The sequence below is a fragment of the Lacerta agilis genome, chromosome 3 (genome assembly GCF_009819535.1).
Source record: "Lacerta agilis isolate rLacAgi1 chromosome 3, rLacAgi1.pri, whole genome shotgun sequence".
Taxonomy (NCBI): Eukaryota; Metazoa; Chordata; class Lepidosauria; order Squamata; family Lacertidae; genus Lacerta; species Lacerta agilis.
In genome coordinates, this window is record NC_046314.1 from 85,793,417 (window position 1) to 85,909,713 (window position 116,297).

At 43.9% G+C, this 116,297-nt stretch overlaps 1 protein-coding gene across 1 annotated transcript; it reads left to right on the top strand.

Moving 5' to 3' along the window:
- Positions 1-4,284: 4,284 nt before the first annotated feature.
- Positions 4,285-80,379, top strand: PLB1 (phospholipase B1). The gene is given in 46 exon segments (XM_033145448.1): positions 4,285-4,434; positions 6,545-6,603; positions 7,480-7,553; positions 9,988-10,031; positions 11,367-11,475; positions 15,458-15,509; positions 17,890-17,904; positions 17,906-17,954; positions 17,957-17,970; positions 19,747-19,776; positions 19,778-19,813; positions 20,487-20,586; positions 22,462-22,568; positions 25,712-25,816; positions 30,628-30,723; positions 32,805-32,876; positions 33,429-33,552; positions 36,083-36,141; positions 37,785-37,858; positions 38,408-38,451; positions 39,052-39,160; positions 41,130-41,181; positions 41,332-41,412; positions 42,658-42,723; positions 44,550-44,650; positions 45,763-45,844; positions 46,831-46,935; positions 48,113-48,142; positions 48,144-48,208; positions 48,259-48,310; positions 49,093-49,164; positions 50,757-50,834; positions 51,850-51,910; positions 52,766-52,824; positions 53,591-53,658; positions 55,372-55,415; positions 56,878-56,977; positions 58,810-58,861; positions 62,691-62,771; positions 63,817-63,882; positions 66,895-66,989; positions 68,295-68,376; positions 70,339-70,443; positions 72,479-72,574; positions 77,327-77,401; positions 79,517-80,379. Coding segments are annotated over 46 exon segments (3,456 nt in total). The 5' UTR covers positions 4,285-4,340; the 3' UTR covers positions 79,739-80,379.
- The last annotated feature ends 35,918 nt before the right edge of the window (positions 80,380-116,297 follow it).

Sequence of the window (116,297 nt, forward strand, 5' to 3'; positions counted from 1 at the left end):
TTCATGAAATTTTCATTTGCCCATGAGGTCTTATTTCTCAATTTTCATTTTTTCTTCATTATATCCCTGTTCTATTCTCAATCATTATTTTGTGTGCCAGCCAAGCGTGTCCTTTTCACTTTGTTAACCAATCGGTTCCCTAAATCTAAAACGCTCCTCACAACTCCGTGACGTTAGCTTCCTTGAATCAAAGACAAAAAGTTGAGAAAAGTTGGAAAGCAAAACTCTTAGGGACACTTCGAATGGCCATCACTTGCTGGAAGTGATCTGTTCTTTGTCTGGTTTGCCTTCTGACTGACATGCTAGTTTCCTAAATGCAGGGATGTGGCTGGTTTTTCGTTTTAAATTTTTTTAGTGGAGGAGGGACATTTTGTTGCCTGGATGAGCCGTCGTCTGCAGTCTCAAGGGTTTTAGTCAATAAATAAGTTTACCTCCTCATCAGATGTAGTGCTAATTGCCTTGAATTAGAACTGGTAGGGCTAGCCTACAAGAGGCTAAAATGCACCCTTTGAACTGAGTCTCACACTGCTCACATCTTGTCTTCCAGCTGTTACCTGATGGACAGAAGCAGCCCTATTATCTTGTAGAGATGCCCGAGGTGCAATGTCCTTCTCAGGTAGGAGCAGTTTTCTTTTATACATGCAGTTTTGCATTTTATCTCTCTCTCCCCGATTCCCAAGGGACCTTTTTCTCTAAGCAAATGCAATCCCCTTCTCAAGTCTTCTCAACCATTCCTAAATATTGCAAAATCACAGACTTCCTACCTCCAAAATGCCCATTTGACCGACATATTTTAATATCACAGCAGTAAAGGCACACAGCTAATAAACTGTGGCCATTAGTCATTATGGCTGCATGATGACACTCCACTTTCAGAGGCAGTATAATACGGAATGCCAATCACTGGACAGCAACAGCCGGAGAGCGCTATTCCCTTAATCCCCTGGTTGTAGGTTGGTGGGTTCTTGAAGCAGTTGGTTGTCCACTGTGAGAGCAGGATGGACCTTTAATCAGCAGACCTTTGTGTCAGTTTGCATTTTTTAGTGCAGAAAGTATTGATCTGATGTGTAGAGGTATCTCCTATTCTACTAAATTCAAGAGGGTTCTGGAAGCTTCTCTATGTGAAAGGAACAAGCAGAAGGTTCATGATGTTTGGGTTATTCCTTCAGAGAAGTTGAGTACAGCTGACTTAAACTGCTTCTCTTATCTCTTTCTGTCAAGGTCATGCTGACTATAAAAATAGGCCAGAAGGAGCCTGGGTTTCACTCTCTCTTCCTATCTCTTTTCCTTCTGGTGTGGTGTTCTGTATATAGTGTTAAGGTCTAGTCTTATTATAAGTTACTGTAAGTTTAAGTTAAGTCTGCTGCAACTGGATTTCTTATGGACCGTGCCAATCCTGAATGTATTGGATTTGTGACCATGATGCTCATTTGCCTTCAGTAGCAGTAAAGCTCTGCTGGATGAAATACAATTGCCTCTGGTCTATTTTTTTTTTTACTCTGCTAACTGTATGTTGGAATCTGCTCTGGATCAATATTGAGTAGAATTTCATGACACTTTGATCTGATCCAGCAAAGTTCTTCTGATGTTTTTCTGAACCTGGCGAGAAGACTATACCACAGTAAATGCTTTGAGGTTTGAAGTTCTCTGTGTTGTGGAACTGAATGACCGAGGAGAGGGACAGGGAACTTAGTTCTGCGAGATGACAGGATTGAACCTTGGACAAATGGTTAGTATTGCAAGGGCAGAAACTTTAAGTGCCTAGCTGGTGACGAATTTAGTTCATTAAAAAAATAATCTTCCTTTATGAGCACCTTTGCAGGAGATGAACAGGGCTGTTAAAGGCATTCCTCAAGAGTAGCCCGAATGCCTTCACATTAGTAGTACTCAAGACATTTTGCTTGTCTGCACTGCATCAATCCTGAATGATGTTCATGCTGAACTAGTAATGAGAGGAGAGAGACATTTCGAAATCAAATGTACTTTTCAGCCAATGTAAATTTTTCATTTAATGTTGTTCAGAAAGGGGAAATGAAAAAAGAGATTCAAAGGTCATTTGTGAAAATGGCTTTAGAGATGCCATTTCTCCCAGAAAAGAAAAATGCCATCATTGCTCATTTGCATTTATAATTATTGCGCTTTATGATTTATTTCTAGAATGCCTGCTCTAACTAGGTGCTATACATAAATCAAGATGCAAGACATAGAAGGAAAGGCACGAGCTAGCAAGAGGCCTTCCCACTCAGAGAATTTCCAGACATCATGGCAATTTATCAGTGACCACCCATTCACACATAGTGTTGTATTCAAAGCAGTGTTAACTAAATAATTATTCCATCAGTGCAAGGATTTCTCCCTGTGCATGGAATATTCTCTCCCCACCAACTCCATCCCTACATCCTTTAACTCTGTTCTGGGTTTCCCCCCTCAACTCTTCAGAGCAAATTTGGAGATACGGTTATTTACCGTATATACTCGAGTATAAGTCGACCCAAACATAAGCCGAGGCACCTAATTTCCCTACAAAAATGTGGGAAAGCTTATTGACTCAAGTATAAGCCGGTTCACCTTTGCCACTGTGGTAGAGGAGGAACGAGCAGCCCAAAGCAGCCCTTCGGGCTGCTCCTTCCTCTTCCTCCTTTGCTGCTGTGGAGCTCACCCCATCACAGGGTTTCGAACAGCCATTCTTCTGATCAGCAAGCCCTAGGGCTCTGTGGTTTAACTCACAGCACAATGTTCCCTTGTGTTATACAGAGAAGGCTGGGATCCTGTCCTGTTTAAGCAGGAGCCAGGGAAAGTGAGCACCTGTGGGGTTTTAATACTTCCTTAACTGATAGGCTTTCTGCCTTCTGGGGTCTAAAGTTTGCATTTATGTGAGCAGTTCAGGAATGGAACAAACTGCCTGGGGAAAGTAAAGAACCGCCATTCTTGCACACTTCTTAAGGAATGGTTGACTTGAGTATAAGCCGAGGGCAGCTTTTAAAGCACAAAAAGTGTGCTGAAAAACTAGGCTTATACTCAAGTATATATGGTAGTTGAAAATTGCCCTTGATATCTGCCTTTATCATTGTGCGTGTACTCAAGAGAATTCTGACTGAACTTGTCTGGACTGGGTGAAGTTGGAGAAGACAAAGGGAATGTTGCAGGATATCAAACCGGCACAATGATCATTAACAAACAAACAAACCCCTGTTGTTTAGATCTTCTGGCAGCACACAAAGCAATGTGATATTTCTTAAAAATTAGTGCTGACCCTTCTGAATTTTAACCAAGTTATGGCAAAGAGAAGTTATCCAGTTTCACTCATAAGGGGTGGGTGGGGAATTTATTGTGTGGGTAAGATGGCTTTACCTGAGTTTTATCTGCTAAAATAATTTCTTTTTCATAGATAGATAGACACACACACACACACACAGAGAGAGAGAGAGAGAGAGAGAGAGAGAGAGAGAGAGAGAGAGCTGTGTTTTGGCTAATTAATGTTTTATGGCCTTTTAAATGTCTTTTTGAGGGGGCTGTTTTTGTTTTTGTTTTAACTATTTATTTTGTGATTCTATCTTGTGAATTGCCACGAGATCTTCAGATGAAGGTCAATATATAAAACAAGCAAAGAAAATAAAATATTACACTAGCCTTTACCAACCAGGTGCTCTCCAGATGTTTTGTACAGTAACTATCAGCCCCAGCCAGCTGTAGTCCAAAGCATCTGGAACACACCAGGTTGGTGAAAGTTTCTATCTGTCTTGGCCATGCTAAAGCACATGTGCCCTTCTTCATAGGGCAGGTGTGGGGAACTTTTGGTTCTCTAGATGTTGCTGAACTACATCAGTCGCAATGGCCAGGAATCATGGGAGCTGAGGTTCAGCAACAGCTGGAGGGCCAAAGGTTCACCCTACCTGTCTTAGAGTCTGGAAGTCCATAAGCAGGCCATGGCCTCTGGAGATTAGAATGGTCCCTTTAAAGCCAGAATTTGAAATGATTAACTTTGGTTGCTGAATATGCCCTTCTGACTTCAACCATGGTGCAACATGATGATTCCCCTCCCCGCCCTAATTGCTTTCATTATCTTGTCTCTGCAGGAGAACCCATACTTCTTCACATTCAAGAATAGCAACTACTCATCTTTTCCTGTGGAGTCACAAACCAAAACAGTGTATCAAGTAGGGAAAGCTCCAACTGCATAATATTTTATTATTGCTTGCCTTTTGGTGGAGAAGAATGGGTATTTGACATAAGAACATTGTATATCCCTTGCAGTTATTTTCAAGGGGGTGATGCTCTTCCTCTAGTCTGTTGAAGAAGTATGAATTTCTTTCTACTGGAACTGCTAAAGGCCATTTGTAATGCATTGTTCTCTGTCCTTTTGTCAGCAAAGGAGCTATGGGACGGACATTCCATGTACTGACCGCAACCCCTCAGACACAATTCCTGCCTCAGGTACAGATTTTTATCTCTGGATTTACTCAGTCATCATAGGTTCTGTCTTACACACCGGTAGCTAATAGCTGGTTCATTGCCAATGTTGAAATAAGATTCAGCTAGTAGTTTGGTTCGATTCTGCTGTCTTGTCTTTTGCCTCAGGCAGCAAAATATATTGGGCCCTCCTAGCTACTTCAGAGAACTGTTGCAAGGAGATAATATGATAACACCCCTCCAATGCCTGGCTTACGCTCATTGGGGAAAGTGGAAGATGACTGTGTTTTTTTTAAAATTAGTCAAGGTTGTTAATTTCATTTACAAGTGGGAACATCTCTGGGATGAGTGGGAGAAAATAGTAAGCCTTGGGAGGTATATTCTGCAAGATTCCAGGCAGAAGCTACCTTAGATATCAGGGATTAAACCCACTGGACCTTCTACATGAAAACCTGGTGGTCTGTCACTGAAGAATGGCTCCTCCATCATGGCTAGGGACTGGGAACACGTGGGCATGTGAATTTAGGAAGCTGTGGTACTCTAGTTCAGTATTATCTAAACTGCTTGGCTGTGGCTCTCTGGGATTTCAAGCAGGTGCCTTTCCCAACCTTACCTGGAGATGGTGGAAATCAAACCAGGAACCTTCTGCGTGCAACCACTGAACTATAGCCCTTCCTCAAAGAACCTTGGTTACAGTCCTGTTTGGAGATAATCCACAGCTAGTATAGAATCTGCAATCTAATTTCTGAATAGTCTAAAAGCTGTACAATTTGTGATTCCAGGGACACTGGAATATGGTCCTCCATTCATTCTCCAGTTGACTTATGTGCTTTTCATAGTGTGAATTATCGGCTTGGTATTAAGAGTTTCCTCCCTGCCCACATACAAACCCAATTTACCCAAAGCCCAGTTTTTCAAAACTACGCAGTGTGCATCTTTGGGGTAATAAAAGTTTCCTTCTTATAACATCAAAGCACTAGTATAGCTGATTTAAAAACAACAACACATTCTTTGGCAATGCTTCAGAAGAGTATTGCTAACCAAAGAAAGGATGACGAGCACATAGGGATGCAGGTGCTCATGGCATTCTGCAAACAATATTGTGGAAACTTGGTTACAGAGCAGCATGTAACACCTGAAATAAATATTGTGGCTATCAACACAATAGTTTGGTTTAAGGGACTTGCACATTTTGAAGAAGAAGAAGAAGAAGAGTTTGGATTTGATATCCCGCTTTTCACTACCTGAAGGAGTCTCAAAGCGGCTAACATTCTCCTTTCCCTTCCTCCCCCACAACAAACACTCTGTGAGGTGAGTGGGGCTGAGAGACTTCAGAGAAGTGTGAGTAGCCCAAGGTCACCCAGCAGCTGCATGTGGAGGAGTGGAGACGCGAACCCGGTTCACCAGATTACGAGTCTACCGCTCTTAACCACTACACCACACAGAGCAAGGCCAGTCTTTGAGGGGCATCCTGGCCTTTATCGAAAATGACCCTACAACACTTGAGATTCATTGGACCACAGCTGGGAACCCTCAGGCCTGTGGGTCAAATGTGGGCCTCCAGACTTCTCTATCTGGCCTTTGAAATTCTCTTCAGGCCAGGCTGCTTACTGGCCCTGCATTGCACCCCAAACATTTTTGCCTGGCTGAAATGTGGCCTTGAATTCTTCTAAAGCTTGTCTGGATGGAGAACGGAGAAGGCTGTGTGAGTGTATGTAGAAACAGCACACTGTACAAAGAAAAAGAAAAACCCCACATAAATGTCTCTGGCTGCTGTTGCCTCTCGCTCCACCCACCACCGGCATGTGGCCATCTCTGGGTGAAAATGATTCCCCACCGCCGACTGAAGATTTGTCAGATACCAGCTCCTCGGATTTTATTTCAGCATAATAATTTTGTGGGAGAAAAATCCTAGCTTCTAGGGAGGAACAGTTGCAGGAGAATTAGGTATTCTGGTAAGTATCACATATTTGCCTCCAGGGACTAACAAGAGTTGCGGCAATTTGGCAGAATATGAGTTTTAAATAAGATCTCAAGTTCTTTCAACTTCTTCTGAAGAAATATGTTCTGAATGTCAAAGATCTTCTTAAGAGTCCCATCACTCTCTCTCTCTTTCTCTCTTTCTTTTTTATAGTTCATAACTTGAGGCCAGCAGACATTAAAGTTATAGGCGCCCTTGGGGACTCAATAACTGTAAGTGCAGATCACCAAAATGTGCTCTATTAAAATGAGTGGTGTCAAAGCTGTTTCTGAACTCTGATCTGAAAAAAGGAGGGATCTTCATGGCAAACTGAATTTCCGATGCTTTCTTCTGCTTTGTTCCCATAATGCTGCAGTCTTAATCTGCTTCAGGCTGGGAATGCCACCTCCTTGGGCCATTGCGTATTTGCAAATGCTAATCGATACAAATGTATATATATATATATATATATTTCAAACATTTTCCTACCACATGTGGACATTTCATTGCAGAGGAGAACTTGATTAAAGGCCAGTTTGAAATTGCCACTTCTAACCTGAAAATCCCTTACTTGTGGAAGCTCCATGAAGGTGCTATAATATTTTTTTTGGGGGGGGGATCTTACCACATTTGCAGTACCTATGTGCTAGCAATGTATAACTCAGTCAACAGCAATAACAATTAATGTTATTTTCTACCCCCCCCCTTCATAACCCTAAGTTGCTTTGTTGCAATATGCTTTGTTATTTATCGCTTCTGTACCCATCGGTATTCTTGAAACAAGTATTAATGGAAGGGCAATTATTGGTTTATTATTCTTTGATCAGCAACCATCAGTTTATGGATTTTATTCCAAGTAGGCTTGTAAATTTAGCCCTGGCCAATGACAGTCCTCCGCTGCTTGCTTATCCCCATGATAATGTAGACAGGATGCCAGTGCTATTTTTAGGCAGAACTAAAATACTCTCAAGGTTCCTCAGAGCGAGAGTGGGGGATATTTACAGGGGGTGTCATCTAAAGTGGCCTCTTTCCAACCATCCCATTCCGAATCAGTGAGCAACTTATTCTAAAAGGACTTTCCCAAACCCCTTTGTCCTCTTTGATATCAGGCAGGAAATGGAGCGGGTTCTTCACCAAACAATGTCCTAGATGTTCTGACACAGTATCGAGGCCTTTCATGGAGGTGAGTGCCACAAATCAAATCTTTAGATATTCTGCAGTCTGTTCTTATTCTTTTCTTCTTGCTGGCTTTCGAAACCAACCAACTGCAGTCTCCTCCTTGCTGACCTCAATTGCTACTTCAGAGCCATCTTGAGTTTGGCACTCTTAAAACTTGCACAAGCTGTAACTAGAGTCATGGCTCTGGCAGATGTGGCCTCAGGCTTCTCTGATGATATAGGAGCCATCCTCTTGTTTACGCATGGCTTCGTCCTTTTTCAAGTTCCTGTAGATTGACTTATCTATTTCTTCAAATTAACGAAAGTACCATTTTCTACAAATGTTCTGACTTTTCATATTCTCACCTCATTCATTTTTCACTTTGATGAGGGCAAGTACTTGAAAGCAGCATTCAAATGGAGTGTGATGAAGGGACTGGAAATGAGATATAAGCGCGAGAAAGCTTGTGTCTCTAGATAATTTATTTTCTGTCTTCTTACACGATATCAGTCAAGCAGATAGCAGTTCCTTTCTTCCCTGTACAAAACCGGTGCATTTCAGTGAATGGTGAGAGTAACAATCCATTTACTGGTTCTATTAAACATGCTAGCTCAATTTGCCTGTAGCATACATTGCCTACTACCAAAGAGTATTTGACTGGCAAGCACAAGAAACAGGGCCTTTTCAGTGGTGGCCACATGCCTATAGAACTCTTTTCCTAGATCAGTGCATAAGGTTCCTCCACTGATGATTTTTAAATGAGTACAGTGGTACCTCGCAAGACGAATGCCTCGCTAGATGAAAAACTACCGATAGCTAGGCGAAAGGCATTTGCTAACGAAAGGGTGACTCGCAAGACGAATTTTCCTATGGCTGTGACTCGCAAAACGAAAATGTTTTGCGATTCCCCCCCCCCCGTAAAACCGCGCTTCCTCCGACCGTGCTTCGCAAGACAAAATTTCCGCTATACGACAACACTCGCGGAACGAATTAATTGTGTCTTGCGAGGCACCACTGTAGTGAAGAGTTATTATTTTTCTCTTTTTCTGATGTTTTACTTTGCTATTTTTGCTGCATATATAATTTTAGTCTCCTAGTGTTGCTTTTAACTGCTGCTAAATCAGTAGGCGCCAACATTTGTAACAGATACTAATATAGGTTTGCTATATGTCTGGATTTTCCCGGACATTACTGGGATTTCAAAGGCGGAACTGACGTCTGGTGGGAATTTCTGAAAGGCGGCACTTTGTCTTTTATCTTTCGGGGTGTCCCGGATTTTACTTTTTGAAATATGGCAATCCTATACTAATATATACCATACAGTCAAAAATCAGAAATGACAGACTAAGGTCAGTCCTGCTCATTTGTCACTATTACAGTGAAAGCTTCTGACTTCAAATGCATCCAGACTCAGCATATATGGATATATTTGATTATTGCTTACTGGTGCATGTACATAAATGAAACTAATGCATAGAGTCTTCAAGAGGAATATTCATAGGCCAAATTATAACTCACTCTAGGGAAACTACCCCCTCCCCATTTATTAAATTGCAAGTTTATAACAGAAATCGAAACACAGCACATCAACCATGCATTGTTGTTTTTGAGCTGCTTGATCCCCCTGTTGGCATTTGCAGTTCTGGGCTGGCCGCCAAACCCAGGACATTTACTATCTTAGGGACTCTGCTCATTCTATAGTTAACACAAGTTTCACAGGCATGTGGAGCTGTTATAAAACCCCACAATACCTATGAACAAAGACAACAGTGCAGTGTGTGGGCATATCATTAGCAACGAAGCCTCTGCCATATCATAGTCTCTGCAACCTGAATGATTAACCATAGTCTTGAGAAGGATCCTGTGAATGGCCATGGATAGATAGATAGATAAATAAAGGTAAAGGGACCCCTGACCATTAGGTCCAGTCATGTCCGACTCTGTGGTTGCAGCACTCATCTCGCGTTACTGGCCGAGGGAGCCGGTGTACAGCTTCCGGGTCATGTGGCCAGCATGACAAAGCCGCTTCTGGCAAACCAGAGCAGTGCACAGAAATGCCGTTTACCTTCCCACCGGAGTGGCACCTATTTATCTACTTGCACTTTGATGTGCTTTCAAACTGCTAGGTGGGCAGGAGCTGGGACCGAGCAATGGGCCAACCTTCTGATCAGCAAGCCCTAGGCTCTGTGGTTTAACCCACAGCGCCACCCGCACCCCTCTATAGATAGATAGATAGATAGATAGATAGCCCTATAGAATACCATTGGAAGCCCCATTTCAATGCATGATACAAGTAAAATAAATAAAACAAGCATTCAAACCAGCAGTTCAAGTAAGGGATAACTGAGGATTGGAAACATCACCAGGGGGCACTCTGTGACTTGTTCCAAGCAAATATTCTCTAACTTATGTTTGCTTTCTCCTCCCTCCCCTCCCTGCCCCCCCTCCAAATTCTGCAGTGTTGGTGGAAATGAAAACATAAGCACAGTCACAACATTAGCAAGTAAGTGCCCATTTCCCTAAGGTTAGTGCATTTGTGAAGCTCTTTCATAATTTATGGAGCAAACTTGAGGAAAGGTTCGGCAGGCTTGACAGACTTAAACCTCTTTGTATTCAGCACCCCAGACTGATGGGGGTGGAGGAGGGGAGGGGAAAGCCTTCTCACAGCCAACACTGCAATTTGCTGTGCATGACTTAACAGTGTGTGTTTTATGATTTCCCAGGGCCTTAGTTGCTTCGAATTCTCAGTGGCTTTTTAAATATATATATATATGGCATAATTATTATTCAGCTCCATACGATCTTGGAATGCATTAAGCAAATAAGCAAGGCAGGCTCCTTGTGCAAGTTTTTATGGGGAAAAGAAAGGTGTCTTGGAACTCTTTTACAGACAGCCAACGGACACCAAACTACAGGCAGCTCATGGAACCAAGCAGCTACTTTAGTTGGGGGGGGGCACTTAGAGAACAGGATGAAAGGCAGGGGGCACCCATCCTCCCCCTCCCTCCACAGTGGCATTTTGCCGAATCTCATCGATACTTTTGACAGTGGAGATCCAGGTGCCTCTGGAAGCTAAAACAGAGTGCTGTGATGACAGCCATCTCCCATTGTTTACCCCAGCACATGACATTCATATTGCTTTTAAGCATATGCTTTTTTATGTTAAGAGAATGAGAGGAGACATAAAATGTAAAAGAACATAAAAGGCCCCTCTAGTCCAGCGTCCTGTTCTCACACCAGGTGCCTCTGGGAAACCTGCAATGGGGCTTCAAACCATGCCCAGCTGAATGTAGTTAGAAGCCTCCACAAGATCATTAGTCTACATTAACTATTACTACTACTACCATTTACTAATACCCCTTCCCATCTGATTTAGTATTAAAGTTTTGGATGGTGTAGAGACTTACAGCAGTGTTCATCCAAACATGCTTAGAAGGGAAGTTCAGGGCAGTGCAAAAGTGACACTGAGGGTGAGGTTTGTAGTAGTAGTAGTTGTTGTTGTTACATCCATCCATCCATGAAACCTCATTCCTCCAACATGTTCCCTTCCCAACACGTTGCTTGGATGTCTAAATTCACCCACAGAGCCACAGGTGTTCCATTTTGCTGCCATGACTAATGCCTATGCTATGTATTTGTCTCATCCCTTCTATGACCATCTAAGGCCTCCCTAAATTAATGCTGTCAGGTGAAAATGTGTTGCCTTTTGTTTGTCTTGAAATCCATTTCATTGCCAACTCTTAGTACTAGAAGGCGACCATTATTAGAAAACAGAAAGATCTATGCTATCCATTCATTGTTTGGTACACCTCTATGATATCCCACCTTTATTTTTCAGATATTCTTCGTGAGTTCAACCCTTCTCTGTTAGGCTATTCCAGTGGCAAAGGAAGCCAGAGCACATCTAATGCCTATCTGAACCAGGCTGTGGCAGGAGCCCGTGCAGAGTAAGAACAGATGTTGGGCATGTTTGTTTGTCTGTGCAGACCTGTCTGCTGCAGATGTGTTAAGCCTTTTCGGAATTTCTCTGTAATGGTACTGTTGCGGGATTATCAAATCCAAACTCTTCTTCTTCTTCTGTTGTGCAAACGGAAACCCTTGCACTAGTGCATCTACTTTGCTGGATACCACTTATTTCCTCCTGCAGGACAACTGCAGTAACACATGTGTGCATCATCAAAAAAACAAGGGATGCATGCTTTCCCCACTTTCGAACAATGATGTTTTCCTCATCTGCAGATTTAATAGATCAATATTAATGGGTTAAAAAACGTTGGGAGTGTGTGATTTCTGGTGCAGCGGCAGCTCTGACTCATCCCCATATCAATTATCCTTTTGGGGGGGGGGAGCCCCTGCTTGTAGATTTGCACATCCCCTGTGTGAATGTAGCCCTTCATGTCAGAAGCGGACCTCCCCACTTCTGCTAATCCCCCCCCACCCCCGCAGCCACTTGAACCTTCTACACAGAGGTGCTCTTTTTTCTGCACAGTTAAATATTATCCAGGGGTGGCAGCATTTGAACTAGCCCTAGGTTGATTTGTCTCGAGTGTTTCTAAATGTATGTACTCATGCACAGTTTGGCTTTTTTTTCTGACAAGGTGCTTGGCTCTTCTCTAGTACTTCCATGCACAGAAAAAAGAGCCCCCTCTCACCTTGGAGAAACAGTGAATCCTTGTGTGTCAGTCACAGTTTGTACCATATGCATTGATGCCACATAATAACAGTAATTTCACTGAGGTGATAGCACACAATAACAGAGTGCAGAGCTGATCACTCCAGCAGTTATCACCACCACCGTTGCGTTTTGAAACTCATTATCTCTGCCGGCAGAATCCTTGCAGTTATCTGTTCCACTGGCACACAATATCATTCGCGCATCAAGGGTTCAGCTCCCTCCCTCCATCCCTGTGAAGGGAGATTATTAAGTAACAAAGCTGTCCATGCTGAACAGGCTGCACACTCCCTTCCCTTGACCTGCTTCGTTGCAACCCTTCAGGATAGAATCGTAGAGTCGGAAGGCACTCCAAAGGCCATCTAATCCAACCACCTGCAATGCAGGAATCTCAGCTAAAGCATCCAGTGCAACTTTGCACTGTGGCAAACATAGCAAAAACCGACAACTCGCTGATGGGTTATCCATTACAAGGGCCAGCTCCAGGTTTGGGGGAGAGCCCTTGGTAAGATGGTGCCCAAAGAAACCCACAAACCGATACTGCTGCAACTGGCCCAGTGCTGCAGAAAGGACCCAATCCTCCTGTGAGTGGTTAAGCTTGATGCCCCATGAGAGGGCAGGTGGATGGGGCTGCCAATTTTCCTCACTAGCAGCAGCAGGTCAGCAGGGGCTCCTTTCAAGGAGCTGCAGCCTTGGCAGCTGTCCTGATGCATAGATATACTGGACCGACGGCCTCGGTCCAGTATATCTGAAGGAGCGTCTCCACCCCCATCGTTCTACCCAGACACTGAGGTCCAGCGCTGAGGGCCTTCTGGCGCTTCCCTCACTGCGAGAAGCCAAGTTACAGGGAACCAGGACCAGGCAGAGGGCCTTCTCGGTAGTGGCACCCGCCCTGTGGAATGCCCTCCCACCAGATGTCAAAGAGAACAACAACTACCAGTCTTTTAGAAGACATCTGAAGGCAGCCCTGTTTAGGGAAGCTTTTAATGTTTGATGAATTATTGTGTTTTAATATTTTGTTGGAAGCCGCCCAGAAACACATCAAAGCGGTTTACAGAAAGAATTAAACCATAGAATTATTGGTGAAAACAGTTAAAAGTATTTGAAACATTCAAAAATAAAATCAAATCAGTGATAAACTAAAAGCAGATTAAAAACACACACCACCAATCTGCATATCTGGGTGGACTTGTCTAAACAAAAAGGTTTAGATGTTTAACCCCCACAACATGCTGAGTATGCCACATGTTCAAAGATGAGCAAACAGGATGCTAGTTTGAGAACCAGGCAAACTGACTTGTACCACAGAGTTAGTGACCTGCATGCCTTCTTGAAACTCAGCAAGAAGAAGCATTCCCTGTGTGCTGCTGCTACCACAGAAACTGTTATTAAAAGAGGCATAGTATCTCAGGATGCTACAAGCTTAGCTTAGCTGCTGCTCCCTCTAACAACCTGGAGGAAGGAGTTGGTATAATGCTCATTAGATTTGCACATTACAGAAAACTAGGACTCCAAATACCACAGGGACGGGATGAAAATTCAAAATGTCCTTGATAAATTGGAGCTCTGGTTGTTTGCAAAATTATACATAAGATTTAACCTGCTTCTTTTTCCAAAAGTGTGATGTATTACGAATTAGGGGGAAATAACCAAATGCATAATTTAAAATAGGCATGGTCAAAGTGGGATGGCTAAGACAGGGATCATTAAACATGATGTCTTCTAAGTATTGTTGATCTCCAGCTCCCATCAGCCTCAGCCAGCATGGCCAATGGTGAGGATGATGGGAACTGTAGCCCAACAACAGCGGGAAGGTCAAGGTTAGCTAACCCTGGGTTGGCCTATAATGCTGCTGAGAAGCATTGTGAGGCTATGCTGAATCATGAGGGCAGATTCCCACGTCTGAGCCAGTAACACAATGCGTAGGCTCACATTTACTTTTTGCATGCTCAGAACAGCTTGACATGGAGTGATATGCAAAAAGGCATGCAAAGCTCTGTGGGTTATGTCAGCCCATCCAGGACTGCCTCTGCATATAGCAATGGCTATCTCAGCTGGAGGTCAGCAGCAGGAGCGGCTCATGCCAGTGGTGGCTGCAAAAATCAGCTCTGAGTCATCAGTGCAGCACTGCTGTAAGTTAGGCAAAGGCCATTTCTGGCAGCACGAACGGAAGTGTTGCATGCAAAGCGACTGGATTTAATTGTGCCGTTAGATTAGCGTTATCATCTCTCCTAGCTCAGTTAGATGACAATAGCTGGGGATAATATTTCATGCCCACAGCTGATATCATGCAACCCTGAATTTATCCGATAGAAGCTGATGCTTGGGTGAGAGACGTCTGTTTTCTGTTCCTGGCCCCAGGCCAGCGATCCACTTTTGCAAATGGCAGGGAATTGCATGCCCGGATAGAGCTGCTATTCCACGGGCACATCCCATTGTGGGAATCCCACTGTACACAGAAAGCAGAGCAGTTCCACGGCTCGGCATCCTTGTGTGCCAACACATGTGGGATCATTAAACATGGCCTTGGTCCTGTATACCTGAAGGAGCGTCTCCACCTCCATCATTCAGCCCGGACACTGAGAGCCAGCGCCGAAGGCCTTCTGGCGGTTCCCTCATGCGAGACGTGAGGTTACAGGGAACCAGACAGGGAACCAGAACGCCCTTCCATCAGATGTCAAGGAAATAAGCAGCTGTCCTATTTTTAAAAGACATCTGAAGGCAGCCCTGTTAGGAAGTTTTTAATATTTAATGCTGTATTGTTTTAACACTCGATTGGGAGGCGCCCAGAGTGGCTGGGGAAACTCAGCCAGATGGGTGGGGTTACAAATAAATAAATAAATAAATTATTATTATTATATATTATATATTATTATTATTATTATCATCATCATCCTCTCATCCTCATCATAAAGATTAGCATTGCACAATCGGCAGGCCAGAGCTGTTGATGCGATCCTGCCTGTGCAAGGAGTTCCATATGCAGAAATGGGCACAGTAATCTGACCTGTCTGCCCTCTGAGACTGGCTATTTGAACATTAAAGCAAATTTAAAGATGTTTCCATATCAGAGTTTCTTTGTGCACTGTCTGTTGAATTAAGTGGCTTTTTTGCCGGGGGGGGGGGGGATTTATGGACACAGGCCAGTACCATTTGAATTACTTTTCCTGTTACCATATTCCTTGAACAACACTCTCAATGGCCTGTTACTGATCACAAAATTCTAATCACTTGCCTTATTTTTTTTATATATTTAGAGGCCTCCCATCTCAAGCTAGAAGGCTAATAGACTTGATGAAGACTGATTCTGTGAGTTTCTGTTAATGCGAGCCTTTCTTTTCTTTTCTTAATGGGTTGCATTATCTTACGCGATTTCGGAAGGGGAGGTTAAGGTCTTAAGGATAGAATGAAGGGTTCACTTTTTAATCAAATAGAAATGAACAACACATAGAATGGCTCACAAGGGATCATTGACTAATTGTGTAATACATTTCTTTTCTTTTTTAAATTTGATTTGAATATAAATACCCAGAAAAACTGCAGATAAAAGCCATATTTGTAGAAGATGCACCCCCTCCTACTCTCACACAAGAGGGAATGCTTTTTATTTATATATTTAAAAAAAACTGTGGTGCCTGCTGTGATATATGCAGCCATCATCTAAAACTGGGGTGGCAAAGCTATGGTCTTCCAGACATGATTGAACTCAAAACTCCCATCATCTCCATCGGTGTGGCTGATGGTCAAGAATGATGGGAATTCTGGAGGGCCACAGAATCTCTATCCCTGATTTAAAAACATAGAAAAGATGCTTCCCCACCCCTTTAAAATTATTGCCTTTAATTTTTCCATAAAATTTCCATAAGTAATAAAACTGTATTTTAGTCATGAAGATATGATGTATGAAGATATATCCAGGAAGGGTTGCTATTTCTCGTGCCTGCCTACCATGCATTGCTGCAGCAACACAACATCTTCCAAACAGAGTAGACTTAAAAAAAAAGTATGCAGATGCTGATGCAGTTCATAATAGTGCTAGTAGTTCAAAATGCCAGAAGCTGCAGTGGCCAAAGGTTGTGGGCCGGCAGGCAGGAGTGAGAGAAGAGCTCTGATGGGTACAACTGACAGGAGTGGTGGTGGTCAGATTTCTGAACCCTTTTTGAATATGGATTTTAGGATTTACATATCTGAATTAGCATGCTTTGGGCTGCTATGGTACTGCTTCAAGAGGGTGCCCAGAATGTCACTATTTTGTGGGAGAAATTCAGGAGCATACCAGAACTATAGTTTATTGCAGTGACCTAAGCACTTACCCAAGCACGACAAATTAGTTATAAAAACAAAGGACTTTTTGCAGTTAGGAAGTGACCAGGGAAATGCCCTGAAGCATGTGGGATGAACAAATGCTTAACAGGAAGGACATGCAAACTCCCTGCAAGCAGTTCAGGCTGAATGCTCATTGTTGTATAACTGCCCACAAAGAAATCAGAATGATTGCTAAATAAAAGAAGACAGGACATAAGCTAACTACCACCTAAGTGTTGTGTATGCAAATCAGGATAAATGTTCGGTAAACAGGCTGGGCCTGGTGGAGTCCCTAGTGGCTCAGCAGTACACATCAGGAAAAACAGTAAACCAACTATTAAACAGATGGGATGCCAGATGCTTCAACATGTAACTATTTAACAAGACATATAAACTTAGATTAGTTATATACCAGTTTAATCATTCTACTATCCTGCAAAGAACCCTGGGAATTAAGCTTGGTTCTGAAGCTTAGAATTCATGCATCTCCCAGGAGAAAGGGGAGTGCTGCTAAACCAGTTATGTAAATATGTACTATATAGAACCCCTGGATGGTTAAGTCCAGTCAAAGGTCACTATGGGGTGCGGTGCTCATCTCACTACATGTGTTAAGTAACTCACATAGTTGCCAGTTTGGGCTGCTCAAGAAGGACCAAGCATCACTGCAGTCCAGCGTTGCATCTGCCAGGTGTGTGCCTGCAAATCATTTGTGTATTTAATAAGATACACAAAAAACAACCCATCAAACTCCTCTGAACCTTCTGAGGTTGCATTAAATCACTGCAGAGAAACTGGGCTGATAGATTTCTGTTTTCGTTGCAATGTTCTGTTTCTACAGTACAAGGTGCTGAAGCGTAACCAATGATGTTGTTGCCACAGGAGGTCAGCCTGGCGACTAGGAGCTCTCCAAAGGCCTTGCAACCTGTGATCCTTTAGCTTGGCAGCCCTGGAGATTGATCCTAAAACTGTATACATGCAGACAATATCCCTTGTTACTGAGCTGCAGCTCTTTGGCAGTGGTGTGCCTAGCATGCATCTGCCCTAAGAGCAATTGTGCTCCTTAAAAATGGAGATCTGGAGCCCAGTTCCTAATGTAACAGTATACAACTAGGCATGTAGGTGACACTATAGTAGCATAGTGATTTGAAATAGGCCACTGCAAGTAAACCTGTGATTTTTTTTTGTTTTGTTTTATATAACCATGTGGCGCATAAAGACCTAATTTAGATTGCTGCCCTGGTTTCCTAGGTTCTGTAAAAGTCCAAAGGAATAAGCTGACTATGCCCCTAAAAGAGCAATTTAATTAATCCTTTCTAGGCTGTTGACGCAAGTATTTTTCCTTCTTGCTTTTCATTATGTTTCATCTTCTTTGTCTTTAATGCAGAAAATAAATTTCCAAGGAAGACTGGAAACTTGTAACACTTTTCATAGGAGGGAATGACTTGTGTGACCTTGCAAAGATCCTGTAAGTTTCCAAGACATTATTTTAAAAGTGTTTTTCTCTGTTCAACCCATACAACACCCAGCAAGAAAATCTTACTTGTGTATCTGAGTGCTCATACCATAAATATTCCTAAGTGGTAATGGTGCAGATGCCCTGGGGATACATCTACACAGGACCTGTCCTTCACATTATTTAATATGATATTGGAATGACTCCATGTTATCTCTGTCCTGCTGAGTAATGTTCAGGTTTAGGTCCAGTCCTACCATTGGGCAGAGTGAGGCTATCCACCTCAGGCGGCAGATGTTGCGGGGCAAGTGGTGGGCAGCTCCTTCTGAGCTCCCAGGCCTTTCTTCCTGTTGGAGGACAGAGCTGTGTTATGCCACATGGCTTGTGTTGTGCCTCTATTGTGTCGGTTTGTGGCGGACTCTGTTCAGTACTAGTAATGAAATAAGATTGCCACTTGCTAGTCATTCAGTTCTGCCCAAACATTCCTGGTTTGCTTTCTCCGTGGCGCAGGTGAGAGCAACAAGCCATCTGAACTGGGATTGTTGTCCTCCTGAACAAATCATGAATCACTAGCCAATGTGAAATCATATTTTGTTGCTGACTTGCTGATCACGATTGCTAGGGAGAACAAGACACGATCAAGGTTTGGACGCCATGACAAACCAAAGCTTCATGGCTAACTGAAGAGGAGCAATTGGACACCGTGAGCTGGCGTGGCTTATCATGTGTGTGATAGTGGAGTTAATGTCAGATGGGTTTTTAAGCATCTAGTCATGTCACCTTCTCCTGTGATGGGACCTAGAGGTCATTCAACCTGAAGACAATATCACACAAAAGCATATCTTTGAGAACTTTATTGTGGTGACTTCATCTTAAAGATAACTTTCTCTTGATAAAGTCAAACGTTTAGATAACGGATATATAGATATTTAATAATTAGAACACTTATCATGCCATGGATCTTGCAAATCTGAAAATCTGCCACTTCCTCTAAGCCCTGCTGTAACCTTTCAGAGCGGCAGGTTAGCATATCAGGTTAGCACAGGGGAAGGGGAAAAAGGGTGGCTGTTCCACAGCTGTGAAACTGTCATCCCTTTATGGACACCAAAACCTTTAGAAATATTGTCAAAATATTGAAGGCGGCTTGGGCTGAAACTGTGGATGGCACCTCAAGAACAATCAGTGCAAGCAGGTTATTTGCAACCTTATCAGGCTATTTACATGTGAAAGAGCTTCTATGTGGACCTTGGGGCTCCCAGACTCTACATGTGCAGCGCGACTTCCTCATTCACTTCTGTGGCCAAGGCAGCTCCATCATACACATGTTCCATGTTCATACAGTTGTTCATGCAATGTAAGTGGCAGAGTTAGCAAATGGAGCTCTGCGTGACTGTTTGCCATTACCAGTCATTATCCACCTTTAGGGACTGAGTGGATTGAAGTTTAGTTCTAAATGCCTACCTGGAACCCTTATCCTAAATGTTTGCAATGCAACACAAGTGTTGTGCTGATGCATTGATAGCTTTGCCCCCAACAGCCCCATGCTCAGTTTGCCGGCGCCCAGCAAATCTTACACTGCTTCCTCACATGATGCTTTTTTCTCAAGTTTCTAATCTCAAAATTTCTTACTTATTATGTCAGTTTTAAAAGGTGTGCACTCTCGTATAAATTTCCCCTTAAAATATGAATGCATAATGAAGTTACTGGGAAAGAACTTGAAGCAGACTATGAGCAGGTCATTGTGCACACAACTCACCTCTACTCCCCCCCTTTTCTTTCATACTATAGGTACTTTATTCCCCTGAAAATTTTTGTAAGCAATATACAGGCTGCTTTGGACATACTCCATAAAGAGGTATGTATGAAAGGACGCTTTGCCAGTGGGGGGGAAGTTAATGAGATGTTTGATTTATAGTAGTGAATAGGTTACTCTCTAGAACATGAAATATTTTATTTATTTACTATGGGAATTCAAAAATGGAGGATTTTCAAGACCCCAGGAGGCTGCCAAATTTGACTATTGGGCTATATTGGCTTTGCGGGGTGGGTGTGTCACACATCTTTAGAGAACCTCACTTAAAGCAACTGCATTTTTGCCACAGGACCGAATGATACAAGGTGATTGTGCATTGTGAACACACAATTTAAAGGATGTTTCTCCATTGCAGGGTGTGGTGTATCACACCTACAGTTTTTATGCATCCAGGCGCCCATCTAATTCTTGGTAATCCACAATAAATCAAACCACTGAAATGAAGCTCTTCTCATTTTTTGGCTCTGGAAACTGCTCTCGGCAGGACTGTAGTCTATGAATTGCATAGCACAGCCCCTTCCGTTACAGATAAGGAGTAGGGATCTCTGAATGATTGGGGGCAGGGGGTGGCAGCTGTCCTGCCAATAATTTCATCAGTTCAGTGTGTACTGTGCAGACTGGGTCAGTGGACGATGAATGTGTTATATTGATCACAAGGCCAAATGTACTAAGAAGCTGGTACTACCTATTGCATTTTGCACCTACCTTTTGGCAGGTTCCTCGTACATTTGTGAACCTGGTCTCCATCCTTCACATAGCAACTTTGAGGAAATTGTATCAAGACAAGAGAGTTTACTGCCCAAGACTCTCATGAGGTAGGGAATTGACTTCTCATTTTCCTACAGTTCGGGAAACCCTGCAATATATCTGATTGAGGCACCTAGTTTCCACGTTCCACCTGTGGGCGAACTGCATTACACATGTGTAAAAGAAAGTGCACCTGTTATCAACACTATTATTTTACTCTTTGAGGCACTTCCAATTATTTTACTTCAAGTTTGGTTGGATGGTCATTGTCAACGTACTGTTGCTTAATATTTTATCTTATTTTAATATTGTATTATAGATTTTAAATTTTTTATGTATGCCACACTGAAATCCATCTATCTGTCTATCTATAAGTGTGTTCTATATTCTAGAGTTACTGGCAGTCATGGAATTACTACTATAGATATATAGACACACACACACACACACACACATGCAGATATAAATATTATCTTGACTTCCAGATATAAAGAAGCGTGCCCATCAGTTTACATCCTAGATTACTGTTCATAATGAATAGCAACCACTGTACAGAGAAAGTAGTTAGTGCCAAATGCAGTTCTGCAGCTCAGAGTGTTTGAGAAACATGTGAAATTTCATTGCCTTGCAAATTGAAATGCATTGCAATGGCAGTGAAGCTAGTATCCACCGAGAAGGAGTCTACATAAATCACGGTGTGCTTGGCTAGAAGCCAGCCTGATTACTCTTCTTGCCTTCCTAACCCTGGCATTCTTGCACATAATGAATCAGGGCATTCGGGAAGGATAGAAAAGGTCACAGATATCTTCAGATAATCGTTTTTCTAAGGGATCAGGGGAACTCATCTTTAATCTCTTAGGCTCTCGTCCCAGTCCTTGTCTAGTTATTAGAATCTTGCGATAAGCCTGTGCTTGCAGCAAATGACATTTGTTAAAGAGAAGCTGTAAAGGAAACACACAAAGGCAGTGCACACAGATTGCATCCAGCCTTTCTGAAACAAGGAAATGCCCTGCATTCATCAAAAGGGAATGCTGATTACACATTCCAGTGCGGAAGTTGCAGAAGAAGAGACAGGAGAGATAAGTGTTCGTGGAAAGACAAATAAATGCCCAGGTTGACTTAAACTATAATTCCCTTTTACATGATCAGAAGCCCAGGTAGGCTGAAGTGGTGGAAAGTGAATGGGTTCACTGCCTCCCATGGGTGTAGCTGGGATTTTTGTGTGGGGTGTGTGTGGCCTTTTGGGGGGGCAGAACCTCAGTTAGCTTGTATTTGTATTGATTTTTATTGATTTAGGGGGAGCAGCTGCCCCTCCCTGCCCCCCTGGCTATGCCCATGCCTCCAACCCTACGCTCAGCCTCCATGTGTTGATCAGCACTGTGTCCACATACAAGGCATATGTGTGCACAGAGCCAACACATGGAGATCAGGAGTAGCAACAAGCAACACAATCCTGTTCCCACTCTATGTGTTCAGGCTTTGTGGACCTTACCGTATGGAAAGGACTATAGTTGTTTGGAAATCTGCAAGCCTGAAGCAAGTTCAGGGATTAAATTTCTAAAATGAGAGGTTCTGCTGCTCGAGTTTTCATGGACATAACGCCTTCTGACTTAGAATCACAGCACTGTGGAGTTGGAAGGGACCCCAAGGGTCATGTAGTCCAACCCCCTGCAATGCAGGAATCTCAGCTAAAGCATCCATGATAGATGGCCATCCAACCTCTGCTTGAAAACCCCCAAGGAAGGAGAGTCCACAGCTTCCCCAGACACACCGTTTCACTGCTGAACTGCTCTTACTGTCAAAAAGATTTTCCTGATGTTTAGTCGGAATCTCCTTTCTTGTAACTTGAGGACATTGGTTCGATTCCTACTCTCCAAAGCAGGGGGAAACAAGCTTGCTCCATCTTCCCTTAAGATATTTAGGGGGTGCGTTACTGTTTGAAGAGCCATGTACCATTTTTCTCCTTTCCTAGCTGTGTACCTGTGTTTTGAACCCCAATGATAACTCAACTGAAATTGAGATGTTGGAGTTGTTTAACAAAAGATATCAGGTAAGGAAACTTAATAATCTCCCCTTTCATCACATTTAGAAACAGATTGCCAGACCCAACTCCTCAAGTAATAGTTGCAAGCAAGCATCAAATAGATGAAACTTTCGTAATGGGTTGCCTCTTATGCACACTTCATTCTTACCTCATGGCCACAGCATTTTCCTCCCCCCCCCCCCGTCCAGGCAATTGGTAGCGACATCAGTGAAAGTATGGAAGACAGGGGCGGGTAACACCAACTGCTCCTGCCCCAATAGGCAATGGTAGTGCAAATATTCAAACTTGGGCCAATCGTTGTTGTTTTGCGTGTTTAGACCTTTTAACCACCCCCTAGAAATAAATTCAGTCAAGACTCAAATTTTGGTTTGGTTTTTGGCAGAATTTAGGCCACAACTTTATTGATTACAGTCAAGTGAGTGGTTGCATGGGCTCTGGTTTGACTAGCTCCCTGAACCCTTGCAGGCAGCGCTGACCCAGAGCTCTATTGTAGGTCAGCCAAGGGTGAACACCAGGGACAATGGAAAGCGGGACCCCACCAGTCTGCCACCCGGATGTCCCCTTGGACTCTGGCACAGGCACAACCCCTCCCTGGGTTTACCAAACCATTGAGTCCCTGGATTCCTTTACTGGAATATCCTTCACATAGGGATGGGGAGACCGTTCTCCCATCCCTATCACCTGAACCAGAGCCTATCCGCAACCTTACAAGTTGTGACGATTTGCTACGCAACAGGCGAAACCCAAGTGGCAACAGCCAATCAGCCAAGTGGGGGAAATTCCTGCCGTGCCCCTGTCCCAACAACAGACAACACACGATGGCATAGCAAGGTCAAGCGCAATCCCTAAATATAGGGAGAGGTGGGCGGGTGTTTCGATGCACTGGCCCAAAGAGGAAGCTCAGGTCCCTCGATGTCCTTTACTTGTGTCCCATTGGTCAGATTGCTCTCAGAATCGAGGGACCTACCAATAGGGTGTTGTGGCTATCCAAACGATCCCACCCACAACACAGGGTTTGGTTGCCAGGTCGCACCGCATCACATGCCCTCTTTGAGGGAGGACCTGATTCACCTCCTCTGTATAAACTTTTGACAGCAGGTTATATAGAAAAATCTAAGGGAGGTAGAAGAGCAGCAGCAGGTAAATGACCTTCATAAAGTTCTGCTAGGTAGAAGTTTCTGAGTTCTGAATTATTTATCCATGCAGTGACATTTGCTGAATAAATTTATACCTGAATTTTATGTCACATTCTCTCTCTCTCCCCCCCCCTTTTCCAGTGGAAACTAGATGAGGCATGCTTGCCTGGCCAATTTTAATATTTTAAAAATGTCACTTTTTCTTTCCTCACCCTCACTTTAGTGTTTCCCTGAAGCTTTGGGCATGCATTCACAGAGGTCTGTGGCAGCAACTGAGGGAAGTTGGCTACTTGGCAATGAATAAGACTTATCAGTTGCCCTACAACAGAAAACAACAGCAGCAGCAGCAGCAAGACATAAGAAAGGATCCAGCATTTAATGTCTTGCATCAGTTTCCACCGAACGTGTGGAATCGTAACTAAGGCCTATAGAATATTGACCCCGTTGGTATATTTCAGCAGGATCCTTCTCAATTTTTGATTTGTAAGCTTTTCTGGGTTGACACTTTCCTCAGTTACTGACCCCATAGTCTCTGCTGAGCATCCGTCCCTGATGTGTAACACGTTCCTTCCAATCAACCTCTGCTGGAGAAAGGAAGTCTACTGCCTCTTTATCAGGTGTGATCAGATCTTTCACGACACAACAGAACTAACTTTAAAAGGTTAATCCCAATATTTAGTCACAAGCCATGTTCTAACGCCATCTTATTGCCATATTTTGCCATGTTGTCTTGGTGCTCACCGCAGTATTCCTAAGCCTTAAGCTTAGGATGCCCAGAATACAAAATCTATGGTATAATATTGAAAAGAATTAAATGTCACCTTCTCTACTGAATACTGTGGAAAGGACAAAAAGACTTGAAAAGACAGAGGAGCTGCTGTGTGCTCAAATAAGTATTAGGTGACCTGGTTAGAGGCAAATGAAGATTAAGCAAAGGATTCAGGAAGGACATGTGTTTTGGGGCTTTGAAATGTGGTTTAGTAGGACAGTGAACAAAGGCAGCATGGAGGGAGGGAGGGTCGCTGCAGGAGAATAGAAAATGGATTGGAACAGCCTGCAATTAAGAAAAAGGAATCTCTTTTTACTAGGGATTTCAATGGGAGAACTCTGATACCATATGAGAGAGCTGCTATAGTGCAGCAGCTGAGAGTGTGAACTGTGAGCCTGACGAAATCTGTATAGGAAATCTGTAATTAGATCTTCCACCTTGGTTATTAGCTAAAAGTCACCTATGGTGGGCTGGCTCCCGCCCCCCAGAGCATCCACATCCCTTCTCTCTGTCTGTCTCTCTGTCTGCCTGTCTGTCTGTCTTCCTGCTGCTTGGAAGGGGGACTATTGTAATATGCTGTACATAGGATTGCCCTTGAAGATGGTCCAGAAGCCACAACTAGTGTAGAATGCCACCCTGGTTTTCCATTCCCCACCCTGCAACAGTCAGCCAACATTCTTTGGCCACTGAATGCATTCCTTGACCACTGCCTAGAGATTTTTCTTTGGGGTGGGGGTATCTTTCTGCAAACACTGGCATCTCCGTAAATCTGAAAAACTGAGTTCACTAGCAAAGTATATATACACTAAGAGTTCTCCATCCCCATGCAATGTCCTAGACAATGTGCTTGCACCCTGCATTGGCATATCTCATTTTTAAAGCCGTGTCTTTGTCACACACTAGTCTGTGTACTAGGCTTACATCTCAATAAGGCCCTGAGTGATGGTAGGAGCTAGTCCTACTGCCTGCTGTGATGTTCTTCCCTGTTGCTCTGCATCTAAAAAGAAGCCAGGCACTGCTTCGTGGGGGAATAAACAAGTAAGCACTGCTCAGAGAGGCTCGGAAGGAAACTCTCTCCAATGGTGGCTTTAGCAGCTGCCAGAATGTTGGCTGCTGTAGCCACCCAGAGCTTTCTCGCCACATGGAGGTTCTCTGCCCAGTATTTCTTCATTGAGGTGTCTGGCTTCCATTTCTGGTTTAGCAGCCCTACTGTGATGCAATGACTGTGGGTTTTGCTTTGCTAGGAGGGAATTCATGGCTTAGTCAAGAGTGGAAGGTATGACACGAGGGAAGATTTCACAGTGGTTGTGCAACCGTTTTTTGAAGAAGCGAGAATGCCTGAGACTCCGGTAAAGTACAAAATTGCATGCATGCATGTGTTTTGCTTTAAACTGTTAATTTACTGTCCACGTTCCCAACATTTATAGCTCATTTAAATAGGAATAAGTTGTCAGGGAGGGCACATATTTCCACATGACTACGTGTCATAGGACCCTTTAGCCACGTAACATTGGTCTGTGAACAGCTTGTATTCACACTAACTTGGTGAATTCTCTCTCTCTCTCTCCTGTGTGAAATGGGGAGGGGTTTGGACAAGACCAAGTTGATGGTCCCAGGATGCCTACAAATGTTTCCTAACAGAGGCACATCCTTTGTTGATGAAAGTACTGGATGGCCCAAAAACTGTTTTGGAGGAAATGATTCATTCTGATTTCCCACTCTAGTCAGGGCAATGGAGCCAGCTAGCTAGGTGTGAGTAAAGAACAGTGAACTGCCATTTGAGTAAAAGACTAAGAAAGGATCAGAGACAAAACAGAGACAGAAAGCTGACTTCAGAGCCATAAGCTAATAGCATTTTCAGGTACCTGCTGCCTTTCTCTGCACATTGGATGTGGAAACTTTGGCTTTCCATTGCAGTGTTTAAGCTGCTTTCTTCCAAAGGGGGGGGAAAAACCTGGATAAGTGCTGCACCCCTAGAACTTATCTGGAAAATGGAGTGAGGGTACAATATAATATATTCCTTGGTATGGGCAGTCATTGTTCTTGTCCCACATATTGCCTCCATTCTCAGATGCTGCAATGGAATAATAATAATAATAATAATAAAATAATAATAATAATAATAATAATTTATTTATACCCCGCCCATCTGGCTGGATTTTCCCAGCTACTCTGGGCGGCTTCCAACAATATTAAAATACAATGATTCATCAAATATTAAAAACTATAGTATATAGAGAACAGCAACGGGATGGTGCAGATATTATTCAAACTATAATCCGTGTGAATGGTGACTGGGCTTCTCTAAGCTTTACACAAAATTATGTCACAGACCGTGTCACTTGCATATCTTTGCCATTTGCTCCCACTGTTTATAATTTTCTTCATACATCAGATGAAGTGGGCTCTGGTCACCGAAAGCTTAACCCACCACTGTCGCGGGCCCTTCGCCCTGTACAGCCCACCCCCGGACGTTTTACGGTCTATGAGTGCTGCACCAACGACAAACAGTCCCCCAGCTGCAGCCCTTCAGACTACTAGCTGGATCCTGCTTACTTCATTCACCACAGACGAGGATATTGTGAACTAAAAAGATGTTTATTGCGTACAAAGCTTGTGGTTGCTGATAAAATAAAAGTTGTTCAATAAGCTTATAACAGTTGTCCTATACCGGCCTAATACCTCTAAAATGTTACCGGCCTAATACCTCTAAATGTTAACTAAATAGCAATAACAATGCGTTTCACAATCTCTTTATCCTCTCTGCTAACATCCACCTAAGACTCTAAACTCCCAGCTCTATCTCTTGACTCACACTTCAACTCCCCGCACTTAACTCTCTCCTCCTGCCCACACTTCACACAACAACTTCAACTGCCTTACTGCCCACTGGGAGGGGTGTTTTATACCCAGGCTAAGCCCGCCCCTGAGGGTTCTAACTGTCAGAAAAGTTAACCCCTACCTGGCATTGGGCTAGTTCTCCACATACCTCCCTCCTTTTTAGGTTTGTATCAGAGGAGTTACTAGCCAAAGTATCCCTTCAGTAGGTACTATCAGTTGCCTGTGGATCTCATTACCCCCTCTATTAGGCTTTAAAAGAATCTCCCTGTATAGCAACCCATTGTTGACTATAAACCGCTCCGGGCTTTCAGGGGTTAATACTGTATTCACGGCTGTGGCTTGAAAATATTTCTGTAAATCTGTATCTAGTTTCTGCTTGGCTGCAAAACTAGCTGCTTGACTATTTGTAACTGGCATTATACTTGTATCTTGTGTCAGTTCAGCAATTGTATCAGGCCTTTCCTCCTGAGGTAACTGTCGCAGTTTTTGTGCCCTAGTTATTACAAATGCACTCTGTACATGGTCAAGGAGATCCCACCCGATTAACATTGGAGCTGGGATTTCTGGTGAAACTGCTACTTGCCATTTTCCAGACCATTGTTTATATGCCAGATTAACTAATGCGACTGGCAAGATTTCTGGCTGTTTTGATATTCCTTTTAAACTGATTGTTTTGCCTTTAATAAAGTCTTCTGGCTTTAACAAATCAGGATGTACAATACTAATCTGAGACCCTGTGTCTTTTAAGCCTTTAATTGTTTACCATTCACCCAAATTTCTTCTCCTGTTTTGTGTAATAGCATGTCATCTTGTTGAATTATATAGCACCTCACAACTTGGGCCACTGGTAACTCATCAGCCTCTGACTGGGCCTCGGTTGTCGTGGCAACCATGTTGGCAGTTGGCTCTGTCTCCACAGTTTGGACACAATATGTCTGCTTCTGAGGGATAGTATTTGCACTCCTAGTTCTGATTTCAGTTCTACAGTCCAGTTGTCTATGGCCTTTTTTCCCACATTGCCAACAGATTAATTCAGGCCTTTTACCCTCATATTTATTTACTTTTCCCTCAGTCCCCCCCGTTGTCATAGGCGTGTTATGGGGAACATTTGCATTGGCGGGAAAAATTTTCTTGGCAGTTTCTGTGGTAAACTTTGTGGGCTGTTGCATTCTCTTAAACTTATTTGTTTCCCACTGTTTGTCCTTATATTTTGGGGCATCATAAGCGTGTTCTCGGATCATTTATTTCATCTGCCAGATTAGCAGCTTCCAGGATGGTTTTAGGTCGTCTTTCTTTAATTAAATACTTCAGATGACTATTAATCGTGTCATAAAATTGTTCCAATGCGATCACCTCTTTTATTTTTGCCACAGAATCAGCACCCTCCTGTTCTAGCCACTTGTTTAAATAATTTGTTGTTTTAGCTCCTAATTGAGCGAATGTTTCCTCACGCACCTTTTTTATTGTTCTAAACTTTTGTCTCAGTTGTTCTGCAGTAATTCCGAATCTAACATAAACCAACTGTTTAAATGCTTCAAAATCTTTAGATTGATCAGATGGCATTTGAGAATAAATCTCTGTTAATGTTCCACTAATACGCGCTCTCAGTATTTGCATTTTCTCCTCATCTTTTACTTCAAAATCTTCGCAAGCCCTCTCAAAAGAAATGATAAACGCTTCAGGATCGTCTTTATCTCTGAAGTCAGGGAATCTTTTTAAATCCACCCTGCTAGGATTTTGTGTGGAACTATTGTTGTTGTTTCTATTATCTACAGCTGATAATTCAAGTCTTTTCATTTCTAATAAATATTCTCTTTCCTCCCGTTCTCTTTCTCTCTCAATAGTTAAGGTCATTTCTTTCTCTTTTAACTTCATTTCTTTCTCTTTTAGTTCTCTCTCTTTTGCCTCAGCTTGTAACTTTAATTCTCTCTCTTTTGCCTCAGCTTGCAATTTTTTCTCTCTTTCCTCAGCTTGCAATCTCATTTCTAATTCCTTCAGTTTATATTCTTGTTCTAGTTTCCATTTCTCAAATTCCTCTGAGGCTTTAAAACTAGTCCCCTCAGCAGGATTTTTGTTAACTGTTTCAGTACTGGTTTCCTCAATCTGGGAAACCCCATTTTCTTCTTCAGAGCTTTCTACTTGTGAGTCCCTAAGAGCTGTTTTAGTCTTTCTAGGTGGCATTTTCTATTTATTTGGTGGTATTATTTCTGTACTTAAATCAAGGATGTTTCAGTTAAACTATTTCTCCAGGCTCAGTTTCCACAGTTTAGGTCCAAAGTCACGCCTAAAGTTACCTCAGTGCACTTTGTCCAGCGTACTTTTTCGACCTCTCACTATAAACCTTTCTGCCTGAAATAGTTTCAAACGCAAAGTATCTTTGTAACTCTCTCACAATCTCACAGTCTTAGGCGCTATCACACCACACCTAGGGCCAGGTAATTCCTCTCTGAATTCCCCTTCTCCCTTTCCAGGTGTATGCGATCCCCTTCCTGACTAGATTGTAGAGTCTCACTGAAGTTTGCTTAAATCCTCTTTAAGCCTCACACTTCACACAATGCGTCACCCTTAAATCCTTCTTGTACCTTGGCACTTCTTGCCAACACTTTAGATCTTTGATCTCAATGTGACCACCACTTTATGACAATCTTTCGTCCCGACGCTGCCACCACTTTAATGTCGCGGGCCCTTCGCCCTGTACAGCCCACCCCGGACGTTTTACGGTCTATGAGTGCTGCACCAACGACAAACAGTCCCCAGCTGCAGCCCTTCAGACTACTAGCTGGATCCTGCTTACTTCATTCACCACAGACGAGGATATTGTGAACTAAAAAGATGTTTATTGCGTACAAAGCTTGTGGTTGCTGATAAAATAAAAGTTGTTCAATAAGCTTATAACAGTTGTCCTATACCGGCCTAATACCTCTAAAATGTTACCGGCCTAATACCTCTAAATGTTAACTAAATAGCAATAACAATGCGTTTCACAATCTCTTTATCCTCTCTGCTAACATCCACCTAAGACTCTAAACTCCCAGCTCTATCTCTTGACTCACACTTCAACTCCCCGCACTTAACTCTCTCCTGCCCACACTTCACACAACTTCAACTGCCTTACTGCCCACTGGGAGGGGTGTTTTATACCCAGGCTAAGCCCGCCCCTGAGGGTTCTAACTGTCAGAAAAGTTAACCCCTACCTGGCATTGGGCTAGTTCTCCACAACCACAAATGTTAGTCTTTAAGGTACTGCAAGGCTCTTCATTCCCCACCTTCGTGCCACGTTTTGAAAGCCCCATCATAAAGTGGTTGTCTCTGTCCTTAGGAAGGGTTGCCCGATTCCTCCTATTTTGCCCCGGACTGCTTCCACTTCAGCCAGAAGGGTCATTCCCAAGGTGCTCGGGCTCTGTGGAATAACATGGTAAGAAAAATCTCTCTCAATGCAATAATCAGACCTCTAAAATCTTCCAGTGAATGTGACTTGCCCCAAAAGAACACCCCAAGAATTGCATCAGCTTGGCTGAACTTCAATGATTTTTAAAAAAATATTCATTAAGTTTCCATTTTATCACATTTAAACAAAGCCTTATTATACTCATTACATATTTGTCTCATGGTTTCCATAATTCATTATTCTTCATAGAATTTATACATTTTCCCATTTATGTTTCACTGCTTCCGTTAATCAATTTTTTAAAAAATAAATATAAAAAGGTACAAATCCTTAACATTGCAAGTTTTCTTACAACAACCCTGCTGGTGTTGTTAATTGTTTACAATTATCTTTCAAATTTTGTGCTGAACTTCAATGATGCTCCTGGCAGATTAGGGCTAATTGAATTGTTCTCTGTGGTAGATGTTTTTACATTACTCATGGGAACTAGCTCTGTAAACTCCTGAAATGTGCTCAAAGAAGCTGATTAGATTGGGGCTAGAGCAGCGGTTCTCAAACTTTTTTTTCTGAGCCACACTTTCAGAATAATTTTTTTTTATCGTGCAACACCACTTTTTTATTGCTAAGAAATACATTGGAAAACACAGCTAGGGTTGTCCTCCATATCACTTGAGGCTCTTGCTCTCATTTTGAAAGGATATTTATCCATATTCTGCAAAATAAAAAATAAAAAATATTTCTATACTATACTATACTACACTGCACTGAAATGTTTAAATTTTCTTTGGTTGTCCTGGAATCTTCTTGCCACACTTGGTATCCTCTCCTGCCATGCCAGTGTGACACTCCACACCATTTGAGCATCACTGGGCTAGAATATCTACAGGCAAAAATCTTGCAAATATGGCATTGGTTCTACCACTTGATTCACTCCATTACTTCTAAACCAAAAGATCAGGTTTGCCTGAGTTTTTATTTCCTCATTCTCGACTGTAGTCCAGTTACACATTCCCAAAGAGAACCAAGTTACTTCATAATAATCCAAATGCATGGGGGGAAAGGTGCTATACTCACCTGGCAGAGAAGCAGACACCTAGGCCTCATCCGTACTAAGAAGAAGAAGAAGAAAGTTTGGATTTGATATCCCGCTTTATCACAACCCAAAGGAGTCTCAAAGCGGCTAACATTCTCCTTTCCCTTCCTCCCCTACAACAAACACTCTGTGAGGTGAGTGGGGCTGAGAGACTTCAAAGAAGTGTGAGTAGCCCAAGGTCACCCAGCAGCTGCATGTGGAGGAGCGGAGACGCGAACCCGTTTCACCAGATTACGAGACTATCGCTCTTAACCACTACACCACACTGGCTCTCTATACTTTTAGAGCAGTATATACCACTTTAAACAGCCATGGTTTTCCCCCAAAGAAACCTGGGAACTTTAGTTTTGTTAAGGCTGCCTAGAGTTGTTTGCCCTCACAGAGCAATAATTCTCAGGATGGTTTAACAGGCAATCAGTCTTCCCTCCTTCCTTCATCATTTTATTTGTATGCTGTCTTTCCATAGTTAAAACCATGCTCACAACTTGGAGGGGGGAAATGACATAATTGCAAGGAACTCTGAAAATTGTAACTCTGCGAAGGGTAGGGGGTCTTCCTAATATCTCTCAGCACCTGTAACAAACTACATTTCTGAGGATTCTGGGGGGCGGGTGGGCAGTAAGCTGCAGGTGTTTAACGTGGTATAATACTGCTTGAAATATATGGTGCAGGTGGGGCCTTGTAAAGAAATCTGCTCTATGACTATAAATGTGATGAATTTGATGAACGAGCAGATTGACCTGCAGGAGACATGGCCTGTGTTGACTCTTTGCCAAAGTCCTGTCTACTGAATTCTTCTCTCCCTTGTACTTTGCACCTTTTGCATCCCAAAGTGAAAGATCCAGCAGGATCAAATGGTGTTTTAGTTCAGAAGGCAATGTAACAATGAATCTGCAATTATGCACCGGCTTCTTCCTCCCCTGAAGGTTATGCAGCTTATGGTGACTGACTCCCCCCTCCCTGCATGTTTTATTCCTCACCGTGTGCTGCCGCCTCTTCTTCTTCTTTGATACAGCTGGAACCCCTTGGGGAGAAGTCAAAACTGCAAGCGCTTGAAATGGTGATAACCCTCAAATGTCCAGATCAGGTAAAGCAAATCTTCTCAGGAATATTTAACAGCGTTGTTCTTATTAACTAGCTGGTGCCCAGCATGATTTGATAGGTGTGTTTTCCTTCCTTGCTTGCTCTGTCTGTTGAAGAGAGAAACTAGCATCGCTACAATCTTGAACTGCATATCACCTATGAACTGCAGAACTGCAAAAACTCACCAAGTGGGAAGGAAGCGCACCAGGCAGCTAGTTCTCTGGTGGAACACATGCAGCTGTGGCTTAATTCACACAAACAGCAGGATGCTGTCACGAACTGATGGCGTTGGGAAGGGGACACACTAGTTTTGATGGCGGAAGAACATTTGCTGTTCTCCAGACAGGCCTGAGCAGTGGAGATTGGTTCATTTTGGAGGATGCACTGCCCCGCCAACCTCAGCCTAGCCTCAGCCAATCCCCACCTTCCTGCCTTCTTATGTACATTGGTTTATTTATATAAAAATATTTATATGCTGCTGTATATACACATAGCTATCTCTGCTCTCTAGGGCAATGTCTTTATTTATTTTGACTTGTGTATCCCGGTTTCATAGGCCCAGCCATACTTAATGACATACCGGAACAGCAACTATACCTACACCAGTGAGACCACTGCAGATTATGGAAGCCAGATGCTGTGTGAGGATAGAGCTCCATCCATCAACTTCCCTACTTCAGGTAATGCTTGACATCACAGCCAGCCAAGGGAAAGTCCATCACTGTACTGAGTTCAGTGGGATGGCATTCTTTAAGGCAAGGAGAAATACTTGGTTTGCACATAAGACAGAAGCAAGCATTTACACCAGGAGTAGGACTGTGCTTCTACTCTGTGTTGCATCTCTCTTGCCCTGCAGCTCTCAAGCTTTGCGAGTTGAGCACATGGATCTGAAAAGGGTTTCCTCCGTGCAAGCAGCTGCTCACAGAAAAGGGGCTCTTCATTAGCAGGACACCCAAATGTGTGGGTGTCTTGCTTGAATGGGGCTACTTTTCCAGGTCTGTGTTCAACACATAGCGATGAAGCTGCAATGTCATGGCCAGGGCTAGAAGCCCAGGCCCTGCTTCTCCAGTTACGAGTGAGTGCCCTTCATATAAATAGTGCATAGGGATAAAGTTGTGCCTTAAAACTAAGCAGCCTCTGATCCTTTGTGTGTGCTTAGGTGGAAGTAACTTTCACTAAGTTCCATAGGACTTGCTCCCAGAGAAGTGCATATAGGATTACAGTTTAATTTATTTACTTTTGAAAGCAAAATGATTAGCAATAGCTCAGCAATGGAAGAGCCAGACTGAAATACCCCTGAACATATGGGAAAGTAATATACAGCAATGACTGAGCATCTCACCAGACACAGGAGGGCAATTAAAGGCATAATGAATAGAGACACCTTCCAAGAAACGCGGGCCCCATTTCTTAATTATGTTAATGGCCCAAATCAAGACCAGGCAGTGGTGGAGGAAGCCTCTTCACCGCCCGGAGCGGCGGAGCGGAGCCACCCCCCTGGGGCGGTGCGTCACGAATTTCCAGGCATGCGTAGTGCATCCAGGCTGGTGCTGCTGCTCCCGCGGCGAGCCAGCGAGCAGCGGCTTGTGGGGCTGCCCCATCCGTCCATAAAGAAGCACGGATGGGGTGCTGGGCAGAGGGGCCGGGGAGTGTCACCCCCTCCCCTGGAACACGGGGTGGCCTGCCCCGTACGCCCCGCCCTTCCTACGCCACTGAGACCAGGTCATACCAACCACTCAATATTCTTAGTTGATAGGTTACATCAAGTACCGTAATATGGTTGAATGTTGAATGTGTATGTCTAGAGACAGCGGATAAAACAAACATCATTAGCTGTACTGCTGGATAAGTGTTTCATGGTTACTGTATTTGTATTGGTTTAAAAAATCAATAAACATTTGTTTTTTAAAAATCCTACTTCATGCATTTGCACAGCTGCTGAAGTAGGTTCTTATCTACAAAAGCATTTGTCGCAATGAGGGTATTTGCTGCACAGGGGTAGCCAATGTTGTACCTTCCAGATGTTTTGGACTACAATTCCTACCACCCCTGACTAGAGCTGATGGGACTTACAGTCCACAAGAGCCCTATGGTGGTCTTTAAGGTGCCACAGGTCTCTTTGTCTTTCTGACCCTGCGGTGTGTTAGAACAGCTCCTCTCTTTCTGCAATTTGTTTGCATAACTTGCCGAAATATGATGATGTGACGCTTGCTCAGCTAGTTCATCAGCATGCTTGCTCAGCTAGTTAGAAGGAATCATCCTTTCAGGTAATTTGCAGGCTGACTTGCTGTAAATAACTCGTTGCAACTTCAAGGCCTCAGAACTTGGCTATACTTTTATAATGCTGCTGGTAGTAAATGAAGCTTGGCATCCCCTTAAATGCTATTAGAAGTTGCATCCTCTCCAACTCACAGTGAGGTTGATGTTGGGAAGAGGTAGTGGGTTTCACAACTGATGTTTCATCCTACATGAAGCTTGGCTTGCTTTGTGTTGGAATACAGGTCTCCTGTGATGTAAACTTCCAGTCCTGTGTTTTGACCACCAGATGCAAAATAAACACAACCCATTTTCACTCTTTCCTAGAAATCTGTGTACCTTCAGATGTTAAATGGGCATAAAATAAGAGCAGGATGAGGAGTGTGGTACCACTTCAGACTTCTCTCCCCAATCTAAATTATTATTAAGAATTAGTGCAGTTCAGGGTTAGCCAACATGGCACCCTTAAGGTGTTAACTTCCATCATCCCTGACCATGGGGCAAGCTCGCTGGCTCTGGTGGGAGTTGTACTCCACGACATCTGGAGGGCACCATGTTGCCTATCTTATACCAGAGTAGGATAGAGCTGGTATCTAATAATGCATAGGTGTGCCATATATATGGAGTACCAACTCCTTGTGTTGTGCAAAGATTCAGTGTCAAACAGAATTAAACAGCCTGATCCTATTGTTTGGATTTTTTGATAATCAAAATCCTTAATGGGAGCTTAGGCATTCAGCCGCTTCACTGATAGATTGATCAGTATGCTTCTATCTTGCCATACACGGCCGTTGTTTTATTTTATATAAAACTGCTAAATTTTGTGAATCGGAGCACGTTTGATGTCTCTCAGCACTGGAGTATAAACATTCACTAATTCACATCCTATGATTAACATAATTCTCCTTCCTGCTGCAAATTTAACTACATCCCCCCCCCTTTTTTTCTTTTTAGTGCATAGCTTGAAACCAGCTGACGTGCAAGTAATTGCTGCCCTGGGGGATTCCTTGACTGTAGAAACATTGCTCCTTTTGCCATCCCCCAAAGCGAGCTGCATCACAGTTTGCTTGCTTACTGTAGATGGAGGAGAGTATTTGGCTTACATACTGGCTTTTAGCATGCAGAATACTTCAGCATGCCAAGCAGATGGAACATTTGCTCAGTGCTGTCAAGTATCCCGTTTTCCCCGGGAATCTCCCTTATTTCAAGCTGTTTCCTGCTGCTATCCCTTATTTTTTATATCCCTTTAATTTCCCGTTTTTTCAAAGGAAGCAGCTCCTCTCCCTCCCCCTGCTGGCCAGGGACTGTGAAGACCTCGCCTCCTTGCAGCCTCTAAGCAAGCGGGAGCCATTTCCCGCGCTTACAGGCGTCGTAGTCCACGGGCAGCATTTCCAAAATACAGTAAGCCTACTGTGCGCGTTCACACCAGTGCCGCCCACTTTTGCTTCTGGCTCCGCCCACCACTGCCATGTGACTGTCCCTGGGATAGGTGAGGCTGCTGATCCCTTATTTTCAAATCCAAAACTTGACAGCTATGCATTTGCTACAGCTGGGGTGTGTGTCATCACTGATGGGAGATAGTGGCCACCACATGTATATGTAAGATGGGTTGCATGCACCGCTCCACATGTAGATTTCCTTATTCCCAATCATCCATGTAGCTAGCCAGAGTTCTTGGTGATGGTTCCAAGGCTCTAGAACTCCTTGCCAGTTGAGGTCCAGCTTCAAATACCTTTTTCTGGCAGACCAATCAAGTTTTATTTTGATATGCCATTCCCCTATAATGACCAACTACCTCGTCAGAAGATGGGCAGCGGCTGCAACCCAGTGTGGAAACCCCTCACACCCCAGAGGGCAAAATGACTTCACCATGGTGGCCAGCCATTGGAACGCCTCCTTGGCCAGCCGCCATCACGAAGTTTGAAATTGCCCTATCAGGCGCAAGCTGAGGGGTGGAGCCAGGATGGGGGATGAAGGCTGACTGCGCCAAGTTGGCCCCATCTTCAAAGACCTTTCACTGTCCGGCCAATAAAGTTTTCTTTAAATAGGCCATTCCCCTATGTTGTAAATGTGTTGAAATAAGTTTTAGCTGGTGTTTTTATTGATCTTACTGAAGTTTTTCCTACCTGGTATTTTCTGGGGGTTCTTTGATATCATTGCTGTTTTATTGCATTTTATTATGTGATTTATAATATTCTGATTATCATTAGGCAGGACAAAAAAAACCCAACTAAAAATAGCCAAAACTCTTCCCCATATGCCACTTTATGTAAAGTGCCAAATTATCATCTAATCCAGCCAGTCATTTGTACACACGCACCAACCCCATTTCACATTCTCTGTATTATCCTGTACAGAGTGAATATGGGACAGGGTGTTGTAAAAGTTCATTGGCCTGATTGGGTGCCACTTCTCGATTAATTGCCCCATTTATTGTCCAGTTATCTCGAGTCATGCTGATAATGTTTCTAAACCCTGCTTCATGCAGCCATAAATCCTGTTGATGGAACACAGTGTACATAGCAACTGAAATGCCACGGAGGATCTGACAAAAAAAAAGGGTCGGCTGCCCTTGTTCTAGGAGCCCAAAGCCTTAAAAGTACACTTTTCACGTGAGTTGCCAACTTCATCTATCTCTTTGGTCTCTCTGAGGCAGGCTGGTAATGGCATTGGATCAAAACCAAATGACCTGATGGATATGAATACGCAGTATTGGGGGCTGGCTTGGAGGTAGGTAACTATCCTTGTGATTTTGCTCCACAAATAGCCACTGACTTGCATTTGTGGATATTCCTCCCACATAGGTGGCTTTAGGGCATCGTGTCTGGGTTCACCACACTGGGCACTGAGCCTAGGGGACACTGCAGGGCGTCACATCTATGATGTAGTGAATTGAGCAGAACGGAAGGCGAGAGGTGGGTGGGTGTCGAATTTGGGCCTCACACCGGGCGCCACTGAGATTTGAAAGACTGAAGTCTGCCTCCCACCTAAATAAAAGGGGTAGGAAGTAACAAAAGGAAACTCTACAGTTATTCTAATAGGGAGACTAGCTTGTGAATGTTGAATTTTGAAAATCTTCTGTGTCAAGGTATTTTGGCCCCCGAAGCAGAAAATCCCACAGGCACCTCTCCACATTATCTCCCTTGCAAAAGCATGAAATGTACCTTTTGGTGTTTGTCATTGTTCCTCTTACTGGCTAAAACTTGACTTTCTTTCTTTCTTTCTTTCTTCTTTCTTTCTTCTTTCTTTCTTTCTTTCTCCGTCTGACTCTTATTGCAGCATTGGAGGAGATGCTTCATTAAGGAATGTAACAACTTTGCCCAGTAAGTAAAAGTCAAGGAAGGGGTTGGATCCAGATTTACAAAGCAATCCTAAGAACAGGAAGCTGGTGGAATTTATGGTAGCTTAAATTAAACACGCACAAATTACCCCTATTCCAAACTCCTTTCAGGAGTGGGACTACTGCAGCTGACCTGGCCTAAGCCTGGCAGAGGGAAAGCAAGCCTTTAAAATGCAGTTTACTTACATCTCCCTTTTTGCTGGCATAAGTTCCACCAGGTTGCCAGGTCACATGACTAAGCTGAATGGAGTTAGGCTCCAGCCTAAATCCATTCTGCCTGGTGCCATCCTGCCACTCCCCCAGGGCTTGACATCCTCCAACATTTCCCCTACTTTGTCATCCTGTTGTCTTCTCCAGCCACCCAGCCAAGGTCTTCTCAGGTTCCTGACTCCCCATCAATTATTTCACCTATGTACTTCCAAGTTACTCGCTCATTTACTAGAATAATACGTGTCCTGTTTTCTGCTTATGAGAGTAGTGTTCAAAGTGGTAACAACAATAAAACGATAACCAGTAAACAATTTGAACAACAAGAAAACAAGGTTTTTTTAAACCACCAAAGTTATTATTTTCTTTCTTTCAGATATCCTCCGTGAGTTCAATGCTAACCTCACGGGATATTCGACTGGCACAGGAGACCTAAGAAAGCCAACTGCCTTTCTCAACCAAGCAGTTCCAAGAGCACCAGCTGAGTATGTCGATCCACGGCATAGTGTCATGCAGAAATTGTTCAGTTCGCAGAGGCGGTGTGGGGCATGCCCGTCGTGTATCCTCACACAGCCCCTGCAGCATCGCAAAGTGGCACTGGTCTAGCAGGGCATGCGGGGGCAGCAGCACAGCAGCACAGGGCTGGCAGAGCAGCAAGGAGCAGAATGCATCCCTCCAAAATGCGCCTGGGGCCACCGCCCCTCTGCCCCCCCCCAGGTCACATCCACACCCCATGTTTAACTCACTTAGATCACTTTGACAGCCACGGCTTCCTCTGAAGAATCCTGGGTACTGTAATTTGCTAAGGGAACTGTAAAGGTAAAAAAGTAAAGGACCCCCTGGATGGTTAAGTCCAGTCTAAGCGACTGTGGGGTTGCGGCGTTCATCTCACTTTCAGGTCAATGGGGCCAGTGTTTGTCCACAGACAGCTTTCCGGGTCATGTGGCCAGCATGAATAAACTGCTTCTGGTGCAACGGGACACCATGACAGGAGCCAGAGCACACGGAAACATCATTTACTTTCCCACCGCAGCGGTACCTATTTAACTTGCACTGGCATGCTTTCAAACTGTAGCTCCGTGAGGACTCTCAAGGGAAACCATGCCTGTTAAAGTGGTACCAATTAAAGTGGCTTTAAATATGTAGTGTGGATGTGACCCCAGCCTAACTAGGCCTTGATAGAAAGGAGGTGGGTCCTAAGTATTACCCAGCTTCTTTGACTTGAGGTCATTCTGTGAAAACATGAAGGAAGTTGCTTGCATAGATATTTATCCATATGGTTCATATTTAGTACAGTGAGAGAAGGCAGGTGCTCCCCTTTCCCATGGTCTCATTTGTTGTCTTTCTTTATGTGCTCAGATACTATGGTGATGTCCCTGAACTCTCAAAGACACACATATTAGAAGTCATTTCTACCACATAGTATTTACAGCCTTATCTGGCAGAGATAAAGTAAACTTGATATGGTTCCTGGATTTCCATACAGCAACCAAAGGAAGAAAGGAATTACCTTACCTAATCCGACTATTCCTCTCTGCTGATATGAAGCCATTTTTCTATTTTCATTTTCATTGTCGAAGAATGTAAATCAAAACCAAGAACCCAAAGTAGCATTTGAAATGTCACACAGTCCTAATCATGGGAAAGAAATGAAATGTGTTTCGGCTCATTCCGAGCCCTGGAGCTTCCTTAAAAGCCTAACGTTACCATTAGTCTTCTGGGTTGTTGTTTTTTGCAAACTACTTTTTCATGCACTTGCTTCAGTCAGAAACTATGGAGCAAAACTAGGAGTTGAAAAAAAGTAACTCAAAGAAGGAGCAGTTTTCGCTTGGAGGCCGCCATCGCTAGTTCATTCCAGGTTTCGATTAGGGTTTCAAAAGGAAATTTCAAATGTTCTTTTCGCTTTTGTGTGTTCTCACTAAAGTACCCCAGCAGAAGTCAAGATCTCTGCTTATGGGGACTGAAAGGGTGGAAACATAGCACAAAGAAGAGGGCAAAGAAAGAGGACACATTTGCATAAACCGTCCAGATGCTGTCCACATGCTAACTTTTGAGGAGCACCTTCAAGACTCCTGCTCTCCCTTCTTGTGGCCCAGGATTGCCAGAGGACAAATTTAGGACTGGGGCTCCCTTGCAGTTAGAAATGAGTCATTGGACACTTTCATAGATGACTTATTTTTCCTTGGTCCTGTTTTCCCAATCCAGTTGTGAACAAAGACAATATAGTCTTAAAGTGCCCCCTGGGTCTCAGGAAATCCAAATTCCATTTTAGCCAATGATTTACTAGGTTAGATTGGGCAAGTCGTGTCCATTTCTGGGACTGCAGTTCTCTCTTGGTAAAATGGGAATAGCCACTTCCCACTGTACATACCTGTTTTCAAGGATGAGTCTGCAGATACATTCAGGCATCAAATATATGCCCCGTGTCATTTTACCGTGTCCCCTCTTTCCTAGGAAATTACCAGACCAAGTAAAGCACCTTGTGAAATTAATGAAAAACGACTCGGTAGGTTGACAACATTCAAGAAACTTGCTTACTTGTCACATTATATGAAGGGTCGCCGATAATTGCTTCATGTCGGTTGGCAACTGTGCATTATATACCTGTGTGAATAAGCCAGCAATGGTAATACGTGCATTCTTTTTCTTTGCTTAGAGAATCAATTTTGACACAGACTGGAAGGTCATAACTGTATTCATTGGAGTCCATGATCTGTGCAACTATTGCAAAGATATGGTGAGTTATGGGGATGTTCTCAAAGCTCTGAGATGCTGGATGAAAGCCAAAACCGTGGTTTGCAGGGAATCAGTAAAGGCTTTCCTTTGTGATAGTAAAAGACAAAAACCCATGGCTTGGAGACCCTAATGCAGCCTAGATGGCTTCAGTGGAGGCTTTAGCTATTATTAGCACCAGAGCAAAGGTAGTTGTGCTGCCTAAAGGATCATTCTGGGTTTTTTAAAAAAATGGCTTTATGTGGAAGCTGGAAGGAGATTGACTCTCTTACCTGCTCTGGCCACAGTTTGCAGGTTTTCTAAGGACACAAGTTGATAAACTCCACACTTTTGTGTGGTTCATTTTGGCTGCTTAATATTACAAAAGGCCTAGACTAGCCACACAGGAAAAAAATCTGAACAGCCGTAGCAGCCTAATACTGCCCACAACCTGAGTGCCAGAACTATTAGACCAGCGAAGTTCAAATTTTAGGGAGTCCCCGTAGCTTTTTTGAAGTTGAAGATGTAGCTTCAGGTATCAAATCAACTCTTGAGATGCTGGTTTTGGTTAAAGATGGTTATGAAAAGAGGTAGTCTGCCTCACATCCCCAGCCACAAGATGTTCCAAATGTGACCTTCCTGTAGGGTTTGTTTCTTTGAGATGAAAGAAAGGTGGATACTTAATAGTGCATTTGCTATACAAACAGATCATGTTGGAAATTTGTAGACCACTGAACATCCATTTCATTCTCTACTTTCTGACTCCTTCACTGTCTTAAGAATATTCAGTATGCTATTTCTGTCCCTCTCCCAAGAGCTGAAGGATGTGATATACCACAGGCAGGGAAGCATCTAGTCAGGGGGTCCAAGATTGTGCAGATGTCAGATTATGCAAAAACACTATAATTATTGTCCTGTCCACAATGACAAGACAGCCAGGTTAAGAGCATCTTGTATTTTGTTTTTTATCTTGTATTTTTATGTTGTAAACCACCCTGAGATTTATGGATGGAGAGTGGTATACACATTTAATTAGTTAATTAATTAATTAATTATTGAAAGGTTTTATTTGTTCATTGTAACTCTTAATTGGGATGGACAAATTCACTAGAATCTTTTTTTTTTTAAGCTACATCATGAATTCCGTGTTATGTTTCCTAGTAAGGAGTGCCTTACATTATTAATCTTGTGTCTTTATAAGATTTGCAAAGGTCACTTTTACCTTTTTTAGGACTAGTAACTCTCTCTCTCTGTCCTCTACTTGTATCAGGATCACTATTCAGCTGTAAACTTTTCAAGCCGTGTTCAAAAAGCACTTGACCTTCTTCATGCAGAGGTAGGTGGCTGCTGCTTGGAGAGCATCTTTTCATTTTATTTAGGATGTTGCTCCATAATCACACAGTTGTTGTTTTTAAGGAGATTTTCAGAGCAATCACTTGAAATGGTCTGAGGCTGACTACAATTTCATACTACCCACCCAACCTCAAGTGAGGTCACATTCCACCACATCCATACAATTTCTCAGTAAAGGTAAAGGTAAAGGGACCCCTGACCGTTAGGTCCAGTCGCGGTCGACTCTAGCATTGCGGTGCTCATCTCACTTTACTGGCCGAGGGAGCCAGCATGACTAAGCCACTTCTGGCGAACCAGAGCAGTGCACGGAAACGCCATTTACCTTCCCGCCGGAGCGGTACTCATTTATCTACTTGCACTTTGATGTTCTTTCGAACTGCTAGGTTGGCAGGAGCAGGGACTGAACAACGGGAGCTCACCCCGTTGCGGGGGTTCGAACCGCCGACCTTATGATCGGCTAGCCCTAGGCTCTGTGGTTTAGACCACAGCACCACCCGCATCTCAGTACTGAAGTGGTATTACTTGGTTGCTGGAGAAATGCAATTCTCCCCTTCCTACACATGGACTCAAATAATGCACATACAAATCTACTATTGCTATGGAGGATTCAGTTAAATAGGTGTCATGGGATCCCTTCAAATAGCACATAGAATATGTCTAGTAATATGTGGCAAATTCCACCCTCTTCTCTCTGCCTATTCCATGTTATCCCATTTTTTCCATATGAACCTACCAGCAGGGGCAGAGCAAGGTGGGTGTGGTAGGCGCGGTCCACCCCGGGTGTCACCTCCGAGATGCCAAAAAAAGCTCATGAACTCTGGCTCCTCCCAAAAATATGAAATAAAGTCAAACCATTTTTGCAGGCAAAAAAAAACAAATTAAATGGGGGGGGGTTGACAAGAAATTTTCCGCACCACGTATCACCTGACCTTGCTATGCCACTGCCTACCAGGACCCTGAGATAATCTTCTGAGGCCCTTCTTCATGTGCCCCCTCCTCGAGAGGTTCGGAGGGTGGCAACACGAGAACGGGCCTTCTCTGCAGTGGCTCCCCATCTGTGGAATGCTCTCCCCAGGAAAGTTTGCCTGGCGCCTTCATTATACACCTTTAGGTGCCAGGCTATACATCCCTTTTAACCAGGCTTTTGGTTGATATGATTTACATCCTATCCCCTTTTAAAATGTGCTATTTTGTGTGTGTGGGGGGGCGCTATTGGGTTCTTGTTTTTATTGTTATTCTGTGATTTTATATATTGATTTTATTCTGTGAACTGCCCTGAGACCCCGGGTATAGGGCGGTATATAAATTAAAATAATAATAATAATAATAATAATAATAATAATATAATAATATAATAATAATAATGTCATAGGTCTTCATATGATTTATTTAGAAATGTGTGAATATCCTGGAAAGGATAATATGCACTTGGAGTGTTCTGTGCTTGATTGTGCAGGGAAGCCTTTAGCTTTATGGTATGAAACTCTCCAAAAGGACTTTGGAATGACACGTGCCTGAATGAGTAATATAATGTGATTGGGTAGGGGTGGTGGACTTGTGCCACTATATTGCTAATTATTGTCACCAACTATATTCTGTAGGTGACCGTGACACACTCACATTAACATTAATCTCCATTGTCTAATCTTCCTGGAAAGCTTCCACATGGAGGAGGGGTAGGGATGTGGGGGGAGTGGGTCAAACAATGAGCAATGTATCAGGCTGCTTTGGCATAGAGTTAGAAACAACGCAAGCCCTGTGTTTCACACGCTGTTGTCTCTTATAACTTAGCGCTTCCTTTCCCACCAGGTGCCAAAAGCTTTGGTGAATCTGGTGAATGCAATGGACCTTCTTCCTCTGAGACAACTGTTTCTGGATAGCAGATTGCCCTGCCCTGCCCATCTAGCAGTGTAAGCCAGCTTTGGTCTCTTCTTGTACCCATGCCATCCAAGTATATTAGGGCCATTCTGCATGGCACACACACCACCAGGTGCTTAAAGCACATGGCTTCCCCCAGTGAATCCTAGGATCTGTAGTTTACCTCTCACAGAACCACAACTCCCAGCGTTCTCTGGGAGAAGCCATGTGTTTTAAATGTACAGTGGCGAATGGTGAGCAAGTGATCTGCTCACTGGATGTTAGGTGAGATCCCATTATAATGGTATGTCTAGGGATGGCTATACTCTAGCACAGGGCTTGAAATGGAAGCATCTCTCGGACTGCAAATTCTTAATCGGCTAAAATGAGACAAAAGCCCAAGATGGAACAGATATAGGAAAACTTTCTGAAATGCCTTTGTGTTAGACATTTTGAGAGAGCTAATTACAAGCCAGCAGGATCTGTCATAACAAGCCATGTGTGGTAGCCTCAATATGTCATATTGTGCAGGTTGTGTTTTCCCTACCAAGTCACGATTTAGCAGATTTCCTTGGGAAACAAAACACAGATGTAGAATAAATATATTTAGTCTGTCTTCGTTCCTTAGCATCCGATGAAGTGGACTGCAGTCCTCAAAAACCTTATTCTATGGTAAATTAGTCTTTAAGGTCCTATAAATTTCTCGGTTGCTTTTTTTTTTTTTTTTTTTTGCCAAATAAGATTACAGTAGTAGTAACCGGTCTGAAAATCCTTGGTTTCTTGCGATGGCAAAAGTGAAACATTAAAATTGTATTTGAGTCCTTGGATCCAGTATAATCCCGTACCATTACTTCTATAATTCTGATTTCTTCTATCTACAGTATCTATCTATCTATCTATCTCGGGTAATTATAAATCTTCTTATTTCAAATACAATCTCTAAGCAGTTTACAACATCCTAAAAATATAAAAAAAAAAGGGAAACCCAAAAATACAGAAAAATTGTGTACTTTATAGCACAGATAACAATGAGATAATCTATCCTCTTAAACATCAGTATAACCTGAAACAGCCAACAGATAGTGACCATGATAACTACTCGTAGTTCCAAAATATGGCAGTCCTGCTTTATCTATATATGCACTCCCTTTAATTTCCTACGCAGAGAGAATTGTGAGTGTGTTCTCACCGTTCAAGAAGGCTCACCAGAGCTGGTGAGGATGAAGGAAGCAGTCCAAGCCTATCAGGTATATCTGCAAAGAATCAATATTGGCATTTTGCATGTTACCTGCTGTCTTTGTATGAATGTTGTTGCATTATACCCAAAAGCAACCATATATTGTTCTTCTGGAACATCCTGCGACATGATTAAAAACTACCACACTCTACAGACAAAAACTGGATAACTGTCTCAAGAGAACCCCACCAACATTTCATGATTTGTTATAATCTGGACCATGTACCGTATATACTTGAGTATAAGCCTAGTTTTTCAGCACACTTTTTGTGCTTTAAAAGCTGCCCTCGGCTTATACTCAAGTCAACCATTCCTTAAGAAGTGTACAAGAACGGCGGTTCTTTACTCTCCCCAGGCAGCTTGTTCCATTCCTGAACTGCTCACATAAATGCAAACTTTAGACCCCAGAAGGCAGAAAGCCTATCAGTTAAGGAAGTATTAAAACCCCACAGGTGCTCACTTTCCCTGGCTCCGCTTGAACAGGACAGGATCCCAGCCTTCTCTGTATAACACAAGGGAACATTGCGCTGTGGGTTAAACCACAGAGCCCTAGGGCTTGCCGATCAGAAGAATGGCGGTTCGAAACCTTGCGACGGGGTGAGCTCCACAGCAGCAAAGGAGGAAGAGGAAGGAGCAGCCCAAAGGGCTGCTTTGGGCTGCTCGTTCCTCCTCTACCACAGTGGCAAAGGTGAACCGGCTTATACTTGAGTCAATAAGCTTTCCCACATTTTTGTAGGGAAATTAGGTGCCTCGGCTTATATTTGGGTCGACTTATACTCGAGTATATACGGTATATATCTGTGTTGTTTCTGTGCTGTTTTTGGCACAGAAATTTAGTTTCCCAACAGTACCCTGGCCCACACTTTCTGCTAAATCATGGTTCAACAGTATACCATAGTTTAGTGTGCCTTGAACTGTGGTTTGTTTACATCTTGCAAATCATAATATGAAACCATGGTTTGTTCTTGAGGAACTCCTTTTATTTTTATGCCACAGAGCGGTCTGCAAAGCCTAGTGGAGACTGGCAAGTATGACACACAAGAAGATTTTACAGTAGTACTGCAGCCTTTCCTCCAAAGCATCGTACTTCCGCTTCTACAGGTGCGTCTTGGCTGGATTGTACGTGGATGTGTACCCGTATGTTGCTTACCTTATAAGAAAACCTGCAGAACTTTCAGGACATTCTTTGGGATCTTGAAATCTAGACGTAAGGGTGTTATGATGCAATTTGGATTGAGTCTTGGACTCTGGGGGTGGCTTGATTATTCAGCATTCATCCTGCCTTGCTCATGCAGTGGTTAGACTGTGCCTGATCCTTACTGAGCATAGCGTGTAGTCTGTGAACACTGACCTACAGTATATTGAGGTGATGAGAAGGACTTCCTGCACAGCAGCCAGCACTACCATGTGAGTTCACAGAACACTCAAACCAGTGGTCTAGTATTCCATATTACACTGCGCACAGAAGTTAAAATATGTAATGAGTTCCATTCCTGCTCCTATGAAGACCCAGTACCCTTTGGTTTAGACCAGCACCAGCTATTCTTAATTTTCTCTGGGATTGGGAACGTATATACCAAAATACAAAGCACAATACAAAGCAAAAATAAGAAGAAGCTTTGTTGGCAAGGACAAAACCTGTCCTGCCATACAAGAACGTTTTAGACTGAGATCCTGTGCAACTGTTTTAGAAAGTGGAACTGAAATGACATGGGCTTGTTAAAACTATAGATGAAGGCTGAGTATTCACTGTGACTGACAGTTGCTTTATTTGTCACTCTTAAAGAAACACCAACAAGGTTACATCAGCTTTGAAAATGTTGACTGATTTCAACGTTTTACATTTTTTTTTTTGCAGCAAGTTGTAATTTGTCAGTTACATAAATTGCTCTTTTGCAATTTATAAATGTGACCTATCATTTTTGCATTCTGTTGTTCATCCTTTTATTCATGTTTCATAGTTCTTTCAGGCTTGAATTAACTTTTTAAAAAGCAGTTTTATGCTGCAAGAGAAGTTAAGAAAACGTGTTCTGGCAAAGCAATAACTTTATTGACCTGAAAGAGCTCACATTAAATCTTACAAAATTGACACATACAGTGTAATGCCTCCACCCCCTGCTATTGACTTGGAATGGAATATTAGCTACTAGAGAATTCAGGCAGTCTCTGATAGTTCAGACTAGACACTAAAGACCTCAAACATTTTCACTGGATTGAATTAGGGATTGTCTCTTTAATCCCCCACCCCCTCAAAATCTAATGTGTTCAACCTTTTCAGGATGGGCGTCCAGACATCTCCTTCTTTGCAACCTGATTGTTTTCATCTCAGTCAAAAGTCGCATTCCCAGCTTTCTCGGGCCCTCTGGAACATATGGTAGGGCAATGGGATTTGATAATTATGCTAATGTACTCTTATTTGGGCAGTGTAAATCTCCTGGGTAACGAAGACCTTATGCCATTAAAGTATATTTTGCATGTTCAGATTTTCTCCTGTTGTGTTCAGATTATGTATTTATTTGTTTTACTAGCAGGCCTCATACCTGGCATTGCTCGGGAATTCTAAGAGACTAAAAAAAAATATTTGCTGCTTTGAACAAAAGTGCTTAAAACTAGCACACTTTGAAAGGTTTAGCCCACCATTTTGATTCAAGATGCTGTCCAATCTTACCCAGACATAGACAAAGTTCATTGAACCATCATACAAAAATTGGTTGCGATTATTTAAGGGATGTTCAATTCATAGTGAACGCACAACTTCTAAGATATATATAGTAGGTATAGTAACACTATGTACATGAGGGCCTTCCAAGGAGGCAGGCATAACAATTATTCCCAAGGGGCTTACAGACTTAAGAGACACAAGGAAACAACAGGAAGGTGAATATGGAAACAACGGTAGGCAGGAGAAGAATATATGATTATTTCTATTACATGTATTTTGATAAGTTACCATAAGAGCATAGGGACTGGGGGGTGGGGTGATCCAAAGGCTTTCAGGAAAGGGTGAGATAATCCTTGCTCTCACTGCTCTGAAATTATTGTCCTGTAGACAGTTGCAGCATCACTCACTTAGAATTTTAGTTAAATTTCAGTAGCAATGAAACCAAGAACCCTTGAGAAAATGAGTTTGCAAAGTGCCTTGGGGATCAAATTATGGAACAATGCCTCATAGTATTTATTAGTTTTTATTTTAAAAGACAATTATTAGGGGGGGAAAAGAAGACACACTGTTACATAACCATTTGTTTTGTTTTGCAGCTTCAACCTTTAGGGAAGAAATCCATTTCCTTCAACTTTACAGATAATGTAACCCTGAGCTGCCCAACTCTGGTAAATATAACATCATCTTTCAGGGCAAAAGGTGTTAAATGTGGGTGTCAGCAATCGTAACACTCAAAGGATAAGCCACTGTCTTATGTTATCAATTATTTCTCCAACTAAGCCCTCTTTTTAGAATACCTACCTACGCACAACCGACTCACACGCAATTCTGTGTGCGCGGTGCTGGGAAATAATTGAATTCAAGCCAAGAAATGGCAGGAGAGAGCTGGAGAGTCTTCGTGGCTCATGAGGAAGCCCTCCCCAGAGGCCAAGAGGACATCAGTGGGGGTGGAGGAAACCCCAAAGAGACCGGAGGTGTAGCAGGGCTTTGTTTATGCTGCTAAGCCTCCCTGCCTAACAGCTGGTGTGTGAGGTAGCACAGCAGCAGCAGCGGCCGTTTTCCCTGCACCTCCTCCAGCCTCCTGCTGGCCCAGAGCTTCAATTCTAGTTGTTGGATATTTTTGGATGCAGTATTTTTAGTCTAGATAGGTGAGAGAGCAGCAGAGAGGGTGTTTAAAGGGTGGTTTAGGGATGCTCCCCACTTTATGTGATATATATATACTTTTTTTATTGAGTTACATTATTTTTACCATAATCACAATCCATTAATATCATAATATCACTATAGCCTTGCTCAAACTGGTAGCGTACATAAATAAATTTATATCTTTTTTGGGGAATTCTTCTCCAATTATACCCAACAAAAATGCCTCTGGTTTTTTGATAAAGGTATTTTTAAAAACCTTTTTCACTTCATTGTATATCATATCCCAGTAGGCTTTAACCTTAGTACAAGTTCGCCACATATGGTACGTGGTTTCACTTATGTGTGCAGGGCCCCAGAATGCAACCCCTGCCTAAGGGGGGTACATGTACTGAGTTTCATCAAAACTATCCCCTTCTCCTGTACACACATAAGCTTTCTCTGTCATAGATGGAAGCTTTCTGTCCCAGTCTACAACACTGAGTTCATCTATGTATCTATATAGGGTTACTAAGCCAAATAGAGAAAACAAATAGAAAGCTTCAGCTTTCCACAATACACCTCTACTTTTCTTATTGGCGTTGCCAGTTCCTTGTGCTTCTCATTTCTCCAAGCAGAACTAGTACATTTCACTTGGCTCACTTCCATAAATTTACATGGACTAGGAGTGCAAGCATATGCACATTTACTCAGAAGTCCATCCCACTTATGTGCAAAAGTTAATTTTCAAATTTTATTATATTCTAGTATTTATTTGAAAAATGTACAGATTGCTACATAGCAGAATGCAACAATACAATTTCAATTAATAGGAGAGATAGAAACAGTTTTCCAAAGTAACTGTGATACTGCCCTGATTTGATGTCCTTGTTTACCTTCAGGGTAAAGGTTTTCCATCCTTAAATTCTGGGCTAGGTCCACTTCCTGGTCTACTCTTCTCTCTCTAATAGGTTCCCGAAGCCAAACTCTTCTTTCTTTTTGAGAATCATGACTGCAGAACTAAATTGAATTCATACTGGCAAGCCTCACAGACCTCATCTCTAATAAATGCGTCCTTCTGGTGCTGGCATAAATTCTGCAGTATTTGGAGATTGAAATGTACTTCCTTTCTTTTTAGCACCAACCATTTATGGGAACCTACAAGAACAGCAATGGTACGCATTCGCCTCTGGAGCCCACACAGAAACCAAGCCAGGTGATTCCTTTCTCATTTACTGTGCCTTATACATGTGAGCATAGTACTGAACTTCTATTGTCTACAGGATCTTTTCACACTTCACATAAGCACCCTACAGTGACTGTTAAGGGAGGTGAGCTCTCTTTAGAGAAACTTGACTTTTGCAAGAGATAAACTTGACTTTTGAATCCTGCCTATGGATTTGATTGTGCAAATGTAGCCAGCGCCTCCTGCAATGAGCTGTTTGAAGACCAAACAAAATGAAGATTGTAAATCTATGTGCAAATGCTAAAGGTGTGGTAACATTATAAGTAACAGTGCACTAGTGGCCAAAATTGTGGAAACCTTTTGGGGAAAGTGTATTTCCAAGGTTTGATGGCTCATAACACCACTTTTATTTGGAGTAATACCATAAAATTATATATCAATGGAATTATATTTAATAAAGAATGTAAAGCAACAAAGTTTGTTCAATTATCTGTATTCTATCAAAAATTATAGCTAACTAACCAGAAAAAAAGGAAGCACCACTTACTTAGGTTGATATGCAGTAGCTTTCCTTCATTTGAATGTAGCCAATGAGCACGAATGTTTAGAGAGCCAATTAGGTGTCATCTTGTTTTGGCAATGATCCAATCAGGTCACAGTAGGATTCAGCTATTGATGTTATGTATTGGAGCTGAGAGAACATCTGTCAGTGTGTTATGTGATTGCTATCAAGTTGGTTGTTGTTTTTTGTGTTCTTTCATTTAGTGAGCTTGTAAAACGTAATAAAATTAAAGAAATGGGGCAAAGAGTTGACTGGTCACCCAGAAAGCGATGTAAAACTAGGACTACATGATAGCATGCTATCTCTAGTATGAAGCCTGGGGATGAGGGGAATAAATGGAGGCTGATTAGTATAGACCCCCAAACGCTGGAAATGGGGATTTCTTGGGCTTCTGAACCATGACTTGAAATTCTTGCATGTTCAATATATTTTCATTTCATTTGAAAAGCTTCTAATGATGTGGTGTTTGCATTTGTCTTTAAGAGCTGGGGTAGCGATCTGTCATGCCTTGCACAGGCTCCATCCCAAAAAGTCCCAACATCAGGTGAGGAATAAGGAGATACAGAAAGACCACATAATACAGAGTTTTGCTATCTCTTTCTTTTGCATTTTAAAAAGTCTTGGAGGGGGGGGTGTTACTGCGACATTACCTGGGAGGAGGGGAGGGAAACTGGTAGATAAACGTGGCCTTCTTTATCATTTTTTGATTTATTTCTAAGATTCTAGCATTTTTGTCCATCACATTTTTCTGCGCTTGCAAATTCTGCATCTGTGAAGGCTATAGACTTGTTTTGAAATTAAAACCAGTATTCTCAGAGCTCTGAAAAGACTCTCTTATCACAACCGTAAGTACCTTTAGGGCTGCTGCGGGTATAGATAAGGGTGGAAATGCTGTACGCAATGAATATTCTGTTCACTTCAGTGGAATTTAAGCTTCCTCACTGCTTGCAGGATTGCCCCCCAAAGAGAGAATTAAACTCAGAATATGGCAACCAAGATAATTCAGGATTTAGAAAATGTGTCTCATAAGGAATATTTGTGCCGTTGCTTAGTGAGAATTTTTTTAATATTTAGCATTGTTGATCTGTTTGTTACAATCCTATGCATGTTTACTTAGAAGAAAGCCCCAAATGGGTTTAATAAAAGCTTGTTCCCAGGTACGCGTACATAGGATTGCAACTTAAAAGTAGCTTCCATCTCTTTAGTTTCCAAGTTCAGCCCATTCAGCATATAATTTCTGGTCCGTGTAGAATTTTAAGTATCCTTACTGGTTGCTTGATTGGACTTTGTTTAATTGTATTTGTGTCAAGCAGTTCATGAATATCTTAACAAACAAACAAAACCATTCCAGTGACACCCTTCCCCTATGATGTCCTCCTTCCACCACCCCCTTATCTAGTCCACAGGCTACAACCTTCTGACATCAAAGTGATAGCTGCCCTCGGCGATTCTTTGACGGTAGGTCTACGGGATGCAGCACATGGGGAAATTCTGCTCTCCACAAGGATGCTGTGGTATCAATCGACACCCAGCAATAAGGTTAAACTTAGCAAAGGAGAATTCATGCCCAGCACACTTGGTCCAATAAAAGGTATCACCTAAACGCTTTGGAATATTGTATGCTTAGCCTGACATTTGAGTTTGAAAAGAACCCTGGGAGTGGTTTTAGCCATCATGGAAGTCTGATGCAAGTCATAAAGATCACATCTGTACCATACATTTAAAGCACATTGGGTACATTCAACCGAACACCATGACAGTTGTTCCATCAGCTTGCCAGACAGAACTATTCCCTCTCTCCTCTCCTGCACATTGTTCTGGGGGTTATCCCCACCCACAGAGCCAATTTTTTGGGCGGGGGGAGCTGCAGAGGGTGGGAGAAAGGGGAAGCCCCAATGTGCTAGCCGAAGTCCTTCCACGGGCTTTCGCTAGTGGGACTCATTAATTGAATCCCAGCCACGGCTTCCCCCAAAGAAACATGGGAACTGTAGTTTCCCCCAGAGAGCTACAATTTCCAGAGAGAGAGAGAGATTCACATTTCAGATTGCATGAACCCCTTGGCTAATTCTGCTTAACATTATTCATGGCCTCATAAACCAGCAGCGATCTTTAAAACGTTTAACTTTTGCCTTTTCGGAGAGACAACAGAGATTTTCCTACTCCACTCCTTTCTCGTCTTATCATCCCTTGCAATGTGTATAATTTATATGTATTTCATTTACAGGCTGCTGTAGGAGCCAAATCAACTGGTTTGGATGATCTAACCACAGCTTGGTGGGGGCTTTCCTGGAGGTAGAATATTTCCTAGAATTTATCCCAGATTCTGCACCTTTTTGAAGAGCGCCATTATATAGCTGAAAATGAGAACAGAAAGTGTATGTGGCAGCTACATGTCTGAGCACATCCTCATGCCCAGACATGCAAGCTGTTCTTTTCCCAATAACTAGAAGCCTTATTAGTACCCTTATAACAATACACTGCCATCAAGCAATCTTGCGGGCTACATATTGCACTTCTTCCCAAGCTGTACTTCAGCAAATAATTTCTGAACTGATCAAGGTTTGAGATTACTCCCAAGTGAACAAGCTTCCACTAGGAGTGGCACAGTGGAGTGGCAGGTTAAGAAACAGCAACACACAGCTTGCTTCATGCTTACGTACGTTGATTTGGATCTGTTCAACTCAGTCACCTGGTGCAGATTCCCTTCCTTACACAGATTTTTGGGCAAGAATGGACATTTTACTAAAAAAAAAAATTAAGTCAGGCAGTGGTCGTTATTGCACAAAATGTGGAAGAAGAATAAGATGGTAATTATCACACATTATCTGGAAACTTCTGACAATTGCTCAGTTGTCATCTTGCCCTGTATGCAGTGAATGCACATAAATGAACATGTCTGAAAGGTGAATTTTGAGGCTACCTTGCTTTTTCAGAAATCAGGGTAATCTGCTTCTATTAGATCTTGGATCAATATGGGATTATATAGAAAGGAAAACTACCATAAATGCGTGTGCAACCACATAGTGCACTGAACTGCACTAAAAAGGTTTAATGAGCAAGTGTGCCCTGACATTTAACACACTCTCCTAAAACTTTAGAACCCCAAATATCTATTGGGCATTGTAAGGATTCTCAGTGGTTGCTCATGAGGAAGCAGGCTGACTCTGAATTTCTACAAACTAAGTTCTTTATTGTGCAGATATTTACAGTGGAGTTACAGTAAAAGCGTCCAACTCATCCCTCTGCAGAGTCCGGGAATGTCTGCTTCCGGTTCTTGGTCCAGCATAAGAGGCGCGGGATCCTGAACCCCCGCCTCCCCCTTCCACGTCCTCCCTGCGAAATCGGGGCGGGGGAAAAGGTCCCTGTTCCCCGCTTCCTGCTTGGTGCTTGGTGCTGAGGCTCTCTGATCCTGTCACAGCCCCTGCCCCAACTTCCTGCTTCCATCTCCCCCTCCCCACTGGAGGAACGATCGCTTCCTCCGCTCGGGGAGGAGGAGGACGAACTACGAACTGGAGAGGGTGGTTCCCTGTACTGCAAATGACCCAGGAACGCTACCTGCTGTGGTGAGGGGGGTTTCCTGACAGGCATCAACACAGTCTGGCCTCTCAGTGAACAAATGTTAACAAATCTAGTTTATTATTAGCAAGATCAGATTAAAGGAGGTCAGATCTCCATATGTACTACATATATCAGCATAAAGGGGAGCATTTCTAAGTTCTTAGCTGTGTGTTCTTGCTAGAGGCTTACATCTGTTTTAGCTGCAGGCCTATTTTACTTGATTTTAAAACTTCCCCTTCATTCACACTTGTTCCTATCCTTTTATCCTTAAAGGCTGGGTGGCTTTCCCCCCCCATGGAGTTTTGTGTAGTTTTGAGGGACTTTTGTTCCTAATTCATCTCTACCCTACTCCTTGCTAATAAAGGTGTGTTTCTAGGACAGATGGTAGATGCCCTTTGATACAGTGCTAATGCCAGTGACTGATTTGGTATTATCCTTTTTTTCTAGCGCTGGTGGTGATGAAACCTTGGAGACTCACACAACCTTATCTAGTGAGTATCTTTTGACATACCATGGCGTGAAAGAGGAATGTTCATGACGATATTAATCCTCTCAAAGCCATAATTTGAAGGTTTGTGAACAAGCACTGTGTTTACATGCTTTCCCCTCTTACGTGTGGGCCTTAATTCCTCACTTGCCGCTTGAATGAAACCATAGTTTGTGATGATGTCCAGCTTGGCAAACCATTGTTTGCGTGATCCCGCCAACTGCTCCGCAACCCATGTTTTCATCCTGTGTTGCAATCCTGATTTGGCGAGAAGACTAAAACCACCGTTTACCAGCTTGGATGTCAAGGCAAACTGGTTTGATGCTAACAGAACGCAATGAATGAAGCCCTACGTGAGAGGAGAGGAGCACACAAGCACAGTGCTTGCTCAAAATACAAAACACGGTCAAAGCCTGTCTGATCTTGTATCGAAGTGATTGTTAAGAAATCACACACTGCACAGAGCAAGAACAGCTACAAAAGAAAACCAGGCAACCACCTGGGTGTAAAAATTCCAGGGCTGTGTGCCTTACTTGTGTAAAATAGCTTTGAGAAAGAGTCCTTGCCTGTACACCCTGAGATTTCCACTTTCCCAGTACATGACTTAAAGCGAAACGGAGATACTAATCGGTTAGTGGTGACGTCCAGTAAATTGGCAAGCTGATCTACTCATATAGAGAACGATAGGGTGATAGCTAAATTACTGGGATTAAAAATGAAAATAAAAAGTTTGCATCCCAGTCAACTCAGCAACCTAGTGCTCTCCAGATGCTTTGGACTACAACTCCCATCATCCTTGGCCAGCAGGGATGTGCTTGGGGTGCACCAGGTTGGGGAAGGATGCGTTGAGGATGGAGGTGTTTTGCTGCTCAGCATATAAGAAGACAAAGGCAGTAAAAACAACACCTGGGCTAACCCTAATATTGGATCCCTACTTAAAACCACTTCACATGCTATATTCTTCCAATCTCTATTGGATAGGAAAATTAGTGCTTCCTACCCCATTTGAATTCAGTGAGCTACAGTGACCTCAAAGTATTTGTGTGGTGTTGGTGGGGGGTCCGCCTCGAACAAAACAAATTTCACTCTTATTCCCATGTAAAATAAATGTCTGTGGGTGGTATTCAACTCAGTTTAACTCATGGGAGACCTAAAGAGCCCTCTGGTGAGAGGGTGTGGCCTGGGGGAGAGTCTTCGCTTGGCCCCCACACCTGAGCCAGGTGAGCTTCTGGTCTCACTCTGCATAAGGTACTGTTGAGGGTAGTAGAGCCAAAAAAACTTGATGGGGAAGACTTGGCTCTCTTTTCTACAGTTTCCCCTATGCTAGTTAACCGGTTGTAATTTCGGGAGCATTCATGAAATGTGGGCAGGTTCTTACCGATTTAGCCCAACTGCAGCTTGGCATTTGCGAGTCAGCAGTAGCTCTTGCTCACCAAACCTTGCATTTTTTCCCCCTTCTCTGCCAGATATTTTGAAAAAGTTTAACCCAACCCTCTCTGGCTTCTCCACTGGCACCCAGAATGAAGCGCCCGGATTCAACATGGCAGTAGGAGGAGCCACCGCACAGTAAGACACCGGGACAAGGAAAAACTGTCGCGTTAAGCCTAAACTGTTGCCCCAAAGCTGAGGTTTTTTGCCTGTGTTTCACCTCATCCCCTTCTGGGGTGTAAATCTGGTTAAGAATCCAAGGATAAAGTCTTGCTATAAAATCTTTTTGCAATACTGTACCTGTCTAAATACATTTGGCAACTCTAGCCTCCGAGGTCCTCAATCGATCACCTTTCACCAAGCACTAAATTAACTGCAGAGGGAGTTAGAGGTCAGGTGGCATGGCTGTGAAATAGTGCAGAGCTTCCAAGTGCAGCCTTGAAAATTTAGAGCTTTAGCTCTAAATGCACTCTGTCAGAGCCAATCCTTCAACAAAAATAATTGATCTGAACTTCTCTGCTGTTTGGCTCGCATGCTAGCTGGTTGGCAGGCAAGTTGGCTGGTAGTGTCTTGAAGTTTGTGGTAGTCACCTGTGCAGACATTTTTTTTAGGGAACTTAGGCTGTGTACACACCATACAATTAAAGCACACACACACACACACACACACACACACACACACACACACCCAAGATTCCTGGGAACTGCAGTTTGTTACGAGTGCTGGGAATTGTGGCCTCAGTGAGAAGTCAACTACAGTTCCCAGGATTCCTGGGGGGTGGGTGGAATTGCTTTAAATGCCTTATACTGCATTTGCTGTTCTTGACCATTCCTTTCCTTGTGCAGCTCTTATTGGTCGTGAAGTAGCATTTTATAAAGTGAGAGATGGAGAGAAGCCGCCCAATTCCAAATCTTAAGGATGCTGGAGGAACTCAGACTTTGCAAATTCCAAGATGACATTACCTGATCTAGCTCTGCAATAGATTTCTGCCCTTTCCCAGATGTTGCAACAGAGCTCTCAGCGGCTTAAAGATATAAAAACACTCATTCAAATATGTATTTTGAGAGAAACTGCACATTTAAACATGTATTAATACAGATAATTGCAAATGTATGTTTAGAGGAGATTTATTCATAAACATTGCAGCTCTATGTAGGTAGGATAAAAACCACATGGAAATGACACAGATCTGTCTTGCATATCTAACCCTTGACTTCCAAATAAAATGGTACAATTGCCTAGTGGGCTAGGGTGGTACCCTTAGGAGTACAGCTATAACTGATGTTCCTTTTCAAACCGAGAGCCAGGGCAGTGCAGTTGCCCTAGGTTCAAATCACTACTCAGGCATTAAGTTCAGTGAAGGGCCAGTCATTATCTCTCAGCCTAGTCTACTTCCTGGAGCTGCTGTGACGATAAGTCAGGGTTCAATAAAGCATACACACCACCCTGGGGTCCTTGAGGAAGGGCAGGATAAATAAATACATACATACACTTAACAGTAGAGAATCTGTGAGAGAGCTGACCTGAATTTTGCACAAGAGCTCAGAGTCGGTTTTGATGACAAACTGGCAACAGACAAGTGCAACAAAAAAGACTCATGCAAGTGGTCTGCTTACATGAAGGGTGCAATGTTAAAACAGAGAGTTCTTGCAAGATCATGGCTCATATTTTTCTGAAAGAAAAATAGCGACCTGCAGGGTTTCGTTTCATGGTAGAGCTGACACAATATTTGTGGTTCCTCAGCTACATTGCTCATGAGAGTAAATGGTTTGCATGAGAGGGTGTTTTTTGCTCATTTGTTTCATCCTACTTGGCAGCTGGTGACTGATCAGAAATGACTCTCTGGGTCACAGCGTGAACATCAACCAAGGACTCTCAGATCCTAGTTCTGTTCCACAGTGATGCTCATTCTGTTGGTTGACTCCACTGAGCTTGCCATATTTGAATGCTCTCCTTTTCTCTTTCCATAGGAATCTCCCAGCCCAAGCAAGAGGATTGGTAGCACGAATGAAAAACAGCTCAGTAAGTATCTGCATTACAGAAAATGAATGAAAAGTTTGGCAGCTTGTAAAAACTGCTGGGTGAGGAAGACACCCATAATATTGCTGAATGCAAGAATGCAATATTTGTGTTTAAGATGTTGGGTCATTATATAAAAAAAAACCCAGTCACCCTCTCTTTGTTAATGTATTGCAATATATGTGTTTAAGCAGTGGGGGGTAGGCATGAACAAATTTCATCCTCTAGCCACCTAAACCAACTTATGCTATTTGTGCTGTTTTAAAATATTGATGCTAAAAATATTTAGCCTTGTGAACAGCCCCACCATGCCCCGAGGACTGGGAGCCAAATATTCCCCATCACAAGACATTGTATACAACCCGTGTTGCAATGGTACCACAATCAGAGATTATAGCACTGCTGCAAAATGCCCACAGAGCAAGTAGCTCTAGATAACAGGTCATGATAACAGGTCATGCAAAGCCATCCCCTGATCAAACTGGTGTGACACAAGGGAAGTTCCTATCCAAATACAAAATACCAAGATCAAGCAGTCTCTGAATGAGAGTAAAGCCCATCCATAGGGGCCAAGAGGGCTTCGTGCACACGCCCCACCATAAAATATTTGAGAAGGCTGCCCCCCCCCCAATTGATGGGCATTGCCATTCAAATGGTGTGCATGCACCATGTCGTGTGATTGATTTTGCAAGGTGGGGCTTACCTGTGCCACACACACACACACACACAATATTTTATTCAAGTTGGCACCTCTGAGCCCATCCGTTATGTCTTCAGTGCAGTGCCAGGGGCTGGCTCCAGGCATCCTGCCACATGAATAGACGGCACTCGTACCTTCTGCAGCTAGGGACGGGAGAGAAATCTGATTGTGTTGACATCAGGCAAACTTACCGGTACCTAAGTCATGCTTTCCAAAAAATGAACCAAAACGCATCCGTCCTTCCAAATTCACACTTTCCCACATTTTGCAATCTTGTTCTTCAGTCAAGTAATGTGTACAAAAATCCAGTATATTAGGGGAAATAGCTTTGGGAAATCTGTATATTAGGCAAAGCTGCATACAAAAAAATGCGTCTAGGAGGAGAAATTTGCACCAAAATGCTGATGAAATTTCATGTGGACTTTTTAATTTATTTATTTTTTAAAGCCACCTTTGCTCAGCTATCTACATTGGTTGCCTATTTGCTACCAGCCCATGTTCAAGCTGTTGTTATTAGTCTATAAAGCCCTTAACAATTTGGGACCAGTTGTTGTTTTTTGTAGGATTTGCTTTACCCCATATATACCCACTTGACAGCTTCAATCTGTGGAACTGGCACCTTTGCAGGTACTGCATAACACCCATTCCACATTTGTAAGAAATCCATCTTTCAGTGCAGCAGCAAACTGTGCTTTGGAACTCCTTGCCTGTTGACATCAGGCAGGCAGGAACCTTCGCTGTCTTCCTCTTGGTGCCTGCTTAAAACAATTTTGCTTAGGCAAGCCTCCTGAGACAGCTAGTGTTGATTTTAATCTTTTACAATAACTTAAAACCCGTTTTAACTCTCTCTATATATGTAATGTTAATATTTTGTTTTATATTGTTGCAAAGAGCTTTGGGTGGTTTGCTTGTTTACAATCCAGCAGTACGTGCCTTTTTGCTAAATAAGTAAATAGAATAACAGTGGAGCAGAGAATGCAGAGCTGTGCTGTGATGAGTGTTCAGTAGCTTCAAGACATGCAAAACCAGAGGGCTCACCTCTGGAGGAGAGTCGGCTTCCAGGAGCAAATTGAGGGAATGTTTTTACCATGTGCATTTGTGCCTCATCTGGGTGCAATTCAAGTTAAGTGGTTATGACCAGGCAAGCCCTTTCTGGTAAGGGGCTTAATATACCTGTGAGGTTGCCATGGTCCTTATGTGGCATTAAACCTTCTTGGACAGACAAAAAACACCTCCTTAATGTGATCTGTGCGTCAAGGAAGGGCATGAAATGCATGTGAAGACAGGTGTTCTCGGTGGCTGCCCCACATTTCTGGAACTTGTTCTCCCTGTAGGTCTGCCCGAGTGTCTTTTGGAAGCATTGCAAAACCTTTTTATGTAGTTGATGTTAGCTTTTGGTGGCTGAGCTCAGATGCAGAGGGAAAATGCAACCAGGGTGTATTAACTGTGTTATTACCAACCTGAGTCCTTTGGCTTTGGGAGAGGAGCCATTGCAGGGAAGGAAGAGAAACCAGTGCCATCAAACTATTGATGGATCATTTTGTGTGGGCTGGAAGACAAACAAAAACCACTGCTTTCCCAAACCTAGGCCTGTGTGACAGGTACTGTGTGAGGGCTGACTTTGCTGTCAGTTTTTCTGTTCTTATTAGTTGCATTTAGTTGCATGTTCTTTTTAGCTGCATACTGTGATAAGCAGAAACGAGAATCCATTTCCTCTCTGCATTTCTGCATTTTCCCTGCGCATGTGCTCTCTCTCTCTCTCTCTCTCTTACACACACACACACAAACACACACCAGCTGAGTGGAAGCACTGACATTTAAGCAAAAGTCAGAGCAGCTCCTAGGTTTCAGAGACCATGATCCTGGCCTTCTGAAATCAGAGAGGGAATGATGTCAAATACCCCCCCCCCCCGGGCACCTCTTTGAAGCAAACGTGAACTGAAGTCAAGGGCCAGGAAAACAAATCCTATTAATGATGCGAATTCAGCCCTGTTAGTGATTCCCAGGCCTTTGGTTTCCTTAGGACACATTCACCAATGCTTGTTATGTAAACTTGCTGCTCTAAAAATAGCCACCATCCATTCCTTTCTTTGTACTGCATGTTACAGAATGTTTTCCACTGAGTTACAGCTCTCAGCAGCCCCTATTGTTGGCTGGCAATGACGTAGGTTGAAGCAGCTGCCGGCCTTGGCTAAGCACAGCGAAGTCACCTATCTGAGGGCTCCTTCTCACTATCCAAATGTCCACTCTTCTGGGCATTCCCTTCCTTTTTTTTCAACAGTCCTGTAACGTGTCGCTGTCAGGGGTTCTCAGTGACTCCGGCTACTAACAACTAGCATTTGGTGCATCATTGTGGAAAATGTTCTTTGTCTCTCATGTTTGACTCCGTACAAGTGCCAAGGGCTAGCAGTCCCGGTTACACCCTTCACCTCCAAAGTCTATTTGGAATAGAAAGCATCCTGTGTAACAGAAGCCCAGATGCAGCTTAGATGATCACACTCCAGGGCAGCTGCCAATTTCTCCCCTGGCTTGTATCCCACCCCCCTCACAACTCTCCCTGTTATTCAGTCTGACCCACCAATGAAAGACTTTGGATTTCAGACAGCAAAGGGGGGCAGTGTGTGTCTGTGTCTGTGTGTGAGAGAGAGAGGGAGGGAAAGAGAGAGATTGCTCCTATTCTCTATTATCTGTCCTATTAGACAAACCCTTTCATGTGGTAATGATAATGCAACAAGTTCAGCTCAAATACCGAATACCCTCCGTTGGGCATGCAATACCTTCATGCCCTTGAAAAAAGCTGTCACAAAGACAGCATAGGCATGGTGGCATTTCAAACAATGAGGATAGCATGCCATTGCAATTGCTATGTGCGACATGAGAAATATGGGATTGTGAATTTACTCTCAAATGGCCTTTTCCCGTGGAGATGGACTGAGTGTGTACGTGCTTTGGCTTGACTTTCTGCAACCCCAAGCAATGTCTATAACAATTCCGCAGCAGGTGAGCAGGGAGACGATTCCAGCGGTTCTGGAGAGTGGAATCGATGGGATCCTGAGCAAGTCACATCACTCATTACTCTCTTTGCTCCTCCGTGGACTACTCTAATATTGTAGTGTTTTTGTTTCTCACCAGAGCATCAACTATAAGGAGGACTGGAAGCTAGTCACCATTTTCATTGGAGGCAATGACCTTTGTAACTATTGCTTAGACAAGGTATGAAAGCTGTAGCTGGCTTGGTTTGAAAACGATAGTACTTCCTGTCACTTTTTATTTGAAATGAGCATTCTTTTGTCCTGATTCTCGCCCCAGTCCTCAAAGTTGGTGATTGGCTTTAGTGACCTTCCAAAAAAGAGGTTTGTCATCCAAATGGAAAACAACTGAGCCAGCCATTGGGGGAATAACAACAACAACAACAACAATCCATGTGCTGAGCTAATAAGTATTAAAACTATAGTTCCCAGTGTCCCCAGAAATACAATGGAGTATTTTGGAAATACAAAATACTTCTGGATACACATTTTTTTATTGGGAGTTGGGACATACTGAGGTAGGTTTGGAGGAAGAGGGAATGCCAGTCTTTTTCTAAGAATTCTATTCAATTTTTTGAAAGACTCAGTCCCATTCTGAATTAAGTTTACCTGTGACATCAATAAAAATGAGTGAAACCAGTATGCCACCATGCCCTCACAATGTTGTGCCACTTTAAAAGGCCCCCTTCCCCATTTATGAGAAACCAATATGAATTCCAATTATAACATTCAAGATTATGAACTTGAATTTCAAAATTCTGAGTGATTCCCCTTTTTAAAAAATTAACATTTCTGGACGAAAGTTTTGAAGCTGCATTTCATATTTTGAATCTTGTTGCAAAATAGTGGGCTTGATTTCACCTCTTGAATTACATCCACATCCAGTGTTTGGCTGCAGAGAATCAAAATCGGCACTGCCAATCCAACTCTTCCTGATTTGGGCATCAGTTGTTTGTTTTTAATTCAGATGGACTGGTAATTTAAGAATCACGTCCAAACACCATGTGTGCTGAGTAAGTCAAATGCATGCTGCAACTGGGAAACAATTCTGCAATACTTCCTTCTAAATATATCAAGATTTTGCTAGCACAAATTATATCATCATATCAGTCTCCTGCAAGTCAAGCTATTCCATAGACCTTTCTGGTTTTGAGTGTGTGGGGATGGATTAATCTGCAACTTTTCATGTAATACTGAAAATGGATAACTGAGTGTTTCATTTTCTTCAGGAGACCTATTCAGTGGACAAATATGTAGAACACCTCCAGGACACCCTTGATATCCTTTACAAGGAGGTAAGACATTAAGACACTCTAGAAGGCTGAGTTCTTGGCAACGGCACTTAAACATTTCTCACCCCTCGCAGAGTTTCCACGATCATGTTTCATTCAGGACCTTCTTTCAGATAGCTGGCGCTGGTACAGTCATATTTGGAGGGTAATCCAATGACCTTGATAGCTAATGACTAGGAAAGCGGTGAGATTCTACCATGGCGAACGTGTTTGCATTTTATAAGGTTTTCTTCACTTTTCTCAAGGTGGAGCTGGCCCCTAAAGCCCTCTGCAGCAGGAAGATGCTGCTGCCTCAACAGCAGGCTGTTGAGAGCCAGTGTAGTGTAGTGGTTAAGAGTGGTGGACTCGTAATCCGGGGAACCGGGTTCGCGTCTCCGCTCCTCCACATGCAGCTGCTGGGTGACCTTGGGCTAGTCACACTTCTTTCTGAAGTCTCTCAGCCCCACTCACCTCACAGAGTGTTTGTTTTGGGGGAGGAAGGGAAAGGAGAATGTTAGCCGCTTTGAGACTCCTTCGGGTAGTGAAAAGCGGGATATCAAATCCAAACTCTTCTTCTTCTTCTTCTTCTTCTTCTTCTTCTTCTTCTTCTTCTTCTTCTTCTTCTTCTTCTTCTTCTTCTTCTTTGTCTACCATGCTGATGGATGTACTGTCCATCCTCCCCAATTCTTTATTTGCCCTGACTTAGGGGTATTTGTGCAGCAGAGGAGGAAAGGAGATGGATGGACAAACATGATAACAAGTTTGCGTGGCATCTGCAACACTCCCAACTTCTTTCTTTCTTTCTTTCTTTCTGTCTTTCTTTCTTTCTTTCTTTCTTTCATTCTTTCTTTCTTTCTTTCATTTGTTAGTCACTTTATTTTGCCCAGGACAACCCAAAGCAACTTACAAGCAAACAACCTCCCCCCCCCCGCCCCCATGTAGATACATTATTACCAAGGAGGAAAAGCAACATGTTAAAAACATCTCACCCACTTCTAAAGAGCAACATGTGGTTAATGGCTAAAGGCCTGGTTATAGGGGAAGCTTTTTGCCTGGCACCTAAAGATAGGCAGTGAAGGTGCCAGGCGGGCCTCTCTGGGTAGAGCATTCCACAAATGGGGAGCTGCTCCATGGCGCCTTCTGGACTTTTCATTGAAGGGGCACACACAAAAAAAGAGCTTCAGGTGATGATTGCATGGTCCGGTTTGGTTCATGCTGAGCAAAATCACAGATTAATTTTCAGTCTAGCTTAACCGTGAGTTGCTACAGAGTGAATTTGCTCTGTTTTCCCCTTACATTGCCTCGGGCACAGTGTGTAGCGTCAAAGTTTGGAACAAAGATCCATGGGTTGCCACAAGTATGCAGTCAGACCCTGGCTCTCAAATGATGAAGCTTTATTGAGATGAAGGATGAAGACAAAACGAATGAAAGGGGAAAGGTAGAATAAATTTAAAAAACAAAACCATTTGCACCCGTGGGGGCTGGGAGGGCAGAAGGCAGCAGGTGGAACTAGCGCCAATGCAAGCAGAGGCAACTAATTCTATTTTTGTCCCCACCCCACCCTCCTTTCTGCTGAGTTCTACAAGGGCAACACTGAGGCTAAGGGGAAGGAAGCTGGCAGGCAGTCTCACCCCCTGAACTAGTTGTGAGTAAGCAAACAAGGTATGTGGGAGCTGGCTGAAGTTGACACAGCAGTGCCCCATTTGCCCGAATGAAGCAGCCTCCACTGGTCTGCGCTGTTAAGTAACCTCAGCTAGTTATTGAAATTGGTGGCTCAGAGTCTCCTGGGTATTTTATTCATTTTTTTATTTAATAAATTGGTTTGCTGCCTGTCAAAATGAAGCAGTTTCCGAAGGTGGCATGCAAGTCTTATCAAAGATCTTAAAGGCATACAATAAAACACTATGCTGTGATAAGCAGGAAGAATTAAATGGTGGCATCCACTTCAGCCACCCAACAGAGAGTAAAACAGACACCTAATCTACACCTTCAGAAATATTGTTTTAAGACAACAAGAAGGGCGCCAATCCTATTTCGCGACAGGAGGAGTGCCACCGTTTGGGGGCCACCACTGAAAGACCACTGTCTCCTCAGGCCTGCTGACCTAATCTCGCTTCAGGAAGGGCACTTGAGGGTTAGTTCCACAGCAGCTGGCAAAGGCTCATGGGAGTTGTACTCCAAAGCATCTGGAGGGGTTCAAGGTTAGAGAAGGCTGCTTTGGAGCAAAGGTGAGCAACCTTTTTCGCCCCTGAGGCCCACAAGGAGCAGTGGGTAAGTGCTTGTGTGCCGCATGCCAGCGCTCTGGGCATACACATATATATGCAAACAAAAATATGCAGACCCACCCTTTGAAATCAGGGGAAGGTGGCTGTCACCAGTGTGGTCCATGGTCTCAGAAGAGCCTTTCTGAGCTCAACTTTTAGGGAGATAAATGGCCCCTTGGAAGCAGGATGGCGCAGACTATCACCTGCCAAGCAGCTGTTAAGTGGGCCGAGGATGGCATAATTTACATGGGGGAGGGGAGGGAAGGTGTACCAAACCCACCATCTCCAAACCCCCACTTCTTGTAAATTGTGCCCCCTGCAGCCTCCCAAACAGCTGTCTGGTGGTCTGAAGGAAGCACAGGACACAAGGTGATTTTAGTAGTGGAAGAGGTGACAGCAACTCCCGGTGGACCACACAGAACTTCTGTGGTCTGCAGGCTGTTGATTTCCCACCTGTGGTAGAGGCTTGTGGCAAAGTCATGCACATTTCTTTGCTTGCCATAAACGCTTACTGCACAAACGCCATTGCATCTAGCTCGACGTTGCATCAAGCTGGCTAACGGTCCCAGCCTGCAGTTATAGCTATAAAATTTATCGCACCGACATAATATTTTTGGTTCATTGCCACTGGCCCTCTGTACATTTCCTTTCCTTTTGCATGACAACCAGAAGCTCTCACGACTACTGATCTGTGCACAACCTCTCTGTGTTGCTGTTTGGCTCTGCCTTGTGCTCTGTGCATCAATGTACCTGGTTACTGTAATCCCTGCAGCTCCCTCGGGCTTTTGTCAACATGGTGGAGATAATGGAACTCACTGGACTGCGTCAGATAGAAAGGGAAGCATCCGGATGTGTTCTTTCAGGGGCGTAAGTGAGCAGATCGCACAGCAATCTGTATTGTATGCTATTTTTAGGGCCAATCTATACTTTTGTTATTCATAAAGCAACCGCAAAGAGCTTAAAAAACCTGTCCCTTGGAAGATGCTATTGGACCTGGGAGCTGTGAGCCAGCAGATGCTCTAATTATAATGAGGATATTGGGTCTAGTTTTTCCCTTTACTCACACAAGAGCAATCTTCATTGATTTCCATTAGAGCTGCAGCCATTTAAGAGAGTAGCTTTGGGCTTCTTGTTTTCTGTACGGATATTTATAACCAGGTAGGCAGTGATTCACAAAGTCTGGCTGATGCTGGATCTCTTGTGTTCAGCCAATTTGAGACGTGTGTTAACCTGGCGTCCGAGCAAAGCTATCTTCCATTTCTTCAAAAATTTGTGTGTGCTAAACATGTCACAAAAAGCTCATCCCTTTCCACTGTATGGAAGTGTGGGTGTGTTTCCCATCTGGCCAGTGTCATTGTCTACCCAACTATAAAGAGGGTTTGGAACGCCAGAATCCAAAGGTCCAAACTGTTGAATCCAGGAGCTCTTATATCCCAATTAAGAATCATGCCTTGACTAGCCTTCCCCAACTTGGTGCCCTCCAGATGTTTTGGGCTACAGTTTCCATCAGCCCCTGCCATCATGGCCAATGCTGGCTAGGGCTGCAGTCCAAAAATTCTGGAGGGCTCCCAGCTGGGGGAGGTTTCTGTAAACCAACAAGCGAGGCAAAAGTCCCAGGCAGCAGTGGGATTAGAACCTAAGGCCACATCGACATCATACATCTAAAGCACATTTATACAACACCTTAACAGCCTTTGAAAAAGAATCCTGGAAACTAGTTTATGCCTAAGAGAAATACAATTCCCAGCACCCTTAGCAAACTATAGCTCCCAGAATTATTTTGGGTAAGTCATGTGACATGTATGTATGCACATTATTCTGATGTGTCTGTTATTAGTTCATGGAAGAAATGTATTTTTTTAATCCAAGGCATAGGTTTTTGTATTCTGTGGTTCCACAAACATAATCACAAGGGTGGTGAGCCCATGGCCCTCCAGATGTTGTTGAACTCTAGCTCCTCTTAGTACCCACAGCCAGTATGGCCAATGGTCAGGGATGATGGGAATCATAGTCCAACAACCTTTGGAGTTTCCCAAGCCCTAATCTAATACTTTACATTCTTTCTAATCTATTTTAAATCAAACCATTTTGTTACCTGCACTATTGCATGGGGTTGGACTAGGATCTGTGCTGTCTAGGATCTGTGTTTATTTTAGCATCCCTCTCTTTCAGGAGCCTTTGCCCGTGTTTTCTAAACCCCCAGGAAAACTCCCCTGAACTACAGGAAATGAAAAGAATTAACAGAGATTTTCAGGTAAAGCAAGCACTTCCTTTCTTACTGATTTCAAGGGGAGGAATTTAACATCATGCTCTTCCGATCATTCTGCTAGCCCAAGCATTTTGGCTTGCCGGACAGAACGATTCCTCCCCCCCCACACTTTTCCAGGGGCTTCTCCCAACCCACCCCCAACCCAATTTTGGGAGAACAAGGGAAGCACCAGTGCACAAGTAGCAATCTCTGTGCAGGGCTTCCACTGACAAGACTCCTTGGCTGAATCCCACTCAAGATGCTTGCACCCCTCCTGTAGAAGTCAAGCCTACATATTAATAGTGAACTCATTCTCTGAGTGTGGATCCATATGTAGCTAAAGCAGCATCGCCCACAAGGGGAAAAAAAAGTGTCAGCTGGCTTGGAGAAACCCCAAGGTCTGCACACACACTCCAAGGGAAGGAACCTGAAACAGCCCAAGGAGGACCAAGTGTGTTCAGATGCTACAGTATGTTGGCTGGGTATTTGAGGTTGGGTGGAGCGGAAAATGCAGTGGTTGACTGATGCCCATTGGAACTAGTAGAGCAGAAAGGAGGGAGATCATCAGTAGGTGGAGCCAGGGTCAATGACAGGCCGAGCCAACTAGGTCTAGTTTTGTCCCGTCCTCCTCCCTGCAGAGTTTTGTTTTTTTTTTACAAGGGCAACACGAAGACAAAGGAGGAGGGGGCTGACAGGAAATGCCACTCCCTGGACTAGATGCAAAGGAGAAGGCAGGCTGAGAGTTGGTGGGGCCTAACAGACCAGCCTCCCTTGAGAAAATGGCAAAGCTGACTGGAACCCTCCACGCTGCCACATTTTGTTGACTTGATTTGGTGCTGAGAGTACCTGAGAGCGATTTCTTGTTTCAGCTGGCGTCGCTGATGTCATCTGTTTCGCCACATAAATCCACTCTCTTGCATTTCACGTTGTGCCTGGAGCTCCGTGACTCATCCTTGCCTCTTCTTCACCTCTTCTGTCTTGTGTATTTATTTGCATTGTGTGTTTATCTGTTATGTGTTCCCCCACTGTCTGAGGCACAGTGGGAAGCAGTGAAGTCTTTTAGCCTTCTTGATGCTCGTGCCCTCCTAATGGGAATCCCTGCTCAGGGAAACTCAGCCTCAGCCTCTCTGCTTTTCCATTTTTAGGAGTTCTTTTCTGGGCAGTTCTTTCTTGGGAGCCATCTGGCATTCCTGGTTACAGCTGGAGGCGGCTCCTCTGAGCTGAACTGGAGCTGTTTTACTCCCTGCCAACTTATTTCTCTTGATTGTTTTACTTGTTTATAGTGCTGCGGTTTTGTAGTTTTATAAGGATGGCTTTATTATTTTAATGATTTTTTTGTTGTAAATTAAGAACATAACAGAGTCTGCGCAATCAAAAAGGCCTATCTAGCCCAGTATCCTGTGGGCCAACCAGATGCCTGTGGGAACCCTGAAAACAGGACCTGAGTGCAACATCATTCCCCTCACTTGTAATTCCCAGGAGTATTTCAGACTCATACTGACAATGTAGTTTGGGAGCCGGGAGGGGGGGTAGTACATAGTCATTGTGGCTGAGAGCCATTGGTAGCCTTAATTTCCTTTAGGAGGCTTGCTGGGAACCAGTATAGAGATTTGAGAAATGGTGGCGATAATAGCAAGTTGGGTTTCTAAGCCTACCCTATGATTTGTAAGGATCTATCTCCTTTTCTTCTTTATCCTTGCAAGAGCTCTGTGAAGCGGGTGTTCCTGCCATCTGACTGCCTCAGGACATAAGCTCAGCTGGTGTGACTTCCACAATGACCTTTAATGGGGTAGCTGTGCTGCCCTTACTGTGTACTTTGTCACTTCTTCTCCTGTGACACCCCCCTGCACTTGGCACTCATCCCTTTTAGTCCGTCTGGTCTGAGTCAGAACTTGTAAACTGGAGGGGAAAGAGCTAAAGGAGTCCCCATGTCAACGCTGACCTTGCCATTGTGTACTTCCCAAACAGGAGAGAAGCGCAAGGATGGTCAACAGCAGTCGCTACACGGAGCGGGAGGATTTTGCCGTTGTTGTGCAGCCGTTTTTCCGAAACACCATCATGCCACTAGACAGTGTGAGTCACCGTTTGCTACCTGCAGCATTCAAAGCAGTGTTCCAGGATTTGTTCTAGATGACAAGAGATACAGGCTGAGGATTACATCATCCTTACAACCATGTAGCGTTGCAAGGGAAACTGAAAAATAGACAGACAGATAGAACAGTCAGTCCTAGAGGCAATTGGGAGCCAATGCTGTTGATAGGATTACAGGCCCTCAGAACATATATCAATAAATGAATTGGACCACTTCTGGTTTTCAAAATGCATACAAGAACTGGCACCAGATCCAGACCCCAGAGTGTCTAAAGGACATTTGTCACTCACATATAACTGATATGATACATGCCACAAGTCCACATCTGACTATTCATACAAATCAGGCAGGCAAGCAGAAACAAATAAATCATTCCTCTAATTCATGGGTAGGCAAATTAAGGCCTGGGGGACGGATCCAGCCCAATCACCTTCGCAATCCGGCCCGCAGACGGTCCAGGAATCAGTGTGTTTTTACATGAGTAGAATGTGTCCTTTTACTCAAAATGCATCTCTGAATTATTTGTGGGGCATAGGAATTTGTTCATCCCCCCCCCCAAAAAAATATAGTCCGGCCCCCCACAAGGTCTGAGGGACAGTAGACCGGCCCCCTGCTAAAAAGTTTGCTGACCCCTGCTCTAATTGTTCAAAACAGAAAAGGCCTTTAGGGGGAAAGGGAAAGGAGACCTGTGTAAAAGGTTGGTGCCAAGTCCAGAGAAATGATAGGTGGGCACGTATCTGAAGTAACCTTTTGAAATTGTTGCAGCACTGACATTGTCGTAGGACTGCTTCCTATATGCATCTCTATCTCAACATCTCATCGCCGCACCATCTATCAACCGATGCATCAGAGCTGAAAATGTGAACGGCCTCTAAAATTTGAGGAGACAGCAAATGTTATGAAAGCTCTGCTTTGGTGATTAATCTGTGATTCCGCACACCATTTTGCATGCTAGTCTTCACTCGAGGCTGCAAGCATTGAAAGATGAAGGGGGAAAGGAGATTTCAAAAGTGCATATGTACCAGTTTATTGGGGGCCAAGGCTACTTAACCAGATAAAAGAATGAAGAGTCGTGTGGCCCAATAAATATGACTATATTTACTGTATAAACTTCTGTAGACTGGAGTCCACATCTGAAGAAGCATATAAGACTATCTAAGCAGTTTGTCTGAAGAAACTGGTTTAGCTTCTCCTGCAGAAGAAACTATGGACTTGAAAAGCATTGAGCCCTACTTAACTGGTTTCTATACACCCTTGAGGTCTCCCCATCTTTTCATTTCTATATAGGTGCCTTCTCTACATCTCTTCTTTGGTCACATGTACGTGTGAACTAACCGTTATGGCTTGCGCTTCCAAAAAATCTATAATGTCATTTGATAATGTTTCCCATTCTAAAGAATAGGCTCCTTCACTCTCCAGTCTAGAACTCTGTGTATGTCACAGCGCGCTCAGTCCATGTAATTACTGCTTTTGCAGGCCTCCCTGTTTGCAGCAAAGGATTCTGCCCATTCACTGAAACAAATAGCTTATTTGCAGGTTGGAGAATTATGTCCTTGCATCAGAGTCACTGTGTCCTCCTCCCAAGAGCATCAGTATGTTGAAAGGACCTGGAGGCGAGATGCTCCATTGATATTGCTGATTGCTGCTTATATGAGGAATAAAAGTAACCATTTATCATCAATACCACTTGGAAAAAAGGCTTATTATACTGCCCTTTCAATCTAACAGCATTTAAAGTTGTAGAAAGCATGCACTGACATCCCTGTTGATAGTTGACTTAGTCGATTTTTACACATTATGCCAAAAAAATCTATACCTAGCTGGTGGTTGCTGCAGGAGTGTATTAAACACAAAAACAAACCACGTGACTTCTTTTGAGAGGCAGGATTTGACTGTTGATTGGCTCGGCACCAAGAGACAATGGGCCAAAAAATACATGTGAAATGCCAGAGCCTGACTAGTGAGCGATAAAATCTATTATGAAGATTAATAATTGTATTTTGTACTAAATCACAGGATGGGAAGCCAGACCTGAGTTTCTTTGCAGTGGATTGCTTTCATTTCTCGGAGAGAGGCCATGCAGAGATGGCCATAGCACTCTGGAATAATATGGTAAGAGGGTGGCTGTATGAATTCAAACATACTTGGTGGTACAGAAACCACATATATGGGGGTGTGGATAGACGAACAGCCTATTTCCTTTCCCTGTCAGTTTCACGCAGGCTCATAGTCATAGGTCCATCCTGTCCTGTTTTACTAAAGATTTAAAAACACACAAGGAAAAACCATGTAAATTATCCACATTTTGTAATAACAACAACAATAATGTTATTATTTTATTATAATTTTATTATTTATACCACGCCCATCTGGCTCAGTTGCCCCAGCCACAATTCCATGCATTTTTCTTCCTAAAATATGCATTTGTGCATTTTCCCGTACAATGCAATTTTTTTGTCCACATTTTGTGGAACCGAAAAGGTCCCAGAACCTCCAAGGGAAGCAGTTTGCTTTAAAAAGCGGTCTGGATTAATTTCTCTTCTATCCTAGAGATGGCAACTAGCTGTAGTTACTGACTGATTCTGCACATGCTTGCAGGATTGTGCAAAGTTTAAAGATTATCATGATTTTATAATCTGTTTATTATTCAGAACAAGTTCAGTGGCTGCTGTTTAGCTCACATTCATCCTTTAACATATATAAAACACTTATCACTGTTGCTGCATCAACAAGGACCCATTTTCCTGTGTGATTTGTCTCAAGGCGCCATTCATAATCCTGGAAATATAATGTTGATGCCTTCCTGCTGAGGCGATGTAATGTTTAGAAGTCCACTTCATGTTTTCCTATGAGTTCTAGCCTACTAGAACCTGAAGCAGTTCCATCCCAGGGTTGGTTTGTAGTTTCTGTGCTTTCTGTGATCCCAGTAACAGCAGCTGCATAGATGGACGCTATACAATAAGCACAGTGTGTAGCTGAGGCTTACCCAGCCTGGTGCCTCCAGATGTTTTGAACTGCTATTGCCACCAGCAACATGGCCTATTTATTTCAGGTTGGGGGGTCGAGGCAGGTATGGTTTGACCCTCAGCCTCTCCAGGAGGTGTCAACACCTTACTGTCAGAACCGTGGGATGGAAAGCCATCTGGCTTGGCCCCAGCCGGAGCATCTCCCTTCTCAGCCTTGCCACTGCAGAGATCCATCAGTCATCCTCCTCCGACGTGCATCTGTGACTCGAGCTATTTAGCAGGAGCACACATTTCTTCAGCAGTGTAAACACACAACAGATCAGGCTCGAGGCGTGGCTACTGTATTAAGCTGCACATTTATTACACATAAATCAGGACAAAGAAAAACATGGCCTCTCTCCTTCTCGGAGAGAGAGAAAAACAAAATCAATACAGAGCGGATGTTCCGCTCACAGGACTCCAGCAATCTGTGCTGGAATGTAAACAGACATGTGACATGTAACAATCCCACATATCTGCAGCGTGGGAGGAGTGTAATTCCCAACACTTACATCCTCCTCGGCACTTACTCCACTACAATAGCAACAATAACAATAGCAGCAATAACAAACATTACTCTAGAACAGGGTTTCCCAAACTTGGCTCTCCAACTGGTTTTGGACTACAACTCCCATCATCCCTAGCTAGCAGGACCCAGTGTTCAGGGGTGATGGGAGTTGTAGTCCAGAACCAACTGGAGAACCAAGTTAGGGAAACCCTGCTCTACAATGCTGAACCCGAGAGAGAGACAGAATTCAGCCCAAACTCACATCCAACATCATAACCCAGCCTGCTCCAAGCCCTTTAAGGCTCCTATGACTTCCTGGAGGTTTTTGCTGCAGTTTCTTCTGGTACTCGGCCACAGCTCCCCGCCACCCATAATACTCCAAAATACTTAGGGATGAGATAACTGTGCTGTTTTTCTCCTACAAACCCCAAACAACTTGGGACCAGAGTACCTTAGTCTAGGAATGTCATATGACGGACTGATAGCCCCTGGCAAGTTATTTCCTCCATTGCCTATAAATGAGTGGCCAGAGCATATCCCTCATTTTCTTTAATTAAGAGATAGCCTAGCAGGTGACCATAGCAAGAGCAATGTTGTCTCTCCAGCAAGCTTCATTCCAGGCATGACTGGTGGAAAGTGTTACCTTTAACAGGAGGAGAATGTTAAGTGGCCCCTTTAACCAGCACTTGAGGCCAAATTGCCCCTCAAGCAAATCTGGTTGCTGCGTCACCTCGGCCTTTGCCAAACTGGTTCCTTCCAGAGGTTGGACTACAACTCCCATCATCCCTGCCTATTGGCCATGCTGGCTGGGGCGGGTAGCAGCTGGGATCCAACACCTAGAGGGCCACAAAAGATCTATAAGCAGAGTTTTTTATTTGCTTTTTGAGGGAGCCACTCTACCAGAAACGGAATGTGTTTTCCCACCAGATGTGGAATAACAAAGTCATATTCCTAGTTCCTGGGTTTTACAATTGCCTCACGGCCAGAAATCTCATACAGTTCTGACCTTAGGTCAGAAGAGTTGTGCTGATTTCCTTTCTGTTTCAGGGTTCTTGGTTTTTAAACTTTCTTGATTTACCAGCGTGGTTCACTTTCCTAGACTAGCGAGGACCTTTTTCTTTGCTGGAGTAGAGGAATGATTGCTCAGAGCGTTTTTATCTGCCTCCTCGCCTGAGGTTTTTCTGGGTCAGGGAATGTTGGAATCTCCGGTAGAATTCTTGCCATTGCCCGGCCAGCAAAGGCTGCGTGCCAAATCAGCGCATTCTCAGCTGCTCCAGCCAGCCACTTTTCTGGCCTTCCCAGGATTTTAAAGCTGTTCTGTTCCCTGTCGATGTACCACGTTGTCTCTCCTGGGAAGGGTTTGTGCCTGCAGGAGTCCTCTGTGCCAAAAAAAACACAGGGTGTGCATGCCAGTCTGTTTTGCTCAGCAACGTTCAAAATAAAGATGAGACCTACTGCAATCTAATGGATGCAGAGGCAGGGAAATCTGAATTGGGAAGCTACTTTATATTGAGTCAGGATATTGGTCCATTTGTTTCAATATATTAGCTCAGTATTTTATACAGTGACTGGAAGCAGCTCTCCAGAGCTTCAAGCGGGAATCATCCTAGTTCTGTCTGGAGATCTCATGGATTGGCAGTGGACATCTTCCCGTGCAAAGCATGGACTCTATACAGTCGTACCTTGGAAGTCAAACAGCCTAGTTCCCGAACATGTGAGTGAGTGTTCTGGTTTGCGAACTATTTTTGGAAGCCAAACATCCAATGGGGCTTCTGCGCCTTCCGATTGGCTGCAGGAGCTTCCTGCAGCCAATCGGAAGCCGCGTTTTGGTTTTTGAACATTTTGGGTGTTCAACTTCCAAGGTACGACTGTACTGAACTATTGAGCTAAGGCACTTTCAAACTGCCACTATTTTGCAGGAGGGATCAAATCACATACTGGAAAATTCAGGTTGTGCAGTTAATGTGGATTTGGCACTCTCACTCGACAAACCTGCTTTTTTAAAGAGTGGGTTATTTAAATATGGAAAGCAATAGGGAAATCCACTGGAATGAGCAACAACAATTGCTTGATGCAATGCTGTGCAGTAAATCCTCCAAAGAAATAAGTACGAATGTGTGTTACCTGTAAGTGACCAAGTCTCTCTTCACCTAAGAAATCACTGAGTAGTCTAGACCTATTGGTGTAGAGCAAGGGTGGGCAACCTGAGTGGGCCCTCCAGGCATTGCTGGACTACAACTCTCATCACCTCTGACCCATGGGGCTAGATAGGACTGATGGGAGTTGGAGTCCAACAATATCTGAGGGACCACTGGTTGTCCATCCCGGAGGTAGAGCAACTTGGAGGAGGAGCAAAAACTCTACCCTGGTGTGAAACTTCTTATAGTACCACGGTGTGGTCAGGCTTCAAGTCAAGTCCGCAGGGCTCCAATGAAAACCTGCTAAATGGTTCTTGGAGAGGAAGAAGCAAATAGGTGGGTGGGTAGCTGGTCTCCCGACTAGGGTTCTTGCAACATGCATTTCCTATGTGCCTGGGAGTACTCTTGGCAGCACTCTGTGTGTTCAGGCAACTTAGAACTGCACCCTAAAAAGGGCAGATAAAGCTGGCTATATCGCCTGCTTGGCATGGTTAATTTAATCTCCCATTTACAGTGCAACCCTGTTGGACAGGCTGTCCAAACATTATGGCTTGCACACAGCATAAATGTGTAACTTCTGGATCACAGATCTACAGCCAGCACACCCCTACATTTCTGGCCAGCTCTGAAAGGCTAGGAAAAACACTGCAATTCTTGCCTGGAAGCAAATCCCATTGAAATGAGAATCAGGTTGCACAGATCTAATCTTTTCTCATCCCTCTTGAGTCAATTGGGTTTCACCTGCATAAAATTCCCTTCCAGAGGACTACATTAGCTGCCACGTATTGAGGCCCTTCACTATACATTTGATATTTCATCCTATTAATTTGCCACTTCCCATGAACTCTATAGAAGCTATAAAAGGCTGCTTTTATGCATTGGAACTTAAGACATAGATTACATTTCTGCAGGGTTTTTATAGCCTGCTGTCATGACCTTAAGACAGTATGCTTAACATTTTTAAAAAAAAATCTTATTCTGTACCTGCAGAAAGAAGCTGACACTTTCCAAGCTATAATTGTATAATATAGCAGAATACAGAGCAGTGATATATACAATACTATAATAATGAAGTAGGTATAATGATTGAGCACTGCAATTTAATGGTGATATTTTATTAGTGTGGTTTTTGTGGTGCATTATAACATACCCAGTTCCATGAAAATATAGAATTACGATTCAGGGGCGAGTTATTTGTCCTCCTTTCTTTCAGCTGGAGCCAGTTGGTCATAAGCAGTCATACAATAACTTCACATATGCAAGGTCAAAACTCAAGTGCCCAACCTCGGTAAGTAACAAAGGTCTGCAGAAACACATAGCCCCATAGCACAGGCATAGGAAGAGCCCTCCTGAATCAAGAGACGAGGCCTATGCAATCCCACATCCGGCTTCCCCACAACAAAATAAGTTCTTCTCACTTTTGATTCATTGCACTCCTTCTGAAATAACTTTTAAATGGCTTAAAATGTGCCATCCCCCTTTACAAGCTTTATGTAGCATGAAAGCAATCCGATTGCCCAAACAGAACTAGATACTAAAAGAGGCAAGAGCCCAGGACGTGAAGCGCGATTCTTTGGGATTCAGAATTGCACCAGTCCTGATGCTGCTGCTAATGGCTAGATTAAGACCTTTAGAGGCCCTAAGTGTTTTGGTGCCCTCATATATATCTAATTCAAAATATAAACAATGATTAACTTTATATTATTAAACTCTATTATTACTATGTTATTATTACAATTATTATTATTATTATTGCATATATATGTATGTAATTTTTTCATTTATTGTGGGAGCCAGTGCCATTATATGGTCCATGGTAAATCTGGCAATGGAAACATTCTGTGCTGCCCCTCTTCCCATGATCCCCTAAGCACATGCTTATTTTGCTTAATGGTTAACCCAGCCCTGGGCACGTGTGTAGGAAGCTACCTCATTGTGCCACTGGTCCTTCTAACTCAATGTTGTTAACACTGGTCAGAAGCAGGATCCAAGGTTTCAGACCCAGCTCTTTCCAAGCCATACCAAGGATTGAAGAGCATGACAATTACGGTAGAGCTTGCAATGGATTTGGCTTGCAAGCAGAACACAAATCAGGCCAGATGGGTGAAAAGAAAGAGGGAGGACTTGCCCTTGCCCTGCTACTTTCCCTTGGGGAAGCTCAATCTTTCCCGCTGAATCGGAGCAAACATCAGTCCGGCTTTCTCCAGACAAACATTAGCTCCGCTTTATTGCAAAAGAGCCACTTTTCCAGGGAGAAACAAGGGCAAAACCACTCAGACCCAAGCCTAGAAGTTTCAGAACAAGTGAAACCACTCATTCAAAACCACTTGGACCCATGCATTCTAAGTGCGGGACAAGCCCTGAAACCTGCTGCTGTTATTTATAAGACAGGTGACGAATAGAGCTCTTGTTCCTAAATGGGTTTAATTTATTAAACTGAAATAGTAGGTGCATTTAGGGGAAAAAATGTTAACCTGGATTTAATCCCTAAACTTTTCAATCTCTTCATTAAAAGAAGAAGAAGTTTTATTTCACAGGGTTTGTTAGAGTTGCATACCCCCAGTTGGAGGTTTAAAATAAATGTGCTAAAAGCAGTGTTGATCCACTGGAGGCCAAATGGAGAGGCTTCAGGGGAACATGTTAGTTTATAGTTCAGGAAAATTTTAAGGTGGTAAATCTTTCTGCTATAGCAGATGGGGAAATACTATTTTGTTGCTTTTGTACTTCATGGGTGGGAGGGTCCCCTCTTACATCTTTAGGTGGTGTCAGAGCCGTCTCATCCATTGGGGCTGGTGGCGCGGCGCACCAGGGCGCAATGGCCTGGAGGGCGCCTCCGCCCTCCAGCCCCGCTGGCAGCGCCTGCCGGCAGCGCCCTCTGACTCCCGGCAAGGGAGCTGGCCGGCCACGCCACGTCCTCTGGCTGCCCAGCAGAGCACAGGAGCTCTGCGCGCCCTTCCAGCGCTTCCGGGACAGGAGGCGAGGGCAGCCGGCTCGCGCTCCCGCGCGCAGCCGGATGGCGCGGCGCAGCCGGCCAGCTCGCGCTCCGCGCGCAGCCGCCCGCCCGCCCGATGCAGCGCGAGCTGCCCAGCCGCGCCGTCCGGCTGCGCGCGGAGCGCGAATTGCCCGGCTGCGCACGGGAGCGCGAGCCGGCCGCCCTCGCCTCCCATCCCGGAAGCGCTGGAAGGGCGCGCAGAGCCCCGCGCCGCTCCAGCGCCACGCCCCTCATCCCCCACTCGCCCACCCCCCTCCCAAGGGGCGGCAAGCGCGGGAGGGAGGCGGCGGAGAGGCGGCATGGCGGGGGCGCCGGAGGGATAGCCGCGCCAGGGCGGCAGATCCCCTTGAGACGGCTCTGGGTGGTGTAAGGACTGAATGCTGTTCTGTAAACTGTGCCTTTCTGCTGCAGGAAAATCCCTTTCTTTTCACCTCAAGCAACAGCAAAGCGCAGAGTTCAGGAATCGATGCAGAGAACAATGGAGGCAAGGTGCCCTACTGGGCTGCGATTGTGGCAGCAACAGCTGGAATCTTGGCAGGATCCCTCATTGCCTGGGTGATCACCACTCGGAGAGCCAGCAAACGCCCATATTCAGGAAACACAGCGACTGGAGAGAAAGTAACAACGTTTTGAATTTGCACCTGCACCAAGGAGATCTAACACAACATCTACCTCCAGTAACATGAGGAAAGCAGTATGGGAGCTTAGCAGCAGCTTTTCACATACTATTTTTAAACAAAAAAAAATCCATCTAAAAGTGGGAGAAGGAATATCGGCTCAGACATCATGGTAACTGTTTGCAGACCAGAGCTTAGAAGATGAGATACATAGGGAGAGCTTATTAAAGCAAGAACATTCCAAATATATCGGCCCTCCCTGATTTTAAATAGGATATTTGTTATTGTAATGGAAACGTCAAGATAAAGAATGCTTCTATATGGTGATTAAATGGTCCGTGCATTTTGCATTCCCACTGAAGATTCATCCGCAAATGTCAGGTTTGCTCTCTTAATCCTGGCCTCTTAAATGGCATCTGGGAGCATTTAGTGAATACAATAATCAACAGTGTTACGAATGAAGAGCTATCAATTCTAGAGTTGCCATCCTGGCTTAAGAGTGAGCCAAATAAAAGCCTTTCAAGAAGCCAACTTTTCCCAGTTTATTTGTATAGGCGGAGATAGAATCTCTTAGGTTAAAATTCTCACAGGAAATATATAGGAGAGCTAGCTTCCAAGAGGAAGATAAAAAGGTCAAGCCAATTAATATGTCTGTTTTGATATGATGAGAGCATGGGTTGAATAGACATGTGCAGTGTTCAGCATAGACACGGGATTGCATCAGCACATGCCTGGCTTGAGGCTCTAAGGCTGCATGTGCAGTAATCTGCTTCTATCAAACAAAAAATGTAGTTTTTCCTCAACCCAGAATTATTCATGCCTGTCCACAACATGCTGCTTTTTAATCTAGAATGATTCTAGATCCTGCCATCCATGAAGGCACATGTGGTTACTTGATACACATTTGAAAACCCTCCCCTTGATTGGGTTTTTGCTCTCTGCACTGGCTCCCCACCCAATGAATGAAGAAAGAAATGGTGATTGCAATCTTGCTGTAGGCCCACCCACAACATCAATGGCCAGGTGCGCGCACACACAATTGCTAGGACTACCTACATTTCTTTTCAGGTGAACACGCTGTGGCATAATGCAGAATCAATCTGCAATGAACTTTTATTTTTGAAATGAAACCAGTTTCTTAAGAAGGGCTTTTCAGGGGCAATAGTTCTAGATTGTGTGTGAACTACACAGAAAAAACAAAATCTCCATTGATTTTTAAATAAAACGTGGTTTGTACGCAGCTTATATCAGGACCAGGGTCAGCACCAGACACCCTCAAGCAGCCGTTTGGGCCTTAGTAGTCCAACAGACCCATTGGTAGTGGAGCCAGCCTTGGCTCCCTTTCTCAGGCAGCTACAAACAATGTTTACAATTTCCCACAATGCTCTGCAGCAACAAGGGCTCTGAATGAATTTTTAAATGGTGGCTGCCTGGAGCCAACAGGAGGGGCAGTTACCTAGCATGTTCCAAGCAGCACCATGGGGAGGGGAACAGGAGAGAGCCCCTAGAGGGGACAGTGTCAAGCCCTGAATCCAACCAATCAGGGGTTGCCACCATGATTCCAATGGGCACCAGTCCACCCACCAGTACTCGGTGCTCGCAAAAGATCTCAGTAAATAACCCCTCAAAAACCCACAAAGCCCAAAAGACTCTTTGCTCTCACTACTCAGTTCTTGTTTGCACTGGGTCACACACTCCATGGCAGCCATTTTGTGACCGGCTCCCATTGCACTTTCTCAAATTCCAAATGTGCACACTGGCACCAAAAGGACAATGAGTAGATATGCAGCTGCAGGAAGCAGGGTTGAGCTCTCTGTGCATCTGCCGATGTGCAGGGAGTTCAGTCCTGCTTAGTACAAGGAACTGGCTGGTACTCCCAAACCCTGCAGAAATCAGGGTTGAACTCCCTGCAGATTAGCTTTCTGAAGCTGGCCATTATGATGTCAGATGATTGGCGGGTGGTCCTGCCCACCTGTCATAGTTGGCTTCCTGGGGTGTGGGAGATGAAGATCTGGCCCAGCAGGGCAAAGAGGTTCCCCACCCCTGCAGCTCTCCAAGGCTACAGACAATAACCTTTCCCAACCTTCCTACCTGGTGGTACTAGCGATGGAAGAACTTGGTACATTTTGCATGCAAATGTGCTGTACAAGAGTGCCAGCCCCTTTCTTTCATTCATAGCATAGATATGTGCGCTACATTACAAATGCACTTATCCAGTGTGATGCCATCCGTATGCATCCATGCCTGAGCAATAGCAACAAAAACAGCCCATTGGGATTCCACATACCAATGGTTCTGCAGTCTCCAACTCTGTCCAACCATCCAGGAAGGCCTGACACTGACCAGGCCTATATAAATTATGCCTGGTTGACAGTTCTAGCACAAAAGGATGAATGTTCAAACCCCACGATTGCCCTCAAATGGCACGAGTTAAAAACAGTGCCATTTATATTTTCCTTTGTCTTTTGGTTTAGTGTGAGACAGCAGAACGCACAATTCAGCTGATCACGAGGGCCGCTGGTGATGCTCTCCTCAGGGGACAGGCTCAGCTGTCCAGCCGGGCCATACCATATGGCTCTCCTCCAGGAGCCTGTCAGCCTCTAGCAAGATCCAGTTAACGTCCAATTTTCCCAGCCTCTGTGGCACGAGCTGAACTGTTGCTGCTCTCCCTACTGTGGCCACAGAGCTGCTTTCCCCTATTAGTTCAAAGCCGCGTGCGGTACCCTCCCTCTGTGAGGCTGGCAGTAATCGTTCTTGCAAAATAATGAAATGAGTCAGCCTGGCAATTAGGCTGTGTAGCTGAGCCACATTCCTTAGGCTGCCTCTTGTTTACATTAAACAATTAACAATGTAATAACACTTTGCCCTTCTGTCCAGCCTTTGTCGAGAGAATCTCAAAAACACTTTGCAAATGTTGTTGACATTTCCCTGACATTTCTCAACACCCTACAGAGTGGATTGGCATTGTCTGTTGCATTCAAACAAAGGCAAAGGGATGTGCTGAGGAATCTGTGGCAGTTTAAAACCCTTACTGCCTGCTGTGGAATCACTATGAAATTTACTCTAATACAGAAGCTAAGTTCTCCTAAGTCGTGAGTCGCAAACTGTTAGGGGCCACTAAGCACACTTGGAGTTTTGAGGAAATGCTGTGGGGGCACCAGAAAATGGTTGCCAGAACACAAAATGGCTGCTGTGGGAGGGTGGCATAACCAAAAATGGCTGTCGCATCTAAAAGAGCAGAAAAAGAGACAGGAACACAACATGGTGCAAGCGTGCTCCTCATCAATGGAAAAAAGGCACCCACATAAGCCACCACTGTACAGAGAAGAAACTATTTTCACCTTCCCTCTGTCCCTGACATTCAATGAGATGTAGGAGTGTTTAAGGGTGTGTGTTTGATTTAGGAGAAGCCGAGCCAGTACAACAGGAACTGAGCAGGAAGAGTAAACAATCTCGGGTATTGTTGATCTTTGATGAGATATTTATGGAGACTTTCCATGAGTGTCATAGACAGTATTTGTGGGTGCATTGGTGCCAGTGGGCACCATGTTGGTGATCCCTAACCTAAGCAAAAACAAAATAGCACAAGAATCATCAGAAGGAAAGGGAATGTTTAGATGTGCACGCTTCACGCCTTTATAGTTCACGGACTGTTTATGTGACTAGAACACGTAACCTACTTAATCAGATGATACACCAGAGTTCCCTTCTGCTCTAAAGATGAAGGAATTCCTTCTGTGCTGAGCAGGACAAAGACACCCAAGGGAATACAGTCCCAATGAAGTCCCTATTGACACTTCTGCTATTGAATTGAACTGGCCACCTTTCTAAATGCTAATGCCAAACTTAGATGGCAAGGAAAGAGCAATGCTCCTATCAACATTTAGAGAGTATAGACTTCCGGCGACGCCATCGCCGGGTGGTCGAAGGCTGCTTCGGGTCCGAAGCGCCTTGTCCATCCCGGGGGTTAGGAGCCGCGCTACCGCAGCGCGCGGCTCCGGTTGGGGTGCGGGAAGAGCGTCCCGCACCCTGGGCTCCCCGGCTGCGCCCGCGGAGGCTCCGAACCCTTCCCTCGCCCCCCCTGTAAAGGGGGAGTGGGGGTGAAGGGACAACGGAGCCGGGCTTACGGGGACATGCCCCAACCGGGATGTAAATGCGGCGGCAAAGCCCGCGGTGAGCGTCTAAGTTCTACCTGTGAAGAATGGAGCTAAAGGAACCCGGTGGTCGTGAGTAAATAATCTTGGCAGAAATCGTGTTTTTGGAACGATCCGGGGGGAAGGAGAAGGGCAGCCTGCCTCCCTCCCTTCGAGCTTAAGAAATTAACCAATTGGAGGGATTGCTGCCACAGAACTGGTCACAAAGTATTTAAAATCGATACATGAGACTGGCAAACTTTTTTCTGGGGAAGCTAACTAGTGGAAAATATCTCCATTTAAAGTTGCGGTGTTTGCGCTCCAGCTTAGGAAAATGGCGATGAACAAAGAGACAGGAGAAGAAATATGATACCCACTTCCTCCTCCTCTGCCAGTATGTTGGGTTTCGTCCTTGAACTGGTATTGAACTCTGGACTAACAGATGAACAAAGGCTCACTGCCCTGAATGTGGAATTACTTTATAGAAAAGTCAAAGTCTTGTGTGGGGGTCTGAAATGGAACCAAATGCCCACAGAGGAGGCTTATAAAACTTTTGATACTTTGGAAGAAAGTCTTGCCAAAGAGCTGAGAGGATGGATGGTAAGATGGGAAGAAATGAGTGAGCTACTTCGGAGAAGAAATTCGCTCTTTGGGGGTGGCAGCCCCAAGGCGATGTCAAGATTTGCTATATCCAGTCCCCGAGGTGTGAGCTCGGGGGCCAGGGACAGAGAATTAAGGTATTTACAAGAAGAAAAGGAATGTTACAAAGAACCGGAGAAGCTGAGAGAGGAAGAGATGGACACCTCGGAGCTCGTGGCAAGGAGAGTTTTGGACTGTGCCTGGATCTGTGGACATTTGGAGAGGGAAGCTGCATGGAAGTTCAATGCTGATGCCATCAGGAAAAGAATAATGGACAGAGGAGGTGTGGGGTGAAGTATTAAGTAAAATCCAAAGCAATCTGTTATGGCATTTTGAAATCGGAGGGTGAACACTGTCAACAATAGTTTGTTTTATTATTTGTTTGAACATGAAAGGAGATATTTCAAGTTTTTATGTTATTAGCAGCAATTTAAAGGATAGAAGAGATAGATTTGATGAGGACGATGTGTGAGGATTTATGAGGATGTAGTATAAATAAAGTTAATTTAAGTGGTTTAAGTTTATAGATTAAGAAGATTAAGATTAAGATGAAGATTAAGACGAATGTTTTATTCTATATATATAATTAAGTTTAATTTTTTAAATGAAGAGGTTAAAAAGTAGATTATGGATATAAACTCGAAGGTGAAAAGGCAGGGGAAGTCAACTGTCAAGATTGGAAAAAGGAATTTTTTTTTTTTTTGAGAATGTCTAAGTAAGAAGAAAAATCATGGCAATTTTTGTATTAGATGTGTAATTGTATTTGTTTTGTATGTGTATAAATGTAGGTGTGGTTAAGGTTGTATGTTGTTATAAGTAAAAATGTCAATAAATTCTTATAAAAAAAAAAAACAACATTTAGAGAGTATAGCAGACCATGGCTGCTTTTGTTTTGTGTGTGAGGTGTCCTTTAAATGTTCTCCCAGCCATGAAGTGGTGTTTGCCTGAGTAAATCTCAGATGGCTGGGAGAACAGCTAAATGACCAAACTGCACTGGCAAGGCCTATGACATAGGTTTTGGTTCTTGCCATCAGCTTTGCCCATATGGCCATTTAGATCTTCTCGCAGATTCATTCACAAATAAGTGGCTCCCAAGTGGCCTGCAAAACATTTAAAGGCCACCTGAGTTTGGTCTTTCATCCATTCCCATAATTACTGCAGCAGGGGTGCCATTTAGAGAAGGCAGAGGGCCATTGCCCAACCCATGTACAGATGGCATGGGATTCTTCCCCTAGAACTCCTGAGTTTTGGCAAGTCACAGCTTCTGGTCATTGAGTGATTATCCTAATAACTAATTCAATTAACCTGTGAGATACATGCCACAAACATAAATCCCTTGTCTTTTACATAGGGCTAGCTATCTAACTATATGAAAAATAACCCAAACAAATATTAAAATTCCAACGTACTTCTCCTCATCCTTTGTTTATCTCTCATATTATTTGGTACCAAGACTACATCAAGGGTGTGCCCTGCCTGGACTGATGACCATTTGAGAGAGACCCAAAGTTGTCATGCATGCCATGAATATTGAAGTCCTCCAACAATACCCCAGCCTCATCAGGGATACTTCTGGACAATAGGGTGGCTACCGAACCAGCAGCATCACTAATCTACCTCTCTTGCCCAATACCAGCTGCAGATTCTCCAAGCTTGTCCCAAGGTCAAGATGTAGCCTGGTTAAAGAGATGGTGCTTTAATGGACAATAACAAGAACCACCCTCAGTCCCCTCCTCCCACCCTCAGTATAGCCTGATGCTGTCCCAGGTACCCAGGTGGGCACAGGTGGGTGTCGGAATACGTTTCACGGATCCGCCATGGATTCATATTTATTTAGTTATTTAATGAGGTTTTCGAGATCTACTTTTGGTATAACTACGCGCAAAAGCGAAAGTGAAAGCATGAATGAATAGTGTGGTTCACTTATGAGATTAATCCGCCTTTATTTTATAGTTCCGGTCATGTTCAAAGTTGTTAATGAGCGTTAAACTTGCTTCCCGCCTTTTTGGAGGGCAGCAACAGTGATTTTATTGGTTGAGGCATTAATGATGATGTCACGTTTGTTCCCTAATAAAAGGCAGAGGCACCCCGCTTAGGCACATTTTTCCTTGGTTTCTTTGGTTTAGTCAGTCGACGTTCTTTTAAGTTCAGGGTTTAGTTTAAGGGTATTGGGAGCGGGCTGGATGGGTTGGATGGGTTTTCTTTAGTTAGAGTTAGATCGCGGAAGACCATTCGGTTTAGTTTTAGATAGGTTCCTTTTAGGTTTAGCCTAGGGTTAGGCCCGCGGAAGATATTTCGGTTTTAGTCTTATTTAGCTAGCCTCGCGGAAGATTGGGCGCGCAGGGACTTTAAGCTTAGGAGAACTTAGCTTAGGGGACGAGCCTATGCGGGTTCTGCCGAAGCCACTAAAGATACAACCGGTGTCTGTCTTCCTTTGGGGGTAAAAGGGGGGAGTAAAAGGTTTAAAGTAAAAATTTTAATTTCTTTGAGTTGGTCCATCTATTCGGAGTCAGGGTATATCTATTTCACGAGGCAACTTTTCATTAAGAAGGCAACTAGGAACTCATACACCTTCGGAGTCATCAATTGGCTTACTCAGCTTCCTTCGGATTGTGAGACTTGGCCGGCGACCGTGCTCAAAAGCACGCGGAACGCTGGCCGCTTTCCCCGCAACTGGTACCTCGTGCATGATCAGTCCAAGTTCGTGCACGAGGAGCTCCAGCAACCAAACCCCGACAGGTGGGTAAGGTCAGGCCCACCCTGGTCACTTGTGCAAGTCTCAGTAATGCAAGGCAGATAAGCCTGTTCATCCATGATCAAGTCATGGATAAGCATGGTCTTATTATGGACAGATCTTGCCTTCAATAACAGTGCCACCAAACCAGAGGATATGGAAAAATTGCTACTAGTTCCTTGTAGAGAAATGGAATGACTGGAACAAGGAACAGAGATCAAACATCTAGGCCTCCGCTTCAGATGGTGGTCAGCGAGAGTAATTTCCCTGCCCACCACAAATGAAATTGGAACAGGACCCTTGTAACTCTGTGCTATCTGCCCACCCAGACACATTTTAGCTACAACACCCAGTATCCCCATATACAACTGGGGGATTAGGGCCACAGATAATATGCTGATGCCCAGTGGTAGGGACATCTCACATGTCATGAGAAAGATGGTGAGTCCACTTAAACTCTTCTCTTCCCTGCCGCTGACTCGGGGGGACCCCACAAACCAAAATTCCCCTCTACCAGGCTTTCCCCCCAGGTGAAGGTCACAGGTCTATCTTCCACAGTGCCTGGCCTACAATTCCATATACTGAGTGAGAGCTACCACTGCCCAAGTGACAACTCAAAGTGATGACATCCTTCGGCGATGACCCCAGCGTGGTCAACCATGCTGCCCACAGAGCCTCCTCCTGCTGCTAAGGTTCCTGCCACATTGCCAGAAACTTGGCATCTGATCATGGTCTGGTTTGGATCCAGATCCACTGCAATGATCACTAAGGAGGGTGAGGGGATAACAGCCACCTGTTGACAGCCCCATTTGTATGACAGACAGACATACACACACATCCCAAGCAGTTCCTTTGCCAGTACCATTTCCCTCGCCAAGCCGGCAAAGCTCTGAAAGCCTTGAGAGACTCTCAACACAGCAGCCTCACAATGCGGCAGAACGGAGGGGATTTGATCAAATGCTTGAGTATTGTGTGCACGGTACATGCGACGTCAGAGTTGCACAAACATCTGCTTCACTGCAGACAACTTGCCCTCCAGGAATCTGCTGCTAGTCATGGCATCAGTCTTCTCACCAAATGTAAGAAACGCTGTGAAACCAAGACGTGTTGCCACTTCAGACGTTAAATTGCTAGCATCACTTGTGGAAATCAGGGCTACAATGTTTAATCAATTACTCAGTTCAGTTAATTTTACACCTTCCATCAACTAAAAAGGTGTCATGATTAATAGGGAAGGTGTGTGTGTGTGTGTGTGTGTGTTTGAATGCATTGTGAATGCACTTATAAAAACTGCAGGTGGCTGTTGGTGGTTTTCATCCCTCACTTCCAGTTTATTTTGGGATTCTGTCTTCCCTCCCTTCCTTTCTCTCTGGAATGCCTCTTCTAAGAAGAAGGCAGTGATTTATTAAACTTATATGACATCCCTTCACCAGAAGACCACAGAGCAGTTTGCAACATACAACACAAAGGTGCTGCATGATACACCTACTGTATACAATATTTAAAAAATCAAAACAATTATATAAATTCAATAATAATAATAAGGAATACATAATGAAATGCAAATTCTTATAGCAGCAACAGCATAAAAAGAGAAAATCGGCAACACCGTGTCTAAAATACAAAGACAGTGCACCAATTCAAAAGATGCCTGCTATGACATATGTGTGCATTATCTTGCTTCAGAAACATTGTTTTTATCTTTATACACATTGATGCAAATTTAATGACGATATTAATCAATTAAACCTTGTATGATGGATGGGTTAATATTTGAATAACTGAGTTGCCATCCTAGTGGAAGTGTACCATGGAACTGACACTTCTAATCTGCCATGAACAAAGAGACTGGAAAGGTGTACCTATAATGCTGGAAAATTTGGATTTCCTTTAGCATCTCAGCAGCACCAAAGGACACTTAAAAGTGTAATCCTATACATGTCTACTCAAAAGTAAATTCAGAGGGACTTTCTCAGGGGCAAATGTGTATAGAATTATAGCCCTAAATGTCCCACATCCAGCCTATTTGTATCTTATTAGGGAGTTCCTAGCACTCTGAGCTCTCCTGAAAAGCTGCTTGAGATGACCTACTTAGAGGTGTCACCGGAAGATAATCCCACATCCTGCAAGGATGCCAGAAACTTGAACTACTTGCTGCATTGGGGGAAAGTCACTTCCTATCCTTGCTGACCCAAGGTGTCCTTTGACCTCTGGCTGAGATTTAGCTAGGACTCTAATACCCCTCCATCTGTATGCTTCAGTCTATATACTGACAGTGAACTCATTCTCCAAGTGTGGGTCCTTATGGAGCCAAAACAGCATCACCCATCTGAATCGGCAAGCTGCAACTTTTGCAAATATACGGGGGGACGGGACCCTTTAGCGAGTTTAAAATGAATAAATTGAGGGGTATGGGGAGATCTCGAAAACAACCCCATGCAGACAGCATGCTCAGTGGAAATGCAGTGCTGACTGACTGTTGTGGGGCAGGGGGGGGGGAATGGACAGTAGTTTCCTGGAAGTGTGCAGGGCTGGAACCTTGAACGGCTGCACATCACACTGCAATATTTTGTCGCAGGCCCCTACTTGTAGAAACCAAATACTTAACAGAAAACACTCTTCTGGAGGGGAAGATTCATCTGCTGTGCTTCATTGGTCACGTGGGAGCCATCGCTACTTGTGTAAATTATTAAATCGTCACGCTTCCCTTATGAGCCAGAGTCCTTTCATGCAGTCATTTTTCTGGAGCTGTACCACTATTCCCATTCATTATGAGATTCTAATTATAGTTTAGCTTGACTGCAAGCGCAGGCTGCCTTTAGTTCCCTTTTCAAAATTGAACCGGGTAATTGAAAGTTAGGTCACTCTGGACTGTTTGCTTGCATAAAGTCAGGGGTGTCCAAAAGCTATTGGAAATGCATTAGCTCCTCTCCTCTCCTCCCTCCCTCCCACCTGGAATACATCCAGATGGAACACAAAGAAGGAGAGGATGGACGAAGCCTTCTGTCACCCTAGGAGCATGTGCTGACGTCAGCTTCTATGAACCAGCACTTTAATCATCGCACAAAGATTTTTCAGCCCTCTACCCTTACTTAGACATTTTCGGTACTCCAGTGTTAGAGTTCATGGGAGAGAAAACAGACAAGCTAGTTGCGGTTTTAATGCCCTTTTTCATCAAAACTGCAATAGCAACCTGTGTGGTGACTTCTCCTGAAATGTGCAGTCCTGCTGGCAGATCAGCCTTAAAAAGTTCATCCTGTTTTTATGGGCGCAGCTAACTGTGGTCACAAGCCGAGCCCCCCCCCAAAAAAAAGGGGGAAGGAGGGGCCCTGAATGAGGCTGCAATCCTAACCCCACTTATCTGGGAGTAAGTCCCATTGAATTCAATAGGATTTTCTTCTGATCTGAATAGACATGGTTAGGACTGTGTTGTTCAGTTACAAATTGACAAAATTCTGAAGAAGTGATCCTGACTAAGGATATAAACTGCCCAGGGGAGACGTGTGTGTGTGTGTGTGTGTGTGTGTGACAGAACACCAGCCTCACCTAACCTTTTGTGCCCTCAGCAAAAGTTTGATCTGCAAAAGCAGCGTTGCTTTTCATGACATGGAGATAAGCATTAGCACCTGCTAGCAGGCAAAGCTGCACTTAAAGACACAAGAGTCCTTTCGAAACCATTCCAACATACACATTTTAAAACACAGCTGAAACCGAATCAGTCCCCCTAGGTCACTTTGGTCCACACTTGAAGGGCAGCAGCTCTTCAAGATTCCAAGCATGGGTCTTTCCTGAATCCCAGCCTTGCCAAGGACTGAACCTATGCCCTTCTGCATTCAAAACACGTGCCCTACGGGACTTCCAGCTGGCGACGCCATAGCGGGTGGTCGGGGCTGCTTCGGCTGCGAGGCGCCCGATCCATCCCGGGGGTTAGGAGCCCCGCAACCGCAAAGCGGGGCTCCGGTTGGGGTGCGGGAAGAGCGTCCCGCACCCTGGGCTCCCCGGCTGCGCCCACGGAGGCTCCGAACCCTTCCCTTGCCCCCCCTGTAAAGGGGGAGTGGGGGTGAAGGGACAACGGAGCCGGGCTTACGGGGATATGCCCCAACCGGGATGCAAATGCGGCGACAAAGCCCGCGGTGAGCGTCTTAGTTCTACCTTTGAAGAATGGAGCCAAAGGAACCCGGTGGTCGTGAGTAACTAATTTGACCAGAAATCGAGTTTTTGGAACGATCCGGGGGGAAGGAGAAAGGCAGCCTGCCTTCTTCCCTTCGAGTTAAAGAAGTTAACCAATTTGAGCAACTGCTGCTACAGGACTGCTACAATGTGCTTAAAATTGATACATGAGACTGGCAAACTTTTTTCTTGGGAAGTAAATTAGTGGAAAATATCTCCATTTAAAGTTGCGGTATCTGCGCTCCAGTTTGGGAAAATGGCGATGAACAGAGAGGCAGGAGTAGAAATTTGATACCCACTTCCTCCCCCTCTACCAGTATGCTGGGCTTCGTCCTTGAACTGGTATTGAACTCTGGACTAACGGACGAACAGAGGCTCACTGCTTTGAAGGTGGAACTGCTGTACAGGAAAGTCAAAGTCTTGTGTGGGGGTCTGAAAGAGAACCAATTGCCCACAGAGGAGGCTTTTAAAACTTTTAACACTTTGGAAGAAAGTCTTGCCAAAGAGCTGAGAGGATGTCTGGGAAGATGGAGAGAAATGAGTGAGCTACTTCGGAGAAGAAACTCGCCTTCTGGGGGTGGCAGTCCCAAGGCGACGGTAAGATTTGTTATATCCAGTCCCCGAGGTGTGAGCTCGGGGGCCAGGGACAGAGAATTATGGTTTTTACAAGAAGAAAAGGAATGCTACAAAGAACCGGAGAAGCTGAGAGACGACGAGATGGACATCCTGGAGCTCGTGGCAAGGAGAGTTTTGGACTGTGCCTGGATCTGTGGACGCTTGGAGAGGGAAGTCACAGGGAAATTCAGTGTTGATGCCACCAGGAGAAGAATAATGGACAGAGGGGGTGTGGGGTGAAACACTAAGTAAAATTTGAAGTAACCTGTCATGGAATTTTGAAATCGGAGGGTGAATACTGTCAACAATCTTTCTGTTTTATTTTTTGTTTATATGAAAGGAGATATTTTGAGGTACTATGTTATTAGCAGCAGTTTAAAGGATAGAAGAGATAGACATGATATAAATGATTGGTGAAGATTGCAATGGAAGAAGAATTATGATGAGATACTATTACGATGATGCATTGTTAGTTAAATGTTGAATATATAATTGTGTGTAACTATATAATTGAATTTGAATTTCAGGAGAAATGGTTATAAAATAGATTAAGGATATGAACTCGAAGGAGAAAGGGCAGGGGAAGTCAATGGTCAAGATATGGAAATAGAAATTTTCTTTTTAAAGAAAAGATGCAACAAGAAAACTTGACACTGTTTGTATTTGTTTTATCAATGTATTTGTTTTGTATTTGTTTAATTGTAGGTGTGGGTGTGGGTATATGTTGTTATAAGAAAAAGGTCAATAAATTCTTATAAAAAAAAAAAAACAAAACACGTGCCCTACGAGTGGCATGATTGCCATGTGACTTCCCTGAGGCTGGATTTCATGCTGTTCCAATAAAGTCTGGCAGAGGGATGAAAACACATGTCACCAGCAGGATCATGCAGGCAGTCTCTCCACCCCAATATTAGTGGCAGGACGCTGGTGGCGTGCTCCACCTGGTTTGTGTGGTACCATCTTTCAAATCCTGCTAAAGTGGTTTGATGGGATTCAGATCGAGCACAGATGGAGGTGCAGCTTAGCTCCAACAGGTACCCCATGTTTGTTTACTTCCCCTTAGATTTCTTGGGGAACACCCTCAGATTTTCTTACCAAGAGCAATTCAGTGTTTCTCTCTCTCTCTCTCTCTCTCTCTCTCTCTCTCTCTCTCTCTCTCTCTCTCTGTGTGTGTGTGTTTCTTTCTCCCAGTCTGTCCCAGCTGCAGTCTCAGTTTGCACAAACACAGTTGGATGACATCATCCGCCGGGAATCAAAACATGCTCCATTCCAGGAGGAATCTCTGGACATTTCCTTGCTTATGTAAGCTCCCTAGTGTCAATCCTACCAGCAAAAGATAATCTACCAGGCTACACTGGTCCAACTAGTTTGGCCCACTCTTTTTAACAATTGGAGTTTCAGGGATGAGGTGGGGGGATGGTGAATCTGTCCATTTTGGATTTTCTCAATTTCACGTTTTTACAAACTTCAGTTCAGTTCCCCACATTTCTGTATCAATAAAGTTCTCATGAAGATTCACCTGCATTTTAGTGTAAACTTCTCTTTAATATACACATTTTTGAAGAAAATTTCCCCAAATATTTTAATTTCCCCTATGGCAACACATTTTTTGTATATCTTTTACATGAACATATGAACATTTTACATTAGTATATGCCTTTTTTGTACACATTACTTGGCTGGATAACTATGTTGCAAAATTCAGAGACATGAGAATTTTGAAGGATGGCCTGCGTTTCATTTCACATATTGTTTCAGGTTGTGAGAATTAGGTGGGTTTGCCTTCACATGCAAACTGATTTGAATGTCTTCCCCATTGCTAGGAGGATGGATCCTTGAGAAATCATTCAAGGCCGCTGCCACTCCACATCTTGTCACAACACATATTGAACCTTGAATAACTTGTGGGAAAGATGCCACCACAGAAAAGAATTGCTGCTAGGACCCATCTGTTCTCTGTAACAGAAAGCCTTGTCCACCTAATCTTGACAGAAGGTCAGCTGTTGGGCCTAGGCTGGAGGAAAATGATGCCCCTCAACATCAGTTGCGGGGGGGGAGAGCCTAAAGCTGTTGCCCTCATGCCCAGCATATGAGGCATTTGGTTGCTCACTGTGGGAAATGGGGGAGTTGGACTAGAGTGGTACATTTGGAAACTGTCACTGTTACCACAAAATACCTATAACACATAAGAGAAACGGACAATGACATCTCCCCAACAACAAATAAAACACAGACCCCCCAAAAAAAAGTAGAAAACGTCAAATCCCACTAAAAGAAAGCATACCTGTCAAGTGTCCCTATTTTCCCAGGACATTCACAGAGTTACAGAGCCATAAGTGTGAGAGAGAGAGTAGCAGGGGACTTTGATGGGTGACAAGAATGGCACCTGAGGGCTCTGTTGTGCTCACAGACACCATTTTAGAGACATGGCCATAGGCAAATCACTTAAACCATTTAAAAATAAAAATCAGAATTTGCTCACTTGCACAATGTGGCTGCTTTTTATCAGCCAAATGCTTTTCAGGGAATTGTGGATTCCTTTCTAAAGTTATTGTTTTCAGCTTTAAAAGGTAGCCAAACGCAGAAATAACCAGGAACTATTGGGAGTTGGGTTGGGCAGTTCTCTTTCAGATTTAATCCCTTGCCACATTGTTTGTTTGTTTTTCCATTTCCCTCTTTTTTAAAAAAAATGGAACATATGAGGAACTCTCTCAGGCTGTGTGCAATGGCTGTGCCCTTGGGTTAAAAAAAAGAAAAAGCAATTGAGTGCAGTGGCTGCAGAATGGGCAGACTCTGAGGCCAGGACTTGGTAGAGCAAGTGAAAGATGAATTCAATTCTCTACAGTGCCAAGAGGCTGCCTCGCTGCACACACTCCGAAGCACACCAGAGAGAGAGAAGACAGGGAAATCAATAATAAAAATGATAGTAATTACAAGCAGACTACAGCTGATGTAAATGCTGTCAGTTGAGCCTGACAGCTGCTCTGGTAAGGGAGCCTGGCGTACAAAATGGAAGTGCCTCCTCTACTGCTACCTCAGCAGAATGTTTTCCCTGGACCACAGTATAGTGCCATATCATCATCAGTTGCTGCCATTTCCCTCACAGAGGGGGCTGAGGCAGATCGCAACAAAGAACCATGTCAGCATTCATGCCTTATTTGTGGCAGGCGGTGTAATTAAAGAAGGATTACAAAGCAGATTCACCACGGTTCCATATTCTTCCCTTCTTTGTAGTTGCTTCTATTGATTGGGATAGGAGAGAATCGTAGAAGGGACCCCCAAGGGTCATCTAGTCCACCCCCCCCCCCCCGCAATGCAGGAATCTCAGCTAAAGCATCCATGACAGATGGCCATCCAACCTCTGCTTAAATACCTCCAAGGAAGGAGAGTCCACAACCTCCCGAGGGAGACCGAGGGAGAAATTTGCACCTCTGGGAGGAAAAAAAAAACCCCCACACGAACTGGAACACAGTTCTTTGAAATCGGCACTTCTCTGAGTTTTGTGGTGCAGTTCTCCAACCAAAAAATATTATGAGTTGTGAGTGCCAGATTCCCCTAAATTCCTGTGTCTGATAGGTGTTAGAAGGCACATAGTAACTAAGAGTAGCCACATGTGGCAAAAATTCTCACAGTACCTCTCCTTAAGAGGGAAGATAAAATGACGACAACAAAACAAACTAACCATTTCCTACGGGGGTCAATCACCTCATGCTTTCTAATGATAGGACCAACCATATCTTTTGCTCAACTTTTTCCAGGCTGATCTGAAACTGGCTTAAGAGTAATTCCCTCTCCCAAGGGAACCTTGAAAACTATATTTATATGAGGGGTGTTTGGGGCCTTTTAACAGAGGATTCCAAGTCTCCCCCTCAAACACTGATTCCTAGGAATGCTGCATAGAGCTGCATGATAATTTGTAGCTATGCCCCATAAAGACCATTGCTGTGCTTCCTGGGACTGATCAGAGTTGGAGTCCAACAGCATCTGAAGGGCCACAGCTTCCCTATCCTTCCCTTAGTGCACCCCCCCCCACACACACACCACATTTCAATTTAAATGCTTACGAACTGTGCACTCTTCAACATAAATTTCAGGTTTTGCTCATCTGCAAAGCCTGGGACACCCTGCTTAGTCAGTGAACCTAAAGCACCTGCCCTATCAATATGAAGGAGGGAGAATACACAGTGATTCACTTCTTCCACAGAAATGGGGAATCATTCATTCATTCTCCAGAGACCACCAGCCTCTACATCTCTTGCTGCTAAAGAAAAGCAAGAAGAATGGAGAACTAATTACTATCTGAGCTTCTCTGCAAAGCTTTAAAGTGTTAATTCCATTTCTGGTGATCTCTTCTAATTGGATCAAATTTAAAAGGCACTGAGCTGACTAGAGCTAGATATTTTGTGAGTGATCCACTGGGCAGTGGGGAGAGAAAGATTAGGTTTAATCAGGGTCAGCTCAAGGTTTTCTGATTTTGCTGCCCTGGGTGAATTATTGAGTGCACACCTTTATGCAGGCTGCAGAAAGGCGTTTAATTAATGTTAGCTGATCTGCAATATGGTGTTCCAGATGCCCCAGTAGACTAAATAAATACAAAGGCCCTAGAATTGGTCCTGAAAGCTTTGTCTGCTAAGTAATTTGTGAGAGGGGAGGGAGAAGGCAGTTCTGAAACTGTGGGGCCTTGGGCAGCCACCTGATCTCAATATACAACTGGAGTGTCCCTGGGTTTGATGGCAACCAAGAGATACTAACAGCACAATCTTTCTGTGTTAACTGAATTAATTCTCACCATGTTCAATGTGGGTTACTCTCTCAGTCAAGAGGATTACTGCAGTAAACTTACTTTTGAAAAGAGATGGGGAACATGTGATGACCTCCAGCTGCTATTGGACTCCCAACAGCCCTGGTCATAATGGCCAATAGTGAGGAATGATGGGAGTTGTAATCCAACACTTTTTGAAGGGCCATTGGTTGCTCCTTGCTGCGATGAAGCAGAGAGAACTTAAGGAAAACATGTGGCAAAAAATGCAAGTGATAGGCATGGTTATATTTCATATAAAATATACTCAACTGAAATGCTTTTAGCATGAATTGAGACAGCTGTCTTCAGCTCTGGGTTCAGCTATTTCCTTGTGGTCTCCAGATGTTTATTTGAATTATAGTATGTCTAAATTTGCAGTTATACAAATTTATAAATGCAATAAAAAGGATAAACATAACTTAGCCGTGTTTATTGATTTCAGTGGGTGCACTCTGCGTAAAACTTAGTTGCATACTACCTAGTGTTTGCTTTCATGGCTATACATTTCCTAGAGTGGCATATGACCACTCTAGTTCAGCTATGTCATCAGGGCAAGACTTTAGCACAAATGTCCAGTGGCCCACATAGCAAAATAAGCAGGATGGCCCACAGCACAGCAGGGCTGGCTTACCACAGTTTAAAATAACTGAAGGAATATACATTACCTTGATGCCCCCACCCACTTAATACCATTAAGTCCAGAGTCTAAAATTACCTAAACTGCAGCACCAGTACCTATTTTGTGACACCGATTGATGTGAAAAACCACAATTACTACTACTAATGATGATGATGATGATGCTCTCCAACACCTTTTATCTGTCTTGACTGTGCAACAGGCAAAAAGAACCAAGCGATCCCAGCAGAAGAATGCAAATGAGGTCAATGCACAGTTGGAACTGCAAACCTTGCTTTACAAGCTAGGTTTGCTTGCTTTACAAGCTAGGTTTGCTTGCTTTACAAGCTAGGTTTGAGGAGGAATTGAAGAACCTTTTAATGAGGGTGAAAGAGGAAAGCGCAAAATATGGTCTGAAGCTCAACATCAAAAAAACTAAGATCATGGCCACTGGTCCCATCACCTCCTGGCAAATAGAAGGGGAAGAAATGGAGGCAGTGAGAGATTTCACTTTCTTGGGTTCCATGATCACTGCAGATGGTGACAGCAGCCACAAAATTAGAAGACGCCTGCTTCTTGGGAGGAAAGCAATGACAAACCTAGACAGCATCTTAAAAAGCAAAGACATCACCTTGCCAACAAAGGTCCGTATAGTTAAAGCTATGGTTTTCCCAGTAGTAATGTACGGAAGTGAGAGCTGGACCATCAAGAAGGCTGATCGCCGAAGAATTGATGCTTTTGAATTATGGTGCTGGAGGAGACTCTTGAGAGTCCCATGGACTGCAAGAAGATCAAACCTATCCATTCTCAAGGAAATCGGCCCTGAGTGCTCACTAGAAGGACAGATCCTGAAGTTGAGGCTCCAGTACTTTGGCCACCTCATGAGAAGAGAAGACTCCCTGGAAAAGACCCTGATGTTGGGAAAGATGGAGGGCACAAGGAGAAGGGGACGACAAAGGATGAGATGGTTGGACAGTATTCTCGAAGCTACTAACATGAGTTTGGCCAAACTGCGGGAGGCAGTGAAGGATAGGCGTGCCTGGCGTGCTCTGGTCCATGGGGTCACGAAGAGTCGGACACGACTGAACGACTGAACAACAACAAAGCTTCAAAACACAAGAGCATCCTGAAAGTTGCATGCACACCTCTGCAAAAAATGCAGACTATTTGTTGCATATTTGCCAGCAACACAACTCTACCGAGACATTTCCCCCTCGGCTTTGATCTTCTTCCAAGAGATCCATCTGGCAAAGAAAAAGTTCTGAAACTGAACATATTTCACAATATCGAAAACCTTTTGCTCCCCTGAGGATGTTGCCTGCTAGCCAGGCGTTCCCAACCCATGAGTTAAAGTGGGGTGGCTGTGCAGGCAGTTGGTTAACGGCGTCATGAAAGGTTAGCAAAGTGTTAATGTGTTGTTGTAAATGCATTCTTGTTGCATTTTTACTCCTAAGGAGATAAAGATTGGCCAGCTGTGGGTGCAAGGCAACTTGATTTGCGAGTGTTACAGCTAAATCACTCACATCTGGAAACATCCCAAGTAGTCAACATCTGCAAGAACAACCTGGAGAAGCCTGGATCCCTCCAGCATTCTAAATCCCTTAGTACTTCTGGCACTCTGGGATTGATCTGATGGCTCTTTATAATACTAATGGGATAGAATACATCAAATGGTTCATAAGGTTGATGTAAAGGGAGTAAAATGGAAATGGCCCTTCAAAGATGGACACAGAAACAATTAGAACTCAAGCGCTCATCCATGGCAGCTTGCCTCCAGCTCGTTAATGTTCTATTTCCATCATGAAAAGCAAGAACAAAATGTTCTCTCTTTGCTCTGAGACAAGGTTGTCACACAGGGAGGAAAATGGACTGCAGGGCCCTTGCTGCTTGTTCAGTGGATCACACCTTTGTCATAATCCAAATTTACACTTCTTATCTTTTGTCTCAACAGAAAAGTCTTGGGAGCAAGCCAATATGCCAATAAGCCAATATGAAAGCTGAGCTCCTTTTTTACTGTATATTCTGGCGTATAAGACTACTTTTTAATCCAGGGAAATCTTCTCAAAAGTCGGGGGTCGTCTTATACGGCGGGTGGAGAATCTGCGGTCAAGTATATCTCAAACTCTATATTTTAACTGGGAAAGTTGGGGGTCGTCTTATACGCCCAGTCATCTTATATGCTGGAAAATACGGTATTTATTGACCTAAAATAAGACAGATGAGGAGTGGAATATGGGAGAGGGTGTAATAGGTAGAATGTTATATATGTTGGTGTTGGTCAGTTAATTACACAGTTTATACATCAGTTGGTCAAGAATTCTACAGAAAATTTAGCACAGATCCTGCAACCAGAAAATTCACATTTATTGACCTGCCCACTTTTGCCTCTGGTCCTGCACACCTCTGGCCTTTGGAAGGACCTCCAGAATGGAACCATAGAATCACAGAATCGTAGAGTTGGAAGGGATCCTGAGGGTCATCTGGTCCAACCCCCTGCGATGCAGGAATCTCAACTAAAACACCCATGACAGATGGCCATCCAACCTCTTCTTAACACCCTCCAGTGAAGGAGAGTCCATAACCTCCTGAGGGAGACCGTTCCACTGTCGATCAGCTCTTACCATCATAAAGTTCTTCCTGATGTTTAGCCGAAGATGTTTAGCCGAAGATGGCCCTCAGGCTGAGAAAACTTCACCATCCCTGTCCTGACTCACTCCCCTAAGCTAGTCTGTTAGCACAGATTCAGTAGGAAGATGCTATCAGTGTTGAAGGAAGTTTAACTTCCTGTTTGGTCGGCTTTGGTTTGTGGAATGGGGGTGGGCAAGGTCTGTGCCTTCTTCCCTTTTGCCTTGGGTTGACCCAGCCTCCCGTAGTAGAAAACAGTACAAGGCTCATAGGTCCTTGATATGCAATGTCTCAGTCCTAAATTAAGTGCTGCTATGGCACGGCTGGCATGTTGCTACAGGGAAACGCTGTACTCCAGTGGTTCTGCTGCTGTTGTGTTGGGAGGAACACTGCTCTGTTACCGAGATAAAAACCCGAGATAACTTTACCTATTGTCTTGGGAGACAGTAGTACAGAAATACTTAATAATTCATTGCTCGTTCCATGAGACAATGAACCTCAAGTAACACAGCAGCTTGTGGATGGCCACAGGGCACCAGAAAAACACAGCTCAAGCAAAGGCGATGGTTTCGGTGCTTGACAAATCCTTACCATTTCCAAAGGAAGTGGGAAACCACTTCCACAACATCAGGATTATCACTCATGATAACCAGACATTGGTTGCAAACTCATAGGTGGGGAGAAACTACAGTCAAGCGGTTTTTAGCTCATTGATTCGTTATTTTGGCAATTCATATTGTCAGATTCTCTCTAAGTAGTGCACAATGAGCTTAATAAATACAATAGAGATTAAATCAACAGAAAAATCAGAAATGCCTTAAAATGCCTGTTGAAATAAAAAGGTCTTCACTAGGCGCTGGAAGTTCAACAGGGGGTGGGGGGAGAAGGAGGAAGGTAGTACAAAAAGGCAGAGAAGGGGAGAAAGTATAAAAGTGGGGAAGACTTGAAGGGGAAGAGATAAATGGAATGATGGGCAGTGAAAATTCCAACAGGTTTTCGCTGAGAAATGCAGACAGGTTGCACCTTGTCAGTGGTAGTCTCACATTTTTTTCAACATGCTTCCTCAGGAAATAAGTATCTCACACACACACACACACACACACCATTGGTCGTTTTCTACAACCTTTTTTCTTCCTCTTTCCATTGAATTGGTGGTTTTATGCTGGCTTCGTGTTTGAGTCACTCCTATTTTAGTTCCCTTCTCAGACAAAACTGGGTGACCTTGGGCCTGTCACTGTTGCGCCTACTTTACAGAGTCTCTGCGCTGGGGAGGACCATGTTACTCACCCTGAGCTGCTTGGAGGATGAGCAGGTTAGAAATGCAATTAAATTAAATTAAATTAAATTAATAAAAGTTGTTTGGTTTACTGGCTTGATTTTGACGTTTTTGTTGTTTTTGTATATTACATTTATTCATTGCTGTAAGGTGCCTTGCAAGAGTAATAGTCAACAAAGCAAATTTATATATGGAGATAGGTATGACAGATATAGATATAATAAACAAAAAATGCTGAGAAGTGTCTGCCCTTACTGAATACCTGCCTGTTCTGCAGCTGTACAGAGGCCTCTACCATAAACAAAAAATGAATCATCACTGGACGTTTCCAGGTTGGTGTGTGTTGTGGGATCGGGGCTCTTGATGCATCCATGATTTCTGCAGCATACATACAACAACACTGACATCAAAATGTCAGCCTGTATTCCACCCCCCAGCACCATTTAATCTGGATTTACATGACTCAGGGGTAATCTGATGAACTGAAAAGAAAACGGTAGCTCATGAGCAGCCTACAACATAAAGCGCTTGTCTGGAGGCCCCCATTTTGGTTTGCTATAAACGTGGTGTTAATCTGAATGCCAAAGCTGAGTTCTCCAGGAAACACTTCAGCTGAGACAAATGAGGAAGTTCTCAAACACATTGAGCATGAATCTAAATATTTGTCAGGGGATTAAAGAAAAGCGCTCTTTGTTCCAGCTCTGGCTAAGAAAAGAGTAAGTGGCACCTGTTAATAACCAGCAACATTTAGAGTTTCAATATACGGTACCTTCAAACTTTGAAATAGCTTTCTAAGCTTCTCTTTACTTGGAGGGCAAAGTGAGCAGCTGTTACGTAGCTCTTTGTATTCTTCTCCCTTCCATTAAAGCAGCTTCATGCTCAGGAAAACTCTAAGATGTGTCTCCTGCTACCTGCCTTCCAGACATGATACTCTCTTCATCTCCAATCTAGGAGGTACCTCTGGTACACAAGATCCTCCCTGTTCAGGAGAGGCAGCTGGGAGTAGATCTGATACTGAGTCCTGCCTCCGACACCTAAGCTATGTGGACACCAGCACTAGTGCGATACAAATATCACCTAGCCAGCCCATCAGAAGGAGTGCTTGTTTGCATGCCTAGTCTCAGGACTCCAGCCATTTGCTGTGCTTAATAGTGTGCCTACTCCCATCCTTCAAAAGGAATGTGCAGGGAGCATGTTGATATGTCTTAGCTTGTGCTTAGCTCATGTAGCCTCTGAACCTTGCAACCTCTGACTTGTCTTATGTACCACTCCAATCTTAAAACAAAAGCTTCTGCCAGAAGCTGAGTTGTGAGCAGGGCCGTCTTAAGGGTATCCGGTGCCGTGGCTCAAAGATCCCTCCAAGGCGGGGGGCAATAGTGCCCTCCATTTAAAGATCCCTCCTGCGGGCATCTTTGTGGGGCTGGAGGAGGTGGGCAGTGGCTGGAGGGCAGCTCCTCCGGCAGGGAAGAGGTGGAGGCTTTTGACATGGCGCTGCTTCAGCACACCGGGCAAGGGCACTGGGCCCAGCCTCCGCCTCTTCCCTGGCACCTGTGCCGCAGTGGCCACGGTAGGCAGAGGCTCTGGGCGTGGTGCTGCATCGGCGCAGCGGTTGGGGGCAGTGAGCTTATGCCGGGATGCACCAATCTGTCCAGCCTCCGCCTCTTCCCAGGCGCCCTCCAGAACTTGGCGTGAACTTGGAGCCCTGGTGCCCCGCGCCACTTGCCTCTATGGGCAAGATGCCCCTGGTTGTGAGTTCCATTCCTCACCAGATGGGGAGAGCCAGGATGGGGGAAATATGGGCTGTCATTTTGACACCTTGTGGATGCTACTAAGAGATTCAGAAGGGCATCATGGATGCCGGGGGGGGGAAGCTTGCATGCATGAAGTGTACCCATCCCATAATAAACACCTATCTGGAAACACCGTCAAATTTGAAAGCCACCTGGAGGCTGCCAGTGCTGATCCAAATGTTAGAGCAGGTTCATCACAGCTATCATATGCCAAAAAAATCCCCATGTCCAGTTTTTGAGCCTTCACTAAATACCCAAGGCTGAAATTGCCAGGTTTTTGTGGGAGAGGACTTAGTGATGGCTGGAAGAGGGCAGCACACCATAGGAACTAAGAGAATATCTCAGAGGCTTTTGCACCATTGCTGGGTTTTCTGAAACCTGTGGCACAAAAGGGGTTCAACATATCAGAAACTGTTCACATGGCCTCTCACTAGGCAAGGGCCTGTGTCAAATAAGAAACAAAATGGAGGCACTGGTTCTCATCAACAGGGCCCGGCAGCCTGAAATTACCTGAAATTTTCAGCCATGTTCAATGCCATACTTGGGTAGCAAACCCCCAAATATGCAGAGATCAAACAAGCATGGGCATAAGGACTCCTGCCTAATAGGGGCTTCCAACCTTAATGTTATATTATCCAACCAATGGTACGACATATTGGTTCTTTTCATGCTGCCGGCAGATCCATGCAAAAATCATATTGCTATCAATCTCTATTGTGCAGTCTCACAAAAAAACAGAGCAGGTTCCAAAGCCAACCTGTATTTCCTTTTTTCATAGCATCTGCAGCTTGTTCATATGCCTCAGGGTTATATCGTGCTACCATTTCTCACAATGAGTAATAACTGACTTCATAAATAGTGCCACTGAAATCAATAAGCATAGTGAGGTAGGAAATTAATGGTAGGAGAATCTGAGCATTAACACTCAAGCCCTTAATTTATTGTTGGCACCCTGCACATTGCAAAACAAGGCTAGATTTTGTAAGGAGTGGGTAAGTGGTGAGAGGCTGGGGAAAGTCAAATAAGGGTACGCAGAGTAGGAGTGAGTAAACCTTTCAATTTCGGTTTCTCTTGGTTTCTCATTTTTCCAATTTTAAAACAAAATAAAATAAATTCCTTCCAGTAGCACCTTAGAGACCAACTAAGTTTGTCCTTGGTATGAGCTTTTGTGTGCATGCACACTTCTTCAGATACACTGAAAATTTACTTCCAATTTTAAGTTCAGTTCTCCACCTTTCCACAGCAGTTTGAGATGTATTAATTAATTAATGGACTTCATGAAACTTCATCAGCAAATTTTTCCTAATATATACATATCTAGGCAATTTTGCACAATATACACATTTTTAGCTATTTCCCTAATACGGTGCATTTTAATATTATTTTTACTAATATATTAGGAACAGTTTGCCTTAGTATATGCATGTTTATACAGATTGACTAGAGAACTGCATTGCAATATTCAAAGAAGTGCGAATTTTGATGGATAGATGTGTTTTGGTTCATGCATTATTTCAGAAAGAGGAAATTGGATTGGTTCACCTTTAAAGGTAAACTGAATCAAATTTCTCCCCTATCCCGAAGCCTGGGGCATGAACCAGCATCATTCAGCATTTAGCCCATACAGATAATGTTGCCTCCAAACTGGCTCTGAAGTCAGTTAACCTGGGCGAGCCACGGGACCAGCCCAAAACATTTTTCTGCCTGAGGCAAAGGATAAGCTGCCCCCTGTCCCCTCATTCCACACACTAGATCCAACTGGAGTGGGTCCAACTGGCAATGGGACAACATCCGCCACTGCACCTGAGTCAAAAAGGTAGCTTAGAAGGAGCAGTGCAGTGTAGCTTGGGTGGGAAATATTGAGGGATTGTTTTCCGCCTCCCGACCCCCAAGCACCTTCAGTCTGAGGCAGCTGCCTCACTCTGTAGGGCCAGCCCTGGAGAACTATCACACTAATTTTGAAGTTTGATTGCAATTATTCCAGAATCCCTGTGTATTTTTCCCTTTCCAATTTGTCCTTGGTAGCTGAACGGCAGTGCGGAAAACCTTTAGACGTGCCCTATTCCATAGTTCCATGGTTCTATAGCAAGCAAAGGATCCTGTTGCAAACCGAGACAGCCAAACCAAAGTTGCAGTTGTTTGAAAGCAACCTATATATTTGGATAAGGTGACTTGGGGTTAGAGGATGCTGTGTTGGATGAGCCACTAGCTCCACTTTTCTTATAGGTGATAACAGTGAGGATGTTGGGGAAGGCCTTTGGGGCAGGAGGCCCATTCAGCAGATTGATCAGGAAGGCTGCCAGATGCAGTAGGGGATACACATTACTATCTAAAAGCTGCCCTGCCAAGCCAAAGTCTAAAATTGCCTCATTGCACAAATGGGTCGTAAGATAGTGCAGGTTGTCATCAGCATGACCATGCTGGATATTATTGTTATTCTGCTAGCGTACAGGTCGCTTCAAGATAAGCAGTGGATTTCTATGCATCTGCATGCAGCTTAAGACAGATACATGCAGCAGCCACTCAAAGGCTGCTGGTCTGAATGTATCCAGCAAGAAATTGTTTTTTCAAAGTTGATGGCAAGTTCAAAGTCATGTATGTTTTTCATCTAACCTTTTGAAGTGATTCATTCTCTGGTCCATTTGATCCCAATGAGAAAATATAATCCTTAGGGGTTTTTTTTTCTTCTGTTACACTGTTCAGATTTTGGGGAGCTGGACCTTGGATGATTGATTTTATTAGAACAATAAATGAAGAGAAAGCACCAAGTCATTCTCTTTCAGCAATGTTTCTTCTTGAGGTGACAGCACAGAGGATTACAGGCATATGGTAAATTCCTAAATGCAACCAGCCGGCTTGGCACACTGGGAACATAGCACTGTTTCAGCAGTTGCTAATAAACTGAAGGCATACTTGCTTGGAAGAAAGCTTTGTGAAAATCACCCCAAAATGTCTTAGGTTCAAGGTGATAATCAATGAAGGTGTGTGCATGTGGCAAGTTTAGCTATTTCTGATACAGTGGGCGCAGATCCATTAACACAAATGGAACACTACTCCAATTTCAGGCAGCCTTTAACCAGAAGCATGCACACGAACACCTGCCCTTCTTACTCATAACCAGTTTAGGGGGGGTGCCATTGGTTGCAAGCTTCCTCCTCCTTAGCCTCGGTAGAACTTCAACAGGGAGGAGGATGGAGACAAAACGAGAACTGGTTGGTTCTACTTGTCATTCCCACTGGCTCTACCTACCATTTGTCTCCTGCCTTCTGCCCAATGAGTACTGGCCACCCCTGTCCTGATACCAGAATTAGTTCCTGCCCTTTAGATCAGAAGGGTTCAAGGACAAGAGTAGGCAGCTCTCCTTCCTGAGCAAAACTGAACTGCCTATAAAAAGGGAAATAGTTCAAGGCCTGCCCTATCATTTGGCAGTTGCCTCAGGCAGTAGGTAAAAGGTGGTGGCAGCAGTAGCATGGTGGTGGAGGAAAGATCTCTGTGTTTGATGACCAGCCCTTAAGAGATCCTACTTCCCCCAGGTGTAGTGGTGTGAACTCCTCCCCAATATTTAAGGAAGGTTCCATAGCCAATCTGGTTAGCTACTGTACATGAAATAAAGAGGCATCAACTTGTCCTTCATCTCAGGCAGCAAAATGTATTGGGCTGCTTCTGATTAAGATCAGTCTCAGGTGCTGAGCTACAACTGTTTGGAGCTATGTTTTTCAGAGTTTTGATACCTGTGGTACAGTGTATTGCTTTTCTGAGTTCAACAGGAGCTATACTTTGCTCTAGGGTCAAAAAGCTCCATAATTTTGTGTGAGCTGAGTGACTATTTATTTGTGAGGCAGATTGCTGGATGATTATCCCAAATTAATGGCTGGATGTCCTTCGTTGATAGATGCTAATGCTTAGTTCCTGGTAGCAGAGATCTCCTGGTTGCGGAGAATCTTTCTGTGTTTTTAAAATGAGCTACTCATCAGAAAGTAGTAACTCTCTGCTAAAGGGATAGAAGAAGGTAGGCGTGTGTGTAAAAGAGGTTTGGGCAGAAGAAAGACAGAGGAGTTAGCACCTTTGAAAGCGACACAGGCAGACAGATGTGAGAAAGCAGATCATTCTAGTTGAAATTAGCTAAAACTGGGTTACAGCCTGGCCAATGTTGTTCTCTGGAGGTTGCTGCTTTGGAGGAGTGACTGTTAGCCTCTAATGATGCAAATAAAAGAAATGGTATAAATATTCCATGTTGTTCTCTCATCTGAAGGAAACCGTACCCAGATTCGGCTGCTGGAACCTCTCACTCCTTGGGAATGGGAGAGTGTGCAACTGCAGGTACGAAGAAGAGCTGTGTGCTGCTTCTGAAAAATGCAGAGGACTCCTGATCATATTGTAGGCTTTAAAACGTGACCTCTAAATGTGGGCCACAGGAAAGCTGCTTAATGGATTAAATATTTTTAAAGCTTCGCTAGTAAATATATAGAGCTATACATTGTAAACGTTGTACACATTACCCTAAACTCGAAGGCCATTGCCTTATATGGCTTGCTTTACTCACTTTGCTCTTTTGCGTCTGGCCTTCCCCCCCCCCCCAGCATGTGGTCCCTTGAAGGATGCGAGGAAGGAGACCCAGTCCTCCAACTGAAAATTGTCCCTCCCTCCTGTTATACACCCTTCCCTGGGAGGGGGAGAGGAAAGGGTTTCTGAACAGTAAGGCCAAAAGACCACGAAATGCAAAGGGTTGAAGGGGTCTGTCAAGAAAAAGGTGGCTTCTGAAGAGACCGCATTTGCAATGCAACATGGGATGGAATCGCAGCACATACTTCTCATCGGTGACAAGTACACTGGTACCCCGCAAGACGAATGCCTCGCTAGACGAAAAACTCGCAAAACGAAAGGGTTTTGCGAGTTTTTAGTTGACTCGCAAGACGAATTCGTCTATGCCTGTTTTTCGCAAGACGAATTCGTCTGGCGAGGTACCACTGTAAGCTGGCTTACCTTTTCGCTCTGGTCGGGAGGGGTGATGTCCGCGTCCGCCATTTTGGATCGACTGTGCATGCGCAGTCGATCCAAAATGGCAGACGCGGACAACATCCCTCCCGACCGCAGCGAAAAGGTAAGCTCCGCTGCCGGTCGGGAGGGGGCCGTGGGATCGTGCCCGATGTCGGGCATGATCCCACGGCCCTCTCCCTCCTTCCCGGAGCCCCGCCGCTGCGTTTTAAGACTGCAACGATCGTTGCAGTCTTAAAACTCGGCGGCGCGGAGCTCCGGTGCCGGTCGGGAGGGGGCCGTGGGATCGTGCCCGATGTCGGGCATGATCCCACGGCCCTCTCCCTCCTTCCCGGAGCCCCGCCGCTGCGTTTTAAGACTGCAACGATCGTTGCAGTCTTAAAACTCGGCGGCGCGGAGCTCCGGTGCCGGTCGGGAGGGGGCCGTGGGATCGTGCCCGATGTCGGGCATCATCCCACGGCCCCCTCCCTCCCTCCCGGAGCCGCGGAGCTGCGTTTTAAGACTGCAGCGATCGCTGCAGTCTTAAAACACAGCACCGCGGAGCTCCGGTGCCGGTGGGGAGGGGGCCGTGGGATCATGCCCGATGTCGGGCATCATCCCACGGCCCCCTCCCTCCCTCCCGGAGCCGCGGAGCTGCGTTTTAAGACTGCAGCGATCGCTGCAGTCTTAAAACACAGCACCGCGGAGCTCCGGTGCCGGTCGGGAGGGGGCCGTGGGATCATGCCCGATGTCGGGCATCATCCCACGGCCCCCTCCCTCCCTCCCGGAGCCGCGGAGCTGCGTTTTAAGACTGCAGCGATCGCTGCAGTCTTAAAACACAGCACCGCGGAGCTCCGGTGCCGGTCGGGAGGGGGCCGTGGGATCATGCCCGATGTCGGGCATCATCCCACGGCCCCCTCCCTCCCTCCCGGAGCCGCGGAGCTGCGTTTTAAGACTGCAGCGATCGCTGCAGTCTTAAAACACAGCACCGCGGAGCTCCGGTGCCGGTCGGGAGGGGGCCGTGGGATCATGCCCGATGTCGGGCATCATCCCACGGCCCCCTCCCTCCCTCCCGGAGCCACGGAGCTGCGTTTTAAGACTGCAGCGATCGCTGCAGTCTTAAAACACAGCACCGCGGAGCTCCGGTGCCGGTCGGGAGGGGGCCGTGGGATCATGCCCGATGTCGGGCATCATCCCACGGCCCCCTCCCTCCCTCCCAGAGCCGCGGCGCCGTGTTTTAAGACTGAAGCGAGCGAACAGCAGCGCTGCTGTTCGCTCACTGCAGTCTTAAAACGCGGCTTGGCTTGGCTCCGGTGCCGGTCGGGAGGGGCCCCCGGACTTTTTTTCCCATAGGAACGCATTAATTAAATTTTAATGCGTTCCTATGGGAAAAGGTGCCTCGCAAGACGAAATTTCCGCAAGACAAAGAGTCTTGCGGAACGAATTAATTTCGTCTTGCGAGGCACCACTGTACCTTTTGATAATTGTGACCAGCAAATGCTCATGTAAACAGAGCATGAACAGGAGGAACTTGCATCAAGTTACAACAGTCTCTACCAAACATGGCTTGGTATACGGCCTCTCTCCATTCTCCTATTTATTATTTCTTTCTGCTTCAGTGCAGGGTAGACCGTCCTTGCCTTAGCATCTTCCCCAGCTTCCTTTTGCTTGGCACTCTGCCTCAGAGCTTAATAAATGCATTTGTCTCATTCAACGGAGTTAAGAATACTTGGCATCTGTGAAAATCACCCCGGCCTGGTTGCCCAAGATAAACATTCCAGAAAAGGAGAAATGCTACACTCAAGACCGTTTCAGAAAATGTTGTCGGGAACATTTGTTGAGGACATGAGAAGCATTCATCAAGGCTGGAAAATAGGCGAGGGACACAGGATGCAACCGGACCAGATTTTGTTGTTGCTGTTGTTTTACTAATAGAGATCGCTTTGTATAATTTTGTGCTAAGGGCGAGTCCTGCATTCAGCACAATAAATGCCTGCAAGAAATACAGCTACCAGTAGTTAAAATGAAATGCAAATTACATGTAGATAGATAATTGCATGCAGGTAGATAAGTTGCTTTGCATGCAAAAGGTCTCAGGTTCAATTGCCAGAATCTCCAAGCTGGAAAGGTGATGTTGGTCATTGTAGGTGCTACTGAGCCAGGCAACTCTCTATGTTCCTGAACTGCAAAGGTTTAGGAAGGGGTGGTTTTAGGGTAGCACGACTGGTGTAGTCACAATGAGTGCCACCCTGCAGGGGGAGCCAAAACAAAGCTGAAGAACAGAGCACGAGAGGGGGGGGTGCACCAAATTTTAGCATCTCATAGGATGCCACAGAAGTTTGAGAGCCCAAATTCCACCGCTGGTTTAGGCTACAATGCTGGGGGTTCATGACTTGGGTGCTTCCCCATACAAAACAAACAAAACCCACTTTACTGCACATTTTACAAAATAAAATTTAAAAAACCCAAGAAAAGAAATTGAAGGTGCTCCCAGATGAAACACATAGTGTTGGATTGTGTTGCTCCATTCCTTCACTTTTCATGGGTCATCTGCATGACACTGTCATCGAGTTAGTGTCATTTGTATTTTCTCTGTGGTTCTCTTCTTTCCCTAGACCACAGAAAGAGTAGGGATGACATCGCACCCAAATCATTTCGATCACCGTCATTTAACAATGTGGTTAATGGCCATGACTGGGATGGGTTTGCTTCCAACAGTTTCTCCCCCCACCCCAAAAAAATAACACATACAGTTATAGTGCTACAACATTCTTTCATTTAAAATGTTATTGCCAGAAGCACATTTTAGCACTACCTAAAATGTGACACACCCTGCAGGTGCTGTTGGGCTTCCATCAGCTCCAGTCAGCATGGCCAAAGTCAGGAATGATGAGAGGAGGATGGGAGCTGTCATTCAGAAACATCTGGAGGGTCACAGATTAAATTTGTTTAAAAGTAAATGGGGGCGTGCGCGATGAAATGGTGCCCACCATACATGCATGCTGAGCTTAAGACAGCTTAAGTGAAATGGACCTTCTCCTTCCCCAAGCACATATGGAAAAAGTACAGTATCTCCAACAGTGTGGAAGGTCCTTTGCAATTCCACTTGTGGAAGAGCAATTATCATTAGCACTTGGAACCTCGCAGCCTTTACACAGACGGTGTGTGTACTCCTCTCTGCCTGCCACAAACGCTGGAGCATTAAGACAGGCAGCCAGCAACCCTCCTACAGTCACAATGGGTGCAGCAAGCCAAAGTCTTAGCATATGATTTGCTTTCAGTGTTGGGTAGGCATATTCATTTAGTATGGAGATGGATATTTCACACAAAGTTAGGACAGCTTATTTGCACAGAACTCTGCTGTAGATAGCTCAACGCATCACTGAAAGGTGCAAAAGAGAACTGATTGTGCATAAGGAAGGGGGAGAAATTAAATTCAGTTCACATTTAAAGGCGGACCTACCTAATTTGCATTTTTGTTCTTGGTAAAGCTCATACCAAGAACAAATTTAGTTGGTCTCTAAGGTGCTACTGGAAGGAATTTTTTTATTTTTTATTTTGTTTTGACTATGGCAGACCAACACAGCTACCTACCTGTAATTTGCATTTTGTTAAACTGTGCAGTACGTGAGCCAAAACACAGCCAACCTTTGACATTTGCACTGCTCTGAATTTTGCAGTTCTGTTCTCCAGCTAAGTAGTGTGTATAGAAATGCATGCACTGGACCAAAATGTGTTTAAAAATGCACATAATAGTGAAGATAACATACCAAAATGCATCATCTGTGGGGAAATTTGTTTTTCAAACATGGGCATATTATGCAAAATTGCATACAAACATGTATACTACTTACAGAAATTCACACAAAAATGCTGGTGATTTTTCTTTTTCTTTTTTAATGAAATAAAATTGCACAGTGGTGTGGAACTGAACTTTAGAAGGGAAGAATGAGAAATGCACAGAAACCGAAATTGACAGATTCACCCACTCTGCATAATTGAGCCAACTAGTTTATTAAAAGAAATATGCCAAATGCTGCTTGGCACGCTATTCTGCAGTGAAAAAGCTAAGACGCTGTGATATTTTTGTTTCACTGTCTTCACCCTCCAAGACAGTAAAGAATGTGGTGTGCTTTTGGATATCACTGTTTCTTCTAGGAACAAACTATTGATTTTACTCAGTGGTATGGCTATGTATCAGCAGCAAAGTCCTGTGCTCACAAGAAGCTAACGTTCTTCAGAGCTTGGTTTGGCCGGAGTCTCATTTTAACCTTTGGGAACTGGAACAAGCAACGTTTTGTTATTATTTTCTGTGAGCACTGAAAAGCATGTGGGGGGAGGGGAAGGAAAAGCTAAGCTTGTCACCCACTATATCAGGAAGGCACATTTATTTCTGTGCAACCAGGATCTGTACACTCACAAAAGTCAGCTCTGTTTCTCTTTTTCATCTAATCTAGGTACTGCCTGTAATATCTGAAAGAAGCTGGATACTTCTTGAAGATACAGACACGGGGCAATGGATTCAAACTACAAGAAAGAAGATTCCACCTAAACAGCAGGAAGAACTTCCTGACAGTAAGAGCTGTTCGACAGTGGAGTTTGCTGCCAAGGAGTGTGGTGGAGTCTCCTTCTTTGGAGGTCTTTAAGCGGAGGCTTGACAGCCATCTGTCAGGAATGCTTTGATGGTGTTTCCTGCTTGGCAGGGGGTTGGACTGGATGGCCCTTGTGGTCTCTTCCAACTCTATGATTCTATGATTCTAAAAGTCACTTCTATCACTCATTCTCCCAACACACATGTAGGGAAGTGGTCGGTAGATGCAAATCTGAGACTTGGAATGTCAATGTTCCTCTCAAAATGAGTGGTGCTCCTACAGTTTTGTTTTCTTTCTTGGGCAGATAAACGAACAGTTAACACAGTGATCCCATCCTCAAGTCACACTGGTTAGGTGGAACAGAATGACCTCTGAGAAACCCTGCACTGGAGCATTGTGCTTGTAGGGAAATAATTGAGGCTAGCTTAGCAATACAGGTAGCTTTGCCACCCATATGGTGGGAAGCCATATTGTCCTTCAACCCAGGCTGCAAAATGTCTTGAGCTGGCTCTGGAGGGGTGGAGCTAGCATACTCATCCTCACTCTCCCTCATGCACTTCTAACAATGTAGGGCATCAGAATATCCAAATAGGGCTTCAGACTTTCAGGATCCAGTTGCTACCATGTATTTCATGCCATTTCTTCTGATATGACCCCAACTTGAGATAATTACCTGGTGGGACAGTTGGTGGCTTTGTATTCACAGATCTTTCCTTGGTAAAAATCTGTTTTTCTGAGGACTGATCATCCTTCCCCGCAAATTTTCACAGCGGTGAAATGAGAAAGAGGAGCCATACTAAAATTCAGCTCAGGCAGCAGAGGTCAACGGCAACATTTGAGTCTGAACCAGCCCAACATTTTTCCTTCAATAATTGACGCAACACTGTCAAGGTTACATAATTTTGATCTTAATAGGTCACCTGACATTCCTTCCCTTTCCTGAATCTCTGTCAACCTCACCCAGCTGTGTTGATTGGGTAACATTAAATCCAGTTATTCTGGAATGTGTATTTTTTTAACAACTTAAATCCCGCCCTTCCTCTCAACGGAGCTGGACTACAATGTGTGGCCTACTATTTCATCAAGACAATAACACCACCTCAAAATTGTGTCAGAATGCTGGCAGGTTGGGCAACCTCACCCAATGATATACGGCAAGGAGGCTGCAACCTTTGATTTACCATTTCGCTAGGTAACTAAATCTGAAGTTGAAATGAGGGAGTTTCATTCTGGGTCAAAAGGTGATGTCCCCAGGAACGTAGTGTAGACCAGTGGGCCACCTGTTCACAGGACAGTCTCAGGTGTCATGTTTCCCTTTATCAGTCAATTCCTCACCTGTAAAATGGGAATAATTTGTTTCCAATTTACAGGGGTGCTGTGAGGACAACTGTGCATATATGTGTTGTAATGTTGTTGGAAATGGTTGGAGAATAAAATAAATATAATCAGTATACTGCAGCTTCCTTTCTCTAGTTCTCATAGAGTGTTTTCTGACTTGGTCCTGGAGATGTTGCATTGTTACAGGAACTCACTTATATGCTTCTTCCCATCATGAATATTTTAACTCAGAGATACACCTTTCCAACAATTGTGCTTTCCCCTGACAATTCAAGACTAAGCAGGGTGTAGCCTGATGGAAAAAACAAATTTATTTTGCTTGAACCTAGATAAACAAATACTTTATTTTCTTACTCGGGCATGTGCTTATCTTCATCTGCAAGTTTCATTGTTACAGGATATGAAATTAATGGTCAACAGTTATAACATTTCCCTTACTTTGAATGGATCTTTGCCATGTGTATAATGTAGCATAATCATGTACAAAAGGCTAAGTTGACCTTTCCTTTTCCTGCCTCTTGCCATTCAGCAGTACATAGACTGGGGAGGCCCATGTTCAGGTCTAAGTTCAGCCATGGTGCTCACTGGGTGGCCTTGAGCTAGTCATATCTTCTTAGGCTAACCACCGTCACAGGACTGTTGTGAAGATAAAAGTGTGTGGGACAGGGGAAACCATGTATCTGGCCTTGAAGAGAAAGGCGGGGTATTAATAAACAGATAAATGTAATGTATAGATAGATAGATATGCACCATATGGAGAATTCAGTGGTGTTTGCACCATTTCATAAAGAAACATTTCCTTTCATTTCTAACTCTGCCTGGGTTATTGGCTGTATTTTATTCAGTGTGGTGGTTTTAATATTGGTGTTGTTTAAATTGTTGCACACCATCTCAGGACAAAAGTAGTAGGCGGTATAGAAATAAACGAATAATAAAAACATTTCAACTTACTGCATACAGCCTAATTTCACCTAATTTTCCCTATTTGTTCTCTTGAGGAAGGCCTTTCAATACCAGTATTAGTGAGATTCTCACACACACCCCTCTGTGTGTTGGATGAATTTTTAGGGCAGAGGGGGCTGGGGGGCTACTTTTGCCCCTGCCACCACAGCATATTACAGCCCCGCCCCCTTGCCATCAATGCGCACTGCAGTCATGGCCTCCACAGTCTGCTGCTTTTTATATTTGCATATTTGAATGAGTGTAGTGATCCAAAGACTATCGGATCATGCCTTTCCTAAATCACCTATTCATTCTAACTTTTAATTGCATTTAATTAATTGCAGTAATTTCCACGGCTATGCAGAATGAAAAGGGAAAAAATACCGCTGTGATTAGCAACATGTCAAAGTGAGATTGGAGAACACTTAATGTTCTCTCCTCTTTCACCAACAACCTGGTTATTATGCTACTTATTATGTATTATGAGTATATTGCCAAACAACAGAAAGAATTATTACTTTTCCACAGCATTGCAGTATTATCCAATTACAGGAGAGTTTGGAAAATGATGTCCTGCGTGTGTCATATTTTAATGACATATACAGCTCCTTAGTGGGGATAGGGATGATTTATTGAACACCACAGTTTCTATAAACATCTCCATCGGATTACAAAATCAAACATTTATATAAAAATTCACTCCATAATATAATAAGGCTTTTTGAGTCTAATGGTGGTATGCATACAGTTAAATAATAATACTTTGGACATTAAAATTAATTATGTTCTGATCTACCAAAGAGCAAAAAGTGTGACAGTTATAGATGTGGGAATACACCTTCATTTCCACAGATAAAAACTATGAATTATTAAAAAAATAATGTGGTATACAGACAGTGCCTACTGTACTCAAATAAGCTGAAAAGATTCAGAGGCCATAGAATATGGGACTAAGGGTATTCATGACAAAAGTAGTAATAATGATCATTACTATAATTATTATCTGTGTCATACACCCTTAGTTTCATATTCTAATTACTGTAATTATCACACTTCAGATGTATTATATTGTGCAGGTTCGTCAGGCTTATAATCCGAAAAGAAAAGAAAATAGGGAGCTGTTTTTCCTGTTTTACATAATAGCAAAAATTAATGGATGCCCAATTAAAATTAAACCCAAATGAAATGTAAATCAAATGTGATATATATACATATATATATATATATATATATATATATACGCACAGTACACCTTTGATCTTGGCAACTAACATTTCCAAATGTTAATGCTAATCATCAAAATGTGGTTTCCAGGAAGAAAAGCAAGAAA